Below are 144179 nucleotides of genomic sequence, written 5' to 3' on the forward strand. Positions count from 1 at the left end.
AAACTTATTTTTCTCCGTATTCAGTCAAAACTCTTTTAACGATTCCAATTTTTTGCACATGTATGCGCATTTATCAGCCCTACATGTCCCATATAACTTAGAACGCTCAAAAAAAATCTAATAATCAAAAACTACCCAAAAATACCCCTAAAAAGTAGGTATTTTTCAAAAATTCATATTTCGAAACGCAGAGTGTTGGCAAAAAATTCGTTTAAGACGCCTAATTTTTTTTCCTTCATTTTTCACCTGGCACCTTTAGAATTGTCATAAAAAAAATTCCCCTACCCATAATCAACATTTTGTCATACCCACAACACCTGATCAACGTTCAAACAAAACGTTATAGCGGAGTTCCAGAATTTTTTGGAATTTTTTCTTAAATGCAGTTATCCTTAAATCAGTCTCCTCTATCTATAACAAAAAGAATCAATTCTCTACGACCACGCGTTTAGATTTTAGCCCAAATTTCATCTTTCCGTTTTACCCCTGTTTACCCTATTAAATGACGGAATTTTTAAAAATCCTTCATTTGGATTAGGCTTTAGATTATTATCTTTCAAATAAGCTTTAGGAGATTTTTGTATCTCTAATAGTTTATTTTTAATTTTGAATTTAAATTTTTTTGCCGCACTGCGAAAATGCGAGAGTGTAACGCTAGAAAATGGCGTCACTTTTTTGTGGTGGCTGCCATGGTTCATCGATTTATAAGACGTTATCACGTAAAAAGAAGTCGATACATTTTGCAAAGCTTATACCTATAAATATTATTCTGAATTTAATAACTGTTATTCAAAATAACTTATCTAGGCCGTGTGTGAATTGGGTTATATATTTAACCTCTGTTAAATTTTTGACACTATTAATGTGAAAAAAAAAAAATCTCAGCTGTACAAAATTTAACCTGCTCTTTAGCTGTGTGAATTGGGATAAATTTTGGACTGAATAATTTGTTTAAGCTGCAAAACAAATGAATTAATGGTGTTAAAAACTTTTATAAATATTTACAAGATACAAACTTCCAACACTCGTTGTTCTGTGAATTTTATTTTTGATTCTCATGCATTTCCAATTTTATCATCATCAATAAAGTGAGATGTATCAAAGAATATTAATTTTTCTCTTGATATACACTCATTATGTTTTATTTCTTTCTCAATGTCCATTCTTTATTTTCAGTTTTTGAATATTTATTAAAAAAAATTGCTAATCCTTCTGTGGAAAATTTAACCTCTGAAGATAAAAATTTAACCAGGTCCCAGAGCCCATTAATTTTTTGACAGCTGAAATTATTTTTATTCACCTCAATAGTTTCAACAATTTAACAGAGGTTAAATATTTAACCCAATTCACACACGGCCTTAGTATTGACGTAATGACAATTTATCTACCACACGTACCTAGATCGAAAAAAAAGTAACCCCTCTTAGGAACATCAAACAATCATCATCATCCCTAAAACTTATTAAGCAATCTAAACATGAAAATTTAATTAAGTAGATAAGCCCACGCTCTTCTTATCAATCGTTTCCATCATTATATTCATCTTTTCTCATTCATAACTAATACAATCATTACGACACGATGACTACGGACATTACGTGCCACATCGTCAACAACAATCATCATTCTTCTTACAATATTTTTTTTCGCTAAATAATCCCCATTATTTCATAACTTTCAATTACCCACTCCATACAACAAAAACCCACCACAAGGTGGGTAAGTGTTAATTAACCATTCAGCAAACTGTTCGCCTTTTGTTTAGCGATGTTGTATTAGCATTAGCAATAATAGCAGTTGAAGTTGTATAGTGTAGTGTATTGTAGAGTAGTTGGCCATGGGGAACAAATAGTTGATAGGTAAGCATGTTTCTATTAATTGTTAACATCTTAATGGCGTGTGAAGTATCCATAAATTCTCTTGTTTTGCCCTTTTTGTGCGAGGATTTCGTTCTCCCCAATTGATAGGAATTATTACAAGATTTCTTCAATACCAACCTATTTCTGGCCTACCTACTTGCTTATGTATGTTAAGCTGATATTTCAATTTCCTGAAATAGTTTTCGAATTTATCTACCTTCTTCGACTATATTCACCCTCGTTTCTTATCGTTTGTCATTTTCTCCAGCTCCCCCTTTTATAGCTACTTGAACAAAATAAAATCCAAAAACCCAGCCGAACATTTAGCTCATTAGCGATACACAACCAGAATTAAGATAAATGATATCGTATTCGCAGATACATGTTTCTTTTTTTGTTATGTGTGGTTGGAGATATTATTTCGTATTCGTTGTAGCCGTTCCGGTCAATGATTATAGGCGCTTGCTTGGACTCTTGGAGCCGAGCCAAAAGCCTCTTTCGATTCGACGACTTCTCTGGGCATTGCTGTCGGTCGAGTAGCGTCGTCGTGGTCGTGTCCAACCGACAATAATAAAATTATGTATCTTCACCGAATTGCCACTACAATACTGAAACGGGGGAACTGGGGAGGGTAAGGTTTGAGGTTTTGTGTTCGCGGTCCACACAGCTCGATCTCGAACAAGGTGTTGAATTTCTTCGCTGCGACTATCTGTACCAAGAATCTTAGCATAGTGCGACTTCTCTGGGTTCTCTTGTGTGATGAGGTTTTTCCTTTTACGGTTTTGTTTCATTTGGACAAAAAGAATGTGCTCATTATTATCTTCTACCAGTTCTAACATGAATTCAACACTATTCGTGTGGAAATAATGGAAAAAACTGTTAGAAATCGCAGCCTTTAGGTTATTTTAAAGTCGAAATAATGATGCAAGTGCATGCAAATTGAATAATGAAGTATTGACAAAGTAGGTATTATATTCACTACCTACTAAATCATCACTATTTTAAATTGAGGGGCTTATAAATGCCTATAGCTTCAAATAATACTATGACGAATTATTGATGATTCTGGTCGTATATAGCCTACGCGAACTTACACACGAATTCGTTTGGGTATACAAAAAGTAGGTATAAGATATCGTGACTCAATCGTTTAAGTTGATTTAAGCGAGATTCGACATGGAAGTGAAATCAAAATTTCATGAGTTACGTTCATGCGATGTGTTTAAAAGTTATTATGTAACATTACGCCGTCCGTAGCCGATGATACGTGTATACTTAGCGGCTATATGGCAAAAAAAAAAAAAATAGTTTCATTTCATTCATAATAACCAGTCGTTAAAAGTAGGTACTAAATGACATCTAAATTGAAATCTTAAACAATTTTTAATTTTTTTTTTTAAGAAGTAAGTACACATAATTATATGGTAGAGGAAAACGCTATTTAAGGTAGTATAATTGTTCTAAAAAAAAATGGCAATTTTCCAAAAAGATAAGCTTAGTAAATTATTCATTTCAAAACTTCAATCTAAATTATTTTTTGTTTTTTTTTGAAAATAATCGCTTTTGACAATTTTTATAAACTTTGCTATATGTTTGCCTATCTAAATGACATCATATGAAATGCTTTAAAAATTTACATTATTTGTGAGGATTTCTTGTTTTTAAAAGTTTACTAAATACACTGGTCTGCAAGGAAATCCTCCTTTAAATAAAACTATGTTTTTCTAAAGGATTTTTGTATACTGATTCTGAAGTCAGAATTGACCTAGCACGTCACGTTTTTTTAGATATTCCCGTTAGAAAATCTCAAAAACCCATTTTTTTTTGCTGTTTTCAAAGAAATATTTTGGCATAATGTAATCTTTTTCAAATTAAAATTATAACGGTTTATAAAAGAACTTATTTTTTACTTTCAAATTCAGTTTCAATCTTCTCAATATCTCTTTTCTTCTCCGAGATATCTTCATTTAAGTAAGTTTGGTAGGTTTGGCATATCTTACCATAAAGAAACTGATCTCTAAAAATGAATATATCTTTCTCCCTAGAACAAAAGTATACTTTTCTTATAGCTTTTGATGTGCTGATTTTGAATCTCCGAACTCAAAAAATTTCGCTCAGCTCTGGTTTTTGAGATATAGTAGTTTTTTTTTGAGATTTTCTAAAAAAAACTTGATTTTGTGATACTTTAATGCGAATATCTTAAAATCCTGACGTGATAGAATTTTTTGGACTTCAGATTCTAACTCAGCACATCAAAAAAGAAAAGTATACTTTTGTTCCTAGGAGAAACAAATCTGAAGCTTTACAATTCAGTTTATCGAATGGTTTATTACAAATAAGATATTTTTAAATCGAAAAATAGTATATAAAATTACAAAAAACTTAAAAATTTAGTTTAATGTATTTTATTATGGTTTTCTTTACATATTTGACTTTTTAAATGTAATGGGCGTTGATATTTTACATTTTTCTTAATTAAGGTGTTTTTGTGTTCATGTAGGATTTACTAAAAAGTGAAATATTTCGATGTTTCTGCTTTTTTTGTCAATCAGTATTTTAAAATATTAATGTATAAAGACATATTTGGTGTCAATCGATAGGTCATATTTTGAGGAATAAGTCCTCCAAATTTGACCTAAATGCGACAAATGGTTTTAATTTTATACAAGTTCAAATGGTGATTTTTTAGAAAGTATCCACATTTTTCAAAAATCATTTTTACAAAAATGGTACCTGATAGAATTTTTCTGAAACCAGATTCAGATTCAAGAAAGGGTAATCTTTCATAATATTTAAAAATTATTTGAAGGAGAAAAAAAAAGTTAAATTTTGCAGACCAGTGTTATTATTTCAAACTTTTAATATTTAGTTCTCCTTAAAGAAATTTAAAAAATCATGATTAAGTTTTGATCCAATATTTATGAGGATTATAGTACAAAACCACACCATTTTGTGAGAAGCTTTATCTACATTGTGCAGTAAATGGAGTCCAATTACGCAATAAGAATACAGTGAGAAGAATCGTGTTGAATAATGTTCAAATTGCATATCGATAGGAAATTTATTTATCTACAAAAAATTAACAAATACAAATTTTCAAATTCGGCTTGCTTTACAAGTTATGACAAAAACTCAAAAAGTAACTTTGTAACTTATCCATAATATAGATTATCAAGAAATTTATCCTGTTATTTTTGTCAGAAAGTGTACTACACATAAATTTAAAACTATGAGGACTCGAAAGATTTGGATTTTTTCTTTTAGTAAGAAATTTTGTTGGCAAAATTTTCCTTTTTTTGATAGATACATTGCACTTAAAAATCTTGAGTCATGCAGAAAAGTTTTTCTAGTGTTTCTTGCTTATTTATTCACCTTTCAGGTGCCGGTTTTTCTGCTCAGATTGATCGTTTATTACTCAAGATATAGCCTGAACACTAGGTATTCTGGGTAAAATAACGATAAAAAACTTTGAAAAATCATATCTCGAAAACCTATCGATCTTATTTTTTTTAAAAGAAATTAACGAGTCCCTGAGGTCAAAGTACGTAAGGAAACAAAGTGTGAAAAGTGAGTGTCCATTTTGGCTGTTAACCAGTGTTATTAAACACGTATTTAAAAAAAAAATCGATATTAAGAAATCAAAATAAAAAGTGTAAAATGCTGTTTTTAAGTAGGTACAAAAATGGGAAAATTCAAACAACAAACAAATAAGTACATTTTTACTTTTACAAACTTTCCGATATAGGCCAAACAGAAAACCTTGTAATTTTTTGGTTTGTTACAGTAATGTCACATGGTAATATGTATATAGGGTAACAGTAATGCAGTGTTTGATTGTTACCTCAATCAGTCGTACTTAGATGCGAATGGGAAGAACTGTAGTTTTCGTAACTACTTACTAACTGGATGAGTAAAGCGTCTCTGCAGTGAATTTTTGAAGTCAGCTTATCTTGGATGCTGTATTGCGCTTTCGGATTTTCCGTTTTTCCTGATCAAGTTAAAAGTATGTACTGGTAGCTTTGAAGGCTTTTAAAAATACAATAAAATTTATAATAAAGCTTGTATTCGATATTGATCTTTAAATTTTAAACTGTCGCCTGGGTCAATGGTGTGTTTATTTTTTGACGTAATAACGTCTTATAAATCGACGAACCATGCTAGCCACCACAAAAAAGTGACGCCATTTTCTAACGTTACACTCTCGCACTTTCGCAGTGCGGCAAAAATTTCAATTAAAAATTAAAAATAAACTATTAGAGATACAAAAATCTTCTATAGCTTACTCGAAAGTAAATTTAATAGGGTAAACAGGTGTAAAACGGAAATATGAAATTTGGGCTAAAATCTAACGCGTGGTCGTAGAGAGTTGATTCTTTTTGCCAAAGATAGAGGAGACTGATTTAAGGATTTATCATCATTTAAGAAAAAAATTTAAAAATTTTGGAACTCCGCTACAACGTTTTGTTTGAACGTTGATCAGGTGTTGTGGGTATGACAAAATGTTGATTATGGGTAGGGGAGATTTTTTTGACAATTCTAAAGGTGCCATGTGAAATATGAAGGAAAAAAAATTAGGCGTCTGATACGGATTTTTTCCAACACTCTGCGTTTCAAAATATGAATTTTTTGGAGCGTTCAAAAAATCTCAGATTATATAGTATTTATGTAGGGCTGATCAATGCGCATACATGTGCAAAAAATTGGAATCGTTAAAAGAGTTTTGACTGAATATGGAGAAAAATAAGTTTTAAAAAAAACAGTTTTTTCATCGTTTTTTATTTTTATCTTTTTTTCTTTAATAGACAGAGAAATATTATATATGGAGTAATGATAGACTGTATGTGTGCGAAATTTCAATCATTTTCGTAAACACAATTTTGAAATAACGGTAAAATAAAATTTTAGAATTCAACAGGTTATAACTTTTTACCAAGAGCAGATAGATATTTGATTAAACATTTATGAGCATCCTGGTACAATTACCTTTCATTTGGTATATTACACATAACGCTAGACTAACTACAAGCTACACAATGTTAAATCAAGAAACTTGCGAAAAACCTCAAACCACCAGTGAAGATTTGTTGCGCCATGAACAGCCACCAGTGTGGGAAGTACCGTAATCTCAGTCTGGAAATTCCACATGGTTGACTTTAAAAAATTCTAACTGCTCTTGTAGGCAACTTTGAAATAAGATTGATACGTCATTTGAAAGGTGAAACAATAAGATTTCACATGGTATACAATTTTTTATTGGTTGTTAGGGAAAAAATTTATTTAATAGCATGAGAACATAAAAATTAATGTTTTTTTTTGCTTGTTTTGATGAAATTTGATCGAGTTCAAAAAATTCTAGCTCTTTTTGTAGATGTCTCATAGACTTGATCTATATATATATTTTTAAGACAATAAGCTTTCAGATGGTGAAAAATTTTTTATAGATTGTTAAAAAAAAAATGGATTTAATTGCGTGAGAAGATAAATTTACATGTTTCTTTTACTTTTTTTAATGAAATTTGATCAAAAAATTCTAGCTCTCTTTGTAGACATGATCTATGTATATATATTTTGAGCTGAAGCAATAAGCTTTCAGGTGGTATAAAATTTATTATAGGTTGTTGTATCAAAAAAATGAGTTTTTGGGTGAAGAGATTTTTTTCATTTTTTTCATAAGAAATGAATGTTTTCAATAAATTATTTTCATACTTTTTGCTCATTGTAAAAATTTAAAAATGGTTTTATTATTAAGAAAAAATATTTGGCTTTTCAATGGTATAATTTTTTGTGTGAGCTTTTAAAATAAAAAAATTAATATAATGAGAAAAGAAAAAAGGTATTTTTTTTAGCTTTTTCTTGTAAATTATGATTGTTTGAAATAAATAAACGCTGGCTCATTTCAAAAGCACACAACCTGTTTTCTTACGACGTTATCACGTAAAATCATCGTCCGTAAACCGGCTTTACAGACAACCTCTTTTTTTTTAAGAATGTTAGAATTCATTCCAAAAAATCTGTCAGCCAATTCCAAGAAAAAAGAAAAGTTTAAGCTTAAATTATGTTGTTAGTTTATCTTTTAGACATAACTGATTCACAGAAATACATAAATTATAATAAGGTATAATGTACACTTTGTGCGGTCCTTTCAGACCAAACTAGGTACCACAAATACATGAACTTTAAAGCTTTATTGGTGAAATTGAAACACACGAGATATCTAAAACTTTAAAACTTTAATTCGATCGAAAAGTTTTATATATGCAAAATTCTTTCCGTCTTTGTTTTTTCCTTCCGTTTTTTTATTATATACATATTTAAATAAGAAGTATTATTTACCTAGACACCCACAAAGATGACTTATTGCTTCTTTTTTTTTATATGAATCTAATTTACCACTCAGCTAGAGTCATTATGAATGATTAACACCCAGTTATCCCAGTTAGTTATATTATATCCCTCTTCCATAGAATTTTTTCCGACAACTATAAATCCCAGGATTATCCACTGAAAAAAAGAGACTATAAATACTCGTATCTTTTCTCATTTTTGTTCATTAAAAAGTCTGAAATGTTCTTATAAAAGGATGAAACGATGGCAAAAGTTTCATAAAGTCTCGTATACAATAAAAACACGTCCACCCATTGACTTTCCATTTGGGTTGGTTGCAATTTCCTGCAGATAACTGATTTTGGCAAAACGAGCCATAAACCAACAAGAAAAAAAACAAAATTATGTATAATAAAAAAAAATAAGTTATTCGATAAAGAGGGCGCTTCATTTTTTCTTCGTTTTTTTTCTCAAATTCAGCTTTAATGTTTTTTATATTCATTTCCCAAATAAGGGATGAAAAATAATATTTTTTTATTTCTTTAAGGGATGATTTTTATATTGCTTATATGGGCATTGCTCAAAAGTATTTTCCATTCCATTATTCATGCTCGAACTCCAGCTTTAGCTAACGAAACGAGTGCACTCCAGATCCCAGAGAAATCCAAAACTCGAAACATAAAACTACCCTCTTTTCCTGCTGGTACTCGTACAGAAATGTAGACAACGTCGAAGAGTATTTTTGATATAAAAATCATTTGTTCGCTGAAAGGGGGTGGGTAAAGCAAATGAGTGTTGAATTTCCGCCCTAATGAGGCTTTTACGCGTTCCGGACTACAAAGGCGGACGAAGCAGTGTGGAAATATAACAAAAAAAAAAAGTAAGGAAAAAATGAAAAGGTTGGCTCTGAAGTAGTTTATTCATTTTAATGTTGCCTTTGGTGTATTTGCGTTCATTTCTTCCGCTTCGGGGTGTCTTTTGTGTGCGGTGACGACGAGAGATAATAAATTCGACAGCAACTCATTAAGAAAAAATGTTACTTTTACTTACTACCTTACCTTCAGTTTGAGATGTTTTTTTTTTTCTGATTTTTTTCTTCTTTGTTTCCTGTTGACTATCTAACACTGGTGAACAATGGAAATGTCTTTACTGCTATCGGGGGAAATTGATAGTTAGAAAGCAAATATCACGTTTTTTTTTGTTTGGTCTTGTAAGTAAGTCGATTGTTTACATTAATTCATTAATGAATGAACAGGAATAGAGGCTTAATTTGATTCTGTTAAAAATAAAGAGCCTACTTAACAAGAAAATTCTGAAAAAAAAGTAGAGGTAAACAAAATTAATTACTTTTGGAACAAAATCTTTGGCCGAATTATGGCCGAATTATTATTATTCATTTACAACCAATAACCGCTTAGGTCAGAAAAGAAAACAAAAATTAAGTTTTACTATAATGATCCGCATTTTTTAATTTGCCCCAAAAACAACTCAATCTTTTCTGAACTCGATGTTGATGGTTTTAATTTATCGTACATATGTATATTTATAAAATATGTAAGTTTTGAATTGAAAAGCATCATAAGATCACTTAAAAATCTTTGTCTTAACTCACTTAAGCGGTTATTGGTTGTGGCCACAGAATAGTAAAAATATTTTGTCATATATATCATCATATTTCATTCGCAGTTGGAATAAACTTTAATACTTTTACCAACAAAATAAAAAATACGTATTAAGATTTTCATAATAAAAAAAAGTTGCGCATACACCACAGTGACCCAAATTGTGAACTTAATAGTAAACAAGAATTGTATGACTAGTTGTTTTTGACGTGATAACGTCTTATAAATCGATGAACCATGGCAACCACCACAAAAAAGTGACGCCATTTTCTAACGTTCAATAACGTTCTAAATTTCAATTAAAAATTAAAAATAATATTAGAGATACAAAAATCTTCTACAGCTTATTTGAAAGATAATAATAATAACCTAAAGTTAAATATATTTGAAGGATTTTAAAAAATTCCATCTTTCAATAGGGTAAATAGGGGTAAAACAAAATTTCAAAAAATTGGCTATTTTCTAAACGCGACAATGTAAATAATTGAATTTTTTTTTCAATAAATAAATTTATTTCAAGACTGACAATGGTATTGAAAAAATTCTAAAAAATTTCAAAACCTAGCTATTAATGGTTTTGTAAAACTAAAACATGAGGTAGACCTTTGACAAAGTAGTGATTATAGGTAGGGGAATTTTTTTTGACAATTTGAAAAACGTCATTCGAAAGATAATAACAAAAAAAGTAAGGGGTATGATATGGATTTTTTTTTAGTCTCTGCGTTTCGAAATATTTGGGGTATTTTTGGGTGAGTTTTTATTTTTTTAAATTTTTTTTAGCATTCAAAAAATTTCAAGCTTATAGAACATGTAGTCTATGACTGTGCGCATACATGTGCAAAAAATTGGCATTTCAAAATGGTTTTTGACCGAATAACGGGAAAAACTATTTTTTTTGTCCTAAGTTTTTTACCTTTTTTAACCGTTTTTTATTTTTATCTTTTTTTCTTCAACAGATAAATTTATATTGTAGATAGATAATAGACAGGACTATATCTGTGCAAAATTTCAATCAATTTTGTAGTCACAATTTTGAGATAACGGTAAGATAAAGTTTTATTATTCAACAGGTTCTATCTTTTGATCTATAGCAAATACAAATTTAACTTTATTAACCATCCTGATGATGTTACCTTTCATTTTGTATATCACACATAGGTAACTGTACATTCACTACAAGCTACACAATGTTAAAATAAAAAACTTGCGAAATACCTCAAAACACCTGTGGAGATCTGTTGATCATGAACAGCCACCAGTGTGGGAAGTACCGTAATCTCAGTTTGGAATTTCGACATGGTTGGCTTTACGAAATTCTAACTTTTTTTCTAGGCATCTCAGAAATAAGATTGAAACGTCATATGAAAGGTGAAATTATAAGCTTTTACATGATATAAAATTTTGTATATCATTTTTATAAATTTTGTATAGGTTGTCTAAAAAAATTGATTCAATAGCGTGAGAAGATAAAATTATATGTTTTTTTGTTTTTTTTTTTTTATGAAAATCGATGAAAATTCTAGCTCTTTTTGTAGATGTCTAATAGACATAATCTATATATATATTTTGAGCTGAAGCAATAAGCTTTCAGGTGGCATACAATTTATTATAGGTTGTTATATCAAATAAAATGCACGACTGGGGCCGCACGTACTTGCTCTTATGATAAAAGTAGCTTTTATGTCAAAGATTTAAAAAAAAAAATATATTGAATTAGTTAAAATTTGATTTTTTTAAGGAATTTCATAAGAAATGAAAAAATACGAAATTATTTTTGTTTAGTTTTTCTTACGCCATATTTTTGTTACTCGTGTTTTTTTGACAAAAACAAAAAACGCAATTAGCTACATATATTAAAATCACTTAAAGCATTATGTATATCAAATTTAGTCTAGAAAATTGTAATAACTCATTAACGGTGTACGGGAAGAGCCGACATCAAAGATTAAAAAAAATGTAAAGTCATATTTCCATTATCCGTATTTTTTGAGAAAAACTAAAAATGCAGTTACGTTAGATTTACGTATAACATTACTTGTGTAAAATTTAATCGAAATCGTTAGAGTCATTTACGAGAAAATTGCAATAACTCCATTAAGATGTACGGGAAGAGCCGACATCCGCGATTTAAAAAAGAGTTAATGTCATATTTTCACTATCCGCATTTTTTGAGAAAAACTAAAAACGCAGTTATGTTAGAACTGCAAACAGCATTACGTATGTTAAATTTAATCAAAATCGTTAGAGCCCTTTTCGAGAAAGTTGCAATAACTCCAAAACTTTGTATGGGAGGTATACGTTTAAAGCAAGATATTAAAAAACAAAAAAAAACCAACCTTGGAAATTACAAAAAAATCATCTGTACCAAATTTCAAGAAAATCCCTCAACCCGTTTAGGCTGCAGCTTCATGTACAGCTTTTTGTGACGACGCACCGACGCACCGACGCACCGACGCACAGACCGACGGACGTCATGACGAAAACCACTTTTTCGGACTTCTCCATCATCGTAATGTTAGTTTTGATTAAAACCTCGATTTTTTTTTTTTACACGAAACCAATACTTGCCCTATTGAGCAAGTAAAAAATGGATTTTTTTTTAAATTAATAAATGATTCAATTGACTCATTTTAAACAACAGCACACAACCTGTTTTAAGACGTTATCACGTAAAATCATCGTCCGTAAACCGGCTTTACAGACAACCTCTTTTTTTTTTAATATTTTTTCAAGATCCGAATCTACAATACCTGTTATGTTAACCACTAAAATTTAAAAAAAAAATCACACATCAATCTCCAAAAATTTATTAAAAAAAACAAGCTAAAATAAAGCTGTTGCAGATTGCATACGCAGTTTTGCAAAAATATAATATTTTGGAGTGATATAATTTTAGATCAAATTGTACCCAAAACCGTGTTTTTGACATGCTTATGTTGAAATAGCTATCTGAAAAACACTAAGTTCCACAACAATTTTTAGTTTTTATTCAGAATCAGCACCATATTCATACCAAAACCAATGCAGGCCCGCAGTGGTATTTGGATAGAAATAAACTTATAACAATTTTAGTTATAAAATGAGTTTATTCCGATTAAAAAAAAAAGATTCTTATTTATTATACTGTCTTCAAACTAAATAGTTACAGAAGAGACCTAAAGTGGTGTATAAGTACGGTGACCATTCGTCCCGGTTTACCCGGGACTGTCCCGTATTTCTACGGCTTGTCCCGGGTATTTATTTAAGAAACCCGGGACGTATAATTGTCCCGTATTTTGTAATTTGTCCCGTGATTGTCCCGTATTTGCACATTCTCTGATTTTTGTATTCAATATTTTAAACACTTTGTACGGAAAACAAGAAAACAGTGGTTGGAAATTAAATTTTTCTAATTTTTCGGATAAAGCATTAAGCCTAGTACGCTGCTCCAAAGTCAAAAATCTGTTGCTGCAAGAAAAATTGCCTGGATAAATAAACAGGAGTGAAAAACGATTGAAAGCTCTACATATATTCTAGCACAAGTAAGAATTTCGTTACCTTAGCTGCGTATTGTGCAAAAAAAAGCAAAATTTGCGTTTACGATTTCGTTGTGCTGGTTTTGTATGAAAATTTTCGTTTCGCCTCTAGACTAGGCTTTAGATCTTTTTTAAATGTTCGTCAATAATTTAGTTCCAGCTTCTGTTTGTCAGGTTGCTACACCAGGTAAAATGTTTTCGAATAAAGAACAACATAAATGGAAGAGTAAGGAACCCAGATAAGTTTCAAAACTTTTAAGGACATGTTGTATTAAAGATCATACAATTTCAAAATCATTTAAAATAAAATTAAAATGTTAAAAAACAGCTCTCCCGATTTTGATTAAAAAAATATTTTTTTAGAAGTTATTAACAGACATTATTATAAAACCATTTTCTGGATTTCTGATTTCGTAAACGACTTAAATGATTTCAACAAAAACGCTTCCATAAAATCGTTTAGGACATCTTGATATCAAAATAAGGAAAAATCATGAAAACTCATAAAAATTTAAATTTTTTATTGAACATTTTGTATCTGTCCCGGGTTTCGCTTCAAGAAATATGGTCATCGTATGTATAAGTAATTTTTTTTTTCCAAAAGTGTTAACTTTTTTTGATGAAAATTTGTTTGAACTAAGGTACTCCACTTCTGCACTTTTGACACAAATATTTAATAGATTTATTAGACTACATATTAATTAAAATTTTAAAGAATTTATAAGATTTGAAAACTTTTTGCATTCATAATCAATGTTTGCAATCCTTTTTAACCGTGACTTACTTTCAAAAAGGGGAAGGTAATCAATTTGTCTCTTTTGAATGTTTGTTACCTCATAACTTTGGACTGGGTGAACCGATTTTGGTTGCTTCCTTTTCCTTTCTACGAGTCGTCCAGCTTCCATAATTTATTAGTTTGTCTTTTGTCTATGATTGGAAACAACTTTCAATTTACTTTCTATATCTGAAAACTAAATAAAGGTGGTGTTGAAAAAAAAAAACACCTTACCCAATTTAATTAGTTTAAATAGCTTATAACCTTCTTAAACTATTTAACCAAGGGATTGAATGAACAATTAAACTGTTTTTAACTCTTTGTTGAAGTGAAACCTTAAAAATCATTTTAAAAAAATCGAAAAAATATAACTTTTTTTTTTTCCATCACTTTTTTTATATGACAAAATACAATAAATTTTATACCATTTGAAAGCTTATTGTTTCAGCTCAAAATATTTATATCGACCATGTCTATACAACATCTACAAAAAGAGCTAGAAATTTTTTAACCCAATTAGTTTTCATAAAAAAAGCAAAACAATCAATCTCTTTTCTGTTCTAACTCCATTAAATCCAATTTTTAAAAGACAACCGATAAAAAAATTTATATCATTATTATTTCACCTTTTATATGAAGCTTCAATCATATTTCTACCATGCCTACAAAAAAAGGAAGAATTTTGTACAGCCTACCATGTCGAAATTTCAAACTGAGATTACCGGACTTCCTCTACTGCTGGCTGGTCATCGGCAACAAATCTTTACAGGTGTTTTGAGGTATTTTTCAAGTTTTTCAATTAATGATTATATAACTTGTAGAGCACGTACGGTTATGTGTGATATATTAAATGAAAGGTAATATTATCAGAATGCGTATTAAAGTTAAATAAATTTGTTATGTGCTCTAGATCAAAAGATATAACGTTTTTAGAAAAAAAAACATCTTTTCACCATTATCTCAGAATTTTGAATATGAAATTAATTGAAAGTTATTTAATTACCTATCTACTGTAAAAATTTCATTCATCTATCTATTAAAACAAAAAAGTTATGATCAATTGATTTTTCGTGTCGTTTTTTCGTTTCATCTTGTTTCAAATCACTACGATACTAAAGAAATTTTCACTTCAAAAAGATTCGGTTAAAAAATAAAATTATTTTTTTTTTAAAACGCATGTGTTCTCAGTGCCATCTGGCAAGCAATAAGAGTAACTCAAATTCTTTATACTACTTTCAACAAGATGTCTCTTCAATTGTCCTAGCTAATACACAAACCAATCGAATACACAATAAATTACTGTAGTTGGTTGAGATCCTGAACAAAATTCTACAAATACTTTTTGTTGCCAGTGCTTCACAGTAGATGGCAGAGCAGCATTATTTGTAGAATGTGGATGGTGGGTGAAACCGGAAATGACACTGTAGCCATTATTTTTTATTTCGAGCGGATGTTGTTATTTAGTATGTTGGCAGTTATTTTTAAATTTTTACTTTTCTTTTCTTGTATAAGTTTCGACAAATTCAAAGCTGTTTTTTTTTTTTTTTTCTGATAACAATCGTGCCATCATAATGGCATTAGGTTTACACAAACCTATTATTTACAGTGTTTTATTGGAACAACAAATTGAGACTAAATTTGTGCGTTTTCTGAAAGAATTATTGAAATGACCCTTACCTCTTCAGTGTTTGATGTGAAAAAATAAAAATTATATTAAACCAAAATTGACACTCTGTCCTACGAAATGCAAGTTTGGAATTTTTTTTTCTTTAAATTATGCTTGATATTTAAACCTTTTTTCAGACTTATTATCTTTAAAAAAAATTCTCTTTTTTGTTCCATATGTGGTATACGTGATTGAAGGAAAATGGTATTGACCCACGTTAAGGATCGAACCTGCAAAGTATTTAATTTGAGAGTCCTTTTTTTTATTTTAAAAATAAGCAAATGATTTTAATGATTTTGCTACAAGAAAAAAAAAGAACAATCATAAAGCAGTCCTTTTTGTATCCTTAAATCTAAACCTTTCCTTAAATATTATGAATACTACCAAGATTAGGGATGGTGAAAGGATAACATAACGTTTTTCAATTCAACTCGCATCAAAATCCACTTTCCCTAATGAGGATAATACGTTGGGTTGGGGTAAGCCAACTCATCCGGAAGGGACATCCTTTTCATAAAATGTCACACACAAACTCCATCCCCCCAAATATATATGGAATTCCATCGTCCATCACTCAGTGTGATGGGGTTGAATCCAGGATGCATATGTACAGAAGAGAAAAGCATAAATACCCATCCCAAGTGACATTCATTTTCTGTGTCCATCTTATACAAATTTATTAAAAATCGATTCTGTCTCTGATGAAAAGGGAGTGTGGGAGAGTATAGAAAGGTTGCATCTGAAATGAAACGATGCGATGTGACGCGCTGGGGATGGTCGAGTCGATGATGACGAGAATAAGGACGAGCAGCAACAGAACCAAGCATGGTTCATAGGACCATCATCATCATCATCATTGGCAATGTTGTGCGACAGCGAAATGTTGTCCAACATATTGCTTGCATTAACTATACCATGACTGGGATTTTTCATACAACAGGAAGATACATATATCTCAGCTCTCTCTCTGGTTCAGGGATCTGTTCGTTGTGAGGTTGTTGTTCTCGCTTTAATGGACACAGACAGAATCATTCAATCCGAATATAAACAAAGTGCGTGGGATGAGGTTTTTGAACTGAATAAATATAAAAGTGTGTGTGTGTGTATAAAGAACTGTCTTTGGTGTCGCGTTCCTTTAATCGTTTACTACGCAAAAAAAAAAGAGAGTCCTGTTTCAGGATATCGTTTCTTTTTGTGTTCAGAGTTATAATAGTAGGTTTTTTCACCTATATATACATACTTTTATCGAACTAACAGATCATTGTGTACGCCTCATCACGTACAATTGAGCAATTCCAACTACAGTTGGCGATGATTGTCCTCAAGGACATAAAAAAATGTACTTTTTTTCTTCTTCTTCGGAAGCAAAAGAATTCAACACGGCCGACAACCCGATTGTGATGGGGACAACGACATGGGATAATATTTTCTCAGGTCAAAGTATTTTGTCCTGTGTGCGGTGCTCTGTCCTGGTTCGATATATGTTGCCTTAAGAATCATATCCACACTTTTAGTTATAAATCTCAGAGAAGCGAAGATTCTTCTTCGTTTCGGTATGTGTAAGAAAATATTTTCTACTCGTAAATTGTATGAATTTACATTTCTATTGTCCTGTCACATACTTCACATATAACATACACACGATTGTGTATATAGTAGTGCAAATACACTTTAAGAAAAAGCCTTACTATTGGTTTTGTTTTTTTGAAATTTTTTGTGTGATCTAAAAACAGCTACCTATTTTCTAAGAGGCAGTATGGATACGAAATGATCCAATCTATGGAGTCTGGTCAAAACAACATAAGTCCAAAATTTTCAGCGAAAGACTGACATTAAACATCTATATCACAAAATGCTCAACAGAGTTGAACTAGTTTTACTAATTTATTAGCTAGAACAATCAGTATTAAATTCCATAAAAGAAATAAGTTTAAATTAACAACAAAATTCACAAAAAGTTACACATACACCACAGGGACCACCCTTGTTTCCTCTAGCTTAATAATTGACTAATTTTGAAAAAAGTATATTTTTGCTGACCCCTCAATATTGTATACATAGTTATTGAGTGGAAATTGAAAGCATGAAGTTTCAACGAATTGACGAAAATGAGATTACGATGGCCAACATAAAAACATTGACCCACGCACAAAAATGCTTGACACCTTACCTGCATCATAGAACTAAACAGCTTCTACCAAAGCTTTGAAAAATGTGCCTTGAGAAATCCTTAATTCTTTGTCGGTAAATTTTACCGACAGTTACGTTTAATAAACAGGGTGTCCCACAGTCACCGCCCCAAATGAAAACCCTAAATTCATTTCCGTCCCGTTTTCGAATTATGAAGGTTTTTAATGATTTTTGCTCGCTTTTTTCTTAACTGGCTTTATGTTTGCCAAACTACGTCTGATTCGAAAGATTTTTTTTACAACCAATCAAGAATTTATGACAATTTTTTTCTGCGGACAACCGCTTCACCATAATTTTGCATCAAACAAATACTTTTAATAAAATCATTCTATAACTATTACTTCCATAGTAGATGAAAATAATAAACAAAATAAGGAGTACAGCGGGTATTGCAGCTGAAAAAAAAATTTCATTATTGCAACGGAAATAATATTTGCATTAAAAAAATATATAATGTAAATAAAAAAATTATGCATTAAAAAAATGTTATTGTTAATGTGTTCATAAAGTATTTTTTTTTATAACAATCGTACAATTTTCACTATTATTTGGCCTTACATTCGGTTCAATATTAGGTACGATTGAAATAGCTAATGCAAGGCCAAATAGTCAAAATTGTAAGAAATTCGACGAGTATTAAAAAAAATCATGTGTGCAATTCACACGTGGTAGAAGTGAAACCTTAAAAAATCATTTTTCTTGAAAAAAATAGAAAAAATCTACCTATTTTTATTCTATCACCTTCAAATCCATGTCTTTTATATGACAACCTATATAAATTTCATATCATCTGAAAGCTTTTTGTCTTAGCTCAAAATATATATATCGATCAGGTCTATGAGACTTCTACAAAAAGAGCTAGAATTTTTTGAACTCGATCAATTTCCATAAAAAAAAGCGAAAAAACACGTATTTTTATCTTCTCACGCTATTAAATGCATTTTTTCCCTAACAACCTATAAAAAATTTAATACCATCTGAAAGCTTATTGTCTAAGCTCAAAATATATATATCGATCAAACCCATGAGACATCTATTTTTTAAACTCGATGAAATTTCATAAAAAAAGCAAAACAAATTTATTTTTATGTTCTCATGCTATTAAATAAATTTTTTTGTTTGACAACCTTTAAAAAAATTTATACCATGTGAAAGCTTATTGTTTCACCTTGTATAATGATGTATAAATCTTATTTCAAAGATGTCTACAAGAGAAGTTACAATTTTTTAAATTCAACCATGTCGAATTTCCAGACTGAGATTACGGTACTTCCTACACTGGTGGCTGGTCATCGCCAACAGATCTCCACAGGTGTTTTGAGGTATGTTTCGATTTTTTCAATTCAAGATTGTGTAACTTGTAGAGCACTTACCGTTATGTGTGGTATATCAAATAAAAGGTTATGTTATCAGCATGCGTATTAAAGTTAAATCAAATTTATATGTGCACTAGATCAAAAGATATAACGTGTGTTGGAAAAGAACATCTTTTTACCGTGATCTCCGAATTTTGAATATGAAATTAATTGAAATTTTGTACAATGATAATTTATTTAATTACCTACCTATCTACAGTACAAATTTCATTCATCTGTCTATCAAAACAAAAAAGTTATAACAAGTTGAAATCGTGTCGCGTTTTCGTTTCATCTTGTTTCAAATCACTACGATACTAAAGAAGTTTTCACTTCAAAAAAAATATTTAATGCATACATTTTGCATTGAGTTTTTTTTTCAATGCAGAATATTTTTTATTTGCAATAAATTTTTTTTTTAATGCAAAATATTTTTATTTGCAATAAAAATTTTAATTTCCATGCAAATATTTTTTCAGATGCAATAAGATTTTTTTTTGCAAATTTTTTTACTTGCGTAAGTATTTTTTTTTAATGCAGAAATTTTAAGTTACAATTAATATTTATTTTTAATTTGTAATGGAAAACAAACGCAATAAAAAATAATATGCACGACTGGGGTCGCACGTACTTGCTCTCATAATAAAAGTTACTCTTATGAAAAAGCTTTTTATTGAACAAAATTAGGGAAAATTTGATATTTTGAAGGGATTTCATAAGTAGGTAGGGAAAAAAAAAAAATAAAATCTGTTTTTATAATTGACTAAACACACCGTTTTAAATGACCTTTTACACAAAACCAAGTATGCTATTTGATTTCTTGTATTTTTTATATATACCTAAAAGTTTTCTTAAATAAAAAAAAAAATAAGAAATAATTAATTTACACATAAAACCGAAATGTCAAAATTTTCACCAACCCGTTTTCAAAAAATTGATTTTTCAAAAAATTATGAAACATTTTTTAAGAAGCCAAAAATGTGTTTTTTAAAAATTTTCTAAAATTTTAATATTAGCTTTATTTAAAGGCTTTTGTATAAAAAATTTCGTTGAAATGGGGTTAATCTTGTACGAGATATTCAGAAACCAAAAAAACCGTTCTATGACAGGTACCGTTATAATAGCGGTACAAAAAATATTTTTTATTTCAGAAGTTGGCTTTTGTGTTTTTGAAAAAAAAAAAAATACTTTTCTATTTCCGTTATATGGCGCGTACCGTTAGTTTTTTTCATAAAAAAATTTCAATTTTCTCAAGAGAATCATCCAAAACCCTGGTTTCAAGTCGGATCTAACCACAAGAGTAGGTACGATTTTCATCATCATGAATTTGTACATTTACCGTTTAATTTCTTTGCTTAGGTACTGTTAGTCTATTTAATAGACCCGAGCTCCAGAGCAAAAATAGAACAAATTCGTTCAAGACTTTTTATTGGCGATTATGATTCCTTGCCATACAAGAATACTCCAGCCAAAAGTGCTACTAAATCCGTTGGTGCATTTCTGAGAAAACGGCAACACTGGTCGGTTTTCAGTTTTTTTGATTTAACTCGAAAACCAAGCCTGACTTTGAAATGGTTCAAAGACACTTTTCATAGCAAATTAAATTTTCTGTCAAGTTAAGATGGTTAATAAGTTTTAAAAATTATTTTTGACTAAAATTCTAACCTAAAATCAAAGAAAAAAAAGTTAAAAAATTGACAATTTTATTTTTTCTTACTAAATCAAGGGGCATTTTGTGTATCTAGCCGGGACGTCCAAACTTTGTACTAATGAAATAAAGTAGAGGTAAAATCCTTTGATAATATGCAATTTTAATTTTTTTTTGTCAAGAAACAACTTAAATGTACCTATTCAAAAATTAGCACTTTTTCTAAATTTCTGACTTTTTTAGTTAAAAGCAAGTTTTTAAAACTCGATAAAATCGTATTAATTGGTAACTTTTTGACTTTTAAAGTAAACATACTTCGAAGGATTGATTTAATATAAACTAAATATGGCAAACAAAAAAATTTATTTGCATCCTTATGGCCTTTTGTGCAATTTTGTGTATGTGCATTTTTATAAATACGGGTTGAATGGATGGACGGAGAGCCATTAGCTTTGGTCTATTGCATAGAAGAACATTTAATACCAACTCTTTTACTGTTTTCAATGGCCTGAAAAACAATTCTTGAAAAATCTGCGACCAACGAAAAGTTTCTCTTGAAAAACGAAAACAATACTCTAATGAGTTTGAAACAAAATAGCTCAGGCAAATTAGTAAATCCAATTGCACTTTTCGCGGGATAAATTTTTTTCATGGAACGTGTTTAGGTGAATGTCCTAATAGTAAAAGTGAATTTTTTGGGATGATAAGATATCGGAAACAGCCGCCATCTTGGAAAAGAGGTCGGTGCCGTTTTTATTTTATAACTCCATTTTTACTCATTTAAACCAAAAATGTCCAAGGATAGACTTATTATAAATTAAATTATCTAAAAAATGATATACAAATGAATTCCGTGAACTAGTAAAATTCAATTTTATAGTCGGTCAAAGTCCAGGTTCTTCTCGCAAGGTTAAGACAATATGACATTTTTTCAAATATCCGAAGAACTTTTTATTTGTTTGGGATTTTCTTAAAGAATGAATTATAGCACTTTTAAATATCTATAAAATGAGCCCTTTCTCGTAACTGTAACCAACATAATGTATGAGCCACCTAACGTCGAAGTTCACATTCTACTAGTCAAAAGTGAGAAAATAACAAGTTTTCTTCTATTAGATCGAGCAAATTTTTGAAATGGAGGCATAACCAAAATATAAGTAAACAGTTTTTTAACTATATTCGTCTTAATATTGAATTCAAAGTTTGAAATCTTTAATGTTAACCTTTATATGGTTTTCGAGGTTTTAAATGAAGTGAATTTTCCAATTAATGTGAATAAGCTAAAGTGACATTATTTATAATTCTTTATATAAGAACTGATGCCCTGTCATTTTTCCTAAACATGAACACCTCAATCTCAGCATTACGATAAGTTTAACTCAAGATATGAGGCGTGTAAGCCGTTATGTTTTCGAGATTATTGTGTTTAATTTTTGATTGTTTATTTGAACTATTGAAATGTTCAGTTAAAAAATCGCATATCATGACTTCGACGTTTGGTTGCTTCTGCAATGTGATGGTTACAAAAACAATAAATGGTTCATTTCATCGATAATTAAAAGTGCTATAATTCATTCTTTAAGAAAATCCCAAACAAATAAAAAGTTCTTCAGATATTTGGAAAAATGTCATATTGTCTTAATCTTGCGAGAAGAACCTGGACTTTGACCGACTATAAAATTGAATTTAACCAGTTCACGGAATTCATTTGTATATCATTTTTTAGATAATTTAATTTATAATAAGTCTATCCTTGGACATTTTTGGTTTAAATGAGTAAAAATGGAGTTATAAAATAAAAACGGCACCGACCTCTTTTCCAAGATGGCGGCTGTTTCCGAAATCTTATCATACCAAAAAATTCACTTTTACTATTAGGACATTCACCTAAACACGTTCCATGAAAAAAATTTATCCCGCGAAAAGTGCAATTGGGTTTACTAATTTGCCTGAGCTATTTTGTTTCAAACTCATTAGAGTATTGTTTTCGTTTTTCAAGAGAAACTTTTCGTTGGTCGCAGATTTTTCAAGAATTGTTTTTCAGGCCATTGAAAACAGTAAAAGAGTTGGTATTAAATGTTCTTCTATGCAATAGACCAAAGCTAATGGCTCTCCGTCCATCCATTTAACCCGTATTTATAAAAATGCACATACACAAAATTGCACAAAAGGCCATAAGGATGCAAATAAATTTTTTTGTTTGCCATATTTAGTTTATATTGAATCAATCCTTCGAAGTATGTTTACTTTAAAAGTCAAAAAGTTACCAATTAATACGATTTTATCGAGTTTTAAAAACTTGCTTTTAACTAAAAAAGTCAGAAATTTAGAAAAAGTGCTAATTTTTGAATAGGTACATTTAAGTTGTTTCTTGACAAAAAAAAATTAAAATTGCATATTATCAAAGGATTTTACCTCTACTTTATTTCATTAGTACAAAGTTTGGACGTCCCGGCTACATACACAAAATGCCCCTTGATTTAGTAAGAAAAAATAAAATTGTCAATTTTTTAACTTTTTTTTCTTTGATTTTAGGTTAGAATTTTAGTCAAAAATAATTTTTAAAATTTATTAACCATCTTAACTTGACAGAAAATTTAATTTGCTATGAAAAGTGTCTTTGAACCATTTCAAAGTCAGGCTTGGTTTTCGAGTTAAATCAAAAAAACTGAAAACCGACCAGTGTTGCCGTTTTCTCAGAAATGCACCAACGGATTTAGTAGCACTTTTGGCTGGAGTATTCTTGTATGGCAAGGAATCATAATCAGCAATAAAAACTCTTGAACGAATTTGTTCCATCCAAAAGGGTCTATTCAATAGACTACTGTAGTCGATCCAGATGTATTATACCTTACATTTCAGTTTTTGCCCATGAGGCGGGTGAATCCTATTCATTTGATTGAAATTGTCGCCTAAGTGAGGACCAACTAAAAGACCAATCTAAAATATAAAAAAAGAAAAAAAGCTCTCTACTTGGCTAAGGACGAAGAATATTTATCATCAAATATGCTAGATGGAGTATTTTGAATCGAATATATTTGATTTTGAGTTTTTGAGCCAATATTTTGTACCAAATATGATAATTCAAACATTTGGTCGAATATGGTTTGAAAAATACGTGGAATTTCTTTCGGTTTCGGAAACTTTGTCTGTGTGCAAAGGAATGAATAAGTATTCTCTTAACGTTTGGAACCATATTCCAAATTGCTATAAGCCAAACCATAGCGATATTGGTTCAACAAGCAACTGTCAACAAAAAAACCTGTCTGTCATGCTTTTTTTCAAGTGTAAGAGTTAAAGAATCAACGACTTGAGCAGACGAAAGGTCGATTGAAAAATAAAAATCATTCAAGCATAACCCATTGAAATTTGTCTCTTTATTGTTACACGTCCTTTTCCCTACCATCATTGCTGCCACCTTACCTCACCACACACCGCTTAACCCAATATAGTGGGTACCTATTCTGTTGGGGACATGGCTATAAAAAGGATATATGTACAACATTCGAAATTCTACTGCTTTACCATAACCAATATAGTCTCTGTGTGTATATATAACTCTGTAACACTATACTGTTTCTTTTCTTCTGCTTGACCGTTGAATTTGCGGATAAAATTCGAGATCATATCCTTGATTCGATGTTGGTTGGCGTTAGTCGATGAAAAGTAAAAAAAATAGAAACAAAAAAAAAAAGAAAACATCACATAAAATTCGAACACCACACCCGCACACAATAGAATTGTGTCGGAGAGAAAAATTCCGGAAATCCTTGCCATTGACATCGCCAGAAAAGAACTCTCCTTTCGTTCCTGTGCTCTCTGTGTTGAGTGTGGAATGAGAATTATTGTATAGAACTTCGGCGATGAAATACCTTTGATTAGAGATAATGGTCTTGTAGCCATGTTGTAGCAAGAGTCAGAGAAAAAGGAGCCCCGATTGCGCCAAAAAATGAAAGTAACAAAACTTCAAAAATCAAATGTCCAAAAAGGATCCTTTTCGTTCGCATATATGGATGGAAATATATATAGAATTTAGATACCAACCGGAGGTCGGTATAATGTTTGAATGACTTTCTGAGGAGCTGCTGATTTTTCTGGGTTAACCATTAAGGCGGTGGTCGAAGAGGGGTTGAAAGAGGGAGTTGAGTCGGTTTTATCTATATAAATGGTCGGGAGCCATCCGGCGTTTACCATAGAAATGTATTTTTGGTTTGGTGTGCGACAAAGAGTTGTTTCATTTGCCATTTTTGGCCATTTTAGGGAAATTTTACATGCTTGGTAGGCGCCTTTGAATAGCCCATTTCCATGGATCCCCAAATTCTCATGACTAAAAAAAATGGACATGGATATAGGATATACTGATGAAAGTCCTTTTTTTTTCTCTCTCGTTTTTCTCTGTTAAATAATCCGAGATTTTCTCATGATGGAGATGGTTCTTATTTTTTTTTACAAAAAAAAAAAAAAAAAAAATGAAAAAAAAGGACGAACATCCGTATTACTCAATGAATTTACAAATAAATTTAAATAAATTGCGGCAATTTTAAAGATTACACATCTATGCTTCTCTGGGGTGTTTTATACTGAGTTGAGTAACCCATACGAAGAGAAGAACATAATGTAAAGGATTTTTCTGTTTGGTCATGATTGCTAGTTTAAAGTACGGTATATGGCTATAGTAAAAAAGTAGATAACAATCAATCATCGTCCAATGTTGTTGGCCATTTTTTTGTTGTTCGTTTTTTTTTCTTTTTATTTTTGAAAAATTTGCAAAATCATTTTTTTTTTTACTCAAAATGGGAATGAAGCAATAAGAATGATATCATATAATGTTTTAATACTGAACATTATATAGCCTTGGGGAAAGGAGTTTTACTGTTTTTCTTTTTTGCTTTAAGATAAGTTTTAGAAGTTCATACAAAATGTTTAATAAACTTAGTATTTGGTTCCTTAGGTCTGTTTTAAAATGTCTTTATATTATGTTCTACGCGGAAGAGATTTTAGACTTGTTAAAGGTCTGTATAGGTGGTGTCATACTCTCATTATTAAAATATCAAATTTTGAAGCAAATATTCAAGGAAATTTTCCAATTTTACTTACCAAGATGACAACTATTTTCTATCTCCTATTTCCTTATAGTCTATTGAATAGACCCTTTTGAATGCTACAAGGTTCAAGAGTTTTTATGGCTGAATATGATTCCTTGGCATAAAAGAATACTCCAGCCAAAAGTGCTACTAAATCGATTGGTGCATTTCTGAGAAAACGGCAACACTGGTCGGTTTTCTGTTTTTTATTTAACTCGAAAACCAAGCCTAACTTTAAGATGGATCAAAGAGACTTTTTATATTAAATTAAATTTTCTATCAAGTTAAGATGGTTAAAAAAAATTTTAAAATTATTTTTGACTGAAATTCTAACCTAAAATCAATGAAAAAAAAGTTAAATAAATTGCACGCCTGGGGTCGCACGTACTTGCTCTTATGCTTAAAGTAACTATAATGTTAAGGCTTTTTATTCAAGAAATTTAAAATTTGATATTTTGAAGAAATTTCAAAAGTAGTATAAAAAAAATTAAATCTGTTTTTATAATTAATTAAATTCCGTTTTAAATGATCTTTAAAAAAAGAAAAACAAATATTCCATTTTATTTCTTGTATAAAAAGGTATTTTTAGAAAAAAATTTTCGAAAATTGTAGGAGCCGTTTTAAAAAAAAATAATTTTTTATATATAAATTTTTTTAACATTTTTCAAAAAAAAGTTGGTATGCCATTTTGAAGAAATAATTAATTTACACATAAAAACTAAATTTCAAAATTTTTCATTGATCCGTTTTCAAAAAATTGATTTTCTAAAATTTTAATATTATCTTTAATTACACACTTTTGTATAAAAATTTTCATTTAAATGGGTTAATGTTGTAAGAGATATTTAGAAACGAAAAAAAACGTTCTATGACAGGTAACGTTAATAACGGTACAAAAAATATTTTTTTTATTTCAAAAGTTGGCTCTTATGTGTAATACTACAAACGAAAATTTTAATCAAAATCGTTAGAGCCGTTTTTGAAAAAAATTAACTTTTCTATTTCCGTTATATGGCAGGTACCGTTAGTTCTGGTCATAAAAAAAACTTCAATTTCCCCTCTAGGGAATCACCAAAAACTGCCAACTACCAAGTTTGAAGAAAATCACTTCACTCGTTTAGGCTGTGGCTCCAGATAGAGACAGACACACAGACACACAGACAGACAGACAGACAGACAGACAGAATTGCCGGACCCACTTTTTTGGCATTCTCCATCATCGTAATGTCATGTAAAATTGTTATCTCGAGTTCGATTTTTTTTACGAATCCTAAACTTGCCCTACAGTACCTATATAGCAAGTAAAAATTGAGGATTTTATTTTTTTTTTTTACTAAATCAAGGGGCATTTTGTGTATGAAGCCGGTACTCCCAAGCTTTGTACTAATAAAATAAAGAAGAGGTTAAATCCTTTGATAATAGGTATGCAATTTTTAAAAAAATTTTAAAATTTTTTAACCATCTTTGACAGAAAATTTAATTTGCTATGAAAAGTGTCTTTGAACCTTTTCAAAGTTTGCTCTTTTTTTCTATTAAATAGTAATAAACTATTAAAAAGTAAACTTTAATTGAGACAGTTTGTCTTTTAAGACCCCAATGTTCTAATAAACATAGATGTTATATCTTGGTAATTACCTTAACTTAACCCTACATGGACCTCTGTAAATTTAGTATCAATTTCGTCTAGACTCTAGAATATTTAAGATCATAAAGCTCTACTCAGTAGACGCATTTACAGCTCAAGACTAGATACAAATTTGGTTTAAAAAAAAGACACTTTCAGAAACAACATTTTAAAAGATTGTTTCTGAATTTTTTCGAACTGAATTGATTTTTCTACCTGTCTGAATTCGTAAAGATGATTTAGATCAATAAAATCATTTGGATTTGAGCTATTTTAAGAAGGCTATGCCCCCTGCTATTGGCACATTTCTCAGAGATCAAAACTGTTCATTTTTGGCATGCAGTCGAAAAAAACTCTCTAAATCTTCTATCGTTGCTGAAGATGAACGATTTCTATGAGAAATAAAATCGTAAATTCTTCTTTTCTTTCTTTCTTTTCGAAATAAGAACTAAATTGAGATTTAAAAAAGAAAACTTGAATTCCATAGTCTTTTCTTACACCTTAAGACCTTCAAAAATGTATACATATATGTCTAGTAGGTACTCCTGATATCAAAGAACATAGTGAAGTAAAAGTAAGGCATCTGTCTTCTGTCAGATCCAAATTAAAAAGTGGTTGCCCGAATTCGTCCGGCCTAGATTTATACAAGCTTCGCACTTCGAACCTTCCCTGTATTAACATGCAATCTCACCTTTGATATTCATTTGTGAAATTGGCTAGAACAAACAAATTTTACTGTTTAACATGCATTCTGACAACTTTTTCGACAACATATAAATGTACCTACACTCCGGATGGATTGACATCTTCCCAAAACCCTCATCGTCGACACTGTTCGACGTCACCATGGGGAGGCAACAAAGTATAGTTATTGCAGCAATAGCAACAGCGCACGAAAACAGCAGCAAGCATAAAAGTCAAGCGATTTAATTAAACGGTCATTAAGTCGACAATTAACAGCAACAAAACATAGCTGCGAGCTATGAAAATCCCAAGTTCCACACCCTTCTGCTGATTCTGCTGCTGTTGCTCTGCCTTGGAATCGAAAACGAGATATTGTTCTCGAGCTATAAGTTGAGTTGAGTTGATATGTGTGTATGTTTGGGTGCTTTGCCGGTTAAAACGCGAAGCGACGACGCTACGTCCTTCGAATTAACGCAGCGCGACACAATTGTTTTCGATTAATTTCACGCTGCAGTGTTGTGCCCTGATCCACTTTGCCATCCCCCATACCTAAGCATTCAATTCCTCACGCAACAGGGGGTGGATTTGAGTTTCAACTTATCGCCCCCGGAAGTACAAAAAAAAGGAAAAAACAAGCGCACACATAAAAGGCTCAGCCCCGTTTGGAGGATGAAAGGGGAAATTGATTGAAATTGTTTTTCTTTTTTTTTGTAATTGAAAAAAAAAAAAATAGAAAAAAAAGTCGCATGCCTAAGCAGGCAGTGGCAAAAGCACGAACAGGAAAAAGCAAAAGCAAAACACTTTCAAGGAAAGGAAACATATTTAACCCCAACAGAAGAAGGGTTGATTTTACTGTGTCACAAGTTGACATGTTGTTGCACCCTTATTGCTCTTTAATAAAAAAATATATATAAGAAGGGAAAACTGTTAGGAACTTTCAGCTATAGCGACCCCCAAAACATGTTGAAGGAGCAGCACCATAAACAAGCAAAAATCTCCCCACCTTCCACAACCGACCGCCATCATCGTCCGGCCAGTATGTTTTTTTTTGTCAATGTTCGGTTCGTCCATTCAAGCTGACATGTGTCCCCTGGTTTAATTGGAAATATCGATAAAAGTAATAACGCTGCAGTTAAGTACATGTGGAGCAAGGGCAATCCTAAAGTAGCAACAGAGGCGTACAATCACGAAATGGTCCCTCTTGGCCGATGTTCCCATTTAAGTCCGATAGAGCTTTAATGGTAACGAGACTTTTCGAGGTGGTCGCAATTTATATAAAATAGAGAGACAAGGTTTTGCCTGCTTCCCAATGAGGGTATAGCTAGGACATCCGGAGGACATACTGAAGCCTTGGGTTTTTTTTTTTTTTTTTTTTTTTTGAAGAAATTGAGGAAATTATGCCAGCAACCATAAAAGCCGCATGGGACTTTTCTTTGGTTCTTCATGCGGGCTCTTTTTAGTTTTAGTTGTAGGGTAGGATGGTATAAGAGTGCGCGGTTGATAAGAGTGCGCAAGGCCATTTTCTACGGTTTGAAAGGGAATATAAGACTGAATGCACTTATTTTGTAAAGATCTAAATGAGTTTGATCTGCTGTCAAAATTTCATGCAAATGTGTTTGTAAACAGAGGTGCTAGTTAAGTTTAAGTTTTTTAGAACTGTTTTTTCCAATTTTTCTTGTCAAACAAATTAAGTTTTCCGCTTAACAACAAAAAATAAAAATAAACAAAGTATGGGACATTGAAAAGTCGACAAAAAGAAACATTTGAGGAACACGTTAGATTGGTCATAAAGTACATTGTGAAATACATATATATTCTTCGATTACATGTCTGAACGTGTAAGAGTGCGCACCATGATGATGTATAAGAGTGCGCGGGTTATAAGAGCAGTAAATGCTATCCAAGGTTTCAAAATAACTGGCATTTGTCCATATACCAGCAAACAGCAGCTAGAAAAAGCAATTCCAACAAAAAAAAACCAAATACAAGATTTACAAAAAACAAGCGAATGAAAGTAACTAGGAAATATTGAAATTTTTTCGGAACCATTAATCGAAGACTAAATTGATTGTTCCTCATGCAAGGAGTGATGTGTTGAAAAATACTCTGTTTATTTACATATAGACAGTTTTATTTGCGACTTTTGTGCGAACTTACACCTGTACGCAGCTGCGCACTCTTACAAACTAAGCCGCGCACTCTTACACAATAGTATGTATAAGAGTGCGCAAATGACCTAACGTGGTATTTTGTTTATAACTTTTGAAATTAATACTTTTTTGTTACCAGTTTTAAGTTTTTTTCGTTGCTTTGATTATAAACTAAGAACTATACAGGGTGTCCCACAGTCACCGCCCCAAACGAAAACCATGGATTTCTGAGGTCATTTTAAGTCGAAAAACTTAAGAGGTAATTTTCTCGTTTTCGTCCCGTTTTCGAGTTACCACGGTTTTTATGATTTTTGTTCTCTTTTCCCTTATCTAGCTTTATCTTTGCCAAACTACGTTTGATTTGAAAAATTTTTTTTACAATCAATCAAGAATTTATTACAGTTTTAGTTTGTCTCAAAACTTTTTTTTCTGCGGACAACCGTTTCTCCACAATTTGGCATCAAACACAATTTTCTTCGTTTTTAAATTGTTTTTTACACTTTCATATCATTTAAGTCAAAAAAACACGTTGATGAGTATTAATTTTTTGTGCTTTTTATTAAAGCCCAGTTTATTTTCATAAAAAAAATAAGTTTTATTTCATAAAAAAGGCTACTGAAAGTAATTAAAAAAAAAATAAACAAACTGAGTGAATTAAAAAAAAAATAATTTTTAAATAAAAAATTAATTTAAATGAATTAAAAACTTTTTCTGAGCTATTGTGGTTAAGAAAAGAACAAATAAATAAAGCTCAGAAAAAGTTTTAATTCATTTTAATAAATTTTTTATTTAAAAATTATTTTTTTTTTAATTCACTCAGTTTGTTTATTTTTTTTTTAATTACTTTCAGTAGCCTTTTTTATGAAATAAAACTTATTTTTTTTATGAAAATAAACTGGGCTTTAATAAAAAGCACAAAAAATTAATACTCATCAACGTGTTTTTTTGACTTAAATGATATGAAAGTGTAAAAAACAACTTAAAAAACGAAGAAAATTGTGTTTGATGCCAAATTGTGGAGAAACGGTTGTCCGCAGAAAAAAAAGTTTTGAGACAAACTAAAACTGTAATAAATTCTTGATTGGTTGTAAAAAAAATTTTTCAAATCAAACGTAGTTTGGCAAAGATAAAGCTAGATAAGGGAAAAGAGAACAAAAAACATAAAAACCGTGGTAACTCGAAAACGGGACGAAAACGAGAAAATTACCTCTTAAGTTTTTCGACTTAAAATGACCTCAGGAATCCATGGTTTTCGTTTGGGGCGGTGACTGTGGGACACCCTGTATATAAAAAAAGTAGTTAAATTCTTTTTGTTATTGTTTTATTTGGTGTTTTGTCTAAAATGCGCACTCTTATACCACCTTACCCTACTCTTAATGGTATGTCTTTTGTGTTACCAGATGTGCTGAATTGTCAAAACACTAGGATAAGAATCTTTATAATGTTCTTCTTGGGTTTTTGGGGTCGACTATGACGATGATGATGATGATGATGAGATGAAGTTGTTGCATTTGGGGATTTATTTTTTGGGGACAGTTATTAAAGACTTTGTACTACAAGCAAAGGGTATTATTAATTTTTGTTTTTTAATAATTGTTGTAAATATTCACAAAATTAAAATCAAGGAAGAATTAATTTGAATGACCGGCCCCTTTTCGATGGAATGAGGGAAAGGTTTTATTTTCATACTTTTCTTATTGTTGCGAATTACACATTACATTAAGCATATTTTTTGAAAAAAATTATGAGTGAACATTAAGGTTGCTTTTGCAAAATGGAAACCTAATTTTGAAGAAACTTATGTATAAGCTCTTCTTTCCAGAAGGAACCCTTCGACCTTAATTGTGTACATTTATGTAGGTATTCAAATACGATCTTCAATCTCCATGGAAAAATCCTAGTCGACTTTAGCCGTGCGACATATCGTGGAAATATTTTTTAAAAATTCAAAAAATGTGTTTTTTTGAAAAAATAACGTTTATTTTAAAATTTTTGTATACAAATTTTGGTTGAAATCTGTTTTTTCGTTTACCTACTAGAAATTCATAAATCAAAAAACCGTTCTATGACAGGTAACTATTGCGTTTTCAAGATAGGTCCATATAGTTGGAGAGGCGACCGTCGACTTACTTAGCTCATAAGGTTAGAGGTTAAAATTGTTGTCAAATGAAAGATAAGTTGATACTGAAAATAAAAAAATAGGTTTGCCACTTCTAAAATGGGAACTTCCATGTGGCAACCCTACTTGAAAGGAAAAATTGTCACATAACTAATACATTCATATCTTTGTTATTTGGCCAGATAAATTTTTTTTTTAAATGCCAAACGAAAGTCAAAATATTAATAAAAAAATAATAAAATAATATAAAGAACGTAACCCTACAAATGTGGCAACCCCATTCAAATGAATACGACACTGACAAAAATCTTCTTTGAACAAAACAGTGTAACTTTTTATGCACTAGAAAGCTAAACTATACGCCATATTTTAGATAATACTCCCTTCTATCTAAAAAATGTCGGGTGCCACCTCGCAAATGCAGACAAGTACTCGACAACCCTACTAAAATGCTAAAAAACGCAAAAACCACTTGTTTTTTGGCCAAAGTGTATAATATTTGATAGAGTTAAAGGCTATAAAATACATCCTGTTTAGCTTAGACTCTCTTTTATCTAAAAAATGTCGGGTGCCACCTCGCAAATGCAAACAAGTACTCGGCAACCCTACTAAAATGCTAAAAAACGCAAAAACCACTTGTTTTTTGGCCAAAGTGTATAATATTTGATAGAGTTAAAGGCTATAAAATACATCCTGATTAGCTTAGACTCTCTTCTATCTAAAAAATGTCGGGTGCCACCTCGCAAATCCAGACAAGTACTCGGCAACCTTATCCAAATGCTAAAAAACAATTGATTTTTGCGTTTTTTAGCATTTGGATAGGGTTGCCGAGTACTTGCCTGTATTTGCGAGGTGGCACCCGACATTTTTTAGATAGAAGGGAGTATTATCTAAAATATGGCGTATAGTTTAGCTTTCTAGTGCATAAAAAGTTACACTGTTTTGTTCAAAGAAGATTTTTGTCAGTGTCGTATTCATTTGAATGGGGTTGCCACATTTGTAGGGTTACGTTCTTTATATTATTTTATTATTTTTTTATTAATATTTTGACTTTCGTTTGGCATTTAAAAAAAAATTTATCTGGCCAAATAACAAAGATATGAATGTATTAGTTATGTGACAATTTTTCCTTTCAAGTAGGGTTGCCACATGGAAGTTCCCATTTTAGAAGTGGCAACCCTATTTTTTTATTTTCAGTATCAACTTATCTTTCATTTGACACCAATTTTAACCTCTAACCTTATGAGCTAAGAAACTCGACGGTCGCCGCTTGGACTAATATTACAAAGTTTTTTTTTTGGCTATTATTCTAGTCTAGAGAATTGAATGTTATCGAAAAGAAGTTTCTTGCATATTTGTAAGTTTCTTACCACTGTCATTATAGCATTCCCATACCGTTTTTATAAAAACTATTAGGTACTCGTAATTGTTATTAAAATATTTTTTTCAAAATTCAAATTTTATTTTAGGGGCTGGTTATAACGATCAGGAAAAGGAATAAAGAAAATTTTTAAATAATTACACTGAGTGAAAAAATAAATTGAAGTTGAAACGTCGCGTCGTTGTTTCAAAGTTGAACTACTTTGATTTATGTGACTTTAAGATACGAAACCATCAAAAATTAACCTATTTTCCACGTTGATTTTAAAATATCCATCTTCAACGCAAAATCATTCCGAATACCTAGATAATAGTTAAATCAATGTGGTTTTCATTGATTTCACGTTGTTTTATGGTGGCCTTTCCCTCATCATTCTTGCATATACACTCAGAGAAAAAAAATTCATATAAACTATTTTTTTTTATAACTATTTTCATACCTAGTTAAATTCGGGATAACTATTTAAAAAAAAAAAAACAGTTATTTAATAATTTTTTTTATATAAGGTGTCCCAAAAAGAGTTGTGTCAATCGTTCATTTTAAAAGAGTCAATCGTTCATGTATCGTTCAGTTCAATGATTCGTTCTTTTCAATCGTTTATTTTTTTAATCATTTTGGATGTTTTTCTTTTTTGGTTTCAATTAAAATAATTTTTTTATTTCTATTTCAATATTATTTGTTGATGTTCTGATTTCCGAAACATTACGTTCCCTTTCGTTAACTCTGAACTTTTTCTTGCCTTTGAACGAGATTCAAAAATGATTGTGTCTCTAATAATCGGGTGATGGCAATCAATCAATCTTTTTGGTGAACGATTCAAAAAGAACGAATCAATCGCAGTTGACACATCTCTAGTCCCAAAAATTATACTGATAGGCCAATTTATAAGGGCTCTCAGAATTTGGTAGCTTGTTTACCCCAAATATTTACAGTTTTCGATTTATTACATTTCTATAGAAATTTCGAAAAATAATTAGGAATACCCTGAACAAACTATAAAATGACTATGCAAAGTTAAAAAATAACTATTTTTTTTTCTCTGAGTGTATGAAATCCACAAAACCAAATTTTTTCACTTACGTGTTGTTTTTTATTATCATTATGTTCCTTAGTAAAGCTTTTATGGTGTTTGGGGTGTGTCGAACACTCATCATCAAAAAATTATAAAAAAAGCAAAAACTGTAAAAACAAATAAATACATATGTGATATGTAGGTGTACCTACTCGAATTAGATTCTAGGATTCTAGCTCTTATGAAGTTTATACAATTTCAGGAGGCTAAAATCTCTCTCAGATAAAATGAAATGCTCTCAATTTAAAAAATTATTTTAGGGTTTTTAAAAAAATTGTGAAAATATTTTTTTGAAAATTCAGATTTTCGAAAATCGGACATTGAATTTTTTTGAAAATTTTGGTTTTAGATGTTGATTAGTAATTTCTACAAAATGGCATAGCAATTTTTTTATTTTAAAGTTTTCTTTTTCCAGAAAATTATTTATATAAAAAATTAGTTTTTTTAAAAAAGGCTCACGATTTTGAAATTTTTTTTTTCTAAAAATGCATTTTAATATATCAAATAAAACTGCATACTTGATTTGAGGGGCGATTTGATTTCAGATGTTGTTTTATTGCTTTGAAAAACGAATTTTATGTTTTTTTACCGACTTCCAAAAAGGAGGAGGTATTCAATTCGTCTGGCTATAGAAACTATGAGAAAAACCATAAAACCCAGTTTTGATCCATTAAAGTCGGTTTTGTTTTATTAATAAAAATGATTATTTTTATTTTAAATATGTACCTACCCACATTCTCCAAATTTCTATATAAAAAATCTTAAAAATTTAAGCAGAGCTCTTAAAGCAAGTTCGTGCGACCCAGTCGTTAATTTTATTGCAGTAGCACTTATTTTTCAAACTTGCGATCAGTGATCATCAGTTATTAGTTCCAGTTATAAAATAAAACAATCAAATTAATTTTTTTTTTCCAAATAATATATTCTTTATTCATTCGAACCATTTTAATGCTAAATTGTCACCAATATACATGTATATAATAAATTGTTTTTCTCATTTTTTGATATTCTGGCCAAATTCCATGCAACCATTTTTGTTTAAAAGTTTTTTTTTTGTTTTTTAATTGTTTTTAAGTAAGAGAAAAATACAATGAAAACATTAATTGAAGTTTCACATTTACATACGTATATTCTATTAGTTTTTTTTATCTTCCCATATCATTCCTTGTTTGTTTGTTTTTTTTTTTATTTACAAAATATATTTTTTTTTATTAATTTCTTATTAATTTATGTTTTCTGGGTTTGATTTTGGTTTTATTATTTTTGTTTTTATTTTTCGTTTTGTACTCGATTAAACTATGAGTTCTCTATTGCACATTGAGTAGGATTAAGAGAGTGTACCTATGTGTATGTGAATGTAGTTTAGTAAAGTAGTATTTTTTGTAGGTAGTAGTTAGTATTTTAGTAGGAGAATAAGAAAGTTTAGCTACAGATTAAAGAACTTTTTTTTTTTTTGTTTTTTTTTTAAAGTTTGTTTTAAATTTTATTTTTATTTTTTTCTGGTTTTAGGGATTGTAGTCAATTTGTTATATTTTTATTATTTTTTTTTAATTTGAATTTTTTTTTTTTGTTTTTGGTGAAAAACATCTACATAAGTAACAGTTTTTTTTTTTTTTTTAAAGACATTTAGTTTTATAGTAAAAATGACATTGAAACATACACAGACATAACACTGTTTTTCTTCTTTTCTTTTAACATCCTTTTTTTTTCTTTACATTTCTTTCTTTTTTTTTGATTTTTTGTTCAGATATTTATCCGTTGATGAAAACAAAGCTAAATAAAATAAAAATAAATAAAATATTACTACAAACATTTAACAATATAATTTCAAAAACAAAAAACATTTATCCATGTGTTTTTTTTTTCTATACAAAGTTTTATTTAATTGATTTACATACAAATTTACAAATACAAAATTTGATAAAAAAATAAATACATAGATACATTAGTGTCACCCTGTGTTTCGTCCTTTGTTGAAGATTTAGTGTATTAAGAATTTACAAAATATTTTGATTTAAATTGTTTAAATTCATTCAAGTTTTCTTTGTGTTTTTTGTGTGTGTAGTATAGGTAGATGAAGATTTGTTATAGAAGAGGAATGGTTGCACATAAAGAAATAAAGTAAATTTGCCAAACAGGATGGTATTTTATATTTTTTTAGAAGGTGCCATTAATTAATTTAAATTTAATTATTAATATTATAGTTAACTTTAAATTTTGTTACTGCGTTACGATAAAGAAGAAATTGGTTAATAAGTTGATGGAACTAAATTATCTAAAAATAGATCTAAAACAACTCCGTTACCAATTATTTCTTTATCGTAACGCAGTACCATAAGAGTAACGCAGTTAATGTTTTGGCCGTTTAACAGTGACGCAGTTGTAAATACCTATCATGATTATGCAAAAATTGGTAAAGAATTTATTTTAGATCTATTTTTAGGTAAATAAATTCAACAAATTTCATAAAAATTAATTGACTTCAGTTCAGTTTTAACTTTGTTCACCTGTAACTTTTTTTAGAAAAACATTTAAGTAAAAGATGACGGCCGAGATGTAAATTTCAGAAGTGTGATTTTCGAATAACTACCAATCCTATGAAATTTGGGGTTAAGTAAAAACTGCTGCGTGACCCGATTTTCTAAATAACGCACAAGTGATTTTCGAAACTTCTAATTGGATCTTGAATTTCCTTTCATGTTGATTTGGGGGAACCTTAAAGCAAAATTTCGACTGCATATAGTACTTTTTTCAAACATTTTATGTCTATTATTGGCAGTGCATGAGAAGTTTATAATTGCCCCATTTTTTGAAACTTCTTTAGTATCATAGTGATACACGATGAAACGAAAAAGCGACAAGAAAAACCAATTGATTATAAGTTTTTGTTTCAATAGATAGATTAATGAAATTTATACATTAGATAGGTAATTAAATAAACTATAATCATATTCAAAAATCTGAGATAACGGTGAAAAGATGTTCTTTTCTTAAACACGTTATATCTTTTGATCTAGAGCATACAAATTGTATTTAGTTTTAATACGCATGCTGATAATATTACCTTTCATTTGATATATCACACATAAAGGTACGTGCTCTTAAAGTTACACATTCTTAAATAGAAAAACCTGAAAGGAAGTACCGTAATCCCGGTTTGAAATTTCGACATTGTTGGCTTTAAAAAATTCTTACTTTTTTTGTAGGCATGGTAGAAATATGATTGAAGCGTCATAGAAAAGGTAAAATAATAAGCTTTCAGATGGTACATTATTATTATAGGTTGTCATATAAAAAAATAGATTTCAAGGTGATGGAATAACAAAAACGCAGATTTTAACGATTTTTTTTTTGCAAGAAAAATGATTTTTTAATATCTTCACATCCTGTTTAGCTACAATTACATTATACAAAATAAAAATCAAAACGAAAAAACCTATTTTTTAGGAACTAATGACCCAGAAGTCTGTATATGTATAACCTGACAAGAAACATGTCCTTGTATTAAAAAACATTTTAATATGTCTGACAGCCGAATTAATTTTATTTTTTGTTTATTTCTATTAATTATTTAATTAATTTATTTTTTTGATTTTCTCCTATCTACCATTTTTTTCAATTGATTATAAATTTATTTGTTTTTTTTCCAATCTTCATCTTCGTAATATTGTTCGATTTTTTTTTTTTTTTGTAATTTTAAAATTTTTGAATTTTCTACCAAAAACTAAATTTCTTACAGAATTTTTACTCTCAATCTTAAGTATAAAATGTAACTACATTTAATTTAATTATTATTTAATATTTAAATATATATATACTTTTTTTTTATTTTTTTTTCGTACCTAGTGAATCTATCTAATTAAAAAAAAAAATTATATAATAATAACTTTATGATCTACAATAAATATAAATATATTTTTTTTTATTTTTTGTTTTGTTCCTCCTTAATAGTTGATCAAGATCAAATTATTTTTTTCTATTTTTTTTTTAATTTTATAAAATTGAACGTTAATTTAGTTTTTTTGTTATTTTTTTTTTATATATTCCAGGATGTGTAATTATGAATATGTGCAAAAAATGTAATAATAATTCACATTTTATTTTTTTTTTTAATTTATTTTTTTTTTTATAACAATAAATGTGTGTGCAGAATTTCCTTGTTTTTCAGTGTCTCCTGCAGAATCAGTCCATTTTCATATTTTAATAGAAATTTGTTTTTATTTTTATTTATTTTTTAAATTAACATTTTGGTGAGCGCCACGCTATATTTATTTTTCTTTAACGAAAAAAAAAACCTAGCGCTAGATTTTCTAAATATATTTGCCCAAGTCTTCGTGAAAGTCTTGCAAATAGGCTAAAAGCTGAGGAAATGAAGGCCTCTGCTTTGGATCGGTCAGCCAACAGCATGACATCACAGTGAAGCTGATTAAAATATTGAAGCCATGAGGATAAAATCTTCATCAAATTCATAAATACTTACAACTCATCTGGACAGTTAATAGGTTGTCCAAGTCTAAAGCCATCCATAAGGTACGGCGTTAGTTCAAAGATGTCCACTTCTTCAAATGGTATCGTTGCTAGAGTTGCCAACTCCCAGAATAGTACACCTAAACTCCATATGTCACTAGTACCGGAGTAGTATTTTTTCTGCAAAGTTTCTAAGGCCATCCATTTAAGAGGGCGATTCTCGTTGTCTCCCAGGCAGTGGTAGTCATCGGGAAATAGGTCACGCGATAACGCGCTATCACAAATTTTCACATAGGATTCCGAGTCCAGACTAAAATGAGTAAAGAAAAATAAAGTTTTCTTAGACTTTGTAGAAACTTTAAGGCAAAAAACTGTGTATTGGAGAAATAATTATATAATAGATTCCCAATGAGAAAGGTCCTTGCAAGTTTTCTATATGACGACGCTACAGGAGTCATTCTCGAGGTGGCGAAAAGACATAAGGCAAAGGGACATAACGCCCGTAGTTCATTAATGGGGCTTATGTCCCACTTGAATTTGACATAAGATCCACATTCAAATGGGGGGTTATTTCCCACTGAAGTTGAACCCCAAATTCTATAAAATTTGGCTGGATTCCTTTTGAAAACAAAAATAATAAATAGGTGGGGCATAACTCCAAAAAACATTTTTGTATGGACTTGTGTCTCAATAAGGTGGGACATAAGTTAAAAATCAAATTATGTATTTATGTCTCTCTCATAATTTTATGATGTAGGAAATCTTTGTTATTGTTAGTGGGACCTAACGCTCACTTTTTATTTGTGGGGCTTAAGTGGGACATAAGCTCCACAAGACGCGATATGTCCTTGGTCCTTATGTCCCTGCACCCATCCAACACTTATTTACGGTTCTCTTTTTTTTATTTTACAGGTACACAATCATTCCAAATAGCAGATCTTTGAAATTTGAAATCGATAATTTTAGGTTGAAGCCTCAAATTCGATAGGATTCGATTAATGAACCGATTTATGCGTAAATTTTAGCTTGTTAGTATTAATCCAAACACCAGAAAATTTAATATTGACAAAATTTTTTTTTATATTATATCGATGGTGTGGAACTGACATCACGGTTCGAATGATTTTACTAATAGTCGGCCATTGCCACCCCTACATCCTGGTATAATAACCCATTTGTGGCATATTGAGAGTAAGGGAACCTCTTTCCATGCTCCATATATATTAACGACGAGTATCCTACATTATAGTCGGTATCGGTACATATAGAAAAAGGATTCCAGGGTTGATTGGTGTGTGCGTGGGTGGTTTGATGGGTGATGGCTTGTGGATGGTGATATAAATGGTTATTATATGGAATGGGCTTGAATTCAACACACAGAATGGTTTTATATAGAGAAAAGGGATATATAATCGAAGACCATTTCGAACAGAGACCCTGGAACCGGATAAGCAAATTGCGAGTGGTCAGTCATTGGAACATATCAACGGGCACATAAATTTTCTCTTCTTCTTCTTTTTTGATATTTAACATTTTCGGTTGATTGATGATTTTAATGGCATTTAATGGCTTCAGGGTGGTTTCATATAGTTGATGATTGTGTGATGTGTGCGATGGGGTTCGGGTTGGGGATTGGTGGGTATTGGGGTATAGTTAAATTGATATGATTGTGTGGTGTGTGTATGCAGATAGATTGTCTTTATAGGGTAAGAGCACTTGTGTATGAAGGACAACGATGACGACGAATACCTAGAATATCCTGCGATTGATGTTTCCAAATTGTCTTCGATTTGTTTACACTTGTCGTCGTCATCGTTGTCGTTGGTCCTCTATATTTATACACCAAGAGGAGTGAGCGAAGGAGAGAATGTATATAAACAATATCGAAGCGACTAATTGAATTCGGGGATAATTAAGTGTCATTTTGTGAAGAGCTTAAGAATTGGGCTCCACATGGACACAATTTATTAAAGTTATTCCATAGAGCTAGCTGTAATTTGGGAAACTTGATAGAAAATGTATATAATTAGAGAAACATGGACATGGACAGGTATTTCGTAGAAAATTGATGTCCTCAAATAGGTGACTGGAGTTCTATCTTTACTCTGTCTTTATAGTAATAAAAATTAATTTCATGACTTTTATTGAGAAATGTCTATTTATCTGCGTCAGTCGAAGATAAAATATGGTCTTTTTCTATTTTCATATTTAAGATAAACAATTAGAGAAAATTTGATCACATTAGTGAGAACGAAAATTGACATTTTTATACTTTGCTATTAATGAATGGTTTTTAAAGGTCAAACATTTCATTAAATTTTTGTTTGATATTATGACCTTTAAGGATATGTTTTTCCTCCTGAGTGCATTAATATAATTGGGTTCAATTTATAAGTTCAAGTGACCTCACACTTTACATACCTCTACTCGCAAATTTTACAGTCAACTCTTTAAATGTTTAGAAGATTACAAAAATCTAGAGCGTATATGTTGAGTCAAGGCAAGAAAAAAATTGTAAGGGCCGGTGGTGTCTATTCCTATCTGTTTAGGCGGGGGGGATTTTCTAAAAAAATGACTTAATTTGAAAAAAAAAAAAAAATATTTAAAATCAACGGTCACACCAAAAGTAACGTACTGTACGTTTTTGTAAAGCTTAAAACTATATCTTTTAATATCTTTTTAAATATAGCTGTTTAATTTACTAGTTTTTGAAAAATTAGTTTTCAAAATCAAAATTTTGAAAAAAAAGTGAAAAAATAAATTTCGAACTTATTTCTTTCAAAATTGTATGTAATTAAGTACTAATTTAAGTTACATAATTAAATGTTCTTATTTGTTTTTCAATGAAAACTGAAAACTGGATCAAAAAACCGTCCCATACAATTTTTTTCAACCTATACGATCTAGCTTTTTGGTACGTTCCTCCCGCATATCCTTCATCTCAATGGTTGCCAGCCCCAAAAACCACGTTTCATAGCTTTGGTTTTTCATAACTTCGGTTTTTCGTAACTTCGGTCTTTCATAACTTTGGCCTTTCATAACTTCGGTTTTTCAAAACTTCGGTTTTGCGTAACTTTGACGCCCGTAACTTTGTCGCGCATAACTCTAGTTACCATTTCACTTCAGCTCCTTCAAGCTCTTCCCAAGTTGAGCGGGCGATGGCGATTCTAAACATGGTGACTTAGGCGACATGGGAATATAAAGAGCAGTGATCGCAGTGAGCAGCATACAAAAAAATCAGCTATTAATAGCTGCTATTTAATCACTCTTCAAATAGCAGTTAACGTCGCAAAATATTCCTTGATTTTTTTTTCTGATTTGAAGTATGATCTTGATCAGATTTTCGAACAAAATGCAACCAAATGTCACTTGTGCTTTTTCCCACATACTTTCCATCAATCTCTTTCTATATCATTACCATTCATTCACGCATTCTTTTACTTGTCTCTACATACCACATCTCTGCTCTTTTCATCATTTATTATTAGATATGGAGAACAGAAACAGAATGCTCACATAAGAGCAGATAATTTTTTAAAGAGTAGAGAAATTTTTGTGAAAAAAAGTCGCGAAGATAAAAAGAGCAGAGAGCACTAGGAAAAAAAAAACAATTTGTCTATGAATTTTGGGTTCTTCGAAGTTCTTTGATGTTTTTTTTTGCAAATGCAGCACAGATAAACAAATATGAAGGCACGTAGTCAGGGGCGTACACAACATTGGGGCAAGTGGGGCAGTGCCCTGGGGCCCCCAACACGCCAGGGCCCCATAAGGAGGCAATGCAGAGAAGGCAACGGGTTATAAAAGTATCGAACCAATAAGATAAGATATTTGACATGAATCACTTCCGACAGAATAGAGACAAATTATATTTTCAGTGAATTGGTAGCCACATAATATTTCATCTAAAAAAAAAGTATTACCTCAGGGGTCCCAAAAAAATAAATCGCTTTTTTGAAAGAAAAATTACATATTATCTTGGGGCCCCAAAGAATATTACTTACATAATTTTAGCGAACAAAAAATGATAGGTTCATCAAGGGCCCCAAAAAAAAAAAATAAGTACTTTTTTATTTGTTCTTATTTTGTATATCAAAGGGGACCAAAAAATTTAGTCTTGCCCCGGGCCCCGACAACTCAACGTACGCCCCTGCACGTAGTGTTTCCCATGTGGTCACTTTTATGGGGTATCTATTGTTTGTTTTTTTTTGTGGGATTTTCTTCAAGTAAATTATTATTTATTGTCATGCGTTTGCTGTTCTAATTTTGTTATTGCATTTTTGTATGGTTGAGAACCGAAAAGCGAGCAGCTATATTGAAGAGCAATCGCAACTGTTTATGGTTCTCTGCTCATTAGAAGAGCAGAGTGATTAAAAGCAGCTATCGCAATAGCAGCCTCAGCCCAACGATTGACTATATTTTTTTACCACCTGATATGAAAACATTTTTCCAACCCCTGCAGGTGTTTTCGATGCAGTTGGATGATAGGGTACTGATTTTTTCAATTCGCGGGGAGACGGTTCTTACTTTATTGGCGGGATAATAAAGTACATCAGTGTTGAACTTGCGCATTGAGGGTGGTCTTATTGGAAAATAATATAGGGCCTAAATGAGATCCTTGTGGTACACTTAAATTAACTAAAGGATCAACAAAACTATGTCCTCTGTTCGCAAAGTGAATTATACTTACTAGCAGTTTCGGGTGGCAATATCCTTGTGTAAGATTCCTAAAGAGTGTAGATGGGCAAGGCCCTTAGTAACATGCAATCCAAACTCGACCAGCGTTCGTGTACTGAGTGGAGAGTTTGTTTCCCTTGATTTTTGAAGAAATCTGCAAAAAGAAAGTTTTTCAAATTTATAAAACTGAAAGTACAACCTCACAATCATAACTTACATTTTTAAATTACCCTTAGCTGGATTGGGATAAGCAATCTCAGGCGGGCCTGGCAGCTCAGTGTTCGCCATCATTGGTGCCAGAATATTCTGATGGCTAACACCGATCAGCATTGATGCATCTTGCAGCAAACACGCAACTTGTGTCAAAGATGCACCATCCACAACGGTTTTTATTAATATATCACAGGAATCGCCTATTCTGCCGGCATAAATCCGGCCGTACGTGCCCTCCTTGATCAAATGCTGACAAAGAAGTGTGCCCGGTTGAACGCTAGGTATTCGCCGGAGTTTTTCCTTTGAGTCATTGCCACTACCCCGAGTACTTTTCGGTGTTGACATGCTATACACCTGGAAAGAGGGAACAAATTGAGAATATTGTCAAATTTGTATGAAAATAGAAGAAATCCAAAAAATAGATAATGGGGTGTGATGGTGGAGGATTCCCTTGTCAAATAAAATTATGATAATCGAGCTTGTGACAAATGCAAGTGAGGGTGAAAATCGAAACCTTTTTCTCTTCTTCGTTTTTTTTTTTGCAGTTACTCCCTTTCCACCCTTACCCATGACACATGTTAGTTTCTCACACCTTCTTTGCACCCTATACCCATACCCTTATCCATATTCTCACCCTGAACAAAGAGTTCAACATATTTGGTGTCTTTATATAATGTTGAGCAATCCCCGAATCGTCAATTGAAAACCCGGGGGATTTCTTCTCCAACCCAGTCTTGTTAAAAAGGGATGACATTTTCGAACAGAAAAACCAGAGACGAAGAGTGTGCCAAGGGAAGACGGTACAGATTTATGGAATAATCCCTTTTTAGAAAATTTTTATCATTGATTTGCAGTTTTGTGCCCTCTCTCGAAATGATGGGTTTTCGATACTCAAAATCAGGAAAATGGTCGTGTAAATGGGGAAAGGGACTTTTCACATTTGTATCCTGCGGCAGCGGTGGGTGGGTTAGTTTAATTTTCTCCTTTTCTCGGGTTCGTTTTTGTTCGTCCGTCATCGTTAACGTCTTTTTTGGGGAGAGAAATGTGAATAATTCATAAGGACCGACAGACGACGACGAGAGATAGTCGAATTGCATAGATACCGCTGTAAATGAGGTATTGAATGGTTTAATTTGGTAATTTTAATGGAATGGTATTAGGTGATGGGTATAATACACTGGATGAATTGGGTTCAAACACAAATGGAATTGGGGGGTCTTGTGTATGTTAAATCTTTGAAGTAAAAAGAGAGATTGTAAAGACAACATTTTCATAGGATCCTATCGCCCTAAAGCAGTATTTTGTTGCCAGTGTATTAGTGTTGTTTGGGGTCAGTAGTTTACTTAGTTGATTGAAAAAGAATTTAGGTATTGGCAAGTATATTTTCGTATATAAAAAATTGTTCGGAAATTTTGCCGGAGGTTATTTTTTAGCGAAAAGATATTTTCCAAGAAAAAGGATGTTTCAAGTTTTCAAAATTGATTTTCGAGTTCCAAGAAATTTTATAAAATATTTAGAGAAAATTAAAAACTTTTAATTTGAGAAAATTTAATAAAAGTTATATAGAAGTTTTAGAGTGCCTTCAGTATTGGTTGATCTTTATAATTTATTTATTTTAGCGTTTTGCATTGCATTGCTACTAAAATCATGGTAAATAAAGTGTAAAAATTTCGTTTTATTGGTAATTTCTTTGAGTAAAAAGAAAAGGATACGAGTTAAAAAAATAATACTTGAATACTGAAGAAGTGCGAAACTATAAAGAAAAAAGTATCTACTGATATTTTTGCTTTACAAAAAGCTGCGGCCAGTAAGTAGGCTATCATCGGAGTCTGCCTATAGAAAATTTCAACATTTCTCTTTTTTTGGTCACTGACTAATAATTCCATATCATATCAATTCAACATTGGTATCAAAAGAAATTGCAAGCAGATTCTGTTTCTTAAAGATCTCTTAACGTCTTAACGTTCGATTAATTACGATACATGAGAAATAAAGGCTTTCTATAAGAATTTTAGAAGAATGTTTTAGGCTCAATCACTCATCAAGATCAATTTAACCGCTGGATTACGCAGCAAGCAATTTTGAAGTTCCTGTGAATAACTTTTAAGAACTTCATTTGAACTCCCTTGACCCTTGTAGTATTTCATCGAGTTCTGTAACGACTTGAGAAAAATAAAGAGTTCCTGTCTACAAAGATTAATACTTTCGGGTAATTTTAGACACAAATAAAAAAAAAAAACAAAAAAAAACATGTGTGAGAAGAACTTAAAGGTACAAAGAACTCGATATTGAACTTTGAACTATTAACTGAACTCACGAAACTTTAACTGAAAACAAGAAAAAAAAGAGAAAAAGGAAGCTGTTAAAGATTGACCATTCTTGTGGATTCTTTCTATTCCTGCATTAAATTCTGCGGAAGCACTGTTTTTTTTTGTATACAGGAACTCCAAAATCTCTTTCCTAGAAGTTGAAATATTTAACTTTTTCAAATTGTAATTACTGTTTAATTTAGCAGAAGTCAATCTTTTGATACCTGTTTAAATCTTTTCAATATCTTTTGTATTGCCCGAGATATCTTAAAATGAAGTAAGTGGGTTTGGCTTCATATATCATAAAGAAGATAAGATGATGTTATAAAATTTATAAAAATACCAAACAACTGAGATCTCGGGCAATAAAAAAGATATCAGAAAGATTTAAACAGATTTAAAAAGGTGGAAAATAGTTCTTATAAAAACGGTTACCAAATATGCTCAATATATTTTCCTTATATAAAAGAACAAGGTCCAAAGTACTGCATTTTCTAACGGTAATATTTCAGAAACGTTAGCTGATTAATTTTTTTTTGACTTCGGATTCGAGTTCAGCACACCGAACACCTTCAGAAAAGTATATTTTTGTTTCGGCAACAAAAAAAAAGTTTAATATTGTTAACCAGTGTAATCTAATCAATCTTTTATCCACTTGCCTCTGGCATCAGATAACGCAATGATAGCACTGGTCTTCAAAATGTATCGTTTTTTTTTCTCCTTCAAATAATTTTTTTTTGATTTCCTAAATCCAAGACTGGTTTCAGAAAAATTCTAGCACGTACCAATTTTTTAAAAATGATTTTTGAAAAATATGAGTAGTTTGTAGAAAATAACCCTTTTAGTTTCCGTTGACCTAGTACAAAAATAAAACTAATACCAAATTTTGTATTTATTAATTAAAGTTTACACACATTTTAAAATACTAATTGACAAAAACAGCAAAAATATTGAAATCCTGCAGTTTTTAGTAAATCCCACATGAACAAAAACACTTTAATCTAGGAGAATGTAAAATCTCAATGCCCGTTATATAAAAAAATTTTCTAAATTTTAAAATTTGTCTCTCCTAGAAACAAAATTATATTTTTCTTATGGTTTTTGATGTGCTGGGTTCGAATCCAAAGTCAAAAAGAATCTAGCACGTCAGGATTTTGAGATATACGCGTTAGAGAATCACAAAATCAAGTTTTTGGTTAAAAAATCTCAAAAAAAAACTACTGTATCTCAAAAACAGGAGAAAAAAATAAGTTCTTTTATAAACCGTGACTAGTTTAGTTGAAAAATTTTACATTACGCCAAAATATTGCTTCGAAAACAGCAAAAAAAAATGGGTTTTCGAGATTTTTTAACCAGAATATCCAAAAAAACGTGACGAGCTAGGCCAATTTTGACTTCGGATTCGGAATCAGCACACAAAAATCTTTAAGAAAAGTATATTTTTATAAAAAAGGAGGATTTCCTTGCAGACGAGTGTAGTCGTTCACTACCTACTTGTGAAAATGTTTCTGCTTTCAAGCTTTCTTAGGTAACCACAATAAGTATCTCTACAATAAGTATCCCAGTTACTACCAGAGCTCTGCAGAGATGGGCTGAAGGAAGTTTGACAGGTCTGTATAGATAACTTATTACTTCAAATAGTAGGTATCACTAATCGTACCACGGCTCACTCTTATTAGTCCTCATTATTTCGATAACGATTAGACAACAACAAAAAACTTGTAACGACTTGCTGTTACAACTATTAAATTGAATGTTGTATGTGTTTGAAACCTTCAACATGTGGGCTAAAAAAAAGTTTATTATGATTAGAGACATTTATGAAAATTTAAATGAAAATGATGACATTCTTCTAGGATTGCTATGAGCATTATGTAAATGGTACTGCTTAGCACGATGCTGCAATAAATGTACAAAAAATCGTGTCATTAAGGGATAACATTGTTTCCATTTTCATGTTTAACTGTAAATTCTCTTTCTCGGAAGATGACTTACGTTCCTTAATAAAAAGAAATAAAGGATTCTAAGAAAAAAATATTCGCGGACGTGTTGAATTATAGAGAAAAATGACTTAAGACTTCTACTTGCTTAGAAATCTTGTAGAAAGCTTTGTAGGAAATAAGGAAAAAAAAAAAAAATTAAAATGCACAACACCGCATACTTCAAGCTCATTAACACCAACTCCACATTTTTCAACAAACAGCATCTTGTTTTTCAAAATTTATTTGAAAAGGAGGCTTATTAAAGGTGATAAAACAAACACAAGACTCCCCTTTTTTGCCTTTTTTTGGGAAGGAAAACAACTCATCATCAGAAGATATACTTTTTACTGCGCCTTAGATCCCATTTCATCATAAGGACTTGTTGGAATTTAAACCAAAAATAGAATACTACCATAATATCCTTATACCTTACCTAACTCAAGTAAAATCTATTTCTTCTTTTTTTTTTATGTACTTCCTTCGACATTTGAACTTCTTGGCATAACTTCATCCCTCACCAAAAGTTGGTTTTCGAGGGAAGATGAGAAGTTAATTGCGTCCATTAAGCTAATCTGAAGGAAAAAGAATGATCCACTATTGTTACTTCAGGATTCGTTCGCCCGCCGTGTCGACGAGGACGACACGGTCGCGTAGTCATTCAATTTCAATTCAAAAAAGGCAGACAAATTCTTAAGATTTTATCATCCACTTATTACTTTCTTCAAGACGATGGAAAAACGACAACGAAGTAAAGAAGACGAAGGAGTAGCTTGATAAAAAACAAGGACGTGATAATTGACATCCAAGAGTGGAAAAAACACCTCCTTATTTTCAATAACATTCTATCTTCTCTATTAAATTATCCTAAGAGGATTTGATTTTTTTTTTCTTTTTCTTTTTCTATTTTTTGTTTTTTTTTTTTTTTTTTAATCTACTGTATTTAGTCTGCACACGCGAATGACAACACTGACTGATGAATCCTCTTGAAACACGTCAGCACACACATAAAATTGCACTCATGATGATGTTGGAAATATGACAGCGTTATAACCACCCTTTTCGGGTTTTTGGTATCGGTATGGTTTTTAAGGTGGTGTATGTCATCTCTTGTTGTGTAGCCAGCTCGAAATGAAACTTTTCGACGAGATAAGTACCTACAACACATGTGCCATGTTCCAACACTAAAATCGGACATGGGACAGTGACACTTTTAAGTGGGCTTTAATTGGAGTGTACTGTCATTTGCAGGGTATGATATATGGTTGCCAAGGTGATCAGAAATTAAAGTTTTTAACTTGTAGCTATCAGCTAATCATTTATCAAAAATATCATATACAGTAGACTGATTAAAAAAAAAAAAAGATTGTGTTTTTGAGTTTGGAATTTTATAACTTTTTAATGGTTCATCAAAAAAGCTAGATTTAATAAAAAATGAAGACAAAATTACATTTTAAATTTTAAAGTTGAATAACTTCGAAACAGGGCAGTTTATCAAAAAAATTATTAAGAGCTTTTTTGTAGAACGTTCAATTTTATTGAAGAAAAAAAAAATCTAGCATTTTTGATGAACCGTTAAAAAGTTATAAAATTCCAAACACAAGAACACAATCTTTCCCATGTAAATCATATGGGAAATAGAAATTTGCGATGCGGCGGTACTTAATGTTAATATTAAGGGCTGAAACTTTTACAGTATTTTTTTTTCGTCACTTCCAACAATATTTTCGGTATTACTTTCAAAAAAAAATTTTTTTGAATCAGTCTAATATAAAGCTTTTTAGACTTTGGAAAATATATTTATTTTTTTAAGTTTAGTGACCGTCTTTTTAATATGAAAATCCTTTGATAGCGAACGAGAACATAAACAATAAATACATCAGGTTCTCCAGCAGTTGTTTAAATCAGTGGCTGTCTACTACTACTACTACTACTACTACTACTACTACTACTACTACTACTACTACTACTACTACTACTACTACTACTACTACTACTACTACTACTACTACTACTACTACTACTACTACTACTACTACTACTACTACTACTACTACTACTACTACTACTACTACTACTACTACTACTACTACTACTACTACTACTACTACTACTACTACTACTACTACTACTACTACTACTACTACTACTACTACTACTACTACTACTACTACTACTACTACTACTACTACTACTACTACTACTACTACTACTACTACTACTACTACTACTACTACTACTACTACTACTACTACTACTACTACTACTACTACTACTACTACTACTACTACTACTACTACTACTACTACTACTACTACTACTACTACTACTACTACTACTACTACTACTACTACTACTACTACTACTACTACTACTACTACTACTGCTACTACTACTACTACTACTACTACTACTACTACTACTACTACTACTACTACTACTACTACTACTACTACTACTACTACTACTACTACTACTACTACTACTACTACTACTACTACTACTACTACTACTACTACTACTACTACTACTACTACTACTACTACTACTACTACTACTACTACTACTACTACTACTACTACTACTACTACTACTACTACTACTACTACTACTACTACTACTACTACTACTACTACTACTACTACTACTACTACTACTACTACTACTACTACTACTACTACTACTACTACTACTGCTACTACTACTACTACTACTACTACTACTACTACTACTACTACTACTACTACTACTGCTACTACTACTACTACTACTACTACTACTACTACTACTACTACTACTACTACTACTACTACTACTACTACTACTACTACTACTACTACTACTACTACTACTACTACTACTACTACTACTACTACTACTACTACTACTACTACTACTACTACTACTACTACTACTACTACTACTACTACTACTACTACTACTACTACTACTACTACTACTACTACTACCACTACTACTACCACTACTACTACTACTACTACTACTACTACTACTACTACTACTACTACTACTACTACTACTACTACTACTACTACTACTACTACTACTACTACTACTACTACTACTATAAATCAGTGCTGCCATTTGTTATATGGAAGAACAAGCTTTGTTTCGATTTTTTGCAGTGCAGTGATTGTTTCAAAGATGAACCATTTTGAATTAGGGTAACTTCGGGCATTATGGCGCATCTATCAACTACCTTACTTTCAATAATCGTATTTGAATAAAACCAATGCAAAAACTTAAATAACCTCAATTTAACGTTAATTTTATAAAACTTATTTATAAATTACATTTCTGAAATGCAGAATAAACGTAAAAAATGTAAAGGGCTCCGATGTAAATGCGGTTCGCCATATTGCCAGTACATAGGGCAATATGGTTTTTTTTTTTTGACTATTTTTAATAAGCTTGAAATTTTATTTTTAAATAATTTATTTATGTTACGTTTTGAATAAAAAACAATGATTTAAGTTAAAATTGTTGTCCGTAGTTTGTGCTTGTGCATAATGCCCTAATTTACCCTAGCTGTATTTTTTTATAAAACGAAAATACTAAAAGTCAATTATTTTACACCGATTCAACGAAAAGTCATTGGGCCCTACCAATATAATCAAATTTAAAGCTCACTTTATTATTTAACTAAATTCTACATAATTCACAATACCAAAAACCAATTTAATAGTTTGTTTAAAGGATAAGGCTCGGTTAAATTTAATAGTTAAAAAACACAACTATAAAATTTAACCGAGCGTTAGCCTTTAAACTGACTATTAAATTGCTATTTTCAACCGTCTGTTGAAAATATCAAGGTTTACACAACAAAAACCACTTTATTTATTGGCAATGCTGCGGCTTTGTAATTTCTTTATTATGGAAGAAAAATTATTTTGAGATTTAATGAAAATTTGTAAAACTTAAGTAAAATACACAATTAAAGCGCTTCCAAGTTTTGAGAACAAAAGACATTTATTTTAAGAATCATAGGCTAAAGTGGCCTTAAATGGCACCCCAAGGTAAAATGGCCCCCTTGCTAGAAATCGTAGAATCGAACATAATTACAAAGTTTTATGAACGCGATTCTTATTTTAATCTGGCAAAACCGACATATACGAAGTTTTAGCAACTTCAAGCCATTATTTAAAATTCGACAGGTCAAACTGTCTTTAACCACCTAAAAAAGTACACTCGTTATAATTTTATGAAATTTTTTTCTGCAAAAAAAAATATAAAAAACATTGTGTTTTGGAAAAAGAAGTTAAAATACGTATGTATGAATTATTTCTTAATAATTTAATGTAATAAGTTGGCTTAGAACGATTTTAGATTTTTCGGTATAAAACTTAAATTCAAAAAACCCAAAATGGGCAAAATGGCCTACTTAGTACTTGGGTAAAATGGCATACTTACTTGCACATTGCATTTTATACTGACTTTCACATTTTCATTTTTTTATATTGAAAATGGTTGCTAAACATAAACGATCTACAGAGAGGAAGCTCTGGACTGATGAAAGTCCTTGATTCCGTCCTGGAAAAAAGTATCCAAATTATTCGAAGTTCCAAAAACTACAGTAAGGAGATGAGAAACCAACATGAACAGGGTTTTGAATGACTCACAGAAATTTTGGGATTAAGCACCACTTGTTCCAAGAAAATGGAAAAGAAGCCCTTTGATTGATTTTTCATTTAAAATCACGTATATTTAGACAGTGACATTTTACCGGGTAAATTTGATCAGTGAAATTTGTAGACGTCTTGAAAATTAAAAAAATTAAATACTTTTTTAAATTTTTTTAACTCGCAAAGCACAAAATTGTGGGAGTAATATATTAAACTTTCAAAAGTATAAAGCATTTAAGTTTGAATGTTACTTTTTTTCGATATATGGGACATTTCCCTTAGGGGGGCCATTTGAGGCCACCTTTCCCCTACATTTAACTCTACTAACTATCAGCAAACTAGCCCAAAACAGCAAATGTTACTGCTCCAACCAACGGCGGATCCAGGGGGAGGCACGGGGGCACGTGCCCCCCCCCCCCCCCAGAACTGGTTCATACTTAAAGCAAATCAAATGATATGAGTTGTTAAAATATATGAATAATAACAGAAAGAACTTGAGTGAAACTCTTGTCTTTTTCTGGCTGGAAATGCAAATTTTATTGTTTGTTGCATCCCTTTTCCATGAAAAACTGCACCCACACGAATTTTTTTCGATTTAATAAAAAAGTGAATTTTCCAATTTTTTTTATTAACTTCAAAGTGATTTTGGTGAAAAATTTTGATATGGACATTAGACTGGGCCAAAAAAATAAAATATTTTTTTTTTTGAAAGTTACTTCGAAAATCTTGTTCAGGATGATGAAAAAAAAATTTGGTGAAAATTTGAGCCGTTAAAAATAATTTTAAGAGGGTATCATCGGTGTTTTTTATTTTTATACATGATATGATGTGTTACAACAGAACTGCTAGACGATCAAAGTAAAAAAAATTTCTGTTCATTTTTTCTTATATAAATTAAATTTCCTACAAAAAAGATCTGATTGAAAATTTTCTTCAGACGAGCCGTATTCGAGTAATTAAGCTTTTTAAATCGAAGTGTTTTTTCAATTTGACTGTTTCACTTTGGAATTTTGTGATGAGCAAATAAGTGAATAGAAAAATAAAACCACGACAGATTCTTATAGGAAATTTAATTCTCTACAAAAAAGGTCTCAGAGTAATTTTCCCTAAATTGAGTTCTGAAGAAGTTATTCACGATTTAAAAATTGATTTTTTAATTTTTTTCTCGATTTAAATCGTGAAAAACTTCTTCAGAACTCAATTTAGGGAAAATTACTCTGAGACCTTTTTTGTGTCTTGCACATTGCACTCCATATGTTTTGATGCAGAAATGTTCCTTGGAGTCTAAATAGTAAGAAAAAAGCTTTTTTAAAATTTTCTATCGAGCTAACCAAAAAACTTAAAGGAATGCAAACATTTTTTGCGATTTGCCATGAAACCCAAACGAACATAAGATTTTTTTTCATAGAGAATATTCACCAAACATGTTGAATTGATTTTAGGATTTCTCGGAGAAGAAACATAGTTTTTTTAAGAAACCGCTACTAATGTAATTATAAAAAATTATCACGCAAGATGACATAACCTCAAAACTGTTAAAAAAGGGTATTTTTGATTTTCTAACGGTAATATCTCAAAAACTTGATGTGATGGAATTTTTTGGACTTCGGATTCGAGTTCAGCATACGAAAAACCATTAGAAAAGTATACCCTGACTTCTATAAAAAAAAACTTTTTGATTAGTGAAATCGAATTGGGCAGAAAAAATTAACAGACTTAGATTCGAATATCTGAAGATCTAAAAATGCCACTAATTTGATTGAAATGCCGTTAAAAAGAGGCATATTTCTTCTAAAAATAGAGCCATTATTTGAGTTTTTACCATTATTATTAACACAGTTATTAACAAAAACGTGTGAAAAAGTACGTAAAAGTACGTTTTTTCATAACTTATTAAGCTCATAAAAAACGAATAGCTCCATAGAAAATTTTAAAAAAGCTTTTTTATTACTATTTAGACCCCAAGGAACATTTCTGCATCAAAACATATGGAGTGCAAGACACTTCGAGTAGTGTCGCGTTCAAACGACCCGTGCTACGTAATGTAATACCAGTGCATTTCAAAAACAAAAATTAAATTTCGGAAAAATGTACAAATTTCTAGAGTAAATGCTATTAAGCTGACATTCAATGTACAAAGTCCATACACAATATTCAAAGCAGTTACTTGACGCTATCAAAATTGCTATGGGAAAACTATTAGGTATTGTCTTTTCCTATAGAAATTTGAAACGCTTTAAACCTGCACACAGATTTGTGTGGATATACCACCAAAATCCTTCCATTCAACGATAACGCACTTGTCCATATCTGATATCGTTTGCCATCCATCGAAAATTAATCGCTTTACTTTGATCCCTCTATTGTACTTGAAGTTAAACGGCTGTATGCTTTAATTTGGTTTCTTCATTAATCCTTGACCAGAGCCGTCTTTAACTATCCTGGGGCCCTTGGGCACACAAGAATTTGGGGCCCTTTTGGAAAGTAAAATTAGTACAATTGTTGGCTTAAAGGCAATGGTTATGGTTAAAAAGAGGTGCCAATATATCGTTTCATATAAAGTACCTATCTAGTGTCTTTATTATTGACAGGGGGTGCCAATAATACGTGCATCGAGACATCAATCGTTGCCACTGCCAATAATTGTACCCTGTATCCGTTATAAGTTTCAGTTTGAAGAATTGGAAAAAAGAGCTCAAACGGATTGATAGATTTGCTAAAAACTCGGACCAGACGTAATTTTCAAGAGCCGTTTTTTTTATTTTTTGCCTTTTTGTTTAAATGTCTCTTTTTCAACGGATATCTCCAATATAAAGTTTTCGAGATATTGGAATTTTCTCAAAAACGGATAACGATTTTGCTTTAAAAAAAAAAAATATGTTTTGCTGCAAATAAGGCCGCACTTTTGAAAGAAGAAAAATATTTTTTGGACCGTTATTAACGGTACCTACTTGCCATAGAACTGATTTCTTAATGAAAACGACATAACCGATTTTAATTAATTTTTTTTTTAAAACAATTTTTTTGAAAGTTATTTAATTAATCTTATGTGTCAATCTTCAAATACGAGAGCAATTCGCAATTCAAATTAAAACCATTGTACCATGGCGTTTTCCATTGAACCAAAACATTGATGTACCGTCGACGAGCCGGCAATAGTTTTTCTCAAACGTTTTACAACGGAAAAAGAATTGATGTTTTTTGCCAACGAATTGATTCTTTTTCGTCTTTTAATACGAATCTACACATATTTTTACACTGATTTTAACACGCACTACAAATTTGACAGTTTTGCAAACTTCAAACGAAATTATTATTTAAGGAAAAAGATAATGGAAGAGAATTCGTTGTTTTTATTAATAAATAATAAATAATCTTACCTACAGTGGAAAAAAAGGTATTTTTCTTGTTTTTTGAAAATATTATTGTCTTATTTTTTTTTTTTGAAAATTGGCGCATACAACGCCACATAGTTTGTTTTCTTTTTTAAAACATATATTTTCCGTATAGGTGTAGAAAAAAATGTATTTGATTGTTTGGTTGCCATATAAAAACTAAAAATTTTTGGTAGATGGTCTGACCGACAAAAATGTTTTGAGAATATAATATTCGTTCCTTCGAGGCCCCCCTGAGAATGGGGGCCCTGGGCACGGGCCCCGTGTGCCCTTATGGTAAAGACGGCATTGTCCTTGACAGCTTTTCAGCTTGGCAACCATGCTGACTGGCTGCCAAGCCGAGTTGCAAAGGCATTGAATACACTTACTTAAATGCTGATGCCATTGCATTGCTTTTCTCTCCGGAGAACAACGTCGTCGGTTGTCATCGTGCGTCGTATGCATTTCCTTCCTAATGCTTCGATTGGGAACACGGGATGCTTCAAAATGCACACAAAAAATACAAGGCATCACGCTCATCACGCGTATAATCGTCACCGTTGTCGTCATCGTCAAATTGCACCGCCCCAAAACATGCCACTCGAGTTTGAAACAATATAGGCTCGGTTCCGGTCGCTAGGGAAACATTCATTTTGGAAGCTGAAAACTTGTAACACAATGCCAAGCTGGGCCGAATCAGGACTTTGGAGCTCTCTGGGCTGAGGGACTTGTACGAACTGCGTGCCTATATAAAGAAGTGATTTATTGAATTTTAATTGTCACTTGGTCCCGGGTACTGTTTCGCTCTTGTCCGATGGTTTTGGTGTGCTCCTTCTTGTGTTGTGTGCGGTCGGTAAATGGGTGGAATTTCAAATTTCCCGTCATCGCGTCGTGGAAATGCACTTCCGTTGCTGCACCAGCAGGAGCAGGAGCAATATAAAGCATCCTGTTAGATCGAAACTACACACAGAGTTTTGGTTTTGGTGCAACGGGAAAACCAGGGAAATGCCATATTCACTGGGTTCTGTTGTTGTGGGATTATTCTTCTATACGCTCTTCGCCGTTATGTTAGTTCTGCTGAACAAGATTTATCGCTTTGGTTGAGCGCAGTGACGTTTCGCTTTTAATTGAAAATTTCTTTTGCTTTTGGGTTAAAATTTTGTTTGATGTTTCCGCTTTCCGCTTTTAGCTGTTTCACTTGCTTCGTTTAAAGCCCCGGCTCTCTTCCCTCCGAATTCGAATCCGCCATTACCTCCCACTCTTTCGTGCGGTTTAACGCAAATAAATCTCCATATTGTGGTTGCGTTCTCTGTTTAATAAATTAAACTCTTGTCAATGTTTTGGACTTATTTCTTCCGCTTTAGCTTTTCGTGTACTTTTTTCGTTGGTTCTTGTTGTTGTTGTGTATTTTTTTTTTCGCCGCCATTGTTGTTTTTGTTTTCTTTCTTTATTTTTTTTTTTTGTGAAAAAGGAAGGAGAACTAGGTCCCGATGTAATTAATTCCATGGCATAAGTGCTTGTCACTGTAGCGGGCGTGGGAACGGCTTTCCACAAAAACTCACACACACACACACATAAAATTTATATAAAGGAAAACAATATGAAGAAGGCTCGTCGTCCTTGGAAGAGAAAAGTGTAATTTTAAGCCGTCCGCCGTGATTTATTGCTGTTTGTATTGATTAATTTTCGGGGATAAGATTGTAATAAATTTGAATTGATTTAGTAGAGCCTAGCCAGGAAATCCTCTTTTGAAGAAGGAAACGTGCTCTTATTTCGGCTGGTGGATATTTTGGGCGCAAAATGTTTTGTAATACCAACCTCGTCCTACGGATATTAGCTTTTATACATAACTTGGTAAGGTTTTTGCTTTGAGAGCAAGCACATTATTTCTTAAGAAACTTAACGCATAAATGGATAGCATTTAATAACGGAACCTCGTGTTGATTTTTTTTTTGTTTTCATTTTTAATGGAAGTCAAGAAATCAGTAGAACCTATAATACACCATCTCTCACGAATAGAAGGAGTGTCAGTGGGATTAATAGATTGCAGAAGGTGCGTATAGATCCAAGATAAAGCAAAAGTTGGTAGGTATTTTGTCTTTAATTTGTGTTTGGAGAATTTGAAGAAGTGGAATTTTTGTTTAGGAAAGATTTAAGTCAAAAGGTGATAGTCTAAAAAAAACGTTGATTAATTCAAAATTAGATTAACTGGATGTGCCATCAAGATGACTAAGAAAACTTGTTTTTGTATAGACTCTGGAGGTCTATTTGACTGATGTCATGTTTCAGAACAGAAGATGAATCCTGAATTTTAATTAACCTTAATTTCTTATAAACTGGTTAAGCAAGCAAAGAAATATTTGACTTCGCACTAAGAAGATTGATAGAGTTCTAGAATTATTCACTGTGATTATTGACAAAGATTTAAAAAATCAGTAATCCTAAATGACTTTCCTTATTTTATAACTTGAAACTTTAGAGACGATATTTATTTAAACGTAAGGTTCTTGAAGGACATGTATAGTATAAAATTTTCAACTTGAGATGACACTAATATAAGTACACGATATTAAGATGATAGTAAATGCGAAAAAAATAGGTGCTATATATCTCTGTCTATCTGTAGAAGGAGATGATAAAACTTTTTCAAACTTGTTTGGATCGTTTTTTTGGAAAAAAAAAGTTTAATATTCTCAAAAAAGGCTCTTGGGATTTAAAAAAAAGTCATGTATGTAGATAGGATACATAAAAAATATGAAAAAAACGTTCCTCGTTGGTTATATGTAGGGTGGGTAAGCTCAAATATTTGCTCAAATGACAAATCGAATTTCAAAGATCTTTGTAATACAACGGCTTTTTTATAACTATTATATAATTTTGAAATACCTACATTAGGGTGGGTAAAAAAAAAATCGAAATTCGTTTTTTCGATATTGTACTCCTAAAAATCGATTGCTAGACACCTCTAGAATATAAACAAAAAATATGAGCTCTTTATATTAATGAAAAGGTCCTCCGCTTCGCAATTTTCCATTTTTACATCAAGCTTCTACGAAAAAAAAATCATTTTTTTAGTCATTGACTTTTTAGCAAATTTTTTTTACATATTCTTGTAGAAAATTGAACGCTCTACAAAAAAGGCCTTACGCATTTTTTTCAATTATCTAACCATTTAGTAGATATTTGAGGTCCAAAAATCGAGAAAATCTTTTAAAATTCGATTTTTGTTCTTAATTTTGTAACAAAATGAAAAATTATAATAATCAAACGCGCATGACATATTCTTGTAGAAAACAGATTGCTCGGCAAAAAAAGTCTTATTAACTGTTTTCATTAATCTAACCATTCTAAAGATATTCGAGGTCAAAGTTAAAAAAAATTATAAAAACAATTTTTACTTTTAAAAATTTTCCAATTCATTGAAACTTCATTATTTTCAAATTAACAAGATGTAGTCTTGTAGGGGCTTAAACGTTCTACAAAATATTCCTTGGCATTAAATTGATTGCTTTAACCGTTTAGAAGATAGAGGTGTCTAGCAATCAATTTTTCGGAGTACAAAATCGAAAAACCGAATTTCTATTTTTTTTAGAATAAGTTTAATTTTTCTTGCCAGATTCAATCAAGGCAATGTACTTCTTATTGAGTTAAATCAGCGTTATTTACCACATCAATGACCCAAAATATAATTATTTTTAACCTGGATTTTTTTATGTTTAAAATGAAGCTGATGTATTTCTAAAGTTTTTTCATTCGTTTAACATTTAAAAAAAATATTGCACTCAAGTGTAAGGGGAATTAGCAGAAGCGACACTGAAGTGGAAATATTAACTTTGACTTGAATTGGGAATTAATAAAAAAAAAAAACACAAAACCTTATGTCAAAAATGTTTCCTATGAAGATACAAATCTAATCTTCTCCCAGAGCATATCATTTCCATTAGGACAAACTGACTATTAGATTCATTCTATAAAATGTTTGCTAAAATTCAAGTGCTATTTTTTCTTGCTACACCTCATCATTAAATAGAAGTCACGTTGCACACCTAATATCACATATGAATCCACAACAAATCTCAGGTTTTTATAAACAAAAACTTCAAAAATGGCTTAGGGTCACTGTGGTGTATGCGTAACATTCTTTTTTCATTGATTGACTACATAGTATGTTCTATCTCAAAAAATAGAATTACAGAGCTCTCTTGGAAAACACCGCGGCTTATGATTTTAATATATAATATAACGGTTTCTTTTTTAATGTACTAAGATAGAAAAAAAAAACAAGTTACATCTGTGTTCGCAAATGCGATTTTCGTGTAAAATGTCTATAAACGAAACTTTGTTATTTATTGAAAAAAAAAAAAACTTTTTTAATTGAATATCTTTTGATTTCATTTGATTCCGTTACGAAAAATGGAAAGGCGGTGTGAAAAATTGTAATTATATAAAAAAAAATTATATGACCACGTTATTCACAGTAAGTGCAATTTTTTTAAATGTGTTTTTTGTTTTTTTCAATTGAGTAACTTAGATGTAACTATTGTTTCGATTAAAAATCATTTAAATTTAAGATTAATTTTATTACGTAGCAAATTTTTCAAAACATTTTTACTTTTTTTTTGTAAAGACGGATTAGTGAGTGTTTTAAAATTTCTTGTTTTGGGTAGTAAATTCTAATTATTTAAAAATACCATACCAATTTGTTTTATGTTTGAACATTTTTGTTCATAGTTCAAACGGCTTTAATTGTTTTAAAGATTTTTTTTAGATATTTTTAACTGAATTTATTACTATAAATTAAAAAAAAATGTACTAAGAGTTTTCTATAACATCAAAATGAAAAAAAAAATTGTTTTTTCTTATCAAAAACCGCTCCTAAAATTTTCAAAAACTTACAAATGCAAAAATCTTTATTATACAAACATTTAAAAAAGTGTTAATTTCAAAAAGAACTTTTTTCATTTCATGTAAGATAATATAATTGATAAAATTATTGTTTTTATTTTAAAAAATTAGTCTTTAACATTCTAAGCAAATTTTATCATAAGAGAAAGTATAACGTACGTACCCAATCCCAACCGTGCATTTATTTTTCAAAGGTCCCAAACAGAATCATTTTTTTCCCACACCAAAACTTTACCTATTCAATTGTTTTTATGTAAGGGAACGTTTTTTTGCAAGGCCTCTAATTTGTTGTTGATTGTCAAATTCATTTCTATGAGCTGTGTTTAAGCAGCTATAAAATTTAATTTTTAAGTTTCGCTTGAAGTAAAAAAAAAAAGATGTGACTTTGTCTGCCAAAATCCATGCATACAAATTTTTCTAACGAAGCTGATTTAAAGAAATGAGATTAATTTACATATCTGAATTAAAACTTAGCTTCAATTAGAAATAAACTTTAAAAAAATAATTATGGTTTTCTATGGTTTTCCACTATTCATTAGAATTCCTTGATAAACTTCAGATTTTCTGGACTGTTTTTTAAAAAACACGATACCTACTCAAATAATTTAAGCAATATTTTTGTTTACATTTCTTGGAAATTGGATTTATTTAGTTGAGATTGGTATGAGTTTCGAAGTCTTATAAATTTCATAGTCTGATCTCCAAAAATACCTTTAACTAATTTTTTACTGAGAATGGCCATTTTCAAAACAATAAAGACTAGCCAAAAAATAATCAAAAGGAGTGTGTTATTCTTACAAAGAAGTCCTTCCAAACCTAAATTTAAATTAAAGGACATTCACATCATCAATTTCGAACATAAAAATATCCTTTTCCTCTTATTTGACAAAAATACTCATCAAGAAAAATAAGAAACAAAAACAAAAAATGAGCACAACATTTCCTGCTTGAAATGTGTTCACAAAAAGATTTCACCAAGAGATTCCATGACACCATATAATACATATTATATAAATACCCAAACAATCAAAGCCATCAGACGACTCCTTGAGAATAAAAAAAAAAAAAAGAACTCATCGTCGTCGGCAACTTAAGAATCATCACTCCCACTGGATTGAATTTGTCAAATAATTGTCAGGGTGTGTAGTGTGTATGCGTGCGAAGGTATAAGTTTGTGTGCTAAGTACCCATCACCATAACTACTTGAGACTTTTCAAAAAAAACCTTCTTATACAATCTTCCTTCTTTTCTCCAGCCCTGTGGAATGTTCATTTGTCAAAGGAAACAAATCGAAGACAAGAAGCGCAACAAAAACAAAACAAAAATGAAGAAACTGTCGGCATTAGGATATCCCACCCTCATGTCTGACCCAAATCTTCTTTTTCTTTTGTATCCAAAAACTTTTTACTATATTTGCACGTCTATAAGGACTCTTTGTCAATTTCTGTTGTTCTGCTGGGGGTTTTCTTGGCAACCAGCAAGGGCACACCAGCAACAGAAAACAGCAGATTTGTCGCCCTCAAAATCATGTTTTTCACTAACAACACATAGTTTTGCGGTCTACATGTTATAACAATGACATCGGCAGCTAAAACAACACCAAACAAACACATTCACCACATCCATGGACACACATCCTCTGATGGCCTGGGGTATCCTTGGCACTATACAACAGAGAAGCCCTGGTTGACAAATAACTACAATCAGGGTCAATTTTATGGGGTGAGGACGACGACGACGGTAAAGGTTGATATGGGCTTGGGGTCAATCGTAAAAGTGTCGCTCACTTCAATTTCGACCAACAAACCGCAAAACAGGAAAACCATCACCATCATCATCGTCGTTCTGTCCTGTCCCTCCATCGTCATCATCATCATCATGGATGACCGCCTGGCAATATAGAAGCCAGGAGAAGCCGACTTCGGCTTCTATATGTCCCAGACGAAGAGCTCTCTGTGACAATAAAAGCCACAACAATACAACAACCAAGGGCAGACCATTAAATCCATGTCCCCATACAGATCCACCTCCTACATTTCTATACCCATAAATACATAAAACCCGAGTCCCGATTCTGGACACAATAACTTGTATAGAAGAGAGAGGATATAAGGAAGAATTACTTCATGTCCATCTAATGGCTTCCGTAAATATATCTCCACCATAATGGGCCAATATTTTCCCTTCCGAATTCCTCAACACATAGGCGGATTTAGGGGGGGGGCACGGGGGCACGTGCCCCCCCCAGAACTTAAAGTTCATACTTAAAGGAAATCAAACTATAAGAGTTTTAAAAATATATGAATAATAACAGAAAGAACTTGAGTAAAATTCTTGTCTATTTCTGGCTGAAAATGCGAATTGTTTCATCCCTTTCCCATGAAAAGCTCCACCTCACAAATAAATAAACGATTTTTCGATTTAAAAAAAAGTGAATTTTCAAAGTGATTTTGGTGAAAAATTTTGATATGGACATCGAATGACATTGAATGATATAAAAAAAATAATTGTACCTATATGCAACTCTATTTTTTCATACAGAGGGGTTAAAAAATTTGCACTTTTTTCGTTGTTTTTTTTCAACATTAGTGTTTTTAACACACGGAACACGTCACAAAATTGCATAAACTATACATTATAGAACTGCAATATATGTAGAACAAACTTGCATTTCAGAAGTTTGCCCAAGTTTGCACCCCGAAAATAAAGACCCCTTGAAAAAAAACTCCTCAAAAGCGACCCTTACTTATAGATTTTTATAAATATTATTTTATTGAGAAAATTTCTCCAGGGATACCTCTAAAAATATGTAAAAATAATAGTGTTCCAAATTTCAAAAGAATCGGTGCAGTAGTTTTGAAGTTATGAGGAGCACCGGCGTTGAAAACATTAGTTGTGGGGATAACGATTTAAAGTTTTGAACTCTGGACTAAAAGACTAAAACGTTCCTAAGGGTAGTATTAAAATACTTATAACTTGGTCAATTTGGCTCCAAGAGACCTACGATTTGAACACAATATTCTTGAGGTATAAAACAATTTAACCCCTTGTAGCCCCATGTGACATTTCTGTAACAAACCGAAAAAGATTGCAAAAAAGCTCTACAAACTATTTTTTTTTTCTTTTGAAGCTTCTAATATTATAATCTTTAAGTATTGCTTTATCGAAATAGTACTTCAAATTTCTAATAAATAGCACCAATAGTTTTTAATTGACAGTTAATGTTGAAAGTTGGGCTTTTTTTGAAAATAAGCAAATTTGTATAAAAACTACGAAATTCAGAAAAAAAAATAGTTTTTGTTAGTAAACCCCACGGGGTTTTATTTTTGGATTTTAGGAAAGTGCCTAAAAATTAATATTAGATAGTTTTTGCTTGAATTTTTGAATTTTTATATAAAAATAAATTATTTAAACTTTTTTTTACTCCCAAAATATCGAAATAACTAAGTAAATAATGACTTTATTGAATTTTTAAAAAATACGTGTTTTATTAAAGATAAAGGCCAATCGATTGACTTATTAATTTTTAAATTTACGACCTTGGGTTACAAAAGGTTAATGCAAATAAAAAAAAAAAACTGGGTTTCCCGGCAAAAAAGTAGGATTCAGTTTTTTTGTTATTCTTAGGAACTTTAATATTTATTAGAATGAAGTCTTTAGTATTTGACTAAAAACTACTAGGTCATTAACTAATGGTATAATTATGTCCATAATATTGCAAAATTTTATACAAAATCAATTAAAAAACGTAAACATTTTTTTTTTTCAAAATTTCATCTTTAAAACTTAATTTCTCAAAATCTATTTGGTGAAACAACTTAAGTCAAAAAATTAAACAAAGAATAGATTACTAACTTTAATATAGCACAGAATTGTACGTGCATTTTCTGATTTTTTATATTTTTTTTCTTCCGGCTAATCCAGGAGTAAGAGGGTTAGCACTTAAGTGGCTTTTACTGTAACAAGAAAATGAAAATTTTTCCTTCCGAATAACTTTTTGGTCATTTGGTACCTATTTGATGTGGGAAATGTGCCTAAATATTTTTGGCCAGGTTTTAGACCACTGTGGGTCGTTAAAATTTTCTGCTTGTTAGTCAGTCGTATGGTACTTCACTTTATTTCTAACTGTTATTGCTGTTTTTTTTTGCCAATCCGTCCCTTGTGCCCCCCCCAGAAAAAAATCCTGGATCCGCCCCTGCCTCAACATCACACACAACAAAACAGAGCACACTTACTTTATACTCGTTTTAGTTATACAGAGGTCCGATTTGAGCGGGACAACGTCTCGTCTCTAGAAATAGTCGTTATGCCAAAAAGGATTCGAAGAAACAATGAACCACACATACTCGTCGTTATTTCGTATTTTTGGACAAAAGAACGGATATAGAAATAAAAATTGAAGAGTTTCCTCCAACAGAGAATTGGAATATGCGAAGAGGGTTGAAGGGTTGGAGAATTGGGGCTAGCCAAAGACTGTGCTCTCAAATCCTCATTTATGTATACTCACGAAAAGCAGAGACTACATCGTCGACGATATTTCAAAACGGATGCAAGTTGTTGCCGAAGTTAGTGTGAAAAGGATTGTACACATCACATACACTGAATATACACAACTTCAACCTCAATCTCCTCTACCTTCTGCCTGTTCCCCATCTTTTTTCGTCAGACTAATCCACCCTTTTTCTTTTGTGATGACAAACGGAAAGTTTTCATCCCTCGTTAAATTAATTTATCTAATGCCCCCAGCGGCGACAATGCTGGGTGGTTCTCTTCTATTATCTTCGAATTCATTCATATACTAAACGAGTTGACTCTATTCTTCTTGAATTTCATCTTTTGAAGAAAAATAAGAATGAAGTGCTGCAGAAATATGGAAGTTGAAATAGTTACCCTATTTTTTGTACTAAGTCGACTTAGGTTAATGAAGATTTTTGAAGTGGAATCTATTAATATCTCTTATTGTCTAGACTAGACAAACTAGATAACCTTAAATTCATTAAGTGAAATTAGTCGCTTTGATACCAAAGCGTCCTAGTAACCTAAATGTTTAAATTAGGGAAAATTTTCAAAAAAATAATTTTTGGTTCAAAAAAATTAATTTTTTCAATTAATTTTTTGTTTGTAGCAATGTTTTTGCTTCTGTCGATTAAATTACAATTGTTAGGTACAGATTCAAAAATTAATTTTTTTTTATCTAGCCGGAGTAAAAATAGAAATTGAACTTTTAAGGAAAAAAATTTAAAAAATCTTGACCGTACCACAGCCATTTGGCTGAAAATTTCGGCGTCCTCGCCGCACCACGACTGCATCACGTCCGCACCATATAATTTTGTATGAAAAAATCGCGCACCATCTAATATATAAAAATCTCATGTCGCAGTGTTTGTTACCAAACTCCTCCGAAACGCCTGGACTGATTTTTATGAAATTTTGTACACATATCGGGTAGGTCTGAGAATCGGCCAACATTTATTTTTCATACCTCTAAATTGTTAGGGTGGTCCAGCCAAATTTTGTATATCTTCTTGGAACGATCTTTTCGAAATTTTTTGTGTATGTCGAGAATTCTGAGAATCGGCCATTTGACCAACATGAATTTTCATATGATAAAATGGTTAGGGTGGTCCAACCAAAATTTTTTTTTTTTGGAACGATTTTTATGAAATTTTGTGGGTACATCTGGTAAGTCTAAGAATCGGCCAACAACTATTTTCATACCGTAAATGGTAAGCGTGGTCCACTCCAATTTTTGTTTAACTATTTTTTCAACTCTTGCCTTTATATGGTTTTCAAGGGGTTCAAAAAAGTTAGTTTTCCAACTCATATGAATAGCCTAAATTCGTAATATTTCATATTCTAAATACAGAAACTTTAAGCCTACAAATATCAATCTTGATAATGCGATCAATAGAACTCAAAAAACACATTCTTTTATTAATAAAGACCTGTATTTTGATATTGTGATCCGATTTTTTTTTTTTTTGGAAAAGATTGACATACTCCAAAATTGAAAGTGAATAGCAGAAGAAGTGTAACGAAGTCCGTCGGATCAGCTAGTGATTCATAATGTTGGATTATTGAAAAATAAAAAAAAAAACTACCGACTGCTTCTCAGATTCGAACCCGAGTATGTGGAACACTTGCAATTAGAAGTCCAACTCCTTATTTCCTTAACTACTCTACCATCAAGTCATGGCAATTTGTTGCTAAGGTCAAAATAACTTTGAAGACGACATAAACATTTGTATAAGTACGAGAATAGAATTTTTGATCATGGTGCGGCGCGGCGGTCGTGCACAGAATTTTTTCATTTAAAATGAAAATGTGCGGACGTAGTGCAGCGGTTTAGAAAATTTTGATTATGGTGCGGACGTGGTGCAGCGGTGGTGCGGCGGCCAAAAAGTGATGCGGACGTGGTGCAGCCGTAGTGCGGTGAAATTCCATTTTTACTCGTGAAGATTTCAAATTAGTTGCAAACTTGGTTTGGATTATTGGATTTAAGAAAATCTTTTTTTTTTAATTTTGTAGTTTTTAAGTAGTTATTGAAATTTCTTATAAAATTAAACTATAAATATTCTTTTATGAATAAAAAAAAAATTAAAACCAAGTCAAAAGAAGATTGCAAGCTCTCCGAGAGTGGAAGTTAACTCTAAACCCTTAATACGATAATTGGTTATACGATAATTGATTTTCAGTGGTAAAAACCATTGGTAAAATCAATGGTACAGTGAAAGAAGTATCCATTTTTTGAAACTCTTTGGTCCACGGGTATGATTTTGATCTTGAATTCTTAAAGATTTTAGCCTTTTTAGGAAATTTTTTAAACTTAATTTTCGCCTTAAATAGTTTTAAAATTCAAGAAAAACTTACAAAATTAATGTTTTTTTTTTTTAAATTATCTTTTCTTGCATTTAGGCTAATGTTTATTGAAAAAAAATATTAATAAATGGTTCCACAACAGTAAATTTGGTTCGTTGTACACTCAATTTTTTTTGTGTGTGCCAGTGTAATTTAAGAACAAATTAATTTAACGTAATTCTTCTTAGTCTTATATATAAGCAATATTTCATGAAGTCTCGAATTTTTTTGAACTATAGAAGCAAACTATTTATTCCTTAATAAAACAACTATAACTAATCCTACTTCTTGCAGTTTCTCATTAAATTTTTCTTCTTGTTAAAAAATAATTATAAAACCTTACAATACCCTATAGAATAGAAGGCAATTCAAACTTTATAACAATAAGTCCTCCGGTAACCTGGTAACCCGCTCTCCCCAAATAGAACGCTCACCCTTGTGCGATTTGTGTGTGTACCTTTGGTTGAAGGTACATTAAAACAATTGCTTCTCTGTGTGTTAAGTTAGATTTAATGGAAATAAGGAACAAGCATCCCCGTATTTCATTTCCTATATCCTCTCTATCCACTTTGCTCTCTGTTCCAGACAGCCTATACTTCTTCTTACCAACTTTGTGTGTGTTCGTTCAGTTACATGTTATACTGAACTGACGAAGACTAGGTAACTCATGTGAGCCTACAATTACATTTGTGTATGATCTTGAAGCAACAAAAGCATGAAGCATCCCCCTGCAATAGATTTATCTTTGAACTCATATCTGCTATCTATCTTTTGAATTCGTTTTGCAATGTCACCTTCCTTGGATACCTTTATCCTAGTTAACTCGGTGGCGTACGGTTCGGCGTGTCGGAGAGAGGTTTTTACCTTGATGAAATAGCGATATGCGCTGTTGAGTATCGTGTGTTGTCTCTAGTACAGTACACTTTCATGTACCTTACCTACAAATACGCTAGCAAACTAGAGTCCTTTTGTTTTTTTGAGCTTGTTCATTCATTTAAGTGCGGTGGAATAATAAAAAGTGTGGCAGGGGTGTTTGTCAGTACCACTCCCGACCTCACAATCCGCATCAACCCCCCCCCTCCCCCATGGGAACAATTAAATTGGATTTTCCAAGGAATCGCTGCTGCTTCAGTGAATTAGTACTAATGCTATGCAAGATCCAAGCTTGCGATGCCGCAGTTTATTTAGGTTATGAATCGGCATAATAATTTCTTTTTTTTTTTGTCTTGTTCCCTTGTTTTTGTTGTTGTATTTGGTTTTGTGAGAGTCGTGTGTCTTAAAAGGTGGTTGGGGGTGGATCTGTGCGAGGATTTGAGGTTAAAATGAAATGTAGGCCATTTTTCTTTGTTATCTCTGTTTTTGTGGGTTTTGTAATTAGAATTTCCATTTTGGAAACATAGGCTGCTATACCGCCGCTACCAAATATCTACAATATATTAAAAACCGCACAGTATTATTCTCTAAAGAAAATTACTTGAAGCGTAAAAAATGATAATGGGAATAATAACAGAAACAAAAGCAAGAACAAGAACAAAATTATAAAAGCGAAATCAATTAGGAAATACATTTCGGTTGACTGGAATTTAGATAAATTCTAATATTTTGTTGCTTAATTCTTTTAATATTTATTTCTTAAGAAAAAGAGAAACCAATTTATTGGGTAGATATCAGAGTTTATTTTGTTTTTCGTTTAAGGCAAATGTAATACCTTGGTTGTAGGATATTTATGAAAAGCTTATAAGGAAGTACGAGAGACTTAAGGAAGTACATTTATTCAAATATAAAAATTTTATTTGTTTTCTTGGATTTATGTTTTTAAATTAAAAGTTTATAAAAAACATTCTCCGTAATCAGAAATTCTTTATAATTTGTGTTGAGTAATTCAATCTTCGTGGAACATTGCAGGAAATAGCAATTCTAAAGAGATCAACATTTTTATTAGAAGATTGGATGCCTTATCGGTATCTTGCCAAACTAAAGCAACATATTTATCTACTAATTTTTAATCAACAAAATTATAATTTACAGATCTTCATTTCGTTTATTTTAAAATTAGGTTCGCTGCTTGTATGCCAATATTTAAGAATAAATTGTAATGGGACTGACATCTATTTTGGAAACTACACGGAGAAATAAGACATGCTAAAAACAAATGAAATCATCATCATCATCATATAATAAAACGGCAAACACTTATTTTGTGGTACAAAATACGCGGCCCACAAAAACCGAAGGGGCATAAATTATATACCGAACGATAGGAAATTTTATCTAGATGTGCAGAATGTATACTTTTTTTTATTTTTTTTTACCGAAATAGATAAAAATAATAAATTAAAATTGAGAAAAAAAAAACAAAAACAAATGTGCTGAACCACGCCCTCTCCCTTCAGTAAGTGGAAACTTCTAAAAGCAAAGACGAGAACCTTCGAAGACATTCTCGAATTTCGAATAAAATTAAGTGTTGCATATTCTTAGTAGTAAATTAAGTAATTTATATAGTGTGCTTATTTGAGCATAAATAAAAGTTACAATTGGCACTCGAATTTTGAGTGCGGGGTCGGCTAGTCTGTATTAAACTAAATGCATTTCTGCATGATTGTTTGCACATTTTAAAATAACAGAACAGATCTTCTTAATGTCTTGCGACTAAACAAAGCATCTACATTGAAAACCCGAGTTTAAACGGAATTCCACCCCACCACCCCTGCACCACGAACGCACCATTTTAAGATTAAGATTTTGTACTTACTTGAGAAAACGCTTAATTTGGCATACCTTGACCCACGTAAATGCTAATTTCTTTGCTAATACTTTTGCTAGAAACTTTGTTATGGTTTTCATTCTTAGAAGAAATATCATTCTTTGTATCTGCGTTTAAAAAAATTGTATATCTTTTTTTATTGGTCAGCTATTATATATTCAAGGCAGTTCAATTTTTCTTGCCCATGATAATTTTTGACATTGATGTCGCTTCGAAAAATGCGTCTTAAACATAACGTTTTCTTACTTTATTCTAATGCAGATAATAATTTTGAATAAAAAGGTCAAAAGTTTGCTGAAAAACCCATACATTTTATGATACATACTTGGAAACACCTGCAACGGGTAAAATCTTAATAGAATGTGTTTTTTTTTTTTGCCATAGCCCATTTTTGGATTTCATTACGAATATTAATGTATTAATATTATTGCGAATTTTTATACTAGATCTTTGGGTGGATATTCCACTAGATATACTATACCTATTAACATCAAGATATGTGCGTACATGAATTGAGAAATATACTGAAGAGTTCGGTAATCTTTGAGTATGAAGAAATGGACCAGTTATCATTGGTCTTCAACATCTCCCAAGTATCAAACTTACTGTATTAACTTTTTTTTTTCAATGGAGAAATAAATGAGATTGTTTGTTTAACATAAATAAAAATTCTTGTACAGCAGTGAGAGCGTATTCATAAAAACAACAGCTGTAGCTACCTTAGCATCAATTAATAATCCTATTGAAATAAAAAAGGGCTCCAGCGAGCGTTCAAAACCAAGGAGGACCGTTTGAATTGTTCCAAGAATCCCAAATTTTTTATTAGAATAAACCCCATTTAATTTTCCTCTTATAAGGGACACAGTTTATAGTAAACAAACTATTTATTGGTTTATTTAACATTACCTAATTTTTTTTTAATTTTTTGGTCCGATTAATTTTTTCCTTTACTGTTTAAAAAAAAAATATGTCACTGAAAAAATGTATAAAATCTTATTATGGACCACTAAAGGCAAAAAACCCATACAATTTTAATACTTAATAAAAAAATTTAAGAAATAGGTTTGTGAACTTTAAGCATCCACTGTTGTAATCAATTTTGTTTTATTTTATTTAGGTGGTCATAGTTTTTGTTTTTAACAAAATTTGCAATTGACCAGTGCCGAAGCCTTCAAAAACATTAAAAAGTTAGAAAAAAATCATAGTAGGATGAAACCCCTTGGAAAAGGAGTAGAATAGATATGATAAAAATGAAAGGAAAAATAAATTACAGGCGAGCCGAGTTCGGGAAGTGGGTGGGTTGAGTTTTTAATGGTAAAAAATGGTATATCTCGATTTCCGGCAAAACTACAAATTTGTATGAAAAATTCAAAAAACCGAGTTTTTGGTTTTTTATTTTTATCTTTTTCAAAAATATGTTTTTTTTTCTACAAAATTTGGTGAAAATCTACCTTATTATGTCTCAAATACACAGTAATTTATTTGATTTAAAATATTAATTTTTTAACCTTATTTTGACTTAATATCAAAAAAACACCCTAATTTTCAATTGAAAATTCACGTGTCAAAATATCAGTTTTTTTTTTCAAAAAATCGGTGGGTAATTTATTCGTTAAAATCTCTTCTTTCTGATGGTGTAAACATAAATTTACATTAGTATACCATAGTACATATTCTCGGAAAATGGAAAAAATGAAAAAAGCTTAAATTCGAAATTTTTTTTTATCATCATTAACAATTTTGGCCTATTTATTAAAATTAACACTTTAATTACACAAAAACCATTAGATTTTATGTTACTTGATAATTTTGTCTGCAGTTTTTGTGAGAAGACTATTTTTCAAATATTGAATGATCCGAAATCGATCTGAAATTACTTTGAAAAATAGCAGTTACCTATAACTTGATGAATGAAAATTGAGGCGACCTGAGGAAATAATACCTACTGAGATGTTGCCTTGAGATCTCGACTTGTGTGATGACAGTGAATAAGAACTTCGCTTGAGCGAATGATTTACAAAATGTTAGTCATCGAAGTCTTGGATTCAATTCTTTCTTCTGTCTTAAAATGGAGAACAAATCTCAAATCTACCATATAAGCCAGTTTTATTTTTTTTATTAAGAATCATTCCCTGACATGAAAATTTATATATTGAAACTTCTAAAAACTTCTAAATGCAATTATCACTTTTTTTCTCGCTTAATATATTTGTTGACAATTTCGGTGTCATTGAAATGCTAAAAACTGAAAAATTGTCTAGATACGGTCGAACAAGATATTGTCGAAATATTTACTTTTGTAGAAACTTTTTGCTTCTTTGAAAACATCAAAGAAATTAGTGCAAAGGAATGAAAAGGGTTACAGCGACAAATAAATTGCCTTTAATAAACAATCCAAAATGAAATGTTAATATTGTACTAAGTTCTTGAGTCTTGACCTGAATTTAAACGAAGAAAATCTTTATTTAACAGATTTACTACAAAAAACCTGTTGGAAAATGGAATACTGCGACTAAGCCTTCTGATGAAAATTTACAGCAAAGATGTAAAAAAGAAAATAAAGTAGCCTTAAATAATATGTAATTATCTCAGAACCACTTAAATCAATGTTCAATTCCCAAACTTCCATTTTAATTCTTCAATATTCTTCTACAAACAAATTGTAGCCAGATTACTATAAGAACCTTAGGGAACAAAACTTCATTTAAATGTTCCATTAAAATTGTCCATGGATATATCCCTTCTCCCTTCAATATTAATTCGCCCTTAATCACAAATTCACAATCCTCATATAAAGCAAAATTATAAATATTACTTTAGGTCCTTGCTATAAACACATTTGATATCATATTTCTGATATCCTTGTAGCCACTTAATTAAAAAAGCCCTTGGTCCAAAATTGTGTTCAATATAATTTTGTTTTACAAAATTACAAGCAGGAAATTCAAAATAATAATGAGTATGTAGAGTATAGATGCAATTCACATAGGTATATAGAGTTACTAGATATTTAGATGTAAATTGAGGTAGAGTCTGTATAGGGTGATTGTATGGTTAATACAATTGTGCCTCAGGATTCAGCCACACCTACCACACAGGTCAAAATGATATTATAGTCCTTAAATTTGAATTCGAAACAGTACTAAATAATATAAAGTACATTTATATTAAAATGTTATTTGCAAAAAGGGATAAAAGGATACCAGATGAATGTCCTTTAGAGATAAAAAAAAGTTGTTAACTTCATTTGAACTAAAGTTAAATAAAAACAAAGTACCTACACTGTCTAAATACGTTCGTCCTTTTTTTTTGTATAATAAACCAATACCTAACCGTGATGGAAAAAAAAGTGACAACTCAGGGATATAAATAAAACCACCAAATCACCGAAAAAATCCTGTCTATTTGTATTCCCAAAAAATAAGTTTTTTTTTTTAACGATGAAAAATGTTATAAAAAAAAACTCACCTGAGTAAGTTGCGATGAGGCGTAATACGAAATCCTCGAGGGACACACTGATTCGGGTTTCGAGTATATCGTCTCTGCTATCTGGTCACCCATTGGCAATAGAGCTGTCGCATATGGTGATGGTGTAGGTGAACCACGAAATCCTAAAGAAAAAAGAAAAATTGGACAAAAAAAAACCACAAGCTTAGTGACACATTCAAATGAATATCCTGCGAATGGCATACGCGAAGGATATATAGGTACAGGAGCAAAATATTCAATTTCCTCCTCCATATAACCTCTCGTATGTTGTTCATTTTGACAAAAAAAAAAAAAACAGTTTTTTGTATAAAAGAAGACCACCTACTGTCAAATATATTACATGACTTTTTTGACTCTGTCAGCGGGAACTTATTCAGGCTGGCAATCGTTGCATATGATCCGCTGTTCACACTCGGTGGCCGTCCCAAAGGATCCAATCGTATAAATACATTTTGGTGGCTTCCGTAGGCAGCAGTTGTAAAGCTTGTACTATAAAAGATGAAAGGAAAAAAAAGGACCAAAAATGAAATGGATTTTCTTTGACAAAAAAAAATAGAATCCTTATTTCTATGAAATACCCTAGCTTCATTTAAAAAAAAAGTCAGCTATCTCCTTTATTTGTGTGTATATTGCCTGTCAGCTACAAAAATATTTTAGACTTTTTATCTCTCTGCCCCAAAAAAAAAATACACCTGTCAGACATTGTAAAGGTGTCAGAGAAAAGGAATTTAAATCCTGATTCTTTCGCACTTTATTACATGTCCTTGTCCTTACCTACTATGATACTATGACTCAATCCTTTTTTTTTTTTACTGTTTTTTGCAGAAAAAAAGTGATAACCGTGTTCTTATGGTCACAATGAAAAGTTAAGGATGGAGTTTTACCTGAAACTCTTCCTTTTTTCCCATGCTCCTCTTGTAATACAAAAGGAGAAAATTCGCTAAAAACTGTAACATATTTTTTTTTTCGTATTGAATCTGTAAAAAAAGAGACTTTTCCATTTGAATTTTAAATTTCCGCTCACGTCCTTCAATGTTTTTTTTTTTTTGTAGATATCCTGTCAGCCGAAATATCGTAGCGGGAGTTGAACTCATCCATCCATTGTCGTTGTCATCGTGACGACTATCAACAGCAAAAGAAGCTGAGCGAAAGAAATCCGGTTTAATTGAGGGTATTTATACAACGGTAACACGAAGAGCAACACCATGAATACTAAAGCAGTTAACTTTAAATACATAAAATTTTAGGTGGATTTCACCATTGAATTTGAATAAAACAGTCGACTTTAAGAATTTAAAATTTCAACAATTTTACTCTTTGAAAAAAGTTTTCATGTTGAAAAACAAAAAAATTACTCTGCGAAAACAACAAACTAATTAAATTCTTAAATGTGACAAATGGGGTAACCAAAATTTTTTATAGCCTTTAATGAAAGCAGTAGACAGAAGTTAAGCATGTTCAGCTTTAAAAATGAGAAACAACAAATGTTAATTTGACATGTGAAGTTTAAACATACTTAAGGAAATGTAGTGACTAGATAAGCATTGACGACGATTTGCTATTGGACATTTTCAGGAAATATTAGGGACTAGATATTTAGGCAACGTCATTTTCTGAACAGAAATTTGAGTAAATTGACTAAATTAGTTTGGATACTTCATTATTGTCAAATTTCGAAATTTTACATGAGAAGGAGCAGACACAAAATTTCACTTTACTTTAATTAAGAATATTAATTATAACCGATAGTGCACTTTTTACTTGTTTTTCACACGAATATATCTAATTCTGCTACCGTATTTATATAATTAAAATAAATTGCACGACTGGGGTCGCACGTACTTGCTCTCATGCTTAAAGTAACTATAATGTTAAAGCTTTTTATTCAAGAAATTTAAAATTTGATATTTTGAAGAAATTTCATAAGTAGTATAAAAAAATTAAATCGGTTTTTATAATTAATTAAACTCCGTAATACATTATCTTAAAAAAAAACAAATATGCCGTTTTATTTCTTGTATAAAAAGGTATTTTTAGAAAAAAATTTTCGAAAATTGTAGGAGCCGTTTTTTAAAAAAATAATTTTTTATATATAAAAATGTTTTAACATTTTTCAAAAAAAAAATTGGTATGCCATTTTGAAGAAATAATTAATTTACACATAAAAACTAAATTTCAAAATTTTTCATTGATCCGTTTTCAAAAAATTGATTTTTCAAAAAAAAATTTTGAAATATTTTTTAAAAAACCAAAAATGCGTTTTTTGAAAATTTTCTAAAATTTTAATATTATCTTTACTTACACACTTTTGTATAAAAATTTTCATTTAAATCGGGTTAATTTTGTACGAGATATTCAGAAACGAAAAAAACCGTTCTATGACAGGTACCGTTAATAACGGTACAAAAAATATTTTTTTTATTTAATAAGTTGGCTCTTATGTGCAGTACTACACACAAAAATTTTAATCAAAATCGTTAGAGCCGTTTTTGAAAAAAATTAACTTTTCTATTCCCGTTATATGGCAGGTACCGTTAGTTTTGGTCATAAAAAAAAAATTTCAATTTCCCCTCTAGGGAATCACCAAAAACTGCTAACTACCAAGTTTGAAGAAAATCACTTCACTCGTTTAGGCTGCAGCTCCAGATAGAGACAGACACACAGACAGACAGACAGACAGACAGAATTGCCGGACCCACTTTTTTGGCATTCTCCATCATCGTAATGTCATGTAAAATTGTTATCTCGAGTTCGATTTTTTTTACGAATCCTAAACTTGCCCTATAGTACCTATATCGCAAGTAAAAAAATCAGCTGTCATGTTGACAAAAAAAAAAACTTTCCTAAACTTTTAGGGAAAATTTTCTTGACTAACTTTTCAGTCAGTTTTCTGATAAAATTCGCTGAATTGGAAGAATTTTTTTTGACACTTAAATATTTAGTTGCTAACGTTTTTGAGCCTGCCCATAGTTTTGTAGAAACAATTCAATTCAGAAGAATTAGGTTACAACACAGCTATTGTTACCGCAGCCAAAATTTGTTTTGAGACCCCCAAGGGTGTAAAAAAAGATCCTTTTGAAAATTTCTCGATGTCAATTTGTCCGGATGTGTGTCGGTCTGTACAAGAAGATACAGCCTAAACGGGCTGATCCACTTCGAACTTTGTATGAAGCAGTTTTTGGATTCTGTACAGAGGGGTTTTTGGAATAAATTTTTTGTTAACAAAAAAAAAACGGTACCTGTCATATACCAAATTCAGAAAAGTTAAATTTTCTCAAAAACGGCACGTTTTGATCAAAAAAGTCAAGTAATAGTTTTTACACAATGTCTATCTTTTAATGAAAGAAGTTTTTTTTTTTTTTCAAAAATCGTTATTAACGGTACCTCCCTTAGAACAGTTTCCTTTAATTATTTCTGACTGTATCCCAAATTAATTGTTTAATTTAAACGATTTTTTTTTTCAATAAAAAAGCATTTATATTGTCTCATAAATCAAAAAAAAAGTTTTGAAAAAAATAATTTTTGGATTTAAAAAAATAAATTTGATTTATTTTTGAAAAATAGAATTTTCAAAAACAGGACATTGAATTTTTTTTGTAATTTTGGTTTTATGTGTTGATTGGCATATCATTTTTATTTTAAAACTTTCTTTTTCAAAAAATTATTTATAAGTTAAAAAAAAAAACGACTCTAACGATTTTGAATTTTTTTTTTCTAAAAATGCATCTTAATAAAAGATACGTTTTTGTGATATAAGAAGTTCAAAATAAATTTTTATCTGCGAAATGTGACGTCATAGATTTTTTTAACATAAATAGAAGAGACGTCAAAATTGTTTTAATTAAAAAAATAAACCATGAAATATCGTAATAAGAGGTCTAAAAGAGTGTTTTACTAATTTTGCACTTTTTGGACTTTGTTTTCATAATTTTTGATATTTATTTTATGGAATATGAATTATTGAATCCTTAATCTAAGATTCAACACCTTTTGACAGAATTAAGCCAAATTTCTATATTTTGTCGAGAAATGGCCGTGCAAATGAATTTTGACACCAAAAACCTCAAAAAGGGCCACTGTGCGCCGCCGCCGTACGAGCTTCCAATCAGGCACTGCTCGTTATACGAGTCGTTAATACATAGATTTAAACCAACATATTTACTTTTGATGTTTTTTGTGTAAAAAAAATTTGGTCTACACCATATCAAGATGAAACAAAGGCAGAAATAAAGTTTACCGGCCATTTGAAGTGCCAAAATTTCTCCAGATCTGGAAAAGTTGAGGGAAATTTCTGAATGTCATTTTATTAAAAAAAAAAATAATTTTTTTTTTAATTCAAAAATGTATTTTTTGAAATTTTTAAAAACGGGTGTGGATATATGGTTGAGGTATATGTATGTATGTCAAAAATGAGCCTGTTTTCTTTTTGAAAAAAATCTCTTCTTATTAGCCAACTGATTGGAGAGAAAAAGTTTTTGATCAACGGGTCTCACCAATAATCAAAAACTGGATATTACTGAACTTAAAAGATCCTGTTTTCTGTCAACTTAAAACTTCCCTAAAAATAAAATAAAAATTTTATTGGCATAACCCTAGCTGGTAGAATTCCCTTTTCAAAACTCTTTGAACATAAATCAACAAAAATATTCAACATTTAAGCGAAAAATTGCTGAAATTCCTGGCTCAGTTAAAAATATCTACCCATCGTTGTTATGGGAAACATCTTTGCTATCTAAAAATATACCTACCTACATTATATAAACCTATGTAAAAGTCTATCTCTCGTAGACACCTTTTTGCCAATTAAAATACTCACTGCAAAGAATCCTGACGAATTTGTTTTCTCGCCCGAACGTACATAGCACTGGCAATCAGTCCAACAACCAGAACCAAACCTAAAGCACAAGCTGCCGCACCTAGCAACGCCGGACCTTGGGATGGGGCTTGAGCTGGTGCCGGTGACTGATTGGGTGCTGGAAAAAGACCTATAGAAACGAAAAAAAGAAAATTCAAATGAAAAAACGAAGAAAAGTAAAATAAAACAGACAAACAAAATTGAATTAAGTCAATCTCCAGAGAGAGAGAGAGAGAATCGCCGGGAAACCGGCCGGCATCCGCAACATCCTTGCGATATCCTTACCTTTTAGGCAAATTTTATTGCGCTTGAAACCCAATTTAGTGTCATTCGTTCTGGGCGGACCTCGAACATGCATATTGATGCTAAGTGGTACTTGATCGGTTGCATTTCCCGTGCACGGCAGATGTACGGTGAATGTTTCTATCGTTTGTGGAACATAGCCCTTGGGCGGTATACTAAGGGTGGGCGCTCCTAGCGCCCCCTGGTCGGATTCGTACTCAATGGTGATTATGTATGGCAGCTAAGTGATGTTGTGTTCCAACAAGCCCCCGAAAATGGAAGAGAGAGAGGAAGAACGAAAGCAAATTAGGTTATGAAACAAGGGTTCTCTCACGTACCAGCAGTAGCATCAAAATATATTTGTGTAGCTGATGCAGACGTAGAGAAAGACGGACAGGAAGATAGGAGGAATTGTACAAATGGATTTGAGAGCAGGTTAATTTGGCACACAGACACAAGACATGCGGACGGAGCACTTGTATCTGTATCTATGAGTTTATCTTTGTGTGTGCTTCCTGTCAAGTGCATGCCGTATGTTTATGTTTTTTTTTGTGTTCTTTTCTCTCTCGTCCTGAATGAATATTATAGGGACACCAAGGAAAGGATTGAATGGGAGAGGTGATGGGTTGGGGGTTCAATGGGTCGAATACTCACCGGATATGTCGTTTGACTCTGCCATGAGAATTCCAGGTCGTGCACATCTGCCGGAACAGGTACTGTGAAGTGCATCGCATATGTGTTTATAGCACCCTCGTGAACATAAAATAAATCGGCTTCAAGGCCTGTTATATAAAAGAGAGATAGAGATATTTATATAAAAACAGAATAATGAAAGATAACTATGACAGAGGAATATAATATTTGTTTGTTTATTTTTTTTTTTTTTTTTGTTTTTCTCTACCGAAGAAAGAACGTGAAATTAAATGAAATGAAAATATTATTTCGCAATTTTGCTATAATTTCTTTCAACGAGTGTTTGTGCATTAAGGCTAAGTCTCTCAAGCATACTTAAAAGAGTTGTTAAAAAAATATGGTAGTAGCATACTTGGGAAAAATGTTCACAGTCGATGTTAATATATTTCGCCCAAAAATGATTTCGATTTTTTGTTGTCTCGAAGCCTCGAGTAATAGCAACGTTTTAAAGGTTTAAAACATGACTCAATATTCAAAGTGATAGTGGTTTTGTTAATAAAATGTAGAAACATCATTTTCAGTTCCAAAATATTACCTTGATCCGTTAAAAATATTACTGGCAAAAATACCGTCACTCAAGCCATAAAATTTCAATTTGCACAGAAAATGAGGGATGATATGAATTTTAAACTAAAACCAAGTCTTATCTGAAATATGCTTATTTTTTTTTAGGACCTTAAATAAACATATTGAAGTCTTTCACTCTATAATGGTATAAGCTTTACGAAAATTGGCAAAGAAACTGTTCAATTAGGTGACAAATCGAACGATCTGGTGGTCACTGTGGCGTATGCGTAACTTTTTTTTGTAAAGAAAACTTTAAACTTTAAAACTTTCCTTGCTTTTCAAATAATATTAGTCCTATTTTGACTAAGGAAAATGAGTTATTTAAGCATATTAATTTCAACTTTTCAACTAATTTTTATCAAATGAGCTGAGAGGGATCGTTGATAATTACTTTATATCCTAGTCTATTTTGTCCAAACAGAAATTTTTTTCATGAAATTTCGAAGCTCATTCCAGACAAAATTTTGGAAATTAAATGGGTTAGCTCCTTAAAACACTATTTCGCTTAGGTCTTTAGGGTCTCTAAAATGTATTTTACTTCAGAAACGATTTTAGATTAGGTGACACAAAATGTTCTTGAAATAATTAAACTGTCTTATATCAAATGGTTAGATGAAAAAGCAAATGAATTTTTATCTTCTCAAGTCATTAATTCCATTTTTTTCCCTAACAACCTATACAAAATTTTATACCATCTGTAAGCTTATTGTCTAAGCTAAAAATATTTATATACAGGGTGTCCCAAAAGTAATGGATCAAACGAAATATGCTGATTGAGGAACTTAAGAGCTCTCAGAATTTGGTAACTTGTTCATTCCAAATCCTTACGGTTTTCTATTTAATGCAATTCTTGTGAAATTTCGATAAATCCCTACTTGGCAACAGTATTTTTCTTCCTGCGCCCATTATTGACTTTTGTTTTTTAAAATTCTTTTACGAAAACATTGCTAAATAATTAGGAACAATTAATTAATCAAATTATTTTTTATTCCATACGCCATTTCGCTGCAAATTAACTAACAGTTTCAAGTTTTATAAAAAATCAATTTTTAACTTTTATTTGAGAGCAACACCGCAAAAAAAAATTGTACGGTGTGAGAATGGTTTATTATTTTAAAAAGTTGCCCTGTTATTGTGGTTTTCAAAAAAGTATAAAAGATTCCAAAGTTGCAGTTAGATCGCAAAATATTACAATTTTAATTCAACAAAACAGGGTTTTTCAGAGCAAAAAACAACCAAAAATAAACACATTTTCTCGAACTGTTATTAGTTTATTTTTCTTTGAACAAAAGCCTCTATTTTTGTTCGTATTTTTGCTCTGAAAAACCCTGTTTTGTTGAATTAAAATTGTAATATTTTGCGATCTAACTGCAACTTTGGAATCTTTTATACTTTTTTGAAAACCACAATAACAGGGCAACTTTTTAAAATAATAAACCATTCTCACACCGTACAATTTTGTTTGCGGTGTTGCTCTCAAATAAAAGTTAGAAATAGATTTTTTATAAAACTTGAAACTGTTAGTTAATTTGCAGCGAAATGGCGTATGGAATAAAAAATATTTTGATTAATTAATTGTTCCTAATTATTTGGCAATGTTTTCGTAAAAGAATTTAAAAAAACAAAAATCAATAATGGGCGCAGGAAGCAAAATACTGTTGCCAAGTAGGGATTTTTCGAAATTTCACAAGAATTGCATTAAATCGAAAACCGTAACGACTTGGGATGAACAAGTTACCAAATTCTGAGAGCCCTTAAGTTCCTCAATCAGCATATTTCGTTTGATCCATTACTTTTGGGACACCCTGTATAGATCAGGTCTATGAGACATCTACAAAAAGAGCTAGAATTTTTTGAACTCGATCAAATTTCATTAAAAAAAAAACAAAAAAAACATTTATTTTTATGTTCTCATTCTATGGAATCAATTTTTTTGTTTGACAACCTATAAAAAATATATACCATGTGAAAGCTTATTATTTCACCTTTTATATGACGTATCAATCTTATTTCAAAGATGCCTACAAGAGAAGTTTTTTAAAGTAGACCATGTCGAATTTCCAGACTGAGATTACTGTACTTCCTACACTGGTGGCTGTTCATGATCAACAGATCTCCACGGGTGTTTTGAGGTTTTTTTTACCTTTATCTCAAAATTGTGTTTACGAAAATGATTGAAACGCACACATATAGTCGTAGTCATGGCCTATCATTACTCTATATACTTTATTCCTGTATCTATTAAAGAAAAAGAGATACAAATAAAAAACGATGAAAATCGGTTACAAACGGTCAAAAAACGTGTTTTTTTAAAACTTGTTTCTTCCGTTATTCAATCAAAACTCACTAAACGTTTTCAAGTTTTTGCACATGAATGCATAAGGCCAAAACCAACATGTCCTATAAGTTTGAGATTTTTTGAACGCTCCAAAAAAAGCTAAAAATCAAAAATTACCCAAAAATACCCCTAAAAAACAAGTTTTTCAAAAATTCATATTTCGAAACAAAATATCCGTATCAGACACCAAATTTTTTTTCCCTCATCTTTCACCTGGCATCTTTAGAATTGTCAAAAAAAAAATTTCCTTTACCCAAAATCATCATTTTGTCATAGCCTCAACACGTGTACAACATTCAAATAAAACGTTATAGCATAGTTTCAAAATTTTTTGGAATTTTTTGTTAAATGCAGTTATTCTTAAATTAGTCTCATCTATCTATAGCAACAAAAATTAATTCTCTACGACTGCGCGTTTAGATTTTAGCCCAAATTTCATCTTCCCGTTTTACCCCTGTTTACCCTATTAAATGATGGAATTTTTAAAAATCCTTCATTTAGATTAAGCTTTAAGTTATTATCTTTCAAATAAGCTATAGAAGATTTTTGTATCTCTAATAGTTTATTTTTAATTTTGAATTGAAATTTTTTGCCGCACTGCGAAAGTGCGAGAGTGTAACGTTAGAAAATGGCGTCACTTTTTTGTGGTGGCTGCCATGGTTTATCGATTTATAAGACGTTATCACGTCAAAAAAGTCGATATATGTCAGCGTGAGAATCATCAAGCGTTAGGTCTCGATAAAATAACCAGTAAAAAAAAAAAACGAATTTTCTGTAGGTACTTTAAAATTTTAATATCTCGAAACCTTGAGCTGATAACCCAATTTTGAAGCTGAATTTAAAACTGAAAACTTTAAAAAAAAATTAAATTTCGCTTCTGTTACAAAAAATATGGTTATTAATCCTCTGTAGACACACCCCTTTTTTTGTGACGTGAAAGGCACACAGGTGGGAATTAGGTTTTTACCTTTTCATATCTATAACTTTTTTACGTTTCAATATTTTATAGTGAATATACATATAAAATTGACGTAGAATTTTCCGAAGAAATCGAATATTGTATTCAAAATTCCTAAAAAATATATTTTCACCATTATAATGAGACTGTTTTGCGAATACTTTTTTTTGAAAAATCGTTAATTTTGAAAATCATATAAAAATGCCAAATTCGCACCCGTGTGCAGACAGAGAGTTAAGATAGAGTCTTTCATATAAAATTTTGATTCCAATATAAAATAAACATTTAATAAGGCATTAATATTCAGAAAAAGTTCGAAAAAGCTGTTGCGTATCTTAAAAACCTTTAAGATCCTTAAGACTAAAAAAAATAATAGAAAATTTAATTTAAAAGTAAACTCCTTTTTAATTTCATCCTTATAGGTAATCTAGAACTTCGATGCATAAATCCTTTAAAAGACAGCCCTTTATGTGTGTTTAAAACTTCACCTATGATCAACCTTAATTTTAACCTCTTAAACTCCCTTAAAAATATATACATCTTTACCCGCACAAAATCTTAAACCCTACCAAAAGTGCAGGCAAACTCTTGTAACTGACTGTTTCAATCATAAAGGCTTCTTCTGCTTATTTGTTCTGACGTATATATACCATGACGATGATGGTGCAAGACACAATTGATTTTTGAAGTTATACTTCTTATGGGAGGGTGAGTATAAAAATTTACTTTTTGACAAGAATGTCAAAGGGATTATGACGCGATCACCCTGGGTAGCAGGGCTGTCGTTTTACCTTTAGAGTAGGCAGTACTTTAGTATTTAAAAATGCAGTACGCCGCAGTACGGCAAACATAAAACACACAACCAGTTGCAAGTTACATGTTTCATGTGGCAAGTTGCATGTGGCAAGTTGCATGTGGCAAGTTGTATGTGGCAAGTTGCGTGTGGCAAGTTGCATGTGGCAAGCTGCATGTGGCAAGTTGCGTGTAGCAAGTTGCATGTGGGAAGTTGCATGTGACAAGTTGCATGTGGTAATTTCCATGTGGCAAGTTGCCAGGGTTGCAAAAAGCTCACATTTCAGCTCAGCTCACAGCTCAGCTCAAATTTGAGCTAGCTCACTTTTGCGATAGACACCATAGCTCAGCTCATTTGAGCGCCCCCAACTTCCAACGCCTATATCTCGGAATTTGAAGAAAATGAAAAAAAATTTGATGCCAAAAGGTAGCGGGGACTCTAACCTACATTTGGGTACAACTCCCATCCCTGTAGGTCCACGCGTTCTCAAACCGGGAGAACTTAAAAGTAAAAAAAAAAATAGGCACGATTCTGAAAAAATAGGCTTGATGTGGCGGTTTAACATGGAAGGCGATTTTTTAAAAATCTGATAATGTGCAAAGCGTAGGCCCATGACACAAGCTATCATTTGGCATCACTCCCAAAAATTGCTCTCAAGCGGTTTAGCTTCCAGGAGCGTTCAAAGATTCGGGGATTTTTCGAAAAAAAATTTACCCCAACTTTCAAACGCGATTTTCTCGGAATTTTGAAAAAAGTCGAAAAACCGGATTGTACCGGAATTTTTTTTTATGATAAAAAAAGAAATATTTTACTAAAAAAATAGAAATATATTTACTATTTAAAAAAACCAAGAAAAAAGATCACGAAAAATTATCTGTTTTATTTATAAAAATATCCATGTGTTAAAATAATTCCATTAATAACACTAGAACCAAACATCTTAAGCTATGGTGTTTTATAAAAGTTTAAAATATCTTCATATTTCATTATACTTTCCAAATAAAAATCTATGTATCCTCAGACCCATCACAGCTCAGCTCAGCTCACTTTACTTTAGCTCACCCAACAGCTCAGCTCACCGACAGCTCAGCTCACCCAACAGCTCAGCTCAACCATCAGCTCAGCTCACTTTCAGCTCAGCTCAAATGAGCTGAGCTATGGTACATAGCTCAAAATTTTAGCTGAGCTCAGCAGGGTTGCTTTGTAGCAACCCTGCAAGTTCCATATTGCTACTACTAGTGCTGAAGCACACACAATTCTCATAAAATTACCATATCGCACATTTTATGCGCAATTCATTTACTTTCGTTAACCATATACCGTACGTTCTGAACCGCACAACATGAGTAAATTTCACAGAATAAATTGAAAACTACATGGACGCAAGGAGGATGAAAGAATTAATTTATTGTTCACTTGATAAAAATGTAAAAAAACTAAGTGTGGATTAATTACTTCATACCTAATAGAAATTAAAAATATCAAATGAAATTCATTTACATATACTGAATGAGAAGTATAACTTCAATCGCGTGTACATGTGTACACACACTCTTTTTTTATTTTACCCATAGTAGAACTCCCTTCTCTCACACTGAAGAGAGGAGGTTAAGACACAATCTGTTTGGACCAAAATGCGATGTATCAAACTCTTACCGTATAGTGAGTACACTGAGCCAAAAAACAACGTAAAATCAATGGAAACCACTTTGAATCAATTGAAAATCACTACATTTTTAGCCTAAAGTGGAAAATGATTGAATCAAAGTAGCACACTTTAAATCTAAGTTGTTGACACATTAAAAAAATAAAAAAAAAGTAAAACTGGCATCCGCTGGGGATCGAACCTGCTATACCTGGGTTGACAAGCTTGTGCTTTACCACTGTGCCATCTCACTTATAAAAATTGATGTGACAAACTTTAACTTAAGCATAGGACGATTTTTAGAAAAATAATGAATATATTTTTCACCATTGATTCAATGTAGACCGTATTAAAAATTACTATGCGTTTTTTCTCTGGGTGTAGGTATATAGAGTACTACGATGAGCAAAAGATACTCGTATTCGTTAGCCAAAAGTTGATGCTATTTTAAAGGACCTTGTTTTTTTTTTTTGCCTTTTTCCCTTCGTTTCAACTTTATTTGATTATATACTTGGATAAAGGTTTTTCTTTTTTTACTTCTTCTTGGATTTTTTGTCTTCTTTTGCTTTTTCTATTCTCATAGTGAATCCCATCAAGCCTGAGTTAGGTTGAGTAGTGCATTGTTAAGTTCACATCAGAAAAGAATAAAAAACGAAAAAAAAAAAACTTAAGAAAAAGCTTTTTTGTGGCATCCTATTATCCTCAAAATTAAGGCTAAAAGTTTTTGAACGTTCCTCGCCGCTGTAGCTTGCCAGCTATGTGAACGCATAACGTAGAGTTACCTACACTCTTTTCTATTTTTCATTCAATGACTATGAGTAAAGTGGATAGAACCTAACCTCCTTCATCTCGCTCTATGAAGCTGCTTCAATCCAAAAGCCGAAACCGAACTGAAACCCCCGTCCACTTTCATTGCGTTGCGTTGCCTTTACTTGGTTGGTTGTCAGAGTGGTGGTTCGTTCCATTAGGAAGGTACTTTGGAAATCGTTTAATGGATTTTCCGTGACTCTACTCTTTTATACTTTGTGACTTAAGCGAATTTTAAGTATTCATTCCACCCCCCGTTCACCCTCTCTCTCTTTCTTTCTGTCCTTCTCACTCACAAACAATGTTTATAAAATGTGTAAGGCCCCCATGTAGAGTTTAACCCGTAACTCTTCGTTGATCGCTACCAACCTGCAGCAGCACCATCACCACCGGGTCTCTCACTGTTTTGATCCCGGAACTATGCAATGTTTTTTCGATTATACCCCTGCTGGGTGGGGACGGATGGTTCAATAAGTTGGTCCTCCTGCTGAGAAAGGATGACATATTAATTTGTTCTGACTTTTTCTTCGAACCCCTCAATTTATAGTTTTTTTTTTTTTTTTTTTTCTATTTATTTTTTTATTTTCATTTGTTGGTTCATTCAAGAAACTGTGTAGTGGATGGAAGTGAATTATGTTTTTGTGCGACAAGAAAAATGTGTAGGTGAAGAACATCGCTGTGATTAATTGATTTAGTGGATTCTGAAACGAAAATCCTAACGAAAGGAATTGCATGTATAATTAAGATGTGGGCGTGTAAAAAGGTTAAATAGGTTAAGAAAGCTCTGTAAGATTCTTGTAATTTAAATTATGGTTTGGTTGGACGTGGGTGAAGAATGTTTTGACATTTATAAAGTAGGTATAAGTCATGAACAAATCTTAAGGTTTTCATAGTATTTTTAAATTGGATGGAAGCTAGTGATTTCGCGACTTTGATTAAAAATAGATTGCTGCTTTTAGATTTTCTGTTAAAATGCAATATTACTTTGAGGTTAGGTATACAAATCAAAATTTTACCAATTTTCGATTTTTTTAAAGTTTCTGATAGAAGATAAATATACCTTTTCAACAATGTATAAAACATGTAACTCAGTTAAACCACCTAAAATTTATTAGCTGTCAAAGTTCAAATTTCCATTTTTTTCGTCTTTTAACCAACTTCGAAATCAAATTATTTAAAGTATACATATTTTCACAACAACATTAAAAAAATTTAAAAATATATTCTAAAATAATATTTATTTCCAAATCAAACGAGGTATTTTGTATGAAAATCAAAAAAAAAAAATTTTTATCAGATTTTTCTTTTTTCAAAAAAATTTTTGTTTTTATTTTTCAATTTTCTCAAAAACTAGAAGACATAGAATCATATAGTTTTCACTGTTCGCTAACGAATTAATTGAGGCAGTTTTCTATGTGAGTAATTTTTTTTTATTAAAATTCACATTCTGGAAAAAAATTATATAAAATGAGTTTTTAAAAAACTTGTTCGACTATTTTTAACTTTGAAATTGATTATTTCAAAAACTATTGGTTATAATATAGTGATTTAAAAATTAGAATTAAATGTACAATTTTGCCTTTCGGAAATGGTATCATTTATTACTGTTAGTGTTTCCGTTGTTTTTTCATATTTTTACTTGCGATATAGGTACTATAGGGCAAGTTTAGGATTCGTAAAAAAAATCGAACTCGAGATAACAATTTTACATGACATTACGATGATGGAGAATGCCAAAAAAGTGGGTCCGGCAATTCTGTCTGTCTGTCTGTCTGTCTGTCTGTCTGTCTGTCTGTCTGTAAGAACCTCGAGCTACAGCCTAAACTACTGAAGCGATTTTCTTCAAACTTGGTAGTTAACAGTTTTGGGTGATTCCCTAGAGGAGAAATTGAATTTTTTTTTTTAGGACCAAAACTAACGGTACCTGTCATATAACGGACACAGAAAAGTTGATTTATTTCAAAAACGGCTCTGTCTGCTCTCTGTCTGCTCTCTTTTTATGCTTACTGTTATTGATAAGAGCCGCCTTTGATAATACAAAAAATATTTTTTGTACCGTTATTAACGGTACCTGTCATAGAACGGTTTTTTGGATTTATGAATTTCTCATAAACGACAAAACAGATTTCGACCAAATTTTTAATACAGAAACGTTTAAACAATCATTATTTAAAAAAATTTTTAATTTTTCAAAAAACACATTTTTGGATTTTTAAAAAATATTTCAAAATTTTTTTTTGAAAAATCAATTTTTTGAAAACGGGTTGGTGAAAAATTTTGAAATTTCGTTTTTATGTGTAAATTAATTATTTATTCAAAATTGCATATCAATTTTTTTTTGAAAAATGTTAGGAAATTTTAATATATAAAAAATTAATTTTTTAAAAAACGGCTCCAACGATTTTCGAAATTTTTTTTCTAAAAATTCCTTTTTAAAAGAGCATTTAAAACGGTATTTAATTATTTATAAAAATAGATTTTATTTTTTTCACCACTAACGAAATTCAGTGAAAATATTAAATTTGTTCAATTGAAAAATTTAACATTAGAGTAACTTTTACCATAAGAGCAAGTACGTGCGACCCCAGTCGAGCAATTTATTTTTTTTAGAAAACTGCACCTCCCACCTAAACGGGGAGGGATAGACCCCCCTCCCAAAGAAAAAGCTTATAAATTCTAGGTGGTTAAACCGAGTTACATGTTTTATACATTGTTGAAAAGGTATATCACAACAAAAACATTACTGTTAAAAAAAGAGCCAAGTTCTCCTATGTTGAAATTATGCTGGCACAAAAAGTACTGAGATGTAAAAGTGTACCAAGTTCTAAAGTTTGGGTTCAAATTCGTATCAATAAAATTTTGATTGTTCTCTTGACAATTTTTCTTAATTATCGATTTTTAAAGTTATTTCAAAAATTGCCAAGTAAACAATCAAAATTTTATTGATACGAATTTGAACCCAAACTTTAGAACTTGGTACACTTTTACATCTCAGTACTTTTTGTGCCAGCATAATTTCAACATAGGAGAACTTGGCTCTTTTTTTAACAGTAATGTTTTTGTTGTGATTTCACTACTTTTTGCAAGGTATGGCTGTAGAATATAAAATCTCTATATTTGATGAAAATTCAGTGAAAATGGGTTGGTTGCCACGCCCCCTGCCTGAAATTCTCAAACTTTAAATTTTTTCCTTTGTGTAAACTACCAGCTCCAACATTCTACCAAATTTCAAGATTCTACGACAATCAGAAGTGCTCTATAATATTTGATGAAAATTCAGCGGGAATGCCGGTTGCCACGCCCCCTGGCTGAAATTCTCAAATTTAAAATTTTTTCCTTTGTATAAACTGCCAGCTCTACTATTCTACCAAATTTCAAGATTCTACGACAATCAGAAGTGCTCTATAATAATTTATGAAAATTCAGCGGAAATGGGCGGTTGCCACGCCCCCTGGCTGAAATTCTCAAATTTTAAATTTTTTCCTTTGTATAAACTACCAGCTCTACCATTCTACAAAGTTTCAAGATTCTACGACTATCAGAAGTGCTCTATAATATTTGGTGAAAATTCAGCGGAAATGGGCGGATGCCACGCCCCCTGGCTGAAATTCTCAAATTTTAAATTTTTTCTCTTGTATAAACTACCAGCTCTACCATTCTACCAAGTTTCAAGATTCTACGACTATCAGAAGTGCTCTATAATAATTTATGAAAATTCAGCGGAAATGGGCGGTTGCCACGCCCCCTGGCTGAAATTCTCAAATTTAAAATTTTTTCCTTTGTATAAACTACCAGCTCTACCATTCTACCAAATTTCAAGATTCTACGACAATCAGAAGTGCTCTATAATAATTTATGAAAATTCAGGGGAAATGGGCGGTTGCCACGCCCCCTGGCTGAAATTCTCAAATTTTAAATTTTTTCTCTTGTATAAACTACCAGCTCTACCATTCTACCAAGTTTCAAGATTCTACGACTATCAGAAGTGCTCTATAATAATTTATGAAAATTCAGCGGAAATGGGCGGTTGCCACGCCCCCTGGCTGAAATTCTCAAATTTAAAATTTTTTCCTTTGTATAAACTACCAGCTCTACCATTCTACCAAATTTCAAGATTCTACGACAATCAGAAGTGCTCTATAATAATTTATGAAAATTCAGCGGAAATGGGCGGTTGCCACGCCCCCTGGCTGTAATTCTCAAGTTTTAAATTTTTTCCTTTGTATTAACTACCAGCTCTACTATTCTACCAAATTTCAAGATTCTACGATAATCAGAAGTGCTCTATAACATATGATGAAAATTCAGCAGAAATGGGCGGATGCCACGCCCCCTGAATTGAAAATCTCAAATTTTCGATTTTTTCCTTTGTATACACCACAAGTCCTATCACCGTGTAAAATTTCAAGTTTCTACGATATCGGGAAGTTCTCCATAATTTTGATGATCTGTCAGTGAGTCAGTGAGTCAGTGAGTCAGTTACGGTTTTTGCGATTTTTGAAGCCCTATATCTCAGAAACTACTCATCGTAGGAGGCTGAAATTTTGTGAGGAGTTTGGTTTTTACGAGCTCAACAAATGTAGTGAGTTTGAAATTTCTAGCATCTTTGGTGTGGAAGTTAGAGGGGGGTCGAAAATGGCCTGAGTTGTTTCCTGTAAATAAGGGTGTAGTGCCAAAGTTGCTAGAGAACTTGGCTGGGCACTACCGTGCCCCTTGATTGAAATTCGAAAATTGGTAAAAATTTGACGAAGCTAGATTTTTTTCAATTGGTGAAAGTCAAAAACCGGTTTTTGACCCTAACTCCAGATTTTGGGGGTGTTAGGGAGTTTTTAAATATCGTGCTACTAGTGCTGCAAAATGTGATAGATCTCCGCCCGCGTATATTTTGAGTGATGCACCGTGTTATGGGATCAAAAAAAAAAAAAAACTCGAAGTTTTTTGTATTTCCCTTATTAAAAATTGACGGAATTTATAAAAAAAGGATTTGAAAGTAAACTTTCTAGTCTTCAGATCTTAATATGAAAACATTTCTCAAGCATCATGTTCCGCCCAATCCTTATGAAAACCTAGGTAAAAACATTTTTTTTTTTCGAAATTTTTTCGGTTCTTTATTTTGGTTTACGAACTTGGAAATTTCCAACTTAACCACTTATACAACCTACCTACTTCCAATCCTTGCAACTTAATTTTAATCTTATTGAACACATATATAACAGTGCTTACCTTCGAGACAAGAGAAAAAGTTAAATCTTAAATTTCGTTTAAATAAGCTATTAAACATTCTTTTAATTTAATCTTCCTCAAAAACAAAAAAAAAAAACTCATTGAAATTAACGACCTTTCAAAAAAAATTAACCTAAAATATAACGTTCAAAAATAGCCTTTTAATACCTCATTCATATAACCCTTTAATGACAACCACTCAATTAAAACTCACATAATCCTATATTATAGTATTCTCTCCAAAAAGGATTCACTTAATTCCTTCTTTTTATAATCTCAAAGTGTTTCTTTACAGGCCATTATGTTTTTTTTGGTCTAACAATAACCAAGGCTATATAAATTTTTTCATTTTAAATTTAAAAAATGAATAAGAAAAAAAAAAAAAAGAAAATTGTTCATTTTTCACTTTTCACCGAGAAAATGTTTACCATTGCAACACTATATATATAGACGCCTCCTTTTTCTCATCCTGTTAGTTAAAGTACCTTTTCCCTCTTTGAGATATACATTTTCGTGCCACAAAAAAAAAAACATTTATTATTCATAATTATGTTTTCATAATTACTTCTTCATTTAATTTTTTGTAGGTACAAAAAAAAAAATTTTCCTCCTGAGGTTAAGTATAACAAAAAGAGACCGGCAGAAGGGTTGCTTTTTTGCTAGAATATACAACTTTTTTTCGCTTCTATTTTATTTTGTACCTTTCTATTTTTATGTATAATTTCCCTTGGGGGTGAGTTGTCTTTCTGTTCGCCTTCCATTTCTCTCTTGAGAATTTTAAATCAAAAAACGATTCTTTTCCGATACAATTTTTTTATTTGTTTTCCATCCCCTTTGAGTGTGTTGTGATGGGGGGTAACTTCAAAGGCCTACCGTTGATTGTTGTAAACTTAGAAAAAGGAAACAACATTTAGGTGATGGCCGCCTGCCGCTTACATCAAACATTCCTCATCATTATCGATCTGTTCCCTCTTCCGATTGGCAAATAATTACTTTGCAATCATTGCACAATTTTAATCCTGAAAACGCCGATGATGGTGACGTCTCAGAAAACTGCCTCTGAAGGACTGTACACAGGCACGTTCCATTGCTTTTTCTTGGTCCTGTTTCTATTGACAATCCCCATTCCTGAAATTTCTACTTTTTTTTAAAGGAGGAAAAAGGGAATCGTTTGATTTTCCGCAATCTGCAAATAGAGTTTGTTCTTTCCATAAAATAGGAGCAGGAGAAAAAAACAACTTCCCTTCTATTTTAATGGGAAATTATTTCCTGCAACTCGGGACCACAGACTTCCGCATCCTTGAAGTGCGGCGCGCGCGTTTACTCAAACCTCTCTGACGCTAATGTGCCGTTTGCTTTCATGTCTTACACCAGAAACAGAAAAACACAAGAAACTTTGTGTCTCGTTCTGAGATTTTGATTTTTTCTTATGGAATTCTTCCTAGAATTCTATATATTGCATCCCTTCCTGCGCCGCCTTTTGCATGATATTATGTCCTTATACGTATTTGAAGTAGGTACTTATGTACAAAAAAAAAAAGATGGTAAGGGTTTGGGTATGATTTGAGAGATGAAACAAGGAGCAACAAACAAAAGTATGTATGTAGTATAGACTCCTTTTTCGTCCTCATCCTGATTTTCATCCCAAATGATCAGAGAAGTGGAAGAGTAAGTGTTATGGCAACATTATTGGTTTAAGCGGAAAATATTGAAAACATGTTTTGTGTGTCACGATGAAGCGGTAAGGGAGGCACAACAGGACAAAATGGCAAGGATGTTATGGCATGAATGCTTTTCTGTGTTGGGTAATTGGATTTTAAAATTCCACAGAAAAAAAAAAAAAGTTACAGTTGGCACGAGCTCAGCGGGGAGAATCATCATCATATTGAGTGTGTGAGTATTGTATATCGGGATGTTTTTCTTTGTCAGGATTAGTTCATGATCCCAGGGAATGTGAATGCGCCTCACTTGATGACAAAATGTAAACAAAACTTATACAAGCCGGATGTTATTTTTTTTATTTTTTGCACAATGAAATGACATTTTTCTCTTAAAAGGGGAGGGAGAAGGTTTTATATGGTTAAGTGAGGCAAAAAAAAAAAAACATTTCTTGGGTCAAAATTAAATTTTCTTTAGGTAATAAAAAATACAATTTTTAAGCTTTGTTATCCCACTTCTGAGAATTTGTAAATATTCCCAACAGAGTTGATCAAAATTGTAGGTATTATCTAACAAAATTTTCAAAAAAATGTAAAAGCTATTAAAGCATAGAATTTTGATATTCTTAGGATAAAAATAAGACCTTTTTTAAGGTTGATTGCATTGATGATTTTGTTATTTTTAAAACACAATTTTGTTTTAAGTACCAAAGAGGGAAGAATCATTGAAATAAAATATAATTTCAAAAATTTCTTGAATAAATCTTCACATACATAGTTTTTTCTAGTGCCTATAGAAAGGTTTTAAGGTGAGGATATTCAATATTTTAAGCAATAAAATGTTTTATAAGATATTCACGGGACAAAATAGGAAGGAGTTTTCGCTCGGCAGTTAAAATGGTTGATTTATTGGTCAAAGAGTTAGAAGAACATTTTTAGTAGTGTAACAAAATAACTTCTAAACGGTTAAAGCACTAAATTTAATTCCGAGGACTTTTTTGTGGAATGTTTAAGCCCCTACAATATGCTAATTTGATAATAATGAATTTTCAGTGAATTAGAAAATTTGGAAAAGTTAAAAATGTTTTTATAATTTTTTTTTAACTTTGACCTCCGAATATTTTTCAAATGGTTAAATTAATGAAAAAAGTATACGATCTTTTTTGTGGAGCTATCTGTTTCCTACAAGAATATGTGTTGCCCGTTTGATTATTAAAATTTTTCAATTAGTTACAAAATTTAGAACAAAAACCGAATTTTTAAAGCTTTTCTCGATTTTTGGACCGAACGAAAAAAGTGTACAAGGCCTTTTTTGTAGAGCGTTTAATTGCCTTCAAGAATATGTAAAGAAATTTGCTAAAAAGTCGATTTATAAAAATCTGATTTTTTTAGTAGAAGATTGATGTGAAAATGCAAAATTGCGAAGCGGAGGACCTTTCAGTTAATATAGGTAAATACTCATATGGTGACTATATTCTAGAGGTCTCTAGCAATCGATTTTTCGGAGTGTAAGATCAAAAAAAGCATTTCCATTTTTACCCACCCTTATGTTCATGTGACTTATTAAATTTTAAATTTTTGCGATTGACAAGACTGACATACTCTCTGATTATGCTGGTCTGTAGAAAAAATAGAGCTTGACCCAAACCAAACTTTTCTAATGAATTTTTGTGTGCTGATTCCAAATCCGTAGTCAAAATTTCCCTGGAATTTCACGTTTCTGAAATACTTAACTACTAACAGGTCAAAACGCGGCTTTTGGTTGTCAAATTCAGCACAGTTTTGCAAACTTCTTATGAAATCTCAAAAACCCCCACTTAAGCCATTTAAAATCAGATATAACAAACCTCTTGGGCTAGACTTTTTTGTGTTCGCCGACTAGTGTTATTGTTTGTCTTAGAATTTGGTGGTAATCGTAGTAAAATAAATGAAATTGGTTCGTATTCGTAAATTGTATTTCTCTTTGACACCACCTACCTCCGCTCTTTGAAGAGGGCTTAGAAAAATTATTACGGAAAATTTGGCTAGTTTGCAACACTTATAGAGAGGAAACTCTGCATCATCAAGGTCAACCTTTGGGTAACCGAAACATAATATTTTTAGCACCAGATTTAACGATAATTTGGTACATACAATTTAAAAAAAAAAATCTGAAAGATATGCTATTTTTATTTTTTAATATCTCGCTTAGAACTCCTGAGTGAAAATGGAAATTGAATTTAAATTTTTTTTTGACAGCCAAAACACAGCCGAATCACAGCCGTTTGGCGGAAAAATGCAACCAGTGATTGCTTTGGCAGTGGTTTGGCGAAATATTAATTTTTGATCATGGTGTGAACTTGGTTCGGCCTTACTTTTTGGGTACTTAACCTTTTTTCCAAAAACCTAAACATTTAAGGTTTGCAACTTGAAATTTCAAAGCGTTAATGTTATAGAAAAGTAGAACAAATATTGCTGTTATATCGAATAATGTTTTTTGAAACAACTTGAATGACATAAATGAAAATTCAATGGATGTCATTACGTGCGCTGACTTGGGCTGAGTGGAAAAAAAAACCATTTCTGAAATTTCGAAATACTCAACAAGGGCCAAAGTTTTGGTAGTAAATAAAATCATGGAATCAATAGACAAAACTATTAAAGACTCAAAATATTGGGTGATATGCATAAAAAAAAGTAAATGCTTTTACTAGAGAGTTTTCAAGTATATACTATTTTTGATATGCATAAAAATCAAGTAAATGCTGAAAATTAAGTATTTACTATCAGTCATAGTAACTACTTTTTTGGATGAACTTTTTCGGTAAATACTTTATTCCGTATGTATAAAAACTAGTAAGTACTTTTGTACTTTAGGAATTACTAGATTTTTTCAAGGTTACAAAATATCAACTTGTAAATCTCATAGCATATACTTTTTTTTATTTTAACACCGTATATGAAGCAGTGGAAATAATGAATAGCAGTATTAAGTCTTGATATTTATTAAAATAGGGTTGTTAATTTTTTTTCCAAATGGCAGAATTTGTACGTATTAAATACCCAAAAAGTCTATAAAAATCGAAGACCTGGTTTTGAATCAAATTATAAACAACTTTATCGTTTTGAAAGGGAAAATGTGAATTGGTTAAGTGAACACTTTATTGGTAAGTAATTTCCAGTAAAATAAAAATACTGATCAGCAAGGTTTTTGCCACAAGAGGTAATTCATTACAAACAAAGAAGAAGAGCTTCCTTCTTTAAAAACCTCGTTAAATATTTCCGATATCTGTTTGATTACCCGCGATATCTTAAGATGAAATAAATCTTTAGCTCAAAGTAAGCACTGGTCAACCAAAATTTTCTTTTTTTGCCACAATAACTAAAATATACTTTTCTGAAGGTTTTTTGGGTACTGAGGTCGAATCCGAAACCTGAAAAATTCTATTAGCCTCCGTTCTTGAAATATTACCGTTATAAAAATGTTTTTTTTTTGTATAACGGTAGTATATATATTTCAAAAACGGATGCTAATAGAATTTTCCTGATTTCGGATTCAACCTCAGCACACCAAAAACCTTCAGAAAAGTATATTTTGGTTATTGTGGCAAAAATCTTGTTGATCAGTGACTTAGAGCGGAATTCATAGTCGTTACTCAAGTTAAGATTTTTTTCAACTTGAGCATTGACTTGAGAAAATATTTTTCTCAATCAAACTCACAAAGAAATTTGACTAATTTACGTAAACTCTCAACTAAAAATGTATTGTTTTAAAAATTGGTATCGATTTGATTTTGTGTTTGACGCGATTTAACGATATAACATTAAAGGAAAAAAATGATAGCGAATAATTAAAAAAATATTTATTTTAGATGACAGTTTAATCAAATCAGTCAAATTTCATTGTGAGTTTGATTGAGAAAAATATTTTCTCAAGTCAATGCTCAAGTTGAGAAAAATCTTAACTTGAGTAACAACTATGAATTTCGCCCTTAAACTTTAAATAAAGTAAAGTTTGTTTTTGACTAATTAACTTAAACTTAAGAAATCTCGGGCAATAAAAAAGATATCGGAAAGATTTAAACAGTTTTTGGAAAAAAAATATAGAACCGTTAGAAATTTGTTTTTAATAAATTACCTCACATAAAAATATAGCATTAAAAACGGCCAAAATTACGTTTTTGGTCATTTTATAACGGTAATATTTCAAAAACGGAGGCAAATCAATTTTTTCTGACTTCAGATTCGAGTTCACTCAAAAAACCTTCAAAAATTACTTTGGTTCGTGTGGTTCTTCGTTTAGTGTCGCCCCAGTTTCAGATTTGTATTCATTAATAAATATTTGTATAGCCTCCGCCTTACGTTTTTTAATAGAGGGTTGCTGTGATTTACTCATAACTACATTATGCACTTTTAAAATTCGCACAAAAGCTAAGTGCATTTGGCTTATTGACAAATCTTTCGTATTGCTACTCATCTCTGCTGCTGATTTACTTTTGACTCACAAAATAGCACGAACAGATGTTCACAAACTAAAATTTAGAAACAGTAAATTTATAATGGATTAAACCGTATAACTTCCAAAACAATTTATTTGTAAACACCAAACGAATACAAATAATCTAAAAAAAAGTACCTATTTACTATAATTTTTGGGTGAATTCTAGTATTTACTTGGATGAATTCAGTATATACTAAAAGTATTTGCCTGCTAGCAGGTACTTTTTTTTATGCATACGAAATTAAGTATATACTATGAATTTTATCTTTTACTAGAATTTATAGTATTTACTTTCATCTTTTACTTTAAGTAAGTAGGTACTACGTTTTTATGCATATCACCCATTATCGAGCCGTAATTATTCTACTGTTTGCCAATAAAAACCATTTAAAAAATTGCGTTTTTTTTTCCAAAAAAGGTATTTTGTACGTGAAGATTTTTTTCGACTTTTGTTTTATTTCTTCTTAAATGCCTTTTCTTCTTCTTACTCTCATACTAAAGAGCTATCCTTTCAATAAAAGTTAGCAAAGCTTTCTAGCCACTTTATCCACCCTCCGCTTACACGATGGTTTTCGTAAAAATGAAGATGCTGGTCTAGGCTGGTATTTGTAAACATTATATACATTTTTTATCTTTAAGTTTAAATTAAAGAAAATAGTTTAAAGTTTCAAGTCTTCGGTAAATCTCCTTAAATTTCCCAGACAATATACATGGCAAATTCTTAGAGTTGGGACATTTGTGTCCCTTCCTATATCCATAGTGATAAGAAATGAAATTTCTTTAGATATCCATTTGAATAAATTGTAATAGCATGCAATATATAAGTCTAGAACATGTAATTGTTCAGTTAAACCCAAAGCAATGGTACGCAATAGAAATAAATGAAGAAACCCATTTCCATCAATTTATTTAAAGAGAATTAAGGTCACAAATCTAAAGAAGGTTTTCTTGTTACTCTTTAAATTCTTAATCCTTAACCAAGTTACGTCTATAGTCATTACAACACTTAAATAACATTACAAGCATTATTTATTCCAAATGCGAACCAGAAAAGTCAAAATGTGAATCGATTTTGATTAAAAAGCCAAAGTTTCATCAAAAACACAGAAAACACTCCTGCTCTTTCTCTCATTCCAATACACTTCCTTAATAGACTTTATTCAGCTCAACTTGCTTTTTCCTATATTACTTCCAGATAAGTAGTTTTGCCAAATCCAACACATTTGACCTAATTTCTTCATGTCCTTTTATAACACAATCACTGGTCTTTTGTCACGTTTTGGTAATTAGCTAAATCACAGTAATAAGAATGGGAATGGAAACAAACTATATTCATGACTTTATACACACATATACAAAGTGCAGATTGAGTATAAATAAATAAACAGATAGATGTGGATGTTGTTGGATTTAACTTTGTATAAGATTTTGATTTCAAAATGGAAGAACGAAAAAAATAAAAACTTTTATTTCTGATGGTAGTTGCCTAACTATACTCTCATTTTAACCAATATGTGAACTTACTTACTTACTCATTTTCGTTTATAAGAAACTTTTCATTATAATAAGAAAATTCTTAAGCAGATAATTAGTGTAATCAGGGGAAAAGTTAGGCAAGTTACTTAGCGCGCTCACGAGGATTAAGTTTCTCATAAAATATGTGTTACAGAGTGAGGATCACACTTGTGTCGCTATGACACCTACACTTGTTAAAACATTGTTGGAAGATTCATGTAATTTTTTTTTTCAACTTTTTTGTGAAGCGATATAATAGGGAAGTATGACGTGTGTTTCATTAAAGAAAACAACAAAAAATATAGAACAAAAAACACTTTGTCATGGAGAAGTTCTACTGACGTGAAAAAGTTTTGAAAACACCCTCGGGATGCATGTTAAATTACTATAGTTTACTGTAAGGTAGGAACTTATTTTCTCTCTATTAGCAGTTAAAGTATGTTGGAAATTAAATGAGCAACGTGAGTATGTGAGTTTGTGAACTGTACACATTTTCAATGGTTACCTAATAGTTTTTGTAATATTATAAATATCTTTAAACAGCTTAGACTTTTCTTCAACTTTTTTGTGACATTTCGATCGGCATTTAAATTTACTTGGACAGTTGATCATTTTTTTAGAGTTGAATTTTTGTCTGAACAAACATTTTAAATGGTTCACTGGGGTGTATGCGTACTATTATTATCAGCGTAACGTCTTATAAATCGATAAAACATGGCAGCATCTAAAAAAAAGTGACGCCATTTTCTCTCGTTCCACTTGAAATTTTTAGCAGTGCGGCATATATTTCAATTAAAATAAATTAAAAATAAACTATTGGAGAAACAAAAATCTTCTATAGCTTATTCGAAAGATAATAACCTAAAGGTGAATACTAATGATGGATTTTGAAAAATTCAATTTTCAAATAGGGTAAATAGGGGTAAAACCAAATTGCAAAAAAGTGGCTATTTTCTAAACGCGGCGTTGTAAAAAGTTGAATTTTTTTATAATCGATACACTGAGGGAAAAAACAACTTAAAAACAACGAAAAACTACGTTGATTCAACTATTTTTCGGAATGATTTTGCGTTGAAGACGAAAATTTTAAAATCAAAGTTGAACATTGTTAGTTTAAAGTGGTTTACCGCTATAAAACATTTTTAAATCAAAGTTGTTTCAACTTCAAAAAAAAAGCTTGATGCTTTATTAAAAAAAATAGAAAAAAAGGGCAGCCGGTGGGGGGATCGTTGAAAATTGGAGTGATAAAATGCAACAAAAGCTGTAGTCCGACAAAAATAAAAAAAATTCTTACGTTGTTTCAATTTTATTTTGAAGAAGTGTCATGTTAATTTTTTCAACATTAAATCAACGTTGAACATTTTACATTTAACGTTGCGTTTTTTCCCTCAGTGTAGGTAAATTTATGGTAAGGGCAACAAAAAGTTATAACGAAAACTCTAGAAAATTTCAAAACAAAGTCATAAAGGGTTTTTTAAAACTTAAACATTGTGGTAGACTTTTGACAAAGTAGTGATTATAGGTAGGGGAAATTTGAAAATTTGGAAAACGCCATTCAGAACATAATACAAAAATTAGGAGTCTGATACGGATTTTTTTTAAGATTCTACGTTTCGAAATATGAAGTTTGGAAAAACATCACTTTTTTTATTGGTATTTTTGGGTATTTTTTTTATTTTTACCAATATTTTGGAGTGCTTAAAAAAATCACAAATCTATGATAGGACATATATCTTAAACGATTTTTGATTGAATAACGGGAAAAACAGTTTTTTCACTCAAGTTTTTTTTTACCGTTTTTCACCATTTTTTATTTTTATCTTTTTTTCTTCAACAGATAAATGAATGGAATTTATACTGCAGATAGATATGACTATGTTTGTGCAAAATTTCAATCAATTTCGTATTCACATAAGTTAAATAAAGTTCTAGGTGCAAAACGTTCTTTCTTTTCATCTGCTGCCCATAAAAGATTTGAAGATTGGATTGAGCATGCTAATAATGTTACCTTCCATTTGATGTACACTACACACATAGCGGTACATTGACTACAAGCTACACAATGTTAAATTAAAAAAACTTCAGAAATTCCTCAAAACACCTGTGGAGTTCTGTTGCCCATCAGTGTGAGAAGTACCGTATTCTCAGTTTGAAATTTCGACATAATTGGCTTTAAAATATTCTAATTTTTGTTTGTAGCCATCATAGAATTACAATTGATGCCTTATATAAAAGGTGAAAAAATAATCTTTCAGATGATATAAAATTTATTATAGGTTGTTGAATAAAAAAATGGATTTAATGAATGAAAACTGAAAAAAATCTAGCGCTCATTTGGGAATATTTTTCTACTGCTAAATACTTAAAGCTGTTTTTAACTACTTTTTCAATATAGCAAAAGCAGTTTCAAGTACTAAGCAGTAGATAAATGTTCCCAAAGAAACGCAGCTGATGTCGTGCAGACATGATGGTTGATATGAATATGAAACAATAGGCTTTCAGATCGTATAAAATTTATATAAAAAATGGATTTAATGGTGTTAGAAAAAAAAAGTTTGATTTTTTTCACTTTTTTCCATAAAAAAATAAAATGCACGACTGGGGCCGCACGTACTTGCTCTTATGATAAAAGTAGCTTTTATGTCAAAGATTTAGAAAAAAATAATTTTGAATTAGTTAAAATTTGATTTTTTTAAGGAATTTCATAAGAAATACAAAAATACGAAATTATTTTTTTTTTTGGTTTTTCTTACGCCATATTTTTGTTACTCGTGTTTTTTTTGACAAAAACAAAAAATGCAATTAGCTACATATATTAAAATCACTTAAAGCATTATGTATGTCAAATTTAGTCTAGAAAATTGTAATAACTCATTAACGGTGCACGGTTGTCCAAAATGACTTATCTCGTTGCAAAAATCATAACTTTTGAACGGATTGAGTTAGCGGTACAATTTTTTTTTTTATTTGAAGGACATTTCTAGGGCTGTTATACCAATGAATTTCAATAAAATTATTTCACAGGGTGTTTCGGAATCATCGGCCAAAAACAGATTTTCTTTTAAAAAAAAGTTTAAATTAAAATTGGTATGCCATTTTGTAGAAATCACTAATCCACATTTAAAAACATTTTCGGCCGATGATTCCTAAACACCCTGTAAAACAATTTTCTTGAAATTCATTGGTGTAACAGCCCTGGAAATTTCCTTCAAATTAAAAAAAAAACTGTACCGCTACCTCAATCCGTTCAAAAGTTATGATTTTTGCAACGAGATAAGTCATTTTGGACAACAGTGCGGTGTACGGGAAGAGCCGACATCAAAGATTAAAAAAAATGTAAAGTGATATTTCCATTATCCGTATTTTTTGAGAAAAACTAAAAATGCAGTTACGTTAGATTTACGTATAACATTACTTGTGTAAAATTTAATCGAAATCGTTAGAGTCATTTACGAGAAAATTGCAATAACTCCATTAAGATGTACGGGAAGAGCCGACATCCGCGATTTAAAAAAGAGTTAATGTCATATTTTCACTATCCGCATTTTTTGAGAAAAACTAAAAACGCAGTTATGTTAGAACTAAAAACAGCATTACGTATGTTAAATTTAATCAAAATCGTTAGAGCCGTTTTCGAGAAAGTTGCAATAACTCCAAAACTTTGTATGGGAGGTATACGTTTAAAGCGAGATATTAAAAAACAAAAAAAAACCAACCTTGGAAATTACAAAAAAATCATCTGTACCAAATTTAAAGAAAATCCCTCAACCCGTTTAGGCTGCAGCTTCATGTACAGCTTTTTGTGACGACGCACCGACGCACCGACGCACAGACCGACGGACGTCATGACGAAAACCATTTTTTCGGACTTCTCCATCATCGTAATGTTAGTTTTGATTAAAACCTCGAATTTTTTTTTTTACACGAAACCAATACTTGCCCTATTGAGCAAGTAATTATTGTTTTCAATAAATTATTTTTATACCTTTTAGGCATTGTTAAAATTTAAATATGGCTTTATTCTTTAGAAGAAATATAAAACTTTTTAATTGTCTAATTTTTTTGTAACCTTTTTATATAAAAAATTGACTTAATGGGAAAAGAAAATAAATGTATTTTTTAGCTTTTTCATGTAAATTATGATTAGATTCAAAAAATTATTTCGTTTTTCTACAAAACATTCAGATATAAATATGTAAGTTCTTAATCTTTAACTTAAGTACTTTACTATAATAAAATTATAATCTTATAATGTTTTTTACAAGAAAATTGACAAATAAATAATTTTTAGATAATTTTTTTTTTTTTAACAAAAGCTCACAACTAGGTTATCTTTCGTAAAACGACCACTTTTTTTTTGCAGTGTTGAATTTTTGTCTAAGCAAACATTGAAATGGTACACTGGGGTGTATGCGTACTATTTTGTTCAGTGTTGAATTTTTGTCTAAAAACATCGAAATGGTTCACTGGGGTGTATGCGTACTATTTTTTAACATTAGGTAAATATAGTTTTCTTATTTAATTCTTCATTTTGTTTTGTTTTTGACATTGAATCTTCTGAAAAGTACAAAAGAGCCTTTTGATATCAAATAATACTTTAGCTTAAGGCACAAACACACAAGACTTTTCCCCTACAAAAAGGTCCACCGATAATAATTCATTAAATACAACATCAACAAACAAAACTTACCCATAAGTTTCATGACCTCCTTGTGACTAATGAACACGTTAAGATATCCATTGGATAAGCATGGATACCACGTTACCATGGTGCCCCAAAAGTAAATCCAGAATTTGGTCATGTTGCAAGGATATGGTTTTCAGGGGGATAGTATAGTTAATCGACGATGACGACGACAACGACGATGACGATGAGACTATAGTAGTACGACGACGACTACAACGAAGCCCGATGAACTTTATAGCCAATTTATTCCTTATGTGTATCGTTGTCGCCGGATGCCCGGATAGTAGGTAAGGTAGTGTGAGCTTATGTGTGCGGTTTACGATAAGGCTCTTTTCCTTTGTTTACCCTTCCGCTTGTCCTGATTCAAAGTTTGTACAAACTTTAGTTCTCTGCGCTGCCGTTTGTGTTTGTGTACCGAAGCCGTAGCCGAGTGCTGGTAGGAGGCAGGATGCAGGATAGCTGCTATTTGAGTTTCACTTCCACCTGGCTTGTGGTGAATATACAGAAGATGAATTTGTATCTGTGTGTGTGTGAGTGTCCTATCTAAATTCAGGAATTACATTTCTCAGCTTTGCACGGGTATAAATATACAAGAGATAGCCAGTATGGTGGTTGTGTAGTGGTTAAGCTCTAGGAACGGTTTGATTTCTTTGTCAAAGTTGTTCGTTTGATTTTGTGTTGCACTTTCCTCTCTCTATCTGGTTAGCGCAGGAGGAATACAGTTACAGATATGCACATCAGCAGTGGATATCCTTTTGCGATTTATTGACCCACACAAGTCCTATAGCTGTACGTATCCTTATGCAGCGAACGGTTGCCTAGTGCAGCAGTCTGATTCTGTTTCTACCTCTGTCTCACTTAAATTTGGGGTTCGTTCCGTTTGATTTCGCAATATCCTCAGGCCATCCGGCAATGGCTGGATATGGTGTCGGTGGTACTTGTTTGTGAATTTTGTCCGTGCAAACATCATATGTAAAACTGTGTGTATCCTGGATGGAATATTTTTTTTTTCACTCTCTCTTGTTTTTTTTTTGTTGTTTTCGTTTCTGTGTTTTTTTTATTTTTTTTTAAATTTTTTTCGATTTGTCTTTTCGCATGGATCTGGCAGTTGTATGTTGGTTTCACCTCATCTTCTTCACTGACACGGATGACAACCGCAGTCCTTCCGTCTGTCTGACCACTGGACACGCTGGGATTTTTTGAAATATTTGCAATTTTTCATCTCTGCTTTGCTGGCTGTCGTTGTTTTCTCTACTCTGTTTTATGTTTGATGTTTCTGCTCTTGCTGTTGGTGATTTTTTATTAAGTTTTTTAAAGAAGGCACGTCTGTTGTCAGTGAGAGCAATGGGATTTTTTGGTTTTGCATTTTGTGCAAATCGTTGTGACAAATGTCTTTCGTGTATTTTAATGATTTCCTTATGTTGGATAGTGTTGATGACCTGAGGGGGGATGAAGGAAAATAGAAAAAAAATATGTTGTTATTTATTTTGATATTTTTCTGTTTACAAAAAAGAAAAAAAAAGGTAAAAAGTGGTACGAGTTCGTTTGGATTTTGTATTAAGTACATCACTTTCAGTTTATGACAGCTTTATAGTTAAGTTCTGATATATAGCTTTTTTGATGGTTCAAGGTAATACAGATTCTTTTTTTCAAATTGTGGCTGTGGAGTAAAATAAATGATGGAATTTTATGTTTTTTGTAACAATTTTCTCTTTCTTTTTTCTTGATAGGTACAAGTTTAAGATTTGTTTTGCAATGCAAAATGTGAGAAAAAATCAAAATACTTTAAATTTCTATTCTATTTAAGTATAAAGAAGGTACCATTATGCAAAAATCAATGTATTATCTTAGGTATTTGCACTCCACAGCTACAAATACCTACATACATTTTTTTCGATTGGAGTAGGTATACAAAAATTTTTTGAACCTTTTCCTATAAATTATTTCTGATCATCTCATAAGCAATTCAACTAGTTTCAATAAAAATGTTTGTATAGAAACTTTTTTGTAGCCATAACATGAAATTATTGCATAGTTTTAAAAAATAACAATTTTTTGAAAACTGTTTTAGTTAATTTTTATTTAGTTATAAGTTATCAAAGTTAATTTGTTTGTGTCTATTATTATATTAACAATTTTTTTTTAATAAAAATTATATAGGAAGGTATTGTTTGAAATTTTTTAGCGATATAATTTTTTTTTTTTCTAGAAATTCTTTAGTATTTAAGAAATTATTTGTTTCAAAACCGTAAGATGTTTTTCATTGTTTTTAAAATCCAATTTTAAATTTTCTTATATTCTTTTTCTTAAAACTCCATCAAAAACACTGGTCTGCAAGATTTAACTTTTTTTTTCTCCTTCAAAATAATTTTTTGATATTATGAAAGATTAGACTTTCCTGAATCTAAATCTGGTTTCAGAAAAATTCTATCGGGTACCATTTTTGTAAAAATGATTTTTGAAAAATGTGGGTAGTTTCTAAAAAATCAACCTTTTAGATTTATTTGAACTCGTGCAAAATTAAAACTATTTGTAGCATTGAGCTCAAATTTGGAAGACTTATTCCTCGTAATATGGCCTATCGATTCACACCAAATATGTCCTTTTACATTAATGTTTACTCATATTTTAAAATACTGATTTAAAAAAAAAAAAACAGAAATATCAAAATCCTTTACTTTTTAGTAAATCCAACATGAACAATAACAACTTAATTAAGGAAAACGTAAAATATCAACGCACATTATATTTTAAAAGTCAAATATGTAAAGAAAACCATAATAAAATACATTAAACAAAATTTTTACATGTTTTGTAATTTTATATACTATTTATCTATTTAGAAATATCTTATTTGTAATAAACCATTCGATAAACTGCCTTGTAAAGCTACAGATTTGTTTCTCCTAGAAACAAATGTATACTTTTTTTTATAGTTTTTGATGTGCTGAGTTAGAATCCGAAGTCAAAAAAATTCTATTACGTGAGGATTTTAAGATATTTGCATTAAAGTATCACAAAATCAAGTTTTTTCTTAGAAAATCTCAATAAAAACTACTAGGTATATCTCACAAACCAGAGCTGACCGAAATTTTTTGAGTTCGGATTCCAAATCAGCACACTAAAGTCCATAAGAAAAGTATATTTTTGTTCTAGGGAGAAAGATATATTAATTTTTAGAGATCAGTTTTTTTTTTATGATAAGATATGCCAAACCTACTAAACTTACTTAAATTAAGATATCTCGGAGAAGAAAAGAGATATTGAGAAGATTGAAACTGAATTTGAAAGAAAAAAATAAGTTCTTTTATAAACAGTAACAATTTTAATTGAAAAATATTACATTATGCCAAAATATTTCTTCGAAAACAGCAAAAAAATTTGTTTTTGAGATTTACTAACGGGAATATCTAAAAAACGTGACGTGCTAGATCTATTCTGACTTCAGATTCGGAATCAGCATACAAAAATCCTTTAGAAAAGTATAGTTTTATTTAAAGGAGGATTTCCTTGCAGACCAGTGAAATCATAGGTATTTCAGCTACTTTCACTATGAGTGGAGTAGTTTAGTGATTAATCAATACCTTAAAACAAAATAAGAAACTACCTAATCTGTTTTCGAAAAATTAATACAATAATTTTTTTTATCTCAAAAGTATGTTGTTTTTTTTAAGTGTAACGTGAGCCTCCTTTTTTGAAATTTTTATTTTTGAAAAATTTTTCAAGTTTATTTTTTTTTATTCAAAAAAGTAGGACCGTATTTATCAAAGCCTACATATTTTTACTTGTGATATAGGTACTATACCTATATCAAGTTATACATTCGTACAAAAAAAAATGTTGAGATGACATTTTTCCATGACATTACGATCATAGAGAATGCCAAAAAAGTGGGTCCCGGAAGTCCGTCCGTCTGTCTGTCCGTCCGTCTGTCTGTCAGTCTGCCTGTCTGTATACGAAGCTACTGCCTAAACGAATGGACCGATTAATCAAACTTGGTATGTAGCGTTATTAGGCTACTCCCCAGAGGGGTTTTTGGAATTAATTTTTTTGGACCAAAAATAACGGTACATACTTGTCATATACCGATTTAAGTGAAGTTGAAATTGCTCAAAAACGGCTCCAACGATTTTCTATAAAAAATTAAAATGTAAGTTTTAAGACAAGGTCTATCTTTGAATGAAAATATTTTTTTTTTTGAAAATCATTATTAACGGTACCTGCCATAGAACCGTTTTTTTTTTTTAAATCCAATTTGCTCCGTAGCCGCTGATTCGATTTATATAATTTTAACATAAAATTTCGAAAAAAATAATTTTTGGATTTTTAAAAAAATTTAGAAATTTTTTTTTCAAAAATCAAATTTTCGAAAAAGGGACATTGAATTTTTTTGAAATTTTGTTTTTAGGTGTTGATTAGTGATTTCTACAAAATGGCATACCCATTTTATTTTAAAACTTTTTTTCCAAAAAATTATTTATAAAAAATTAGTTTTTTAAAAAACGGCTCTGACGATTTTGAAATTTTTTTTTCTAAAAATGCAACTTAACATATCAAATAAAACTGCATACTTTTTTTTGGAGGGCAATTTGATTTCAGATTTTGTTTTATTTTTTTTTTTAAACGAATTTTATATTTTTTTTCAATTTTTTTTTTTTTGTTATATTCCTACCTTCCTACATTTCCCAAATTTCTTTATAAAAAGTCTTAAAAATGTAAGCAACTTGAACTCTAAGAGCAAGTTCGTGCGACCCAGTCGTGCATTTTATTTTGTACTCAAAATCGTTAGAGCGGTTTTTTTTTACAAAAAAAAAGCTTTCCAATTTTGGTCATATGGCAGCTCTACTGCTATTTACATATAATCTTAAAAATAAAATTTTAAAACAAGACTTATTATGAAAACTCAGCTTTTCAAAATTTAAATACGGTAACTTTTAGTTCTCAAGAAAAAAAAAACCATTTTGAACTATTTCAATTTTGGATTGCACTTAAAATAAGTGGTAGAAAATACAAATATTCGCAAGGATGTCAGATTAAAAACAAATAAATTTATTAATTAATTAAAAGAAAATTTTATATAAAAATTCTTTTTGATTTGATTTTTTTTGACCTCGGATTTACATAAAGGAGAATGGGCAAGTTTGTATGAAACATGGACGTTACGCGGCCAAAAATGAATTTGTTATTTTTTGATGTAATTATGGTTTACATATATTGTGCAGAAGTTTTATCCCTGTGGATTATTTCAATAACGGATAAAATGCATTTTTGCATTTAACACTTTATATATGTCTCAATGTTATAACTCAATTGTGTATTTTAAGTGCAAAATATTATTTTCTGTCATTTTCCCTGAGTCTGAAGACCTTTATCTTGAATATCCAAACACTAGAACCCAAATTATAAGCATTTTAAAACAACAAATTCAAGCCTATTTTTAGAGTTTTGTTGTTCAATTTTTTGTTACTTTGAATTGTTTGAAAACTTTCGAACCTGAAATGGTTGTCTTAAAAATCTTATATTATGAGTTCTCTTGGTCGGATTTTCAAGATTAATGTCTTCATGCTCAGGGAAAATGACAGAGCATCATATTTTATATTCCATATAAAAATATAAATCAGTTTTTCCTTCATACATTGAACAATGCATTAACAATACTAATACTGCATTATCTTGCATTCTTAGCGCAATACAGCGAAACGTCCATAGTAAAAGTTTTTCCTGGGCTATAATTCTTTCATTTGATACCAATTTTACTGATGGCCGCTCAACGTCCAAAATGCCCATTCTCCTTTAGAATATTAAAATCTATTAGAAATGTATACTTTGGTTTACCGACAAAAAAAAATAATACTCAGTGTTATTGAACCTTGAGATTTTATATTAAAACATAGGTGGCAACCATATAACACCAAAATATTCAATTTTTGTGTGAAACATAAATAGAAAAGATGTCAAAATGGTGCTTATTTAAAAAAAAATCCAAATAGCGTAAAAAGATTTCTAAAAGTGTGTTTTACTAATTGGCACTTTTTGGGCTTTGTTTTCAAAATTGTTGTTTTTTTAATAGAATATGATCTAAAACCTTTTTGACCTGAATTTAGCCAAATTTATAGCTTATATACCTAATATTTTGAAAAAAAGAAAATTTTATCTAAAGGCTAATTGTGGCCGCCATACAAATATCTCTCACAGTGTACCTAATTTCCTGACATTTCGTTAAGAAATGACTGTGAAAATGAATTTTGACGCCAAAAAGCACCAAGATCATACACTTTTAATACGTACGAGATTTTTGGTCTCTTTGCGTTTCACTGCAATTAAAACACCATATTATTTGTTTAATGTATTTTCATAATGTACTCGTCTGTTGAAAAACAATCCCTTACAAAATTTTAGGATAAGGATTGAAAAACCAGGCATGACTCACTGGTAAACACAACATGTCAAAAATGAGGGCAAATATATTCTGCAATTCCTTAAAACCCTTTTAAGTCGTTCAAAGGTTTGCATGTATTGTTGTATCAAAAACATGCAAATCGGTCTTGTTTGGTAATCGAACTACATAGATTGTTCGCTTAGAAAAGATTAATTTTTTTTGAGTAAAATTTCACCTTTTGCAGATATTTTTTTCACATTCTCTCTTAAAAATAAAAAGAATTAATTTTATCAAAGAAAAATTTCTCTAGTGTTCAACCTTCAATTCAGCTAATCCATCAAAATGTCCCCTCTATTATTTTTGGTCAATGACATTGGAACACAAAGAGAGCTACCTCTTAAAAAAAAAAAACTTAAGAAACAAAAAAAAGACAAGAAAAATCATTCCTCCCTTCGTCCCACGCGAATTTCGACTAAAGAAAAATTCCATTTTCTATGAATAATTGTCTTGGAAATGCGTTGACATAAATTTTCCAAAAAACAAACAGAACAACATTTATTTTTCAACACAAATAGAAACAAACAAGCAGACTACAGAACTTGGTTCTAAAAAGTAAAAATAAATAGGTAAACATTTTTAAATTGAAAATAAGCACTTCCGAACCTTCCTCCTTGTCCCCCAAAATAAACCCTACTCTAAACATCAAAACTTTTTTAAAAAGAAGAAGAAAAATCACAAAAAAAAGTAAAAAAAAAAATAAATAAATCAAAAAGTAACAACAATAAGTTAACTGTTGAACGGGAAAAGTTAAAAGGGCATTTTACACTTTGCTTTTGTTTGCTTATATATTTTTTTTCGGGCAATGAACAGTAGCATAGTCAGAGAGAAAAGTTAACTTCTTTTTTTTTTTCTTCATCATCATCGCCATCATCATCATCATCATCATTAACCCTGAGGGTAGGAGAGAAAAAAAATTAAAATAAATAAAAAAAGAAAGGAGATTTCCACGCAGGTTGAAGACCAAAGACCCTCATTCTCTCTGTCCACGAAAATCAAACAAGCGACCTGTGCAATGTACACAAACATATACATCAACCAAACAACCTCTTCCATTGCAATCAACAACAATTTACATAATTTCCGTCCAACTCTCCAAATGTAATAGGATCGCCCCAGTGCACAGAAAACAGGAGTCTTCGTCCTTTAAAAACCTTATACACGATGTCCTCGTTCGAAGGTCCTTGGGGGCACAGTTTTTGCGTCCGTGCCAGATGAATAGTAGAATTTTCACCCAAAAAACGCAGTCATAAATCCGCAACGTTTATAGGTATCCTGCAAGCACCGCAGGCTTGATATCACAATTATCACTACGACGCACAGAGTAGTAACCCAGGACAACTATTACAAGGGTGCGCCACATCCTATTAAAGAAATATGAAAAGACGCCCTCAAGGCCTTACCGCAGCTCCCTCTGTACACTACACAATAAAACAAAACCGAACAGATCTGAGCGCAATAACCAGCAAAAGATGGTTCTTCCCTAAGCGTTTCCCTGCGCATTTCCAGGAATTGCTGCTGCTTTTGCTGCTGTTATTGAAGGGTAAGGAAATGTTGTGTTCTTTTGTCTTCTACTGAATACGGCCTTGTCTTGATACCAAACGATTCACTTTAAAGTCACCCCATAATAGTTCAAAACCCCCATCCCCCTCTCTTTTTATGACTCAAGGCAATGGTTCCAAAAGTGCCAGCAAAGTAATTTAAGCAAATTTCGAGCAGTTCATTGAGTTGTTAAAGCGATAAACTTCAAGGACTCAAAACCCCCTTCCTCCGGTTTGGTATCATGCATATGAGCCACTGTCATGCATAAATGAGCGTTATACAACCATCATACTTGTTAAAGCCTATACACACAAAACGGTTAATATCACCCCCAAGGGGCTTTTTTGCAACATTTTCCATTCTGCATCAGCTTTTCATACATCTACCGGTTTTCTGTTGAAAGTTTTCCCAAATTGGATTGAAAATTTCTACTCCAATCCCTTCAGTCACCCCCGCTGATGCCAATATTATTATCATCCCCTAATTTTTTGGGGGAGAATGACGAAAGCAGACTGTACGCGAAGATAATTAAAGACTGCAAGTGCTGTCCTAAATGGTTAATCAATAGCTGCTTCGCTTGCTGGTAGATGGCGCGATGGTGGCGGTCGGTGGTGGTAGAGTTCCGTAATTCATTGGAATTAAAACCTGGTGAACGGTGAATTGAGGACACACAGTTGTTCGTCGTGATGGTATTTGTGCTTCTGAATGCTTATGGATGTGAAATAAAGGCTGCTTGGGCTTGCTGATGGTTGTGCAATTTGTCTTTTGAATTATTAATGAAATTTTGCAGAGCGAGGCTCCATACTTTCTCATTTTTCTCTTTTTGGGGGGTGCTTTCCTATATAAATGTATGTGTGACAAGGATGATCGATTGTGTAATGATTGTGGGTCTAATGTGGAGTCCGGGTTTCGGAGAGGAAGATGATGGGTGGTTTGAATGGAGAAAAGTCTCCTGGAGATGGGAGGCTTGGAAAATAAATGGAATGGTGATATCTCTCGTGATTGAATTGAATCATATTGGCTCTGTCTACTGCCATTTTTGTAGATTAAGGAGAATCTTTTATTTTTTTGTTGCTGGTTTTTTTTTTTTTTGTCTTTTTCTTAGTCGTTTTGCTTCGTTCCAATCTTCTTCAACACAATCCTAAATACATTAGAATCCTGAAAAATTGTCTTTGGGGAAAAAATGAGACAGAGATTTTTACTGAGATTTTTTTTTTTGTTGTTGTTTTATTTGATTTGGGTTTTTCTTTTGTTTCTTTTGGTGAAATGATAGAATTATTCATCAGGATGAGTTTGGGTTTGTCTTTTTTTTGCCAAAAAGAAGATGATTTGACAAGATAAATAGGGTAAATGGGTTATTAAGATGCGGGGAAATATCTCCTAATTGATGATGCATAAGGTTGTGAATTTGGGTCATATAGTCGAGAGAGAAATTGGATGATTATGATTAGAGAGCAATGACAAATGCATAAAGACCTTTCATTTTTTTTGGTTTTTCATTGATTAGAAAGATGCTGATTTATTTCAATTAGGTTTGATTGAAAAAAGAATAAGGTATTTAGGGTGATTAAGTCAAGAAAATTTGTGATGATGTTATAAGAATGAAGGTTAATACTTTTTTTGTTGGTAATGTGAGTAAACATATATTCGAATATTGAGAGATGAGAAACGAATGAATGGTGGAGAATTATATAAGCTCTTAGCTTCTTCTGAGGTAAGGAGAGATGAATTTCAAAATTGGATTGAATATTGTATTTTATCATCAAATAAATTTCTTGAATTTCGGTTGGGGTCAAAATTCTTTTATCAAAATTCTGCTTTACAAAATTTTGCTTTCAAAATTTTGCTTTTCAAAATTCTGTTTTTCAAAAATTCTGCTTTTCATAATTTAGCTTTTCAAAATTCTGCAAAAAATTAAAAAAGGATTTGGAAAATGTTAAAAAGCGCGCGCTTTTTAATATTTTCCAAACTCTTTTTTAATTTATTGCAGAATTCTGTAAAATCATGTCTTTGAAAATTTGTCATTTTTTTAATGCGTATTAATTTTTGTTTTATAAATGAATAAATCTGAAAGTATTAAGAAAAAGTTTTTAATATAAAACATTTCCGAAAATAATTAAAAATTTATTAATTTATCAAATAAAGATGAATATTCAAAAATTTGAATAAGAAAAGGAATATTTTGTATCAAACAACATTGGTTCCAATTAGTTTACATATTTTATTTGAAAGAAAGTCAATATATGGAATTCAGAAAATATTTGCGACACTTAAATAAAAAAAAAAAAAAATTGGAAAGTACCTACCAATGTTGAATTACATTAATGAGGTGTATTTTTTTTAGCTAGTGCATATGCTATAAAAAAAAACAAAACAGAATAGGCAGAATTTTTTTGTTCAAATATAATGCTGGCAGAATTTTGAAAAACAGAATTTTCGCTTTAAAAGCAGAATTTTGAAAAGCTGAATTTTGAAGCCAGAATTTAGGCCCGATCACATTAAAGAGAGGATCGGAGACAAAACGGAACCTTGAGGCACACCATCCATCTTAGGACCTTTCTTCTTCGATCACACTTTGTTGTTTTAGCTCTCATAAGAAGCAAACTCAACCTCGCAGAAGAAGGCTTACTTTTCCACCACCTTAAATTTTATGTCGTAAGCACTGTTGATTCTGTAGCCTCTAATGACTATACATTCTTGAAATCATTCATAATTTTGAAAATATGAATAATTTTTGTTTATACTTGAAGCTTCCTATTTCTGTCCTGAAAGTCACTTGGCTTTATCAGTTTTTCTCTTAAGGAGATTCTCACCTTAACAAAAGCTTCTTCCACTGTGGATACTGGAAATTTCTCCAATAAAGATGATGTAGAAATAACAATTATGTTGACTTTAAGCTTTCTTCCACACCCACACCTGACCTTCGCACAGAGGAGTATTCGACCTCAAAATCCGGTCAAAAATATTTTTAATGTTTTTCTTATTGGAATTGGCCTAAAGTATTGTTTTATAACTTATAATGTATTAAAAAGTCACACTGAAAAAAATTTTCGGGTTAGTTAAAAAAAAAAAAAAATAAATAAATATTTTTTTTTTTTCAATTTTATTTAATTCATATTATTAATTTTTACATAAAATTTTTAAATATTGTTAATATTTTAGGTTAAAGAAAGCAAAAATTTGAAAATAAGTAGTTTTTTAAACAACAAAAGCCAATTTTACCAAAAAATACCTCGAGACTAAAAAACGCCATTAAAAAAAAAGGTGGAAATATGTGGAAATTTTTTTTATGTGCTTGAGATGACAAAGATGTACAGTTAATTATATAAGACAAATTTTTGCTCGATCGTACCCGAGACTACAACAAAAACACTATTTTTTCTACCGAAAATTTCATTAATTTTCACGTTTTTCTATGCACTCTTGTCATCTCGATTTTTAATATATTTTCAATGAAATATATGGAAATTTCTGTATTAACATAAAGTATATACCTTGACCTTGGACATACATAAAAAATTTTTCACAATTATCACAAATCACAATAAAAAAATCAGACTGAAGTGTTAATGATTAGAAAATAAAATAAGCTTTTGTGACGTGAGCTTATAAAATCGACTAGATTTAGACTAAGATCCTGGGAATTAGGGGGTCAACAGTTATTTTTTGAAACCGGTTTTAGTTAGCATGGGTATTGAGGAATGCGAAAAGCAAAAAATAACGGGTCGAATGCGATTTTTATTTTTTTCACTTATGACCGGATTTTGGGGTCGAATACTCCTCTGTGCTTCGTAGTCTTCAAATTCTAAACTGGTGGCTTCAAATTAAGAAATATTTGTTCGTTTTTTTATCAAGACTATACCATTTCACCACCTCTCTGTTTGTTTGCTTTTTTTCCTTTTTGTTTCTATAAACAACAAATAAACGGTTAAAGACTAGTGATGGGAACTATCGAATAAAAACTATCAAAATATCGATAGTTGTAAAATATTCATTCATTCGATAGTTTTAAATCATTCATTCAAACATTCATTTAGTTACCTACTATTTTCATTCGATAGATTTTTATTCGATAGTTTTTTCATTCGAAAAGTTTTTTTTATTCGATAGTTTTTTCCTTCGAAAAAGTTTTTTTATTCGATAGTTTATTCAATAGTTTTTATTATTCGATAGTTTTTATTCAAAAGAATAAATGAATGAACTATTCGATAGTTCAAATCATTCGATAGTTCCCATCACTATTCAAGACAGTACATGCTGAGAGATAACTTACACTGTAAACATTTTGAAACTCATATTTTCTGCTGCTTACAACATGTTTCGGAGCACTACAACAATTTGGAAAAGTTAAATTTTCTCAAAAACGGCTCCTATGATTTTTATTAAAAAAACCAAGTAGGTATAAGTTTTTAAATAAGGTCTATCTTCTCATGAAAAAAGTTATTTTTTCAAAAATTTCTCCCATAGCACCGGTTTTTAAAATTCAAATTTTCTTCCAATTTAATACTTCAATTTTAACGAATTTTCTTATGCAAAAACATTTATTTTGCCCAAATATAAATCAAAAACTAAATTTTGAAAAAAAAAATGTTTGGATATTTAAAAAACTTTTGAAATTTATTTTTGGAAAAATCAAATTTCCGAAAACGTGACATGAATTTTATGAAATTTCGGTTAAACGTTGATTAAAAGTTTCTATACAAAATGACATACCAAAATTATTTTTAACTTTCTTTTTGCCAAAAAATTATTTATAAAAAATTACTTTTTTAGAAAACAGCTCCAACGATTTTGAAATTTCTTTTCTTTAAATGCATTTTAACAAAAGAAATTAAACTGCATACTTTTTATTAGGAGCTTAATTTCATTTAAAAAAGTTGTTTTTACCTTTGAACCATTCATACATCCACTAGATCTTACTGTGCCTCTCCTTTAAATAATAAATCTTTAACTTATCCCTCAAATATCTAAAAACTAAATCGTATTCTAAACCATGCAAGTTTATTTCTATATAAAATCTAAAAATCCTTCTAAACACATTAAAAACAAACTTTTTGTCAATTTATTGTCCCCAAAACTCCTACAACTATTCTCGTTTCCCTCCAAAAAAAACCTTCACTTAAAACCCCTTAAAAGTTGTCACTTTAAGACTTTTCGTCATGAATTTCAACTAAAAAACTAAAAAACCTGTTATAAACGACCCACAAAAATTGTCTGTTCCACTTCCGAGAAAATCCTTTATCAAAATACTTTAAACTTTTCTCGATATGCAATAATTTTAAAACTTCTTTTCTAGCACGCAATCTAAGCAACTTTCTGAAATTCCCCCAAAAAAAAAAATAAAACAAACTTTCTCACTCAAACTATTTTCCAAACTAGCAAAGTGGTACTTTCGTATAGCATTTTGACTCTGCTGACATACCTTTTTAATACAAAATAAGTACTTGTATGTGTTTCCGGTCACATTTCAAGGACCCTCCACTGCCAAAAAACTAATAACAACCAACGAACGAACGAACGACGACTATGATGACGACGTGCCTCGAATTGAATAACACTCTCGCCTCCATATTCACAAACAATGGAATAAAATGCACCTTGCTTTTGTGGCAAACAATTCGAGAGTATTGTTTGTACCTTGTACCGCAATACAAGGACAATTGTGGAATAAAAATATAAAAAAAAAATGAAAAAAAAAATATAATAAAAACTTTTATTGTTTCTCTGTGAATTGATGACATTTATGTGTTTATCCATTTTCCACCCTTTCTCATCTTCTCTCATCTCTAAACAAATATAAAATCCCCATGATGAAACTCCTCAGCAATAAAATCACAACTTTGTCCACAGTGTTTTCAAATTCAAATCCTGCTCCAAGTTGAGCTGAAATAAAAGGTTTTCCCACGACAAACCCGCACATTGACACAAAGCCAAAGAAGGCCCAGGACAACACTCACAGGACTCATACAAACGAAACCCAAAGTCAAAAACGATTTGTGAAGGTTGACAACCGTTTTAAAACGAACAAAAAGACATTTCCTTGAACAATTTTCTCTTTTTTTTTTGCTAAAAAAAAACTGGAGGAAATTTAAGTAATCGATCGGCCCACTTTAAAGAAGCTCTCCTGAACATCCGGCAGCCGCCCGGCCGCCATGAATAGTTAAAGTTGCGTCCTTCCGTTTAGCCCATCAAGCGAATTTATTTACATTGTTTTTCTTTGTGTCTGCTAGCTGCTGGGCTGCTGGACTGCCGGCAGGTCGTCCTTCGTCCTGGTAAAATGTATTATTTGCTGATTTAACGACGAAACCGTTGTTTTCACAGTTTGGCGGGGAATAAATCGCGAAAGTGCCGTTCGTTCCTGAGGAACTAATTAAAATCATTCTTCTTATGGAGCTTGAAGTTTTCTCTTCTGAAAGTTTGGTGATGATGGCGACGAAAACGACGCTGACGATGTTTTTGAGGACGACAACGTCTACGTGGGCAAATTATTTATTCGGCTTTTTGTTTGTAGTTCTTGTCCTTACACTTTGGGGTCTTGTTGCCCTTTCTTCAAACTTAAAGCAAGCAGAGAGCATCTATTCGGCAAAGTTGAAACAAAAAAAAGAAATCAACTTTTTATTGGAAAATGGTTGGACTAGACAAACGGGACTCAACAGAGTAGAACGGGACACTCTCTGATGCTCTGACGGAGGGATGCTTTTCAGACCCTTGCTTGATGATGATTTGAAAAAAATAAAAGAAAATAAAAAAAAAACTTATTCTTCATTTCGGAAGCCGAAGTCGACCCTTGGTTATAATATGGCCTCTCTTTCTCAGCCTCACTCATGTTGAAAGTCGTAATTTATTTATGCGCTATAGAGCTATATCGAAAGGACGAATTATTTATTGCTGGTGAGCCTTTGGAGCTTTTCATTTTGCTCAACCGGAAGAGAAAAACTATAGATACCCTGAGCTGAAGGACGAATATAATACCAACATTGACTCAGTCTGGCCATCTGTGACTTCTGAGGTTGTTGTTATATATGATGTGATGATGGTTGTACGCCATGAGGCGAGTCTGTGTGATGTCGCATAAACAACAATGAATCTATTTATTCATCGAGATGATGTATCTACTATCTACCAGTTTCTATTCTCCTTTTGATATCTGAGTGAGTCTCTGGAATATTGCTGTTTAAACATTTAGCAAAGTTGCGAGGAGAGTATTCGAGTGAATAGAAAATGTGGACTAATAAAGTCATTCACAAAGAGGAAAAGTTTGCCAATTTCAATTTGAAGTTGAGTAGTTCCGTATTGAATTTTGTTGTGTTTTTCTGAGAGAGGGGAGAAATATGTATTTAAAAACACATAAATGTCAGAGACTTAATTTTTGATTAAATGAAAACAACCATTTTTTGGGGTGTTTTATAGAAACATTTAGAAGTCAATTAAAAGACTTTATTGTGAAGTGTTGGTTTATTACAATAAAGGTGCTTAAACACAGTTCTAAAGGGTTTTAAAGTTAAGGATCGAAATGTTTTTGAACTTTAGCGATGAAAAAGTAGGTATCATTTTAAAGGTAAAGGTTGAGTGTTTATAAATTTAAATTCAATGGTTTTACTTGGCAAGTTTGCAAAAGTCTTAAGACAGTATAGGAAAAAACTTTTTTTTCTACAACTCTGCTCATTATAAATACCTAAATGTTTTGCTAAAGCTCAGAAAAAATATTTAAAAAGATCTCTCCAATAGGTAATTGTTTTTAATAATACTTCCACGAATTATGTTTGAAAGGTCTGGTTAAGTGAACATGAACACATCTCCACTTGTGGACACTTAATATTCATCGATGGTACAAACTTAAAGTTTATTTATCTCATGAATACGGACACAATCAACAAAGTACACACATTCCTTTTTTTCGCTTTTCAAAAAAATATAAAGGAGGCATAGAAACTCATGCTCAAATTCAAAATTTTAAGTAATTCATCTGAGTGAAAGACATTCCCGTACATTTTGCATGTGAACTACTTCATCGCTCGTGAAGCAAAACTCTCCACTTTCTTCTCCACCAGAGTTCACAGGAACGTTCACGGGTGAACACAAAATACAAATTTGTAGATATGGGTTCACGACTTGCTTCAAAAGTATGTACAAGGCTTTAATGTAAAATATTTTTCGACTCTTCTTTTGAAATGCAGTTTTTAGGATCAAGATTGCTTGAAAGTGGATTTCGTGCAATTCGGCCTATCTTCACTAGCTGCGTACGAGTTCAAAAATGTATGACCCAAGTTGATCATCGAGGACTTTGTCAAAAGCTTAAGCACTATTTTGGATTTTCGAATTCGGTTGTTTCTCTTGTTAGTAGTTATCTGGGGCGTACACACCATTGGGGCATGACACGAGAGGGCCCCGACTGGAGACAATGCAGAAAAGGCAACTTATTATAAAAGTTACGAAGCAAAAAGATAAGATATTTGACATGAATTCACTTTGGACACAATATACAAGTTATATTCTTCAGTGTAATGCATAATAAATTGATAGTCAGCCACATAATATTTCATTAAAAAAAAAAAAAACAAAAAAATATTACCTCAGGGGCCCCAAACAAATATATTATATAAATTGTCTTAGGGCCCCAAAAATAATATTACTTGAATAATCTTAGCGACCAACAAATGATACATCAGGGGCCCAAAAAAGAAGAAGGGCGAATACGTACTTTTTTAATTGTTCTTATTTTCTAAAACACAGGGACCCCAAAATCTAGTCTTGCCCTGGGGCCCCAGCAACTCCACAAAAGCCTCTGTCTACGTAGCACAACTCAGCGTGCAGTTGTTGGAAAAAGTTTTTCAACACATACGTTCTTGAAGATGGGTGTGCCTCAAGGCTCTATTTTGGGTCCATTTCTGTTCTGTAAAGATATTGAGTGTTTTGGATTGTATCAATATCTGAACGAAAACTTCGGTTTTCTTTGCAATATTTCAAAGAACGTTGACTTTAAGGATTGCGAGAAACTTGAAGCAGTTTTAATAGCAAGAAAATGACGACGAAGTTCAAAAGGATGTAATAGCTAGGGATCTCTTTAGTGAAATTAATTAATTCAATCAAACGTCAAATCATACTGATCTCAGACCGCTTTCAATTTTAAATTTATTTAACTTCAAATCATTTGCTTGAATTGTATCCAAATTTAACAACATCTTAAAAAATTCTCTTGACGTTTCCTGTAGATAAGTGTTGCTACAGGGGAAACTATAGTATTCCAAAACTTAAAATTATAAAATCATATTTACGCTCAACTATGACTGAAGAGCCTTGGCAAAAATTTCCATTGAAAAAGACATGCTGAATTGATTTTTTTGAGTTTTGCGAGCCAAAATTGAATTTTCCTGGGGCGGCAAAAGTTCCAGGTTCGGCACCGACAAAAGGGAAAGAATACAATATCAATTTTCCATCTGCTTTAAGAGCCAAGGCAACGTCTGCCGGGCCGGCTAGTTGTATTCTTATTCTTAGCAAGTCTATGAATACAAAACTTTATAGCGTTTCTATTGAAGTCATTCAGTAATGGTACGCCTTAAGAGGCTTTCCTATTAGTCCTTGAATATGGCAATCAACAAATTACTACTTATCCTGGAAGCAAGAAGATTGAAAGTGATTAGACATTAGGGTGTGTCACTTTTGTATGGCAGAAAAAAAGTAGGTACTCTAAATTCATAATATGTAAACAAAAAATTATAATTATATTTTAAGCGAGCCAAAGATATTAATTAAAATGAAAATTGTAAACACAGGATTTATTTTTGATAAGTAATGTAACTTACAACAAAAAATATGTTTTTGAAGTGAAAGCTTCTTTAGTATCGTAGTGATTTGAAACAAGATGAAACGAAAAAGTGACAGAAAAAATCAATTGATTATAACTTTTTTTGTTTAAATAGATAGAATAAAATTTATACTGTAGATAGGTAATATAATGACCTATAAATAATTGTGCAAAATTTCAATTCATTTCATATTCAAAATCCTGAGATACACTGAACCAAATCCTTACGTAAATACAACGAAAAAATTCGTTGAGCCAACGAAAATTTAATTAATTTTCAGCCGATGAAAAATTTAATTGGCTCAACGAAATGGCTTTCATACGTTAATGAAGAACTTCATCAATCAACGAAAACTGTAGTATTTTAATGAAATTTTTCATAAAAATTTTTGATCGAGAGTTAATGAATTTTTGCATCACTTTACGAAATTTTTCATCGATTAACGTAAAATTTAATTAACCACGGTGATATTTTTCGTTAGTCAATGTATTTTTTGATTAATTTATGAAAGAACTTTCGTTAGCTAACGAATTTTTTCGTAAATTTAATGAACATTTTAATTAAATTACGAAAAAATATTTGTTAGCTAACGAAACTTTTCGTTGTATTAATTGTATTTTTTTATTGGACTTGTTAAATTATTAATTTAATATAGTCCAAAACCAAAAATTGGCGTTTCGACCCGGTGGAGCTCACTTAAGTCAACTGATGAGTCCGACTTATCGTGAGACACCTTGTCAATACGCAAATATCTTTTATACTCAGCTCAACTTACATAGATTTTTAAACAAAAACCTAATGTGAACTATATAAAGCAATATTCAATTTTTAATCATTAAAACCCAAGACTACGTTTTTTTTTTGTAAGGGAACGATTTTTTTCGTTAACTGATGTATTTTTTCATAAGCCAATGTAATATTTCATTAGTACCTATATGAAGAATTTTCATAAGTTTATGAAGATTTTCGTTAGTTAATGTTGAATTTCATAAGTTAATGAATTTTTTCGTTACTTAATTAAAACTTTAATAAAGTAAGGAAAAAATTCTTATTTCTATTCTTTAAAATGAGTATGAAATTTTTCGTTAATTGATGAATCTTTTCATTGAATTGGATTTTTTGGCACTAAAAAGGGAAAAAAAAGTGTATGAAACGTTTTCATTAATTGATGAAGGTTTTCATATTACGAAAAATTACATATTTTCGTTGAGCCAACGAAAGTTTCGTTGGGCCAACGAAAATGTAGTGTATGAAACGATTTTCGTAATTTTACGAAATTTATTATTTTCAGTGTAACGGTAAAAAGATGTTCTTTTTCTAAACACATTATATCTTTTGATCTAGAACACAAACAAATTTTATTTAACTTTAATACGCATGTTGATAATGTTACCTTTTATTTGATATATAACACAAGTTGCACAATCTTAAATTGAAAAACGTGAAAAATACCTCAAAACACGTGTAGAGATGTGTTGCCGATGTTTAGGTTAAGGTATGGTAGAAAAATGATTGAAGCGTCATATAAATGGTGAGATAATAAGCTTTCAGATGATATACAATTTGTTATAGGTTGTCATATAAAAAATATCGATTTAAAGGTGATGGAATTAAAAAAAGGTATATTTTTTCGCTGTTTTTTTTTTTAAGAAAAAATATTTTTTAAGGTTTCACTTCTACCACGTGTGAATTGCAAACATTACCTTTTTGTTACGAAAAACCTTTAGGGTAAAAGCGGGTGAGATGGCATACCTTTTTTTTTTTGTCATATTTTACAAAGTAAACCACATTTCATATTTCCAACAATGCAAAAATGTTCTATATTCAATATCCAACGTATTATTTGGTTTACAGAATTTTATATTTAAAATTTATATTTTTAAATTAATATAGAAAAAAAGTTTGAAAAAAACCATCTCCCCCTATAGGGTGGGTGAGATGGCGCATGAGTTTGTTTAAGGTTTCTATTGCCAAATTCTTTGCACAAATGGTTGAACGATGTGAAGGAGTCAAGCACCAATGCATGCCATATAATAGATTGCAACTAGTCGTCTTTTTTAAAAAAATTGAGCTTGGCTGAATTACTTAAAAAAAATATTTTGAGGGTGATATGGCACATGCTAACACTATACTCAATTGAAAAATTCTTGTACGGAATGCGCCATTTCACCCGCAAAAAACTGCGCCATCTCACCTTTTTTCGCATAATTCCTATTCGTAAGCACCCATAAAAAGCAGATAGAACTAGAGCTCAGATTTCACGCGCAATCCATAACTTATACTCTCTTGTTTGTATTGGTGTATCAAGGGCATCTAAGATCCCAACGACTCACAAAATATCGGAACAAAAAAAAAGAGCGAAAAAAAAATTCGAAAAAAATCATCACATGATTTGCTTTGAAATTTTTTTTATTTTTTGTATCAAAGACAAAGAAACGAATACTGGCTACTTCGATTTAAAATATTTAAAGAAAGCTAAAAATATTTTTCATACATTTTTAGAGCAATAAATGTAAAAGATATTTAAAGTGCGCCATCTCCCCCGCCGCATCATCTCACCCGCTTTTACCCTATTATCAAAATCAGCTTAAAGCATTTAAAAAAAAAATGATGTTAAAATAATTTCTATATGATAAATTACAATTTCGCTTCAACGCAATAGCCCCACAATCTAATACAATATTTCAAAAACCTCATTGCAATTTCAATTTAACTGATGTCCTTGTGTCCTAATTCCCATAAACTTTTTTTTTTTATTTATTTATATTTATTTAGCTGATTTATTCTCTCCAGCACTATTAGCCAAATAATTTATTTCATATTTTCCCTTATAGCAAAATGCAATGGCAAATAAAAAAAATTGATTTGCCATTATGAGCCATTAGTGGTTTTTATTTTTTCATATTCCATTTAACCTACACCCGCACTCACAAAAAAATAATCGAAAGCGCTTTCATGTGCAATGCACTTTGTAAACATCCGATTTTTTCGACAACAGTAATATTAAAAAAAAAAAAAAATAAATAAAAATCTGCCCATAAACCATGCCCATTCCACGAGTTTTTCCATCCTGTTTGTGGTCATTATAATTGAAATTGAGAACATTAAATGTCATAAAAATACCTCCAACTCCAATCAATTCAGCCAGAAAAGCATTCGCGCAACACATAAATGACACCAAAATGCGTAATATTCGCGTTCGGTAATTTCACGACCGAATGAGCCTGTTATAGTCCTTTTGGCGAATTTATACGCTCATATAAACCTTCTCCTACCTGTATGTGTGTGGTGTATAATTTATATAAAGGCCCATTAAAAAAAAGTCCCACTCTCTTCCGCTTTAATCTCAATTAATTTTCAACAAATTTATAACACCACCCCCACGCAGTTCGAACTCTCTCTCGCTGGCGCTGTATAAGGGTGCAAAACCCCAGGTGCATATTGTCACACGCACAAACGCCACACGCTGCGCCACACCCGCACTCAAAATGAATAAACGAACAACAAGGCCATAGGAAACAGTAAGTTCTGAGCCATAAAATTATTATGCAATAAATTTTTCATAAATTAAAACTAACGACCATTCACAGTTTCCGGAGGGGGTGTCTAGGCCCCGCCGACCAAATAAAACGTTACTTTTCAACCTTTCAACAAAAAGCCCCCAAAAACCATCCACACAAAAATATTAAACAACAACAAGGACAATGGCAATGGAATGTGCCATAGCTCTTTCTGAATATTTATGTGCAAATTATTTTAAAGCCAAATCATGTTATTAAAGCCACAAACCACCCCCAACCCCCTTCCTCAATCCTAAACAAAACTTTGGTTGTCCTAAAATAAATCGACATTTTGTTGCCACAAATTCTGAATAAAAAATCATCACCATCATCATCATCCTTGCTATTGACTTTGCAACTGAGTGTAAAACAGGGTTCGAATGTGTGTAGGTGTATATAGAATACAGGTGTGTTTGTTGGCAACATAAATCATAACACAGAAAGCAGGAGCAAACCAAAAAAAAAATATGTCCCTTCCTAAGAGAAAGATGATCCTAGCCATCATCATCCAGGACGAAAAACGAACAAATCAACAGAGAGTATGGAGTGTGGCACGGCACAGACACGGCCAGCATCCACTTGAGGCTCGAAAATTTATCCCGCCAAGGACCCATTGTGTCCTTGTCGTTGAAGTTGGGGCTCGAATGATGTATATATTAAAAATACATACATTATTGAAAGGAGAGTCAAAACCCCTAACGCAACCCACTACCAGCCAGGAGAATATATAAATATATCACTGGAAAGATGCAATAATAATTTTGATTTATAGCCTTTGGTTATTAAAATGAAATCCAAGCCTTCACAATGGAGCAACCGAAAAGATAAAGCGAATCCTCGCGCTCGCTCGAATATATAAAAAAATAAAATTAAAAAACATAATATTGGTCGTTTGTTTTTGCTCACATTTATTATTGGGATGTTCGGAATTTTTTTTTTATTTATATTTTTTTTTTCAGACATGAAAAAGTATAAAAAAGTGCTTTAAATTAAATTCATGTTTTTTTAAAAGCTTTAATTTTTGGTCAGTGATGTGTGTTATTTAAAAATTTAAAGAAAAGTTAATGGAATTTGAAAAGCGGAATATGTATGTTAGGATCAATAAATTAAGAATACCTTAAGAGGGTTGGTTTGCGTCAGAAACCCAAGATTTTAGAAACAGCCATCATGACACGCAAGCTTAAAAATTATACATCAATGAAGAGGTAAAGATTTACTCTATATACTGCTATTTTATTCATTAAAATCAGAAGCAGGGTTCAAAAGCTATAGCTAGATGAAAACAAAAGTTTTACCAACAAAAATTCGTTTTGAGCAGAAACGACATAAGTCCAGCGACTTTAAAGTCTTAAAAACCTGCTAAGCCTTGAAAAAAGTTTATATTTTTAAGGTTTTTAAATGCGTCTTTAGCTAGATTATAACTCGGCATACTCTAAATTTGAAGTGTTGTGGAGTTTTAACATAAAAAACAGTTTTTTGTTGCTCCTGAAAAGATAAACTTATGCTGTTTCTAAAATAAACGATTCAATTTAACCTGACATTACGATGATGGAGAAAAATGGGTCCGGCAATTCTGTCTGCCTGTCTGTCTGTAAGTACCTCGAGGAACAGCCTAAACTACTGAAGAGATTGTCTTCAAACTTGGTAATTTTAATTTTTTTGGGTGATTTTCTCTAGAGTCTAGAGAACAAATTTGAAATTTTTTTAGGACCAAAATTATCATATAACGGCAATAGAAAAGTTAATTTATTACAAAAACACCTGTAACGATTTTGATAACAATTATAAAACTTTCAAAAAATAAATTTAAAAAAAATATTTAAAATTTTTTTTTTGAAAAATCAATTTTTTGAAAACGTGTTAATGAATTTTTCTGAGATTTCGTTTTTATGTGTTGAATAATATTTTCTTACAAATGGCATACTAATTTTTTTTTTTTGAAAAATGTTGGAAAATTTGTATATCTACCTAAAAAATTATTTTTTTATAAAAACAACTCTTACGATTTTCGAAATTTTTTTTCTAAAAATTGTTTTTTTTTTTACAAGAAATTAAATGGTATTCTTGGTTTTGTGGTCACTTAAAACGGTGTTTAATTTATTTAAAAAAAAAAAAAATTTATTTTTTACACTATAGGTAATTTTGAAATACCTTAAAATTATCAAATTTTAAATTTAAAAAGCGTTGACATTACATTTACTTTTACTATAAGAGCATGTACGTGCGACCCCAGTAGTGCATTTAATTTTTAAATGTTTTTTTTTTTTTTTTTTTGAAAACTTGTTGACGAATGACTTTGAAATATTGGTTTATGATGATTATTAATAAATACTGAAAAAAAATCAAACTAGTTTAAAAAATATTGTTGTTTTATGTTATAAATGTACTTGTACAGATTTAAAAACGTCAAATACTTTTGAGTATTTTTTTTTCAGTAACTTGAAACTCAACAGAAAATACGAAAATAAATATTGCATATTATTGTTAACTAAAAACATTATTTGTTTTAAAAGAAAACAATTTGCTCTTTTTTAATTTGTTATTACTCCATTTAACAATATTTGGAGCAAATTAACTTTAAATTCAAAATCAAGAAAGAAAAATAATTGTTGTTCAATTTTGTTCGAGATTTAATTGTAATCCAAGATTTCTCTAAAAAAAAAAAAAAAAACTGTATAGCATAGGGTCTATCTCCCCCCTTTATGTGTAATGGCCAATTTTTTTAATTAGTTGAATTAAATAAGAACAACAAATTATTAAAAAAGATTTCAATTACCTACTGCTCATTGTGAAAAAAAAAAAATAAACATTTTCAAAAATGTCACTTAACTCCTTGTCATTCTCAATGTGTCAATTGTTAAACATTTTCATTAAAAGTGTGAAATGCTTTTTATGAAACCTGAAAAAATAAATTGCACGACTGGGGTCGCACGTACTTGCTCTTATGCTTAAAGATACTATAATGTTAAAGCTTTTTATTCAAGAAATTTAAAATTTGATATTTTGAAGAAATTTCATAAGCAGTATAAAAAAATTAAATCTGTTTTTATAATTAATTAAACTCCGTTATAAATTATCTTAAAAAACAAAAAAATTATGCCGTTTTATTTCTTGTATAAAAAGGTATTTTTAGAAAAAAATTTTCGAAAATTGTAGGAGCCGTTTTTTAAAAAAATTGTTTTTTATATATAAAAATTTTTTAACATTTTTCAAAAAAAAAGTTGGTACGCCATTTTGAAGAAATAATTAATTTACACATAAATACGAAATTTAAAAATTTTTTATTGATCCGTTTTCAAAAAATTGATTTTTCAAAAAAAAATTTTGAAATATTTTTTAAAAAACCAAAAATGCGTTTTTTGAAAATTTTCTAAAATTTTAATATTATCTTTACTTACACACTTTTGTATAAAAATTTTCATTACAATCAGGTTAAGGTTGTACGAGATATTCAGAAACGAAAAAAACCGTTCTATGACAGGTACCGTTAATAACGGTACAAAAAATATTTTTTTTATTTAAAAAGTTGGCTTTTATGTGTAGTACTACACACAAAAATTTTAATTTAAATCGTTAGAGCGGTTTTTGAAAAAAATTAATTTTTCTATTTCCGTTATATGGCAGGTACCGTTAGTTTTGGTGATAAAAAAAAAATTTCAATTTCCCTCTAGGGAATCACCAAAAACTGCTAACTACCAAGTTTGAAGAAAATCACTTCACCCGTTTAGGCTGCAGCTCCAGATAGAGACAGACACACAGACAGACAGACAGACAGACAGACAGACAGACAGACAGACAGACAGACAGACAGACAGACAGAATTGCCGGACCCACTTTTTTGGCATTCTCCATCATCGTAATGTCATGTAAAATTGTTATCTCGACTTCCTAAACTCGAATCCTAAACTTGCCCTATAGTACCTATATCGCAAGTAAAAAAAAAAAATTAATCAGCTCTAGGTATTAATACATATGTATAACTAAATAAAACATTCATCCAATGTCTATCATGTTGTTTTTTTTTCGGAATTAAGGCCTGCGATATCTTTGAACCTCATGTGTAAAATTTTCACTCCAAAATTATATATTTTTCAGCATCAATGAATGTCAACAAATAAACAAGTGTTTCACTATTTAGATAGTGATTGAATCAAAGGAAACTTAGAGGGTCACTGTGGTGTATGTGTAATTTATTTTATGAAAAAGTCGAATTGTTGAATTTTCGAGTAGTTCACATGAGTTGACTATGCTTATTATTTAAAAAATTGCTTGTTTAAATTTTAGCTTAATTTGTAAATTGCATGTTTACAAAAGATTTCAAAATTAGAGAACCGAATTTAGAAATATTTTTTTTTTTTTGAAAAATTTAAAAATAAAGCTGATAGGCTCCTGTGCAATTTTATAGTTATTATTAATCAACACCTAGAGTCTAAAATTTAAATTAATGTTGCCCTGTTTACGAAAAATTTACTTAAATTTTTTTTTAAACTAAAATTTTTTTTTAATTTTACTTTAAATTATTTTTTTGCATACCTACATTTTTATTTTGTTAAAATTGAGCTTATCATTTGAGAGAGTGTCAAAAAACAATCAAAATCAGATCAGTAGGAATCGTTTATAATAACTATTTTCGCAAAAGTTTGTTTGACCTATGCAAAAATTGAATTCTCAACATAATAAAAACAAGTAAAAAACAGATTAAAAAATTTAACATTTAAAATGAAGTATTTTGAAAGAAATTAAGTGACCTTATCACAATAAAGTAGGTAGGTATTGAGAACGTTTGTCGATAAATTATTTCATATATTCTAGCTTATTTCGTCAGAGTGAGGTGAAAATTATCTACTTTTAATTTTTGTATTAGATATTGGAAATTGAAAAGTGGGTCCCGCAATTAATTCTGAATTTATAAATTCAGATGTCCTGCAAACTGTCGAATATTTAGTTCTTAACAAAATATAAAAAAACATCAGTGCAGTCATCATTAAAAAAAAAACCTGTTGACCTCTTATTTTTCTTAAAAGCTATTAAGTGTCTACCTTAAATTACTCCAAAACCTCAATTAAAATTTATCGTGAATGAAACTTACATTAAATTTAAACATTTATTTACCACGTTTCTCTCTATCATCTCAATGTCAAACCTAATACAATCTAATTCAAATCAAAGTTCATGACCCCAATACATATCCCTACAAGAAAAAAAAAAAACATAATATAACTTAAAAGGACAAACAAGAATATGATGTGGGTTAACACCATTAGTCAGAATATATCTTTCACCAAAAATAAAAAAAAAATCTAAATAAAGACAATTGTTTGAGTGGGTATATAGTATCAGTATGATCCTTTTTTTGTGTGTTTAAAAAAAAAATAAATAAAAACATTTGTATAATATCCTTACACATTAACTGCCACTGCCACCTCCGTTGTTATCCTTTTATTTTTCGTCTCCTCTCTCTTCCTTGCATACAAATGTGTTTGTTTTGTACAAAAATATATACGAAAAAGACTAACAAAAACAACAAGGATATCCCTTTTCAATTTGACACCGAAAAAAATATAAATATATCACGCACTTTGATTTTTATATTTTTTTCTGCCTCTTTATTTTTTTCAGAGATGATAGGTGGTAGGTATCCCTTTAAAATAATAATATTTTTTTCCACCCTTTTTTTTTTTACATTAAAGGATCATTTTTCATCACCAATCTTTAAACACACAAACTTCGAATATAAAAAAAGGATACCATCTCAGATTACACTAACTCCATAAAAGAGCCACTTTATTAAATCCATGGACAAAATACTAACACACCAACCAACGTAATCCTTTTCTTTAATATATTTTGGTGGTTTGTGTTGTTTTGGGGAAATTGTAACCGGATGACAAATGATTGCATGAATATCCTTAATTAATAACTTCTTTTTGCTATTTTTCTACCTGGCGTGTACGCCACATGAACTTAAACTAAAAACACAAAGTAGCACACACTCCTTTTTGCACTTTGGTCTTAAGCGTTATTGCCAACTTTCACGTACATACATTTTCAAAGGACGAAAAAGGACTAAAAAAGTTAAGTAATCGCGCGACAATTTTGCCATATAGACATTCAAAATATACAAGACTTGAGAAATTGTTTTTTTTTTGCAAGGGGGTCGAAAAGGGGGATTCAAAAATGTATAAGGGGGATGATTTTTGTTGTGTACGATTTTTTTGAACTAACTGGCGTTATACAACCGTTTTGAGCAGATATTCGCGACAAACTGAATCAAGGAATCCTGAAACCTTCAATGGATAGCGAAATACCGTTAAGTTGCTATTTTTCGTTGGTTCTCAATAATGGAGTTTCTATTTCCCCTTAATTTAAGTGAGGTCACATGCGCTGTGAATTTAGTCTCTCTCTCGTCCTTGAGTGAGAGGACGAAAGTATTTTTCTCTCTATTCTCAATATTGTCCTTATACCATCAGGATTCAACTGTTGCATTATGACGACGAACAGAAGACCCAACATTCCTAGAGTTTTAATTTCCGTTCAATGAGGGGGGTGAGTGTCAATCATTTTGCCAACCAACCAACAACAACCCCCATTGAATTACTTATCGTTAGCGAACAGGATGCGTGCCGGTTTGTTGTCTATGTGTGGGTGTGTGTTTGTGTGAAGAAGGACGATTATTGCACGATTTACTTCGCATTCGAGTGCATTTTTTTATTTGATTTGACTGACACACAGGCACTCCCTTTTTAAGAAGCAATCCAAGAACAAGGATACACAGATTAGGTTTTTTTTTCAAAAAGAGACTCTCTTTCCAACAAAAAAATAAAAAAGGACGATGACGATGACTGGGCTCGACCAAGCGGTCAAAGGACTACGGGCACGTGCAATTGTAAGACGATTTGTTTACACTGGATAAGAGCCAGGGATTTTCTCTCTATATTTGCTCAAGTGACAAGGATTTCGTTTTTTTTGTTAGATATTCACCGTTTTTCGTTAAGGGTTGGTGTGAAATATTGCACTTGGAGCGTATGTGCGTTTTTATTGAAGAAAAGGATTTGCAGTCGATTTGTTTTGGTGGTGGGTAGTGGGTAGGGGTGTGTGTACTTAGGGGTGGATTAATGGATCTTAATGACTTTCGTTACGTACCATTGCCACTTAGTTCAAAGTGCTATTAGTTGTTGGTGGTGGTTGGTGGGTATAGGTGAATCACCCAAAGGTAAGACAGCTAGCAGACAGACAGAATTAATTAAGTTTTCTGTCACGTGGCGGGGATTTTTGTCACTTTGTTTAACCACAGTGTAAGTGACAGTTTTTTTTTTATTTAAACGTTTTTTTCTGTCTGTCATTCTGAATGACAGTTGTGTTGGGAGTGTTGACAGAGAGCCCTTGAATCTCAATTTTTTTTTTTTTTTTGAAAAATAGGGACAAAGTTAAATAGGGTTGCAGTTTTTTTCTGGTTTTTAGGCCCAAAAAGGATAATTGAATTTTCATTCAACTGGAACGAGAAAATGATGAAAAATATGATAAACTTTTTGAAACTTTGAGCCTTTTTTTCGTTGGGATGATAAAAAAAAATCATTTTTCGTCGCCTTTAAAAAAAATTCTTTGTTGCGGGCTACGCTTTGGCAGGAATCAATTAAGAATTTAAAAGTTTCTTAATTACAGTAAAGAAAGTGTATAGACCCAAAAGAGGACTTTTCAATTTATGCAAGGGTTTAGATTTTTAGGCGAAACAGTAACAACAACAACAACAACAACAAAAAAGAAAATTTTAACAGGAAATTAAAATTTCATGGAGTAAATTTGTCATGAAAAGGTCAATTGAGCAAACGGTAATTTGGTATAATTTATTCTCTGTTTGTCGCATGGTACGCGTCAAAGGGTCCCTTTTTTTTGCTGGCTGTCGAATAAAATCACTAATAGCAAAATGGAAGGCTGGGTATGGGGTTGTTTTTTTTTTTTTTTTTTTGTTATAAATGTGTGCGTGTTGTTGTTGATAAGATGTTGTTTTACTACAATGTTTTTTGCTATGATGAAAGGAATTTTTTTACTTTTTTTTGTTGTGTTATTTGGGAGTGAACCCTATTTTGGTAGATTTAGCATCTAATTAAGGATCATTGGGAGGAGTTCAATGGAATAAATTGATTTAGAGGGTGAGTTTATTTTTTTATTTACAGTTTGAAAACATTTCTTAGAATAAAGGACAAACTATATATATATAAAAATCACTGAAGTATTTTTAATGATTTTTGCATAATCAAACATTTAGATATTATAAAGGGACTTCTTCTAGTTGAATGTTCAATTTTTTTTGTAGTCAAAAGAATTCGTGGAAGGTCTATCTGATCAAGTTAGTTTTAAATGTATTGAAATGAAGGGCAGAATTTGTCAGCATTAAGCTATTAAAATGGTTTAAGTGCCTGCACAAAAAATTAAATACATTCAAGGTTAGTTTGTACCTATAGAAAGTAATGACACTTCTTGTCACGGCAAATTGAATTGAAAGGGTGTATTTTTTGAAGAGACGGTATAAAATCTGTAACTGGTCCCAAAAAGCCAATAATTTTTGTTGAACGTCTAAGAACTTAATCATAAACGTTCAATTTGTCATAGAAACAAAAAAAAATAATATAAAATGAATTATTGGTTTTTTTTTTACCAATAACATATATTACTGTCTCCTCGAAAAAAACACCCTTTCACCTGAATTTTTTCTATGAAAACTCTTTATTCTTCTTTTCTATCCCAAATTCATTCAGTTTTCTTTTTTTTTCACTGAACTTTAATAGGGTACCATTTTTATTACTTACATTTTACTTGTTCAATAGGGCAAGTATTGGTTTCGTGTCGAAAAAAAAATTGAGGTTTTAATCAAAACCAACATTACGATGATGGAGAACTCCGAAAAAGTGGATCTCGCAATTCCGTCCGTCCGTCTGTGCGTCCATCTGTACACATTTCCACAGCCTAAACGGGTGGACGGATTTTCTTCAAATTTGGCACAAATGATTTTTATGGAATTCTGAAAGTTGGTTTTTTTTGTTTTTTTTTTATATCTCGCTTAGAAAGTTTACCTCCCATACAAATTTTTCAATTTACCTAAACCAAATATCTCGAAAACGGCTTTAACGATTTTAATTGAAATTTTTTAACGTAATAGTCAAAGCATGTCCAAAAAAACTGCATTTTTAGAATTTATCAAAAAAGTCAAAAAAGTGTAGCTCCCATACAAAATTTTTCAAACAAAATAACTTGAAAACGGCTCTAACGGTTTTGATTAAACTTGGCAGAAGTAATATTCGAAGCAATATTGCAATAAAACTGCATTTTTATTTTTTCCAAAAAAAAGTCAAATAAAAGTGCTTTGGACTGCAAGAGCAAGTAGGTATGTGCGACCCCAGTCGTGCATTGTAGTTCAATATACCCACATTTTCGCCACACCTAAAAAAAACACCCTTTCACATGAAAAAAATATATAATCTTATTTTATCCGTAATTCTTATGGGAAAGACAACATTTAAGTGTCCCGTATTTTGTAATTTTGTCCCGTGATTGTCCCGTATTTGCATTTAATATTTTAAATACTTTGTACGGAAAACAAGAAAAAAGTAATTGGAAATTAAAATTTTTGCTCATTTTTCGGATAAAGCTTTAAGCCTAGTACGCTGCTGCTGCTATTTCTTCAAAGTTAAAAAACTTTTACTGCAAGAAAAATTGCCTGGACAAATTAATGGAGGTGACAAACGATTGAAAACTCTCCATATATTCTAGCAGAGATAAGAATTTCGTTGCCTAAAGCCTAGTACGCTGCTGATGCGAAACGAAAAATTTTCAAGCTTAATTTAAAATCAAAAAAAATCAACAGAAAATAATTTTTAAAGGAAGAAATAAATGAATTAAAAGTGAAAAAACCGTCAACACCGCTTTTGTAGTAAAAAAAAAATGCACAGGACAGTAAAAAGTAAGTGACAAATGAGTGAAAAATCTCCAATTTTTCGCTAGAGCTGCGTACTGCAAAACGAAAAGCAAAACGAAATTTTTCGTTCAAGATATCGTTAACGAAATTTTGTATGGAAAATTTTGTTTCGTTTTTTAAAATGATATTATTTTAATCAATTCTTTTTGAAATAAACGAGTGATTCCGATAAAGAAAGTATTTTGTCTATTTTTCAATTTTCTCAAAAAGTAGAAGGCATAATAACATTATGACTTTCATTATTTGATAAGAAATCAATTAAGGCAGTTTACTTTGTCGTATTGAAGTCCACAGTCTTTGTGAAAATTGCACTCAATGTGCTTTTTAAACATTTTTTTTACAAGTTTTTACTTTGAAATCGGGTATATCAAAAAGAATTGATTAAAATAACTTCATTTTAAAATTAATATTAAGTTTATAATTCTAGCTTTTGAAAAAAGTATCAATCAAAACTGTAAGTGTTGCCGTTGTTTTTAAATAATTTTTTTTAATTTTAAGTATTTTTTTTAGAAAATTGCCCCTCACTTCAAAACGGGGGGACATTGACCCTCCCTCTCATAGTAAACAATGATTGTATTTAACCCCTCTACAAAATCTCATTATCAGTTCTTGGTGCTTAAGTAATCATACTTTCCCCTCAAATGTTTCTGTTTTACTGAGTAAAACTAAAAATGCGAAAAAAAAGATAGATTAAAATGGCCATACTTCGGTCAATTTTCAATGAAAAAATTTAGTGAGTACAGCATTTTGAAGGAAATTTAATCTTCTTTTTTTTTCTTTTGAGCAATGTTTATGTCTATCTCAACCCAAAAAAATGTACAACTAAAAAAGCACAAAAACTCAAAAAATCGATTTTTTTGATATTTTTTTTATGATTGTTTCGACTATTTTGGTATGGAATTTTTTTTTTTTCAATTTTAAAAAAAACATTATTCCAATTGGAAATTTAATTCTCTACAAAAAGTTGTATTTACAATATATCAAAATTTTGCTTGGTTTACGAGGTATATTGAAAAAACCAAAAAGGGGGCTTTTACACCCCTATGTTCAGTTTCCACCCTCTCATTTAATAGCACTCCGCGGTTTTATCTTCTTTTATAACCCATTGAACGATTCCTGCAATAAAAACCCGTGAACGTCTTAGTTCCTTTCTAAACTACATAATCGCAATAGCCTATAAGCTGCGTATTGTGCAACGAAAACCAAAATTTTTGTTTATAATTTCGTTGTGCTGGTTTTGTATGTAAATTTTCGTTTCGCCTCTAGACTAGGCTAGGTATATTTAGTTCCAGCTTCTGTTTGTCTGGTTGCTACACCATAAAAAATGTATTCAAATAAAGAACAATATATGGAAAATAACCCAGATAAGTTTCAAGACTTTCAAGCACATGTTAAAAGTTGTGTTAATGATCATACAATTTCAAACAGACATTATTATAAAACCATTTTCTTGTTTTCTGATTTCGTAAACGACTTAAATGATTTCAACAAAAAACGCAACCAAAAAATCGTTCTTGGATATCAAAATAAGGAAAAATTATGAAAACTCATTTAAAATATGTAAATTGAAATTTTTTTTTGAAAAATCAATATTTTTAAAACGATCCAATGAATTTTGTATCTGTCCCGGGTTTGGCTTCCAGAAATATGGTCACCGTAGTTATAAATGAAACATTTGTACCAATTTTCATTGGTGTAACATTTTTTTCCCAGTTTTTTTTTTATATAGACTTTTTTATCCTTGGTTCCTATTTCAAAAGCTAACTTTTTGCCAAGTTTCATGAGTGTAACAATTTTTTTTTAAATGATGTGAATAATCTTAATGATACGACTCATCAAAAAAAAAATTGTCTTAAAATCATCTATGCAACTCTGACAAGGTGTACCTTATTAATAGTAAAAGGATTTTAAGAAATTATTGCTTTAGAGATTACCTACCCCTACAAATAAAACAAAACTTGACAAAAAGAACTATCTAAAAAAATTCAAGGATGAAAAAAGAAATCCGCAGTATAATTTCAAAATGAATTCCTTGTTGCCATATAAACTGCTTTTACTTTGCCGCAAAATCCATCTAATATGCAAGACTACCTCTGCACATTCACTTTTTTTCCACCCAAAAATTTTAATATTTCAAATCACCTTTGCAACTTTGCGGTTATCTGATGGCCCCAAAAACCGAAAAAAAGTAGCGCACAAAAAAAATAAAAAGAGTGAAAAATGAAAGCAGACCATACCATATGCTGCAGCAATGGCATCGTCCTTCCATCGACCATCATGCCATCATCATAAATTTTCACTTTTTCCCCAATCGCGATATACTCAACTCGTACCATAGTTTGCCCCAAATAAGTGACTTTCGAACAGAAAAACCAAACTTTTTCAGTCTGTCTATGTGATCATCAATAATTCTACTATTGAGGCCAAACATGTCCCATAAAACTCACATTTGAGACACGATGGAATGGACAACATTAAAAAGATATCCCTGATTGATTTGGAATTCTTTGTCAAGGTGGGAGTGTCCTGTTTATTTTTTTTTTTGTTTTTCGTCTATCCAATCGATGATGACCCCAATTCACTTTATTTCCATACAAATGGCGATAGCTGTTCAATGATTACCCAAACAAGAGATTTTTCCTCTTGATAGTTGTTATACCTACGAGTATAGAAGAGGAAAGCTTATATTAAGAGGCCGAAATTGCCAAACCTAAAACTAAACGACTCCTTAACATGGAATACTGGCCTTTTGCTAAAAAACCTTATATACCACAGCACCGGACTAGCACCGGAAAGATAATTATCCCTGACCACGATTATAAATGATTGACTACTTCTTGTAAGTAGTTGGTTTGTAGGGGCTAATGTGACTTTGTTATTTCTATTTCTGTCCCGAAATTAAGGCTCACTATCCCCGAAGAAATCCTTAAACGCTCAGCTGGTATTAGCCAATGAACCATTAAATAAATGAAGGTACCAAGATGTTTCTGGTCTTGTTTTGTGTTAAACATGCTCCATAAGGCAATGTTCAAATATTTGACCGAAGGAAACGGATGTTGGTGTTAATTTTAATATGGCAATGAAGAGAAACTTTTTATGTGTGCTTTTGCGGATTTAGTTAAATTAGTTAGCTTGATACTGTTGGGAAGTGTAGTTAACTATTTATACTTGGACGACAGAGAACGACATTTGAATACAAATTGTAGCAATGAATCAGAATAAGTTCAAGTTCACGGATAAGTCTCTTAGGAGGGACCAAGTTACGTGTTTTTGTTTGTTTTTTTGGGGGTATTTTAATCATGAACAAAAATGTCGGAAATCAGTAGGTTGTTTAATGGACATGTTGTTCCGATGGTAATTACTCAAATGGGATTAAAAGTAAACCTTAAAGGAGTTTTATTTCAATGGAATAGGTGTCTACTTTTAGGCGGCAAAGTGTTTTTTTTTGTTTAAACTTATTTTTCAGTAGCTGTTTTATTTTATGTATTCTTATAGTTTTCGGAATTGAGACTTTAAAACCGTTTTTTTTTTTCAAATTCATTACTATTCCAACCGAATTCACACATTTGCAAATCAAATTCACCTTCTGAAAATTAAAGGCTTGAATTTATCAATGAATTCAACATTCATTCAAATTTCAAATGCAAGAAAATGCTCCGGAATTTGATTTTAAGAGGTGAATTTGATTTGGAAAGGAATGAAAATTGATTAAAAAGGATAGTATGGAAGTTGAAACGTTTGGAGAACGCTTTTTTTTCGAAGAAGTTATCGGTTTTATATTGTAAGATCTTTGTATAATCAATTATTCACTCATTCAAGTCTTCGTACTTGGGCTATAATTTATAAACATTGTTTAACTTTAAACAATCGCTTAAATTTGGAAAATGTGTTCAAAAACTATGTTTGTAGGTAGTTGTCTTATAGCTGTCAAATTTGTGTCTAAATATAGATTGTCTTAACTTCAAATAGTGTGATATTTATCTTTATTAAATAAAGCATATTTCCCACAATTTGAAAAAGATAAGCAGAGTTTAAGTACCAAAAATCTAATAAATACAAATTAGGGTGGGTCAAAAAAATCGATTTTTTTTTTTTTGATTTTGTACTCCGAAAAATCGATTGCTCTAGAATATACACACCAAATTTGAGCTCTTTATATTAATGGGAAGGTGCTCCACCTCGCAATTTATTTATTTATATTTATTTATATACCTATTTATTTATTTATCTATACAAAACAGGCCTAATACACTTTTTTCGTTTATCTAACCGTTCAATAGATATTTGAGGTCCAAAAATCGAGAAAATCTTTAAAAATTCGTTTTTTTTTTTGTTCTTAATTTTGTAACAAATTGAAAAATTATAATAACACTGGTCGGCAACGAAAATAGAGCTAGAACCAAACCTTACTTTTCTTAAGGACTTTTTTATGCTGAGTCCGAAGTCAAAATTTCACTGGCACGTCACGTTTTTGAAATACTTGAATATAAACAGGTCAAAAACGCCACTGTAAAATATTTTTTTGCGAATCTTCTTATGCAATTTCAAAACGCAATATTTTATTGTCCTAAATATATTTTACCTTTTTTTTTTAAATTAATTTTTTTCTCAAAGATATTGCAAAAAGAAATTTATGATATCTCAAAACCTTAGTGCATTATCATAATGAATGTTTTTTTTTTGTATCCAAATTCCAGTTTGTTACTTCTGATTTGGATTTTAAAAAGCAACATTTGAAGGAAAAATGTATTTTTTCGATTAAACATTAAAAAGAACTTCATTGAAAATTAGTTTTTGAGACTTAATAGTGAAAATAGGGATGAGTATAGCTCAAAAACCAGACGTGATATAATAAAACTGTAAACAGTTTTGAATTCAGCACACTAAAGTCAATTAAAATCACCTTACAAAGTTCTTGCTTCCGACTTCTTTTTATTTTTGCCGACCAGTGTAATCAAACGCACACAAGACATATTCTTGTAGGAAACAGATTGCTCCACAAAAAAGGTCTTGGATATTCGAGGTCAAAGTTAAAAGAAATTATAAAAGCATTTTTTACTTTTCAAAATTTTGTAATTCACTGAAAATTCATTATTTTCAAAAAAACAAGATGTATACTTGTAGGGGTTTAAACATTCTACAAAAAAGTTCTTGGCATCAAATTAATTGCTTTTAGTTCATAGATGCAAGTAAGCCTTCATATTGAAAAATCAATTTTCAAAAAAGTAGAGTACTAATCTGTGATAGGAACTTAAATTTGTAAGAGGTTCCAAACAGCTTAGTATAAGTCCTATCAAAATTGTTCAATAAATTGAAAAAAAAAAAAAATAAGGTGTTAACAACCTTTTGAGCTTCTACTTTAGAAATTGGTATATATAATAAATATTACAATTGATCAACTTTTTGAAGTGAAAACTTCTTTAGTATCGTAGTGATTTGAAACAAGATGAAACGAAAACGCGACACGACTTCAACTTGTTATAATTTTTTTGTTTTAATAGATAGATGAATGAAATTTGTACTGTAGATAGGTAATTAAATAAATTATAATTGTACAAAATTTCAATTAATTTCATATTCAAAATTCGGAGATAACGGTAAAAAGATGTTCTTTTCCAACACACGTTATATCTTTTGATCTAGTGCACATACAAATTTGATTTAACTTTAATACGCATGCTGATAACATAACCTTTTATTTGATATATCACACATAACGTTACGTGCTCTACAAGTTACACAATCTTAAATTGAAAAATTTAAAAATACCTCAAAACACCTGTGGAGATCTGTTGGCGATGACCAGCTACCATATAAATACTACCAAATAAATGTTTTTTTTTGCTTTTTGGATGAAATTTCATCGAGTTTAAAAAATTCTAGCTCTTTTTGTAGATGTCTCGTACACCTGATCGATATATATATTTTGAGCTAAGACAATAAGCTTTCAGATTGTGTAAAAATTTGTATAGGTTGTTAGGGAAAAAAATTGATTTAATAGCGTGAGAAGATAAAAATACGTGTTTTTTCGCTTTTTTTGATGGAAATTGATCGAGTTCAAAAAATTCTAGCTCTTTGTGTAGATGTCTTATAGACCTGATCGATATATACAATTTGAGCTCTTACAATAAGCTTTCAGATATTATAACATTTTTTATAGTTTGTTAGGGAAAAAATGCATTTAATAGCTTGAGAAGATAAAATTACGTGTTTTTTTCGCTTTTTTTTTTGATGAAAATGATTGTTTTCAATAAATTATTTTTATACTTTTTGCGCATTGTAAACATTTTAGAATGGCTTTATTCTTTAGGAAAATTTTGTAAGCTTTTTAATGGTTTTAATTAAAAAAAAAAAAATGATTTTTTAAGGTTTCACTTCTACCACGTGTGAATTCACACATGATTTTTTTTAATGTTTAGGCCTTAAATCTATAAAGCTGCTAATGAATTCTTAAACAAATCTTTTCGAAACTCTTTCTTTTAAGATCACTTACCGAAGCTCAGTTAGGCGTTAACGAAGCTTTAACGTCCTAAGAACATAAGAGAAGCTTTATAGAAGCCTTTTAGAAGCAATAAACTGTAATGTTTCATTTTTTACTTGCTCTATAGGGCAAGTATTGGTTTCGTGTAAAAAAAAAAATCGAGGTTTTAATCAAAACCAACATTACGATGATGGAGAAGATCAAAAAAGTGGTTTTCGTCATGCCGTCCGTCGGTCTTTGCGTCTGTGCGTCCATCTGTACAAGGAGCTAGGGCCTAAACGGATGGATGGATTTGCTTGAAACTTGGTACAGATGATTTTTACGTAATTCCCTAGGACCGTTTTTTTTATTTTTTTAATATCTCCAATTTAACGCATATCTCCCATATAACGTTTTCGAGGTATTTCAAATTTCTCGAAAACGGCTCCAACGATTTCGTTTAAATTTGGTGTGCGCAGTACTCTTATTGATTCTAACAAAACTGCATTTATAGTTAGTTTATGACATGTTTTTTAAGTTCATATATTTCATCAAAGCATAAGTCAATTTTTTCAAAATTTACAGACATCATAGGTATTGAAGTGTAAAATGTAAAAAAAAATTAAAAAAAAAAGTTTTTCAAAAAATATTTAAAAAGTTGAATTTTTTTAACTTTCGATTTTTTTTTGTTTTTATTTTTTTTTTTTCCACAAAATCTTAAATTTCCAATAGATATTTAAGATAAAGATGCTTTGAACTACAAGAGCAAGTACGTGCGACCCAGTCGTTCATTTTTTTTTATTTTAAGCGAAATTGTCGGATCAGTTGAGTTGGCAATTTGAAACCTAATAGTCCTTAAAATGTAGTTAAGTTAAGCTTAACTGCTATTTCATTAAAGTATTATTGAATCAATTTATTCTGGTTGCTTTTTCTCAGAACCAAAGTTTTCATGCACTTTCGCCTTTAAAAAAATTTGCTTTTATAAATGCTGCAAGTCTCAAGTCTTCAGCCTTATGGAGATTCAATTTTCGTAGCTAGTTTCTGTATTAAACCGATTACCCATTGTCCAAAAAACTATATTGAAAAAAGTTCTTCAAGCCGTGAAAAATGCTTCAAGGATTTAGAAAAATTTTTCTCTCATTTTGAAAAACAAATAGA

The 144179-nt window shown here is 31.0% G+C and overlaps 1 protein-coding gene across 2 annotated transcripts; it reads right to left on the minus strand.

Moving 5' to 3' along the window:
* Positions 1–39195: 39195 nt before the first annotated feature.
* Positions 39196–106304, minus strand: LOC129920989 (tyrosine-protein kinase Drl). 2 transcript variants are annotated; one of them, XM_056002581.1, is made up of 10 exons: positions 105248–106304; positions 80535–80662; positions 79884–80121; positions 79560–79728; positions 75069–75232; positions 74723–74865; positions 44427–44776; positions 44223–44363; positions 39549–39845; positions 39197–39490 (listed from the first exon to the last, which is right to left on the minus strand). In XM_056002581.1, exons 1-10 carry the CDS (start codon positions 105357–105359, stop codon positions 39379–39381), a joined length of 1854 nt encoding a protein of 617 aa, XP_055858556.1. In that variant the 5' UTR covers positions 105360–106304; the 3' UTR covers positions 39197–39378. The 2 variants fall into 2 exon arrangements, with proteins under 2 accessions (XP_055858557.1, XP_055858556.1); XM_056002582.1 differs by lacking the exon at positions 79884–80121 and having other exon boundaries at positions 39196–39490; positions 105248–105362.
* Between the last annotated feature and the right edge of the window lie 37875 nt (positions 106305–144179).

The sequence above is a fragment of the Episyrphus balteatus genome, chromosome 1 (assembly GCF_945859705.1).
Source record: "Episyrphus balteatus chromosome 1, idEpiBalt1.1, whole genome shotgun sequence".
Taxonomy (NCBI): Eukaryota; Metazoa; Arthropoda; class Insecta; order Diptera; family Syrphidae; genus Episyrphus; species Episyrphus balteatus.

Excerpts from the sequence above, each read along its gene's own strand:
- LOC129920989 (XM_056002581.1), bottom strand. The coding sequence starts at position 105,359 with ATGACCAAATTCTGGATTTACTTTTGGGGCACCATGGTAACGTGGTAT. Across the intron at positions 79,729-79,883 it reads CAATAAAATTTGCCTAAAAG|GTCTTTTTCCAGCACCCAAT; the intron begins GTAAGGATATCG and ends TCGTTTCTATAG. Across the intron at positions 44,777-74,722 it reads CCTCATCGCAACTTACTCAG|GTGTATAGCATGTCAACACC; the intron begins GTGAGTTTTTTT and ends CCCTCTTTCCAG.